This window comes from Cryptomeria japonica, chromosome 7, assembly GCF_030272615.1.
Source record: "Cryptomeria japonica chromosome 7, Sugi_1.0, whole genome shotgun sequence".
Taxonomy (NCBI): Eukaryota; Viridiplantae; Streptophyta; class Pinopsida; order Cupressales; family Cupressaceae; genus Cryptomeria; species Cryptomeria japonica.
Window position 1 is genome coordinate 122,809,750 of NC_081411.1, and position 144,179 is coordinate 122,953,928.

Sequence of the window (144,179 nt, forward strand, 5' to 3'; positions counted from 1 at the left end):
TATAAATTTTCATTTTATCACTCCATATTCTGTAGTTTTCCCTATTAAACTTCGGACCTTCTTTCTTCATCATGTTCTTCAAGATTCATACCTCAAGCTATTAGGCTTAGACCTTAGAGGACCTGAAATGATTTGATACCAATTGATGGTATGATGAATCAATAAGGATCCAGTCAACTATTGAGAGGGGGGGGTGAATCAATAGATAGAAAATTGATATAAATTTTTCACCGAACAAAAACAACCTCTTAAGACAAACTCAGCACTGGCTAGTTTAAACACTGAACTATCAAATACAATATCACTATCAAGTAAACCGGTTGACTGTCATAACAGAATAACAGTAAAATAACTCTGAAACTCTCAAAACCTTTTAACCAAAACATCCAAATACTTTACTAACAAAAGTAAAAGCTCATTTTAGATTGTTGTCGGTCATCATATCATATCTAAGTGAATTTAGCAGTTAAGCAAATTAACCATATCAAACATAAGTACAAAAATGTTCACCACTTAACACAATGATTTTGACGTGGTAACCCAAATGGGAAAAACCACAGTGGGGATGAATACCCACAAGTATTCTGAACTCTTCTAAACTTCTTCCTGTTAGGAGCCAAGCTTGTTAAAGCTTTACAATAAGTCCTGTTAAGAACAGATCCTGTTAGGGACCACCCAGTTAAGGGATTGACTATAATGCCAGTTTAGAAGAAATACCCTGTTAGGAGTAGAGGATTTGAAATCCAATCTAATGGATCACTTGGTTAGAGGATTTAGATAACACTAAGCTTGTTAGAGATTACCCGGTTAAGGGATTTGACTATTGTAATTGTTAGAGAACAACATGGGTTTGTTGATCTGGTAAATAGCACTACTCTGCTTGATCATATCCTTTTCATGCTCTTATCCACCTTTACACATACTACAGATACATTATCTGGTTTGGCAACCAATCACTCTTAAATTCAACCAAAATTGCCAACACTACAACAAAACAATTCATCGACCTTATAAACAAAACAATAGGTCAGTAACACATCACAAACCTAATTATCTCATAGAGATTACAAACAAATCATTTTAGGTATGACTGTTGGATTACATAGAAATTACTTGCACATCATTCAAGACAACCTCGACCGCTCCTTGATCACCACTTCATCACTCGATTTTCATTACATGCAATGAACTTTCTCATTCCCAAGACAAAAACCATTATCTCTACGCACTAAGAATCATTTGAAACTCTTCTCATACAACATGCATACATGGCATAATCATTACCTCTCATCATTTGATCATAAACCAATACAACCAATTCACAAAACTTCATCGGTTAGGGTTTAGCATATCAATAGGTAGGGTTTACCTGTTGAACTCACTTCTTCTCTAGTAATACTTGTTTCCTTCACAAGCTCACTTACCAGTTACAAACAACATTATTACAACATCAATGATAATATTAAAGTTCATCAATACAATCTTCATGCAAATGCCAACATAGTCAACTTAAGATATGATCCAAGGATTGTCTACCACAAATCCATTAGCATATCACCTGCTCTAAATCACCACAAATCCATTAGATATGTTTTGAGATGAAAAAGAAGAGTTAAATGGTTTTGGTTCAATTTGCATTATTTCTATGTTCAAGTAATTTAATTCGGTATAATATACTGAAATGTCATTTCATAACTAACATTTCAAATTCTATATAACTAGTTCTATAGCCCGATTTTTTGCCTGTGAAGAAAGACCATGCTAGATAATATCAGCGAACAACAAAATAAGGATACAATTGCTAGATTGTGGTCTAACTTGAAAAGAAAATGTGATGGAAAATGTTATTGTCCCTACAAAATTTGTAAGGGGTTAAAGACTACAAGACTTCTAATCAAAACAACTAAGAAACATTGTAGGTTGCATGGTCACATTAAAGGGGGACATGATTATCATCCATTGGTAAGTTTTTTATTATATCATTTTAACAATTTATATACATAATAAATCACTTGATGATGAGATCATGATCATGGTTTATTTATGTTGATCATTTTGATATAGGTCAAGCACCCTAGAACATATGATAAGGATCAACACAACCCGAAGACTATTGTTTTCAAAGTGGAGGAAAATGGAGAAAAATAAAGCTGTGATTATCGAAGCTGAAGATAATGATCCCATGGAAGATGACAATCATGAGCCACAAAACACAATTGGAGATGATGGTACAAATACATTGATCCATGACACATATATTACTAGCACAGCTGATCATGATGATCAAGATGACCTTGATGTTGTTCATTATTTACCTCTACTTGGGAAGGCATATGAGGCCCTTTACAAAGGCTCCCAGACAACTATTATCTCTACTATATTGTTGTTGGTGAACTTGAAGGTTATGAATGGTTTATCCAACATAACAATCTCACATATGTTAAGGTATGTCATATATGTCATTATAGTTAAAAAATGGTGAATCATGTACCATTAATATGATGAATAGGAACTAACCAACAGGTACTAAGAGGGGGGGTGAATCATTACAGACAAAAACTTTCCTAACAACTCAAGCTGCACAGACTGCACTAACCAGTAAACGAAAATCACCGATCAGAATCAAGGCACTACCGATAAAACATAGTATGACTATGAAAGACATAAACTGGTAACATCTAGATCTACTCAAGACCTAATACCTCATCACGACTTCACCCAAAATCTTAAGCAATTAATACATCATAAATACTTATGATCATTGAATCAACTTGCATTACCACTTAACACAAAATACTAAACCATCACATGAAAAAGCATCACACATAACAAATTGATTTTTCACGTGGAAACCCAGCTGGGAAAAACCACGGTGGGGATGAATACCCACAAGATGTTTTTGAACTCTTCTGAAGTTTACTTTGTTAGGAGCCTAGTCCAGTTAAAGACTTTACAACAGGTTCTGCTAGGAACCGATCCTGCTAGGGATCACCCGATTAAGGGATGGCTACATACCCGGTTAAGGCTTAAAACCCTGTTAAAGGTTACCTTGTTAGAGGATTTAAAGAACTCAATGATTTTGAGTCACCCTGTTAAAGGATTTACAAAAAGCCTGTTAAAGCTACCCGGTTAAGAGATTTTCCAACTGCTGAAATGGTTAGAAAACAATAGGTAATACACTGATCTGATAACAGCACTCTATGCCAATGTAGATCCACTTTAGTTCCTTTACTTCTGCAATCACACTCTGCAGGTATCTACTCACTTCTCTGGTCTGGCAAGAATCAAGTATCTCTTCACTCAAATGCACACACAACATTTGCCAACAACTTCAAATAAAAAACATCATCGACCTTATAGGAAATAGATAGGTCGGTGTCATAAACCTTAAACCCTAAGCATATAGGTTAACAATACAGTCGGTCCAATCTTGACAGTTTAATCACATTACATAGGGTAAAACAATCTAGAATAGATCTCAAGACGTTTTGCATCATCCGTTCTTCACCGCTTCTGGAGGCTGATAACCCATCGCTCTCCAATGTTTATTGAGATTTCCCAAATTCCTGAGGTAGATAGAATCAATCTTCTTCATACAAGATCCTCAGGGAAATCCTTCACGCGCACAAGGCTGACGTGGCAAGACGAGCTAATATTCATTACAATGCTAACTCATCACAAGATGTCATTGGTTGAATCTCACAGACTTGGAATGCATCAACCGAAAACCCTAAAGCTGAGACTACCAAACAGTAGTCATAACAAATGAAAACCCGATACAACTTTGCATATACTGGTTCACTTGCCAGTTCACTTACTTCAACACACTGGTTCTCATTTCATCATAACGGTTCACTCTTCAGCATATTGACATCAATGACAACATACATTATCATCATGTCATCAAACTTTGCACATATGCCAACAATATCCACCTTTGGCATTGATGGAAATATACAAGGATATCTCTACTGCAAATATCTTTTATGCTTCACATCTTCTCCCCCTTTGAAAACAATGCCAAAGTGGAGGCACAAGCTTCCATGTTCCACTATGTTACTCCCCCTGAGGAGTAGCATCATTCAACACATCAATCCTGATAAGATTTGACAATGCGATACCTGACTGATGTGGAGCACATACCTTTAATTCACCTCTTGAAGGGGTAGCACCCCTAATTCACCTCTTAAATAGGTAAATGTAGCCTTTGGTAGAGGCTTGGTGAATATGTCTGCTAACTGCTTCTTACTGGAAACATGTTCCAATACAATCTCTTTGTTCTGAACTTTCTCCCTCAAGAAATGATACTTGAGCTCAAAGTGCTTGGTTCTAGCATGCAATACCGGATTCTTGTAAATATTAATTGCACTTGTGTTATCACAAAATATACTTACTGGTTCAGATACAAGGACTTTGAAACCACTTAATACATGCTTCATCCAAATTGTCTGAGTACAGTTCATAAAAGTTGCTACATATTCTGCTTCTACTATGGACTGAGAGATACAACTCTGCTTCTTGCTCATCCATGAGACTAGTCTACCACCAAGAAAGAATGCACCACCAGTTGTTCTCTTTCGGTCGTCCACATTACCAACCCAATCGGCATCGGTAAATACTTTGAGATTGAAATCATTACTGTATGGATACCACAATCCATAATCTATAGTTCCCTTCAGATATCTAAGAATCTGCTTGACTACTACCAAGTGGGATTCTCTTAGACTTTTCTGAAAATGTGCAGCAATGCCCATTGCATGTGCAATGTCTGGTCTGTTGTGTACAACATAGTGCAATTTATCGATCATTGACCAGTATTCCTTCTCATTCACCAACATTGAATCATCTTATTTTGACAATTTTTAACCAGTCATAATCGATGTACCAACCGATTTGTTGGCTTTCATGTCAAAGGTCTTCAACACCTCTTTGACATACTTGGACTGAGTGATAAAGATACCATCTTTCGTTTGTTGAATTTGTAGTCCAATGAAGAACTTAATCTCTTTGATTAGTGACATCTCAAATTCCTTCTTCATTTCATCTGCAAACACATGGCTCATCTTATCATCTCCACCAAAAATTATGTCATCAACAAACACTTCACGAATCAAAATCTGATCTCCTTCTGACTTCAGATAGATATTACTATCTTCACTTGTTCTTTCAAATCCAATCTTCCCAAGATGGGAGTGTAAATGTTCATACCATGCTCTAGGTGCTTGCTTCAATCCATACAAGGTTTTATGTAGCCTACACACCATATCATTGTTTTTTGATAGGGTAAACCCATCTGGTTGCTCTATATACACTTCTTCTTCAAGTATTCCATTCAGGAATGCAAATTTTACATCCATCTAATACACTTTGAATCTCTTGAAGGCTACATATGCAGGTAGCATTCAAACTCCTTCCAATCTAGCTATTGAAGAAAAAGTTTCTCCATAGTCTTCTCCTTCTTCTTGAGCATATCCTTTACATACCAATCTTGCTTTGTTTCTTGCCACTGAGCCATCTTCATTCAGCTTGTTTCTAAAAACCCATTTGGTGCCAATAACATTTTTGTGCTCCGGTCTAGGTACCAAAGACCATGTACCATTCTTTTCTATCTAGTCAAGTTCCTCTTCCATAGCCTTAGTCTAGTCTTCATCTTTGTGTGCCTCTTTAAATGTTTTGGGCTCAAATTCAAAGATCATGCAAAAATTCTCTGTGACCTTTCTTCTTGTAAGTATTCCTACATCCTTATCCATTATGATTTACTTTGGATCATGATGTAGCTTTACATACTTAGGAATGATCTTGACTGATTCCTCTTGATTTTCCTCTTCATCCTCATCTTCATCAGCATCTACTAGTGTAGGAGCACTGCTACTTGTACTTGTTTGTTTTGCAACCAGTTCCCAGAAGGTTACACCCGGTTCATCTACCAATTTCTCACTGTCGATTTCCTCAGGTTTCTCAAAGGTTGCATCAACTCTAACATTGATACTTTCAATAATTCTCTGAGTCATATTGTTAAAACACTTGAGAGATTTGCTCTTGGTGGAATACCCTAGGAATATTCCCTAATCACATTTTGCATCAAACTTACTCTGGTGTTCACTTCTCTTGATATAACACTTGCTACCAAATACTCTAAAGTAGCTTACTATAGGTGTCTTACCGGTCCAATACTCATAGGGATTTTTATCCTTTCCTTTCTTGATGAGTACTCGATTCATAGTGTAGACTGCAGTGCTCACCACTTCTCTCCAAAAGGTGTGAGAAACCTTCCCTTGAATCAGCATCATTCTGGCTGCTTCAACTACAGTCTGGTTGTTCCTTTCTGCTAGGCCATTCTATTGTGGAGTTTGGGGGGTAGACAGTTGCCTCTTGATTTCATTCTTTTCATAGTACTTATTGAATTCACCGGAAGTGAATTCACCTCCTTGGTCGGTTCTAAGGCATTTAATCCTCTTACCGCTTTCCTTTTCAACTAGTGCTCTGAAGGCTTTAAGCTTTCCAAAAGATTTAGACTTATCTTTCAAGAATGTGACCCACATCATTCTTGAGCAGTCATCAGTGAGAATCATAAAGTACCTATCTCCTTGCACACTCCTAGTTTTCATAGGACCACACAAATCAGTATGCACAAGATCAAGTAAATTATTTGTTGTGAAAGATTTACCTTTGAAGGTTGAGGAAGACATTTTCCCCAGTTCACATTCTCTGCACAAAGGATTCTCCGGTTTGTTTAGCACAGGCAACCCTCTAATTGCCTTGATCTTACTGGCCTTCACAATATTATCAAAATTTACATGGCAAAGTCTCCTATGCCATATCCAAATGGCATTGAACTTAGCCATTAGACATTGACTGGTATTTGTATTTAACTAAAATAAGTTACCTTTGGTCTGCATAGCAGTGGCCATCAGTTCACCACTCTTTCCTTTTATTTTGCACACTCCATCTTTGAATTCCAGAGTGAGTCCACTATCATTCAGTTGGGCAACACTCAAAAGGTTATGCCTGAGACCTTCTACCCAATACACATTATCAGCACTGCTTTTTCCATTTAGAGAGATGGACCCTCTGCCTTTTATCATACATGGTGCATCATTACCAAATCAGATTACACCTCCATCATACTCTTCCAGAGACAGAAACTTTCTCCGGTCACCAGTCATGTGGTGAGAACATCCACTGTCAATAATCCACTCATTAGAATTATCAAAGCAAGAGACAAGAGCCTTCTTGTCTGACACATCTTCCTTAACTGCTACAAACACTATGTCTTCACTTTCTTCATCTTCTAATTCATCATCAGTGACACCTTCATCGACTGCAACAAGACAGTTTCTCCTATTTCCTCCTTTGAACTTTTTAAACTTCTCTGATTTGTCCTTATTATCACTATTAGGACAGTTGACAGCAATGTGTCCTATCCTATTGCAAGAAAAACATTTCAAAGGGAGCTTACCTCTATATTTTCTAGTTCCCTTAGGAAGTCTCTTGGCAAGAAGATCTTCAAATTCCATCAGGATCTCCTCATCATCCATATCTCTGCTTTGTCTAGGTTCACAGCTGGTACTAGCTTCTTTACCCTTTCTAGATAGTGCAGCAGATGCTCTAAAGGTTGATTCAGTCTTCTGAACACTGCCATCATAATTGTTTAGCTCATATGTGGTCAACTTAGCAATAATGGAATCAAGGGATACCTTTGTCTTATCAATAGATCTCAACTCCTAAATAGCAGCAACCCTTATTGCATAGACTGGTAACAAGGATCTCAAAACCTTGCTAACAATGATGGAATCATCCATTGTACGTCCTACACTCTTGATGTCTCCAACTACTGTTTTAATTCTTATCCCATATTGTTGAATGGTCTCTCCTTCAACCATCTGCATGTCTTCAAGTTTTCCCATAAGGCTCTCTTCCTTAGCTTGCTTCACATGCTCATCACCACCATAGATAGACTCTAGAGTATCTCATACATCTTTGGGATTGTCTTTATCCTGAACATCAATAAACTCAATATCAGATAGACTGTTGATAAGAGCTTCCATGACTTCCCCATTTTCCTGAATTTCTCTTCTTTGATCATCGGTGAGAGTACTGATAGGGACAAAATAAGTATTCTCAACATAGTTCTAGTGTTGAGCACCCATGCTTTTAGTGTAGATCTTCATTTTGTCCTTCCATATCTTAAAATTATCTCTATTGAACTTAGCACCTTCCCTCTTCATCATTAGAATAGGATCTTTTCCTCAAACAGTTAAGCTTATAACATAGAGGACCTGGAGGAACCTCTGATACCAATTGATGAATAATGATGAACATGAACTACCCAATACGTACTGAGAGGGGGGGTGAATCAGTACAGACAAAAAATTTCTCAACAACTCAAGCTGCACAGATTGCACTAACCAGTAAACCAAAATCACCGATTAGAATCAAGGTACTACCAGTAAAACATAGTATGACTGTGAAAGACATAAACTGGTAACATCTAGATCTACTCAAGACCTAATACCTCATCACAACTTCACCCAAAAGCTTAAGCAAGTAATACATCAGAAATACTTATGATCATTGAATCATCTTGCATTATAACTTAACATAAAACACTAAACCATCACATGAAAAAGCATCACACATAACACACTAATTTTTCACGTGGAAACCCAACTGGGAAAAACCATGGTGGGGATGAATACCCACAAGATGTTTTTGAACTCTTCTGAAGTTCACTCTATTAAGAGCCCAGTCCAGTTAAAGACTTTACAACAGGTTTTGCTAGGAATCGATCCTGCTAGGGATCACCCGGTTAAGGGATGGCTACATACCCGGTTAAGGGTTAAAACCCTATTAAAGGTTACCTTGTTAGAGGATTTAAAGAACTCAATGATTTTGAGTCACCCTGTTAAAGGATTTACAAAAAGCCTATTAAAGCTACTCGGTTAAGGGATTTTCCAACTGCTGAAATAGTTAGAAGTCAACTGGTAATACAATGATCTGATAACAGCACTCAATGCCAATGCAGATCCACTTCAGTTCCTTTACTTCTGCAATCACACTCTATAGGTATCTACTCACTTCTCTGGTCTGGCAAGAATCAAGTATCTCTTCACTCGGATACACACACAACATTTTCCAACAACTTCAAATGAAAAACATCATCGATCTTATAGGAAACAGATAGGTCGGTGGCATAAACCCTAAACCCTAAGCATCTAGGTTAACAATACAGTCGGTCCAATCTTGACAGTTTAATCAAATTACATAGGGTAAAACAATCTTGAATAGATCTCAAGACGTTCTGCATCGTTCATTCTTCACCGCTTCCTGAGGCTGATAACCCATCATGTGCTCTCCACCGTTCACTAAGATTTCACACATTCCCGAGGTAGATAGAATCAATCTTCTTCATACAAGATCCTCAGGGAAATCCTTCATGTGCACAAGGCTGACGTGGCAACACGAGCTGATCTTTATTACAATGCTAACTCATCATAGGATGTCGTTGGTCGAATCTCACAGACTTGGAATGCATCAACCAGAAACCCTGAAGCTGAGACTACCAACCGGTAGTCATAACAAATAAAACCCCAATACAACTTTGCATATACCGATTCACTTGCCAATTCACTTACTTCAACACACCGGTTCTCATTTCATCATACTGGTTCACTCTTCAGCATATTGACGTCAATGACAACATACATTATCATAATGTCATCAAACTCTGCCCATATGCCAACATAATATTCTTTATATTAACAAATTATATTTTTTGTTGTAAATTGATAGGTGAGTTTTTGTTACCACCATCAAATATTCTACCTCGCTCATACCGAGAATTATCTGCCATTATGAAAGATATTGGAATGGAGTATCAAGCAATAGATGTTTGTCCCAATGATCATATTATATATCACAAACAACATGAATTTTGAACTAAATGCCTTGAATGTAATATCAATAGATATCGAATAGATCAAATAACAAAAAAGGTGCATCGCAAGGTTCTTTGTTATATTCTCATTATTCCATGTATGCAACGATTATTCAAGTGCACTAGCTTGGCACAATTTATGGATTACCATGCACGCAATAGAAGTCGAGATGATATTATTCGAATGCCTACAGATGGTTCAACATTTATGAACATAGACGAAAAGTGGCCACACTTTAAAGAAGAACCTCGTAATCTCAGGCTTTCATTGGCAGCGGATGGTGTCAATCCATTTTGAGAGCCGAGATTTGTGTACTCAATGTTGCCTATTTTTGTTATCAAAAATAACATTCCTCCACGGATGTCAATAAAGAGGGAGCACATAATGTTGGCAATGATTGTTCCAGGTATTTTTATCATTTAACAATCATCTACATTTAAGTATAAATATTGCAGTAAAATGATCATATTAATTATGTAATGTTTTTGTTCATTTGATTAGGTAAGTACCAAGTTAAAGATATGAATATATATATTGAGCCTCTTATCGACAAGTTGTTGGAGTTATGGAACGGTGTCACTATGTATGATGTCTCTATACCAATAGGACAAAGACAATTTCAATTACATGTGATGCTTGTATGGACAATACATGATGCCCCAAGGCTAATACATTTTTTTCGTATGTTATAGTGTTCAAGTTGCACATGATAATTATAATAAAAAAAATTAACATATTTAATCCAATTATACATTATCTTGTAGGTCTTCAAACAAAGGGAAAATTTGCATGTCCAGTTTGTGGTCCAAAGATGAAATCTCATCATTCAAAAACTTTAGGAAAGCAAGTGTTTGATGAGTATAGGCACTTTCTCCACAAAAATCATAAGTATCGAAATACTGAAAAACATCTTTTCAATGGGAAAGAAGAGAGTACATCAAAGCCACGAAGAACGACACCTCACCTGTGGAAGTTGGAATATAATAGAATTAATAGTCAAGGTAATGTCATTCAATATAATGGTTTATGTCATAAAACATCTTTTCTATCGTGTTTTTTTACCGATGATGTGATTGATGATCGTGAAGGTTGTCAAGGCATTAATGACCACCTTCCTAAGGGACTAAAAAGTTATCCCCGACAATTTAGTAAGTTGCCCTACTACAAGCAGTTACAAATTGTGCATTTGTTTGATACTATGCATATTGGAAAGAATATAATAGAGACATTATGCAAAATATTGGATAAAAGGCGTGACAAAAAAAAATGTCAAATTTGTAGTGACATTCAAGAATACAATCATGCAATGAAAAATGGCATTCAATCAAATAGCCATGGAGACCAGATTAATATAAGTGGCCTTCCTTAGTTATTAATGGACCAGCAAAGCAATGTTATAAAAGAAGTCATACAAAAAATTTGATTTCCCACAGGATTTGTTGTGAACATAAACAATCTCATATCAAAGTAAAGTGAATTTGGGCTAGGGATGAAAACACATGATTGGCATACCTTCATTAAGGTAAATCATGTTCTTGTGTATTTACTATATATGTGTATATTGCGCATGTACTTTTCATTGTATTATGTTAGAAAAAAATGAAAAGATAATTTTATAATTGTTGCAGTACGTTCTACCTCTATCGCTCCCAGACCACTTCGACAATAATGTCAAGCAAGTCATATATGATCTTGAAAAATACTTTAGGTAAATAGTGATATTTGTTCAATTCATTGTATAGATATTATATTTGTGATTTGTTTTACTTGATATATAATATATATTTTTGCGTCTTGAATATCTTTTAGGTGGTTGTCATGTAAAGAAATCCATAAAGAAGATATAAAATATTGGAAGAGAAAAATTCCTCATCTAATGTGTGAAATGCAAAAGTGTCTACCTTCAGCTATTTTCAATGCACAAGAACACTACCTCATACACCAAGTTGAGGAGATTGAATTGTGTGGACTTGTACATAATAGGTCAATGTGGATGGTTGAGAGGCACTTGAAATTTTTGAAGGCTTTTGTTCGACAAAGAGCATATCCTGAGAGTTCTATGGTGGAGGGATATATGGTATACTAGACTATGGTGTACATTTTTTAATATCTTCCTAAGTTTGTAGCAAAGATCCACATGGATCACATTTGGGATCCCGACCCCATTAACAAATTTGAAGGAGAGTACTTGATGGGGAAAGGTAGATTGGGAAAAGTGAGGTAATTATAAGATGTTATTGTACTTAATTAATTATTAATCTTCAAAATAAATCAGTTGTAAGTCATCTATTTATTTTTTGTACAGTTGGTCGAGAGTGGGATGCACTACATTTGTATATTGCAAACAATCTTGATTGGATGACGATATGGATTGAACATTGTCAACATTCTAGTCGCACATTAACATGAGAAGGTGTGACTTTATTGGTTAAAGAAGCTCATCATAATGGAGATTCCAATGTTAGGCAAAGAGAAATTGATTAAGCATATGGTTTAAGAGATAAACATGTATGTATAAATTTATTAATCACCCATATGTTTATCAACTCATGATGCAATAATTTTTACATGTTTGACATATTACAAGTCAAACACCACAACGTTGTGTGCTGCAATGGTCATAAATTTTGCATCAAAAAGTTGGATGACACGAAGAAAACTTGTGATTCTGGGATAACTGCAGTCTTTCAGGTGACAAATATTTCATCGAGAAATGACATACATCCTCAAGAGTTTCAAAAATTGATACTATGGCAATTTGGATGATATACTTGATTCTGACTTTAATTCCTTCAAATTAGTTTTGTTTGTTGTCAAATGGTATAGGCTACGACTGAATAAAAATGATCCTGATAGAACTGTTATTAACATGATAATGGATTTACAATGGTTAATACAAGGTCGTTTGAACCATTTGGGGATGAGCCCTATGTTCTTCCAAGCCAATGTGAGTAGGTATTTTACTTAGAGGTTCCACATAAACTGGGTTGGTCATTTGTTGTTAGACATGATCAAAGAGCAAGGTCGATAAAGTATAATGTGATGGAAGAAGAAGATACCAAAGAAGTAGAAGATAATGTACATGATGATCACGGTCGACAATTACTCGATGATGATGATGATGATGATGATGGTGATGGTGATGGTGATGGTGATGAAGAAGAAGATACCAAAGAAGTAGAAGATGATGTAGATGATGATCACGATCGACAATTACTCGATGATGATGATGATGATGATGATGATGATGATGATGATGATGATGATGATGATGGTGATGGTGATGGTGATGGTGATGGTGATGATGGTGATGATGATGATGAAGATGATGATGGTGGTGGTGGTGGTGATGGTGATGGTGATGGTGATGATGATGATGATGATGATCATGATCATGATGATGATCATGATCATGATGATGATCATGATGGTGATGATGATCATGATGGTTATGATGATGAGTTGGATAGAGAAGAAGTTCAATGACATGAATGAAATGTATGAGGTATGTGATTAGTATATTATCTATTTAATATTGATTTCTTGATAGAAATTTATTTGATTTATATAGTTACATAATTAATTCATTATGTTTTGAATTCTAATGCCATTACATAATTAATTCATGATGCACCTTTTAATGTTTTTAATTCAAGTTCCACCTCTAGCGGGTCCTAATAGTAGAACCATGCCACCCCGAGGAGATGGAGATAGGGAGAGTGACTATTTATGTGACATTTTTTAAACTTTGTGTTTATTTATGGAATTTGGATTGTTTATTAGCTATGTGATGGATGTTGATTTAAAATACATATATGATGGATTACATGTTTATGATGATACATGTGACATTATTTGAACTTTGTGTTTATTTATAATATGTGGATTGTTTATTACTTATGTGATGGATGGTGATTTATGATACATATGTGATGAATTACATGTTTATGATGGTAGATATGTGATGCTTATGATGCTCAATTACATATATGATGATACTTATGATGCTTATGATACATATGTATTTATTGTTTACCAACTTACAAATGCAATGCTTATGATGCTCAATTGATGGTACTAATTTCATGTATATATTTTGTGTGATGTTGTCACCCTTGCTGGAAACAGGTAATTGACTACAAACATCGTCAACCCTTTAGTTGAGGATCCTGCATAGTCTACATAAAGTAAAGGTAAGGAATTAAAAAAATTACAATGATTATGATGATAGCATTTTTTTTAATACTCTTCTTGTCTACAAAGTTCATGTTGTTCATGTTGTGTACTATGTAATTTTTAGTATGTGTATCATATAATTTTTAGCTAACATAAGATAATTGAATTACATGTGTAGGACCCTGAACCCCTTTGACAAGGATCCTACACAATCTCATGGATCAACATGTATAAGTCAATACACCTCATAGAAATAGTTTATTTTTAAAAAATTACTTGGAAAACAAACTTCCTCAGTTGTTCAAACCTCAACATTAGTAGCAAATCTAATACAGTTATCAACACTTGAGGCCCCAGTTGGACTTATTCAAATTTTAATCTCAAAATCAACTTTAGGGCCGACTTCTTTATCAGCATTACCCTCATTTGCAAAATATCTCTCTCATTACCAACTAACTCTCTCATTTGATGGAGTGCAGGTACCACCAAATATGTATTTGTCAGATGTGTCTTCCTCGAGTGAGGGAAATGCAGGAATAGAAAATGAAATTGAGACATGTAGTAGGTCTACAATAGAGAGATCAACTAGAGGTCAAAAGATTAGAAGAAAATTCAATAAACGCATGGAATTTTTCCTTGCTCAAGGGGGGTCATGTTCTTATGATGATGAGACCAAAGGCGACATCGAGGTGACCTTGAGGTACAAACATCTACAGAAATAATGGGTACCCAAGGAACTTCCTCCAATAAACACTAATTTTTGTGTTATAACGATAGGATATATCGCATAGCACCATCGTCGTTACATGGTTTGGGCCTATTTTCCATGGATGACATAAAGGTTTGTTACAACAAATTTGTTGAATTGATGGAGTTTGTCGGACCTTGTTACAATTACAAAAAATGGATGTAAATTGTTCGATATAAAAAAGTATGCGTAGGTATGCACTGTCAGCAAATTATATACAACAGAAAGATAATGATCAAAGTAAACAAGTGGTTGCATACATTAATGGAAGGCTAAAAGCAACATGGAATATTGTGGGTTTTATAAATACTACGCGACTTGGGTCAACTAATAAGCAACCCAATTGCATATTTGAGGCGTGTGAGGGAAATCATGTATTCGTATGTGCGATAAAATCAATGAGTGCAGGGGAGAGCTGCTAATCGATTACAATTTGAATAGTATAGATACAAACAAAATTACTATCATGGGGGTGGTACGTACTATATACCATTTAAATTAACCAACCTCCAATTAATGACTCTAATATACCATTTTATTATTAAGTTTTTTTGCTAAGTCTATTTGTTTCATTTCGCTAACGTTTTTATATTTTTTCTTTATCACAGGGCAACATGGATCCATCACATAGCACAGATAGGGATGTAGGTCGCAAAACTTCTACCGAGCAAGTAAACCTCATTGTAATTATACAAATTACATAGAAGCAAACTGTTACATTATTATGTTCTTTTATTGAGTGTTTTGGAGTAATTTTGATAGTGTTAATGATATTCTTATCACAGACAGATGTTTGGGGAAAGGGAAAGGGAGCTGCAGTACCTGAGTACCTCTCTAGGGATGTGGATTCAACAGGATTAAGCGATGATGGCATCACAAATTCCACAAACCCTATAAATTTGATTAAAAAGTCTATTAGAAAAATTAGTAGAGAGATTGTTGCTTTGGCATCCGTGGAGCCTCAGATTGATGAGATACAAGAGAGGGTGCAAAAATTGATGCGGACAACAAAAAACTTGCAAGTAAGTAGTAATGAAAGCTTTAATTATAACAAAAGTTCAATAATGGTTTATATTTTATACTCTTTTATGTCATTAACTAAAATATGTACGTGTTGTTTTTATATAAATTTATGCGTCCTCATCAACTTGGTGGCCATGATCAGGGTATTGCAGGTAGTTTAGGTGATGATGATTTTATATACATTAAAACTACTCCTTCTTTAGACTTGTGAACTTGCTTTTTTAATGCTAGTGTTATTGCTCATATATTTATTATGTATTTGATGTAGAGGGATCTAGTTGATTCTCTTCATGAATGATCATTCATACCTTAGGGGAACAAACCCCTTACACATCCATTTACTTTTTCTCAACAAATCTCCAACACATCCTTTTTCTAGATTATTGACTTAGATCAAACCCTTAATCATAGGACATTGGCTATTTATTTGACTCAAAGGAAATTGCCACATGCACTTGCTCTGACATTTGACTCCACTATGTGCCAAGACAACAGTAACAATGAGATCACCATCTGCCCCTAATGTAAATGTCCTACTATGATCCTACTGGCATACTCATCTTTCCCAAATCCATCTTGAGGACTTTCACTCTTTGAATCACTCCAACTCTCACAATATGACTTTGATGCAGTACTAATTCTAATTAGGACCACTAATGGTTTAAATACACATCTCCTAATGCTCATTTGTCACACACCAAACTAGTGGTTCCCAAGGACACATAAATGGACTTCTTTCCCATGAAAGAAAAACACAAATCTCAACCCTCCCAACCACCCTAAGAAACATCTTGACCCTTTGTTGTCTTCACACTGTTCACAAAGATTAAAAAACACCAATGGGATAGTCTTACTTCATTGATCCATTCACTATTTTATAACCCTTCAATTGTTCTTGGAAAATACATAAACTCACCCAAACATTCCCCTAACATTAAACTCCAACACCATTCCTAATAATTAGGTTGGTCCTACAAAATGAAAAGGTTTCAGTTCAGTGTCCTTTTTGTGACAGTCACTCACAAATTCAACAAACTCTTCCTTCCACTATTTTGACTGTTTGAGACACAAATTCAGTCTTCTTTTACATGTTCACACATGCAAACTCCATTAAGAATCTACAACCTTCCTCATAATGTCAACTTTCAACAAGACAAGTTACATGTTCAAGCAACTCCATATTAGCCTTAAAAATTATGAAAATACCAATTATTTCAACCATCATACCTTAACATATACTTACCCCTGTCCTCCAAGAGCGTTCTTTCATTGTCCTCATCTCATTAATGTCTACTCCAAATGCCCAAGAACTCATAATCTACACTTACTCATATAATAAGTAACCCAAATTATAAAACTGCAAAATAAGGAACCCAAACTACCATTCATTGTAACTGTCATGATCAAACAAGTAGATTGAAACTTGCTAGGCTTATCACTTTGACTACCCAAAACACATCATACTTGATAATGTCAATGTTCATAATAAAGGTTCATCCTTGTTTACAATTATTGCAGTTTTGATATATTTAATGTTTTATATATTTAATGTATTATTCTTCAGGTGTTGTCAATGTTCATGTGCAAATGTTGCCTCATCAGAGGTTAGCCCCACCTGTATTGCCGAATGTAATGCCGACAACATGTAGCATGCAGACATCCTCTATTTCATGTCATGTTGACCCACCAACTTTTGGTAGATCCCTCTTTTTCTCTATCTTTTGTTATGTGTTTATTTCCCTTGAAGCATTCTTTCTTGGCGGCATTTCATAGTGGATTCATTTTCTGCAATAGGAGATGCACATGAGGATGCGCTAGAGGTGACTACTACTGATAACATACCATCATTTCCTGGATCTTCACGTATTGCTAGTACGAGAACGTTGCAGGCCACATTGGTGGTGAGTGACAAAGAATTGATTCCCTTAAAGATACAGAACGTTCTGGGTATTTTAAAATTATTATTATATATAGTCTAATTGTAATTTACTTACTGATCACTCATTTTGGACTAATGATCCGATGATTATTTTGCAGGAAATGATATTTTTTATTAAAATCTTAATGACATTGCATTGAAGATATTTGGGCCTACCATACGTAAAAAGTGGAAGATCATATGTGAACTAACCCTAATCCACTATTTTGATTTCATATCATTGCTAGAATAGTTATCCTTTGACCTATTTCTTGAACTATAGTAAAGGTAGCTTCAATTCATTTATGAATCTAATAGGTTTGTTTTTCTTTAAAAGGTGCAATGACCAAGCAAAAAGGTTAAAAGATGAATTGACAAACCGTATGGTTGAGTTGTTTGGGAATGACACATTCAACAAAACCAAGCTCCTTGAAAAAGCTGACACGTATCTAAAGTATGTGAGGGACCAATACAGACACGTTTAGAGAAGAATGTAAAGTATGAACGTCCCCCCATGATTCCAAAGAGGGAGTGGAAAGACCTGATTTTGGATGCCAAGGAGAGAATTGAAAGGAAAAAAGGAAATACACGAGCAAATGCCAAAAGAAGGTATGGGATACTATTAAGAATGTAATTATGTACTAATTTCTCTTTATATTTATATAATCTAATATATTTCAAACTTTTCATAGACTGAGTGACACATCAAAGGCAACCAACGCAAGACAAGAAAAGCATGGGCAACACAAACTCGGCTCTGGTGGTTATATGAAACTTGCTACACGATTTGTAAGTATCAGTAAATGAAATATTATATCAAAATATTTATAAATTACAAACAATTTTTTTTTTATCAAACAATACAAGCAAAATTTATGATACCAAGCAAAAATGAAGGGCTCTGAATTCAAGAGAGCACCCACAGAAGATGACAAGAGAATTTACTACCAGCAAGGCTATACAGTCGTGGCTAAACGACTACGAGAATTGAGTGGGCAAACACAAGATTTTGGTGCATCCGTCACACAAGTAAATAAGCTAAATGAAAATTGTTTCAAATTGAATACTTTACCAATAATCTAATTGATGTTGAGTTCCAACATAATGTGACTATATTTGTTTTAAATAAGCAAGCAATGATAATAATGCACAATCCCAATAGTGGAGGTATTCATTTTCTATTCAAATTTATTTATGTAAGTATTAATATAATTAAACATCCTAAATTGTAATTAGTGTAGTAGTTAATGTAACCTTTTTTGTTAATATTTAAGAGCATGTAGTCGGTGTTGACTAAGTGGAGCATGATCCAGGTACACAACATCAGGAACATGATGTTCCCAAATTAGGTAAAGAAGACCACTGTTATTCCTTTAAACAAATTTAATTGCAATTGATGTTCAACATTAATGTAACCTTTAGTATTTCAACTCCAGAGGATCTAGAGGGTATTCAACATGTTGAGGTTGAGACTAGACAAAATGATGTGGAAGATGATGTGGCCCCATCAAGTAAAGAGAGCCACAATTATGTTCTTTAAATTAATGAAATACTTAAAACAATAATAAAAAAATGTTTTGAATTTAACCCATTTCTTTGTTATTGTAGAGGACCCTCCTTCACTTCAATGTCCTCGTCCTCGGTATAGGACTAGGCATACATCAAGATCATGAATAGAGGGCAAAACAATTGAAGAGGGGTGAAATGATGAAGAAAACGATGCTCCACTTATTCTTTACATAGCTTCAAAGAAAAAAGAAAAAAAGAAATAATTGTAATCTACCTTATTTGATAATGATTGATTTTTATGTGTTAATGAATGTAATTATGTGCTAATGAATGGTTATGAATGATATGTGTTAATGAATATTGATGAATGTTGTGTGCTAATGAATGTTAATGAATGTTATGTGTTAATGAACGTTATGTGATACTAATGAATGAATGTTATATTTTATTAATGGTAGAAAGAATGAATGAATGTTAGATGTTAACGAGGAATATAGAGTGATGTTACGAAGGGAGGGGGAGGCCAAACAAGCTTCCACCTTCAAGTGGTTGGCCTTGTTAAGTAGAGAATATTAAACTATTCTTGAAACAAAGTGAAGCTCAATAAGATAACAAAATTTTCAATATTTCATTATGTTGCACAGTTAATCTTAATAAAAATGTATATTGAATCTTAATTGCAGGGTCCAATAGAGCCAATATGAACAACAACACCAAAGTTGTTGGTTATAATGAACTCTTGTATTGTCTTGTATGTACACTAACACTATGAGTTGCTTCTAGTGTTGATATCAACCATGGCGCGAATGAAAAAGTTGTAAATTGATGAATACTAAGAGGGGGGGTGAATTAGTATACCCAAAAACTTTGACAAATACTTAAGCAAATTAACTGCAGATTGGTGTATCCTATTTAATAGTGAACCGATTAATACACAAATAAACCAAATAGAAAATAAAGAATTCACCCACAATAACACAATCACCATAACACAAGATATTTTGACGTGGAAACTCAAATGGGAAAAACCACGGTGAGTAAAACTCACAAGTCTACTATCTGTAGAATAGTAACCAGACCGGTTAAGGTCGGAGCAGTTAAGGTCTTACAATGTTCTTCACCAAAACAAATCCTGTTAGGAATCCAGATCTCTATTAAGAGACGAGTCCTGTTAAAGACTACCTTGTTAAAGGATTTCAGATCCACAACTGTGAACCACCTTGTTAGAGGATTTGAAACAGACTTAACTAAGCCTACCCCGTTAAGGATTTCAGACTTGTCAAAGAGATTAGTAATCAACAAGTTGATGATCTACAGAGTAGCACACAATGCTTGGTTAGATCCTTGATAACTCTCAGTTAACACATCACAGCATTACTTCAGTCTTCTGTCCTTTGTTCCTTCAATCTTCTATCGTGAAATATTTTTCACATAGAATCTGATCGTCTCTCTACACATCTATAAAAAACCCTAGACATGATGTCCTCATATAGGAATCTGATTTTATGTCAGTCCAATGAGATTTAGACTACAAATCCCTAGGTCTAACGTGTCTAGACATAATTGAGACACAACATAGAATCACCGCCATGGTGTCGGTGGATGAAGACTCATCACACATTTACAAGTTTGTCAGTTAACAAAATACAGTATACCGATTACCGATTTACAAATTAAGACTGGTAAACTATAGCATAGTGTTTCGATCTCTTGGCTATCAATTGGGGTCCTTGTATCGCTTGAGGTCCTTGTACCGCTTGAGGTCCTCGTACCGCTTGAGGTTCTCGATCATTCTTTGACCGGTAAGCTCCTTCTACAAACACCGATAGTCTTCAACAAACAAAGACTATACATACATAGTACCAGTTTGCACAATACATCACATAATGTCGATTGAGAATACATAAAATAAGTGTGTGTACATCAATAACAATCACAACTCAATACAAACATCATCAAAATGCTAACAATCTCCCCCTTTGGCATCGATGGCAACAATTAGGAAAATTTTGACAACTAAGTGTTTACAGAACAAATAAAATGCCATAATCAAAATTACTCCCCCTAGGCATATACACTACTCCCTTTGCCAAAAATACTAACATGAACAACTTCTATTTGCACTAAATTTTCATATACCACTCCCCCTTTGCCAACAATGACAAAGTAATGCAAAATTCCCCTTTTCATAGAGAGTAACCAAAATCATATTGCATAACATAAAAATAGAGTATATGTTCAAGATAATAAAGAGTAAAACTTCTCAAAAATGATTTTAAAGTTTTTCAAAAAATCCTTCATGTCTAAAGACCAGGACTCTAAGAGTGAGGAAGCAATTTCACTCTCGGCCTTCATCTGGAATGCTAGATCCTCCATGGCATCGATAGTGCTCATCTCCTGTGTGACAGTAATAGCTTCCATATTTAGAAAGCACTTTTGAAGAACCTGCAACTTATGTTATAGGAGCAGTTGTAGCTCCTGTAGATGTTGAGTCCGCTTGAAGATCTCTGCTTCAATCTTTGCAATTTATTGTCGGTAAGTCTGGATGGTCTGCCCATACACCGTGAAAGAATCATATGGTACTTTGAAGGTCTCCACATACTACTTCAGTTCCAATTGGAGTTGACCTTTTATCTTCAAAACATCATCATAGAATAAATTGGGCTGGCATATTTTTCTCGAAAGCATATTTCCTTCAGCCATTGCCAAATTAATAGCATCTTTCTGGTAGATCAGCTTGGTTCTGTCCTCAACAATTTTCTTTACCAATGCAACATTCAGTTCTTTTTCATGATTTTTCTTTGCAGTAGCCTAGGCAACATCTTCTAGTGATTGGACTTGATCATCCACTACTATGCATAATAGTTTTAACTTGGCCAACGAGGAATCGGTACAGGGGAGATTAGTATCGGGTACTAGATTGGAAAGAGTGTTAACAACAAATTGAATGACATCTTGTTCTTTCTTTTTCCTCGGTGCTTCCAATCTATCTTGAGCCAGTTGAATGCTTTGCAGTAGCTCATTCTCATTTACCAATTGTGTAAGACAGGCAAGAGTCAAATCTGTGTGATTGGTGGGATCAATCTATTTAGTGTGATCTTCAGTTGCCTTACGAGTCTATCCTCTCTCTTCTTCCTTGTTCTCCTCTTGTTTCCTCTTTTCTTGCTATGCTTTTTCATTGGCCTCCTTGTCAACCTTCTCTTTCTCCTCTTTCTCCTTCTCCTTCTCTACTCTCTCCTTCTCTACTCTCTCCTTCTCTACTCTCTCCTTTTATGCTCTCTCCTTTTCTACTCTCTCCTTCTCTACTCTCTCCTTCTCTTCTTCTCTCTTCTTCTCTTCTTCTCATCTTCTTCTCTTCTTCCATCTTCTTCTCTTCTTCCTTCTTCTTTTCTTCTTCTTTCTTCTCCACTCTCTTCTTTTCTTCTTCCTCCTTATTCTTCTTTTCCTTTTCTGCTTTCTTCTTTTCTTCTACTTCCTTCTTTGCTTTCTTCTTTTCTTCTGCTTCCTTCTCTTCTTTCTTCTCTTCTTCTTCTTCCTTCTTTTCTTTCTCCCCTTTCCTCTTTTCTTCTTCTTCCTTCTTCTCTTTCTCTGCATGAATATCAAGTGCAGTATCCACCGGTGCAGCGTCTAGTGAATCTACATCAATAGAAATAATTTCCTCAACAATTCCTTTTCCTTAATCATGAAAGACTTCTTCATGTTGATTTGTTTCGTATACCTTTTTCATCTAGACAACTCCTTGAGCCCGCAGATGAGTATCCTTTTCAACTTCAGAGATTTTGCCTTCAAGTAACTGAAGTCTTCTTCTTCTCATGAAAAAGGTGTCTTTGGCGCAACTCAGAATTAGAGGTATATGGCAAATATTGAGCAAAAATTTGCTCTCTAATTGCTTGCTCTTTTTCAATGGCAATGTGCCACTTATTGTCCAAGGAGTTATACAAAGATTTAGAAATAAGAGATTTAATATCGGTAGGTGACCGATCATTATCACATAAATATCTGATAAGTTCTTGTTCAACATCCTCTTTTTCAATATCATTGAAATCATCAAAATATTCTTTTAAATCATCAAGAACTTTCCTTCTAATATTCTTTATGGTCCTTTGACAATGTTTCATAGGCTTGTAAGAAGAAATATCTAAGTTTACCGATGCAGAAGTTGCAGATACATTATCTATGAGCTTGGTCTTCTTAATCAGTTGCCTTTTATTTATCACTTCTTCATCTAATTCAATGTCTCCTTAATTTTGTGCACCATGTTTGTTTTTTCTCTTTCTTTCAAATACCTTTGGTGGATTAGCCTTCGGTTTCTTCTTGGCAGTTGACCTCCTGGTCACTTTAGGACTAACAACAGATGTAACCGGCGTCGATGCTGTTGGAACAACTTTCTTCTTCTTCAGCTTCGGTACGTTAGTAGGATTGACCCTTTCTGTGTAAGTATTGATCCTCTTCTTCTTAGGATCAAGTGGTGAAGCAATTAGGGTAGAGGCAAACCCAATGATTATGTCGTTTACCACTTCATAGCCCATAGGCCCAACTTCCTCTTCTCTGGGCTCTACCGCTTCCATTATGTAATGGTCCACTTTGATTGTGAAGTAAATATCATCTTCATATTTCTTAACAAGTTTACCTAAAATTCTTGTCCTTTGTTTCATCTTCAATTTGAACTCATCAAAATAACTATTCAGAATCTCTGGATAAGTCGGCCCTACTACCTGTAGACTCTCCTTGATTTGTCTTGAGATCAATAGGTCACTTGACCATTGAACATTACCAACTCCTAGAAAATACCCTTGAAAGTAGAAGAACAAACCTACAAGGAGTTGACCCAACTTGAACTTCAGTGTATTGTCCTCTTTGATGGATTTCAGGTTCTCCATGAGTTGTTTTTGCATGCAGCTACACAAATCATACTCTGCATCTTCCTTGATCATACGGTAAGTGGCATGCACCGCAGCTGTAGGAACGTAATTCATTCGGCTAGCATAGAATACTCTGTATCCGATCACCATACATGCAAGCTTCACCAAGTCATCTTTTATGGTGTTGACCGTCATTTCCCGCTTGTCGCTCATAGAACCGGTGAGCTTTTCCACTTGGCTTTTTGTGATCTTACAAAAAACAGGGATTTCTCCAGTATTGGAAAAACCGGTCATGACATGGATTGTCTGCGGTGTTATATCATGGGTTCTCTCAAGATACATCTTGTCACCATGAACCCTACTAAGAATAATTCTTATGTGATATTCTGTAAATTCCTCGAGAAATATACTGCATTGTGGAATTTCTTCTCCTCGATCACGTTAAACTCTAGTTTGATCCTTTTGTCTTCTCCACAAAACAAACTCAACTAGGAGTGAATTAATAGAGACCCTAGGTCTTCTAATCTGCAATCAATATAACCAGAAATATCCCCTTCGACAATGACTCCAGTGGGGACTTGGGATAGGGCATCATACTTCAACCTCTTCCTAAGTGATTTGGATGGATCCTCAGGTGCAGAAGAACTAGACGAGGCTTTGGATGCAGAAGCCATGTCAAAACAATTCTGAATTACAAGAGAGATTCAACGAAAAATACCTTTTTACTCCAAACTAGTGTTATCGTTGATGTCAAGCACACCACACTTCTCCAACAGCTTGCTTTACCACTCTTATTTCCACTCTGGATGACTATTGAATCTTGCACAAGGTTTCTTTTTGGATCTCTTCGAATGCAAGATAGGTCGCCTTTGTTGCACTACTCAAATTTGAAAATTGCTGCTCCAAAAATTATTAGATTCAATGACAATCCCAAAAACACTAAGAGGGGGGGCTAAATCAGTGTCTAACTAGTGAACAAAATATTTAAACTTATTAATTATTTTGCATACCAAAATAGTGTACCAGTAAACCAGAAATAATGCAATAAACAATAATAGCTAAGACAGCATAGACACACACCATAACACAAGATGTTTTGGCGAGGAAACCCAGTGTGGGAAAAACCTCGGTGGGATTTGTGACCCACAATATTCACTCACTAGCCGATGAGAAAATATTACTTTACATGAGGAGCCTACACATGCAAGAAGGCCAACAGCCTAGAGCTCACTGCTCAATTACAACAAAGAAATCTCACTGACTTAGAACATGGATAATTAAATCCAATACAATGTACTGCTCAAATCAGCATCTTCTATGCTAGGTTCTGTAGCGTTTTAAGCTCAGTCTATAACCAAAAACCTTTTATGTCCTTATACAAAATGTCTCTATCAATTCTGCATCATTCCTATTACCTTACATCACATCATTCTCTATACAAATGACCTATAAGATCTCATACATATATGAGGCTTTTACAATACCAAGTCGGCTTTACAAAAGATAATTGCAATAAATACAATTTATTTTTATGTCGACTTGAGTGTCGGTATGCATTGTAGTCGTTGTCGGTGAAGTGCTTTCCGGTGTATGTAGAAGTTCATTGTTGGTGCCTGTGTCTGTGTCTGCCAGTTGATCTCCTAAATGAATGTCGGTGGTTGCCATCAATGAAAACATCACCATTCTCATGAGAGTGTAGAATGCCAACAATATCCCCCTTTGGCATTGATGGCAACACTCATGAGAAAAATCCAAAAATCCAAAAACGTGTTTCCAAAAATTGTGCCTCCAAAAAGATGAGATAATGATCTCCTCTGTACCTGTTTATTATTTTTCTCTCCACTACTCCCCCTTTGAAATCAATGACAAAGGATGTCATAAACTGTCAATGACAAAAGATATCTCATTTATCAGATGTTTCCTCTGCAATCTCATTCACTCTACCTACCATCAAACTCACTTGTTGGTGACCACTAGCAAAAATTGATCTGTTAGCCTCACAAATTAGTTCATCAATTTCCTCTTTGGAGTTAACACGATGTACAGCTAGAAGTTTTTCAACTTTAAGTTTCTTGTCCAATTCCATTATTGCAATCCTCTTTGCATCTAACCTTCTATATAATTCATTAGGCAAGTCATCCACAACCTCAATTAAAACTTTCTTATATATATATCCAGATGTAAGATAATATTGTTTTCAATACTTTCCTTTTCTGAATCATTGAATGTGTTATACAATTTGCTTACATTAGCCAAATTACCATCATCAGTGATTTCATTAAGCAAATTATCTAATGGTGGTAAAACCTGCTTCTGTTTCTTCTTAGGTGTTAGTTTCTTTGCCGGTTGCCTTACCGCTTGTTGTTTCTTTCTCAAGGTTCTTGTTCTTTTGGGTGAAGGAGAGGGTATCGGTGAAGGTTTTCTCTTCCTTTCAATTCTCTTGAATACAACTGCCTTGTTACTGTCACTGTCGGTTGCAAAAGATGTGTTGACCGATGAGATGTGAGCCTCTGGTTGCAGTCCTTCAAGGTCACTTGTCATTATGCCAACAATGTTCATGACATCTTCTTTGATCTCTTTTACCTTTTTAGAAGCATTCCTTATGTAAGTTTCTCTTTTCTTCCTTTGTTTTTTCATTTTCACATCTTTCTCAATGGTTTCAGCACTTCCAAAAACTTGTTCAATTGGTTCTCTAGGTGCATCTAATAATGCTTTATCATAAATCTCAATTATGTTGAGATCTATCTCATAACCCATTTATGTTACCCATATAGTTATAGGCAATACAGCTTCCATCCATGTTTCATCCTTCTTGATCACAAAACAGATTTCCTTGTCATATTTATCCAGTACACTTTGCGGTAGTCTTTCTCTTGTTTTCATTTTGGCTTGAAAAATTTTAAAGTATTCGGTGGTGTTGTCTTTCTTAGTAGTACCCATGCCAGTGAAAGCTTCTTGCAATTGTCTGCCTACCAGAATGTCATTTCCAAAATCTTTTTGTCACTGGGAATCTCCTTTTTGAAATACAACATTAAGCATACTAAGAGATTACCAAAATGAAATGTCCCTTTCTTATCTCCTTTTATCTTTTTCAATTTATCTATTAGTTCATCCTTCAGCCATTCACACACATCTATTTATGCATTATTGTTGACCATTTCATAAGCACAGTTAATGCACAGACTAGAAACTGAATTAAGCTTGTTTGCATGTGTAGTCTTATAACCTAACACCATACTTATGAATCTCACATTGATGTCTTTGATATCATTTACTCTTAGAAATCTGCTATCAGATGTTGCTCTGGTTAAGGTCATCACTTTTTTGTTAGGAACCTTCTTCGTTTTGTCTGGTCTGTTGTCGATGGAGGGTAAACCTGTTACTACCCTAATTGCTTCCCGGGTATTTTTGCAGACTGAATCTAACCAAAGAAATTCTCCATGTGCCCTACTTAGAACCATTCTCACTACTTCTTCCGGAAATTCAGGGATATTCAAAATCTCAACAAAACCTAAGGTCTCCACTATTTTGTGCTCGGGTTTGACAATGCCATTTTCACCACAAATTACGGTTCTAAACATTTTAAGCAACTCCTCAGAACCTAATTCCTCAATGTTGCAATGAATATATATCCTAGGGTCTTCAACATAAACTACACCTTTAGGAATCTTTGAGAATGTGCCTATGGAATCATCTTGCTTAGCTACTTTGGGAATAATTTTGAATACAGGCCTAGGGTGTTTTATATTTTCCATGATAGTAGGGTTCACAATAAATTTAGGAGTAGAAGAAGAAGCCATTTGAAAAAAACCTTTATCTGTCTGATAATGTTTGAATGCTTGAAAGAAATCGCTTCACACCTCTGCCTTGAATGCCTTTGCTCGGATTTCGCGCTCTCTGCTAATTTGAATGCTCGGTGAATCAAAAGTGAGGGAAAAACGATGATTTATAATGAATTTTCCTTCAACAACCGCATTAAATGCTCACCGGTTAAGTGAAAACTTAACACATCTGTCGGTAGAGAAGAAATCTAACTTCTCACCATTGACCGAGGGTAATCTGCATGATATTAAGTTTGTTGCAATACCCCCAAAGGGTTGCTTCTCAGTTCGATGAAGAATCTCCTGCCGGTGGAGTAATACTTTGTTCTACCGGTGAAGAAGTGGTCTCATCAACATTCTAATCTCTCTTTCTAGTCCATTGTTTTGAAAATTATTGCTTTACCTCATCTACCTTTTCTTTGCCTTCCAAACTGGATCCTTTATTATTTGCCGATGAAGTCTTGCTTCTACAAAATTTTGCAATATGTCCAATTTTATTACAAGCATAACAAGTTACATTATTCCTCTGAATAGATTTTCTATATCCTACGTCGGTTTGTGTTCTGCATTGATTAGATAAGTGCCCAAATCTTCCACAAACATAGCATTTCACATTCATTTTGCAATTTTCTGAATTTTGACCAACTTTGTGGCATTTGGAACATTGACTGGTGGATGCATTAATGTTCAGATTGTTTCTGAATCTACACTGATTTGCTCTATGACCATACTTATTACAGTTAAAGTCTTTCCCATTAAATTTGTAAGCATTAGGTTGTCTTACCGATTTACTGTGATCCTGATGGTTTGTAGTACCGGAATTTTCTCCAACTTCAAATCCAAGTCCATTTGTATCTCCATTAGGTTTCTGACTCTTCAGCATCTTATCAAGTTCTTCTGTGCTTTTCTTGAATTTCTCTTTGTGTTGATTTGCAGTAGCCAACTCATTTTCCAGAATTCCATTTTGTCTCATAAGTTCAATTATATCATGTTGTATGTGAATCAGATCTGTCTTCACCATATCATTCTCATGATTGAGTCTTAAATTTTCAATGCCAACATCATTTAGTCTCCTAGTCAAGTCATCTTCATTCTTTTTCCCATCTTCAATATCTTTACATAACCTCATAGTCATATCTTGCATTTCATTCCTCGTAGTACTGTTTTCTTGTCTCAACTTGTTCACAAGTTCATTAAGAGTTTCTTTTTCATCATCATCACTTTGCATCTTCTCATGAAGTTCTTTTCTTTTATTTCTTGCTATAGTAAGATTCTCCTGAAGTCCTTGAATGAATTCTTGTGCAATCTTCAAATCATCTTCAAGTTTGATTTTCTTCAACTTTTCTGTATCATAGTCTACAAGAGTTCCTTCCAATTTTTTCTTAAGTTCTCCATCTATACCGGTGTCAGAATCTTCCTCAAGTTGTTAGGCTTTTGACAATAGAGAACCAAGCTCTGATACCAATTGTTAGGATTAATGATAGTCCCAAAGATAATGAGAGGGGGGTTGAATCGGTATCTAACCGATTTATAAAATATTTAAACTTATTAAGAACTTTGCATGCTATAAGAGTGTACCGGTAAATAAGAATTAATGCAGTAAACGGGAACAATAAAGACAACATAGAAAACACACCATAACACAAGATGTTTTGACGAGGAAACTCGGTGTGGGAAAAACCTTGATGGGATTTGTGACCCACAATATTCACTCACTGGCCAATGAATAAATATTACTTACAATAAGGGGCTTGCACATGCAGGAAGGCCAACTGCCTGGAGGTCGCTGCTCAATAAGAGTCATACTGACTACAAAAGGTGGATTATGAAATCCAATACAATGTACTGCTTCAATTTAGCATCAACTATGCCAGGTTCAGTACCGGTTTAATCTCATTCTATAACCAAAATCTTATACAAAATCTGCATTATGCATTCACATATATCATCCTTCTCTAATTCTTATTCCTATCCCTTATTCTATCATCATTACAAGATCTCATACATATATATGAGTCTTTTTATAATATATCATGTCGTCTTTACAAAAGATAATTACATTATGTGCAAAATCTGAAACATACTTTTTCAAATAGGAAACATGAAATACATCATGCAATCGGGCAAGAGTTGGCGGTAGAGAAATCTTGTAGGCAATTGGGTTTACTACTTCCAATACTTTAAAAGGACCAACATATCGAAGAGCTAATATGGAGGACTTCCCAAATTTTATGCTACTTTTGTTCAGTTTCACTCGTAGAAGCACTTTCTCTCCCACTACAAACTGTCTGGGGGTATGCTTTGCATCTGCATAGCTTTTCTATCGATCATTAGCTTCTGCTAATCTTTTTCTGATCAGCTTGACTTACTCTTCCATTTCTGAGAGCATTTCTGGACCGAGGGTTATCCTATCTTCTACCTTATCCCAGCTGATAGGAGTTCTACACCTCCTTCCATATAGTGCTTCGAAGGGTGCCATCTTAATGGATGATTGGTAGGAATTGTTATAGGCAAATTCGACCAATCGAAGGTATTCCTCCCATTTGTATTGTTGGTCCATGCAATACATTCTCAAAAGGTCTTCTAAAACCTGGTTAACTCTTTCCGTCTGACCATCGGTTTCAGGGTGATAAGCTAAGCTTATATTCAACTGAGTTCCTAAAGCTGAAAATAGAGTTTGCCAAAATCTGGAGGTCATTTTGGCATCCCTATCCGAAATAATTTTCTCTGGTATACCATGCAACCGAAATATCTCATGCAAGAATTTGTAAGCTATAGTATGTGCCCCATCAGATAAGTTGCCTGGTATAAAATGAGCCACTTTGGTTAGTCTATCTACCACCACTAAAATGGCATTATGCTTATTTCTGGACATAGGCAATCCCTGGGCAAAGTCCATGTTGATTATCTGTCATTTCCAGTTGGGTACTACGTTAGGTTGCAACAACCATGCTAGGTGTTGATGTTCAACCTTAACTCGATCTGGCACTCAAAACAACTAGCCACAAACCTTGCGGCGTCATTTTTCATTCATTTCCAGAAATATAAGGGTCTGATGTCAGCAAGCAATTTAGTTACTCTCGAATGTCCAGAGTAAGGTGTTGAGTGCACTTCTTTCAACACCAATTTTCTAAACTCGGAGGACTCAGGTATATACATCCTGCCTTGGTATCTTAAAAGTTCGTTTGATTCAAATTTGAAACCGTCATATCTTGGATCCTGGGAATCTATTTGTAAGGCCTCATTTACCTGTTGGTAAAACCTATCCCCTCCTAGCAATTGTAGGACACGATTTCGGAAATCTGTATGAACTGTAGTGATGGCATTTATATGGCGTCTACAACTCAGCGCGTCTGCCACTCGATTTCCTTACCCTTGATGTAGCTGATCTCAAAATCATAATCTAAGATTAGTTCTAACCATCGTCTTTGTCGTGCATTAAGGTTGGGTTGAGTGAAAATATATTTCAACCCTTGGTGATCCGACCGAAGCTCAAAAGGCTTGCCTAGCAAATAGTGACGCCACATTTGTAGAGCATGTACTATTGCTGCAAGCTCAAGGTCATGTGGTGCATAATTTTGCTCATAATTTTTTAGCTTTCTTGACTCATAAGCAATTACTTGTCCTCTTTGCATCAGGACTCCACCTAATCCTTCCCCTGAAGCATCAATTACTACCAAGTATTAGTCATCTGGACCTGGCACTTTTAGAATTAGTGTCGTGGTCAATTTCTCTTTAAGGAGTTCAAACGCCACCTGGCATTTTTATGACCATTCAAATCTTTTGCCCTTCCTTTGCAACGATGTGATGGGGCGTGCGATGCACGAGAAGTTCATCACAAACTTTCTATAGTATCTTGCTAACCCCATGAAGCTTCTAACTTCATGCACATTCCTGGGAGTTGGCCATTCAGAAATGGCTTTAATCTTTGCCGGATCTATAGCTATCCCTTTGGCTGAAATTGTATGCCCTAGGTATTGTACTTCTTTCTGGAAGAAGGTACACTTGGATAATTTTGCATATAATTTGTTTTCTCGCAATCGATGTACAACAAACCGCAATTGCTGCAGATGTTCTTCTTCATTCCTTGAGTATATCAAAATGTCATCTAAGAACACCAAGACGAACTTGTCGAGGCAGACATGGAATACACTGTTCATTAAATTCATGAAAGCAGCTGGTGCATTAGTAAGTCCAAATGGTAGAACCGTGAACTCGTAATGTCCATAACGAGTTCTGAAGGCAATTTTATGGATATCCTCATCTTTTAACCTCAACTGATGGTACCCTGATCATAAATCGAGCTTGGAAAAGATTGTTGCTCCATGCATTTGATCAAATAAATCATCAATGCGGGGTAGAGGATATCTGTTTCGGATGGTCAATTTATTCAGCATCGTGTAATCTATGCAAAGTCGGAGTCCCCTCTTTCTTTTTAACAAAGATTACTGGTGCCCCCCAAGGCGACATACTAGGTCTTATCAATCCCTTATCCAGGAGTTCTTGAAGTCGGTCTTTTAACTCCATCAACTCAATCGTTGTCATCTGATAAGGGGCTTTGGATACAGGTGTTGCTCCTAGTTAATTCAATGGAAAAATCGAATATCCTTTTTGGTGGTAAGCCAGGCAATTCCTCTAGGAATACATCCTGAAAATCTTGGAGGTAAGGATATTTCACATCGAAAGGCTCTTCTAGTTCTTCAACTTCACCAAACTCCTTTTCATGACGATTATAGTTCTCATACATCATCATATCATCCTAATATAGCACATCCTTTGCATCCCTAATTTCATCCATTTTAACTGCAAATATCTAACATCCTTTCTTTTCGCTTCGTCTCAACTGCATAGCAGAGAGTTGCCGCAATCTAATTTCCCGTTGCATGCCTCGTAAGAGTACCTTGTTGCCAAAGTCATCCTAGCATTCCACAAACTTGTCGTAACAATTTACCTTTGCCCTATGCTGACCCAACCACTTCATTCCTAAGATGACATCATACGTGCCTAGTGGTGCTACAAACAATTCAACTTCAGAAGTGAAGTTTGGAAACTCTACTCTTGTCCCAAACAGGCATTGCTCTACCTGAGCTCTTGACTGGTTGGCGTATTCTATTGTCCATGAATTAGCCATAAAACTAGCTCTCCTAGGAAATCTACTAAGCAATTTTGGCCAAATGAAATTTTTAGTAGCACTTGTATCAATGAGTATATTAATGGGTATACCATATAAAGTACCTGGAGTTTCTACTGGTGTGAACTGGTACTCAGCTTGGCGGTTATCAACCACCACATGAATTCTTTGCTGAAAAAGTGTCCGTTGAGGTGGCAATGGGTTCCTCTGATGTTGCCCTCCCGGTGGTCTAGTTGGGCACTGGTTGGCGTAGTGATTACCACCACAATTAAAACAACCCCCTGGTGGTCCCTTCTTTTCTGGTTTGCTACTATTCCCACCATTGTCCCTCCTGGGTTTATCATAACTCTTACCCTCTCTATGGTTGTTTTGTTGTCCTCCTTGGTGCCTTTTATTGCTTCTATTGTTGACTCCATATCTGTCTCCCTTCTTGTTGAAGTTTCGAGACGATTGTCCCCAGTTACTCTTCTTTCTGCTTCTATCCCTAATGGAATCGTCCTTACGAAGTTTTTGTTCTTGCCTAACAGCTTTCTCATAGGCTTCATCCATAGTAGTCGGAGCTAAAACATCTACCAAACCACCTATTCTGTTGTTCAAGCCCATAATGAACTTTCTGATTTTATACCTTTCATCTACTTGGAAGTGAGGTACATACTTCAAGAGACACCTAAATTTTTCCCAATAAGCATGCATAGAAAGTTCTCCTTGTTTCAAATCCTAGAAATCTGTCAATTTTTGCTCAAAGAATAATTGAGGCAGCCATCTTTGTCTGAACACCTCCACAAATTTGCTCCAGGTTATATTGTCTGATCTCAGGCCAAATTCGGTCTTTTTGTTCTTCCACCAACCGGCAGCTTCTCCGGTTAGTTGGTAGGCTCCCCAAACAGCCTTCATGTTTTCAGTATAATCTCTGATCTCAAAGTACTTCTCCATGCTTGTAAGCCAGGATTCAGCAGTGTCTCCTCCTTCAGCCCCATCATACTGTGGAGGTCTTACTTTCTTCACATCTTTTGATATTACCCCCATAAGATGCTTTCCCTTAGGGTTCTGGTTACAGTTTTGGGTTTCTTGGAACCCACTCTGAAGAGTGTGCTCATGCTCAGTAAATTGGTCCTTAAATTGAGACTCAAACTCCACGCTGGGTGTTTTTGTATGACCACTTACTCTCTGCTCCAAGTCTTGGAGTTTGGTTTGCGTGTTTTGAACCATTTGGATGAGTTTATCTAGTTTATCATTTGATGTTTCCAGACCTCCGGATTCTCCCCCACCTTTTGGGTGATGAGACATGTTATAGTTCTGGTGACACCTAATTTTACAAAAATATGCAGTTTTAGTTTTGTCTAACATTCAACATTAAGAGTATGGGATGAAAGCATAAATAAATAAATAAAAACTTTCTTCTTTTTTTTTTTTAACCGTCTAACTATCCACATATATATCATGAAAATGTTTCCAAAAACTGTTGTCAAAAGTAAGCGGGGGAGTTAAAGTTCATTATATACAATGTAACCCTATCAGGGTTACTGTCAAAATATAGTTCGGCTTAGGTTTCAATATATACAAAAAAGCTCTCCATCTAAGAGCTACTTTCTGATCTTGTGATGGGCTCTTCTTGCCCTTCAAAGTCGGAAAAGGGTACCAACCGAAAACCAGGTCGGGGTATGCGAACCATTTTCGATTCATCAGGTTCAGGATGGATGATAGCGGTGTTGTACTTCATTTCCTTAATTGCAAGCTTAACCGGTTTCGATGCTTTATTTGCTAGTATTTTAGTTCGTACTGCTGCCTTGTTGGCAACAGTCCAGGGTCGTCTTTCCTTAACGATTCTTTTTAGGGCATCGGCTAGGGTCTCATCGTCAGACGGCATGGAGCAGTATGAATAGTCATACTTGCAATTGATTACCTTCCATAACCGAAGGTAAACCGGGTCACGCACTTGTTTTCTTTTGGTTGTGCGGAACATCCTGGACAATGCCAAGTATTTTGTTTAAGTTTCTTTTCAAGTTTTTTTTTGTTTTGTGATGAGCCCAAGGTTCAGTGTTGAACCCGGCGCTCTGATACCATGTGTAACATGTTGAAAATTTTAAAAGAGATAACCATTCAAATAATCTAACCGTTGGAGAAATAGTCGTTAACATGAGCATAGCAAGATGGATATTTTTTATAAAAAAAAATTCAAACAGGAAAATGAATAACGATAACTGAAAGATTGAGTCCATTGAACTAAAAATTAAGCATACATGTAATATTTAAGAACTAATTAACTTGTATGTAATGAAAGAGAGATAGGGTTTAGAGAGTACTTTTCAACTTATGCTAAATTTTGAACTTCAAACTCTGTCATGATACTGGTGGGGAGGGAAAGTATCATTAGGGCTCTTTTCCGCCCAACCACGGACTATCTAGTCCCCCGTGCCATATCCTTCTGGACTGCCCCGGCCTTTCGCAGGGAGGTAAAGGAATACGAGAACTCAATGCCATCTGAGACTTGGTGTTAGGACCTACGCACTTAGTCGGTCATACACTAAGGGTAACTCCCTACTAGTATGACGCTCTGACTAAGGTTGTATCTGGTGCTAAAGATTAGACTAGTGCATGCATTATGTAGCACGACCTTGGCCAAGGTTTTATACTGTAAGCACAAGTTTTTCGCGCTATCAATGATCTCACCCTTCTCGGCAAAGTCTGGATTAAGGAGTTCAGCTAAACTCGAAAGTAAGTCTAAGGACCATCTTGAAATTAACATTCAATAGTTATAGTATAATTGCTTCAAGTGTTATCAACCATCGCTTCCTCACACAACTACTATGTTTTCAACAGCTTTCAACTAAACCCCTAGCTTAGGAGATAGGGGCATAGGAGTCGCCAATTGTACATTCGAATCCTAAATATGGATTTTAACATGCCAGACATGTCTTTGTTGTTTGGTCACTTGGGAGTAACCTCCTGATGATGATGATGATGCTACTGCATCATGTACAATTGTGCTCTTCCACCCACTACCTTCCTAGGCTAGGGTACGGATAAATTTCCTATCATTAGAGAGGTTGTTTTTAAATAAATAAGATTATCTAAGTGCTGACTTATCCTCTTAGTTTAAGAAATTCTGGAAGTTTGGTTAGAGGTCAAATCTTCTTTAGGTTGACTCGGAAAAGAACTCTCTTCCGTGGAATGATACAAATCGATATCGCTATGTTGGAATATACTTACCAGTGTATGCTAAGATACATATACAAGGACACGTGAGTACAATTACCTTTGCGTATACGGCAAGTATTACCAGTTATTAACATACTGGTACATACTTGTCAGTATATGCCCAAGTACGGTACATATGTGTACCTGTATTCGCACCTTTGCAGACACAATGAGTATTCTTGATGTCTAAGGTTTAAGGCTTAGTTTACTTCAGTTATACATTAACAATGGCCTTTTCCTGGTGTTACCCTGAACTTAATTTTTTTATAAATAGCAGAGATTTTGTGGGTAAAATTTTACTCCAGACTGTAGTTTAACTGGTGTTTACAAATGTATCTAAATAATAGACCTGTTGTTTTTGTTGTTTGGTTACAGTTGTATTTAGCGAGACTATTGAAGGTTTAACTTCCTAGTCAAGGAAGGTAACAGCAGAATTAACACATTAGAGATGTCTTGCCCTTCACAGTTTTACAATAAGAAATAAAGACTTTCGCTCCTATCATTTTTAAAGTTCCAAATAGTGAACAAATTTGTTTAAATGTAGATGTGTTGCAGGAAATAGACATGTAACTTATTTTAACCAAGAGTTAATCCCTCTTCAACCGAAGTATAGATTCATAAATTCTTGTTCTCTTTTCTTAAACATGCTTAAAAAAAAGACAAATAGCAAATATCAGGCCTGTAGGCATTCCTACACATATATTTGTGTATATATATCCATTTATATACACAAATATATATGCAGACATACCTTCCTTCAAATTTCTTTTACAACTACCTGAAACCCTACTCGAAATTTTCAAAGGTTAATTTCCAATTGAATGTTATGTGTTAGAACTGAAACAACAACATTATAATTCATTAAACACAAAAGGGTTTCCAACCCATAAAGAATTTCATGAAATATTTCCAGACTTTTAGTAAATTGTAACCTCAGACGCATTATGCATATTTTCCTTCAAAAAACCAAATGACAGTAGGAAGAAGAGAAAATCACAGAGATGAGAGATAGTATGACCTTGTGAAAAGAAGTATCACAACTGAAGACCTTCTAAAATGCGAAATAGCAGAGCTGGAAATGACAAAAAACGAACAGCAAACCCTTGCTTTCGGACGTTTTTCCAAAAGCCAGCCTTCCTAAAAAGTAAAAGTATCTTTTACTTCCTTTTCTCTTCTCCTTAAGTATGATAGAATGTTATACTCATTCCACACCCTAATACCAGACGGAATTCTCCAAACCGCCTCATGAGTCACGCAAGCATGCTTCATGTTTCCCGTGACTGCAATCTCTTTTCTTGCTTCCACGAGAAGTCTCCACTCCTCACACCAGAATGCCTTCCCCATAAAAATATCTTCTCATTTTTTTATTTTTTTTATGTTATGAAGTGCTTGAATTATTTTAAACTTCCTTTCCTTCACTTGACCGATAACTCAAAGTTATAAGATGGCGATATAACATGCTTTTTATTTTATTTTTAAATTTGCTTTGCTTTCCTTCATCTCCTTTATGCCCGATAAATTCATGTGCAAGGAGGAGCGATAAATTAATGGTTTATTTTAAAACTTATATTCCTCATTATTGCCATAATATATTCTTAGCCAAATCACATAGCAACTTAAGAGGGCAATTTTTATAAACATTGTCATTCAATTTATAATTTAATTTAAAATATTATATATATATATATGCGACCTATACTCACTACAAATACCTGATTGCGGTAGTACGCATACGACCAAATGTACGTACTACCGTACCCAGGTACTCATATTGGATATATTTGTGACGTATATATATATACATAAATATAAATATCTATATAATAAAAGTAACATTAGTCCACTCAACTTAATTAATGATTAAAGAAATAATTTATTAATATTTATAATTAATAAATAATTACAAGCGACAAACCCTAGGTTCTATGCACTGACCTACCAGGTTACCTAACGCACTGGCTAAACAAGGTCCGACAAGATCAACTTAGGTTTACCTGGCTTAAACTAGGGTTTTTAAACGGCATTGAGTTCTCCCATCCTTTCACCTCCCGACCTGATGATACTTTCCCTCCTTTTGTGGAGGACGCCGGTCTCATGCATACACTCGGCCCACGGAAATCGGTTAGATCAAATCTTGTCTAATTCTGACAATTTATAAATCATGATAAAAATGAAACATGATATCATATTGCTAACTGAAATTCTTCAATTTACTAAATCAAAATACATCAATTTTGCATAGAAAATATAATTATCATTATTCACATATGTATAATCATCTGAACAAATCCATCATTTAAAGCATAAAACTAGGCACATTATAAATTATACGAGTATATCAAGAATGCACTAGGGTTAACATGTATCCGGACATAAATATTGCACAAAATCACTAGGGCACAAGTAGGATGTAACAGGCATCTACATTGGATGAATTTTTGTAGGACTTTAGCAATTGGTTTAAGCCATTATTTGGTGCTGCAGTACTGGGCACACGATATCAATCTATTAGCTGCAGTCATTCTTCTTTCTAACAGATAACATTTCTCCCCAACCCATTGAAAATAAGAAAAAACATGGTTCTTTCTGCGAGGTTATTTTTTTGTCCATTGCAATTTCTTGGCATATGGCAGGGTAGGCTTGGATTCTCCAGGCTTCCATCTTGGATTGTTTGATGATCAATCTTCTTCAAAAATATGAATTGCTTTGCACGAACATGTAAACCCTTAATTAAACATGAGCTGTGATACAGCTGGAGTCCATGCCGTTTGCTTAAATTTGTTGATTTACTATTTTTCATTATAATTAGTTCAAGATTATGTTGATCTTGATTGAGTTTCAGCTTACCTATCTCGCCTATCACTGTTTTAGGGAAGACTGTTGAAAAACCCACACTTATTAAGATGTCTGAGCTCAAAGTTTTGTTGTGGAAAATTTCTCACATAGCAGAATTTGTAGTGATAGCGACTTGATATTCAAGCTGATTTTAGGATAACGTCACAGCTGAGTAGAAGATTGCATCTAATGCTAGTGATGATGGAAGAGTTCAAGCTCTCACCTACATCAAGCTATTAGTATCTAGTAAAAAATTTGTCCAGACTCTATTTGTTTGCTTTGATATGTGTTCAAAAGATGCTTTCTTTGTTTTGCCAAGTGGTTGCAACATTTAAATTTAGGTACCAGGCACCACAAAGATCTCCAAGGATGCTAAGTTGATTGCATTCTCATGTCAACTGATTGCAACTAGGAGCATCAAGCTCCCTGTGGCTACCATTAACATCGTAGAAACCATACCACCATCAATTTTGACTTCTGAAAGAGTTTCAACCATAGATATTAGGAGGGCATCCCTTGAGCAGAGTGATTTGCTATCGCTAGCTCCAAGGGAACTCAACAGATCCTTTTAGTCTAGGTCATTAACAAGATGACAACATCGGACTTAGCCAGCAATAAAAGTTGTTGGTAGCAGAGCCAATCCCTCAGCATCGTTGAAATAAAAAGCAAGCCCAAAACTTGCCAAAGCACATTTAAAAAAATGTTGCAACAGCAGAATAGTCCATCAAATTAGGTCTTTTGAGATTTCCACAATTACACATTTTCATAAATCTAGAAGAGAGTATCTTGCATAGCTATCTCAAATAACCCAACAAAGAAACTTGGAACGTGAACACTTATAGAAGCAAACAAAATAATCTGATATAAACAAAATGGCTAATTCTTCCATTTTTGGTTTGCATATGCCTCAAAATTATTCAATTCCGCATATTTAAACTTTATGCAATAATGTGCTTGCTTCTACATGCTCTTTTTTTGTGTTTCACAAAACTGTGGTTTGGAAATAATAGGACTGATAAATTATCTGCAGCAACTGTATCTTGAAATGCGGATAGTTTAAATTCAACATATTTTAACAAATCACGGCTTGACAACTATAGGATCAATAATTTTCTGTGAATTATTTATCTTCAAAAGTGTATAGTTTTAATTTGGCATGTTTTACGATCTTTGATCTATAGGACTGAAAATTATCTACAAACCAATCATAACCAATCATCTTGGAAAGATGATAGTTTAATTTTTTATGTTTAAAGCTGAAGGTTTTGTTTTGCATTTCAATTTTATAATTTAATTTCTTACAAGATTCTAACTCTTTCGAAATGTTACTTCTATTATTTAGAGAAAATAAATAATAAATGCCTCGATGAAAGTCATACCCAATGTAGTAAAGATGCCTCCAAAAGGAATCAACATTTGAAAATCTTGTAAATGTTCACTGGGGCATTCCTAGAGCAAGTCAATGCTAGGTAGAGAGATTACTAGTTGATTTCTTTGTAGAAATTTTTGGTTAGTTATTTTCATTATGTACATACAAATTGTTTGTTCTTTAGTGAAATTTTTAATCAAAGCCAACAAAAAGCAATTTTCTATGGGATACACTTACAGACCTTTTTCTGTGATAGTTGCTTAAGGCCTCAGGAATTTGCAGATTATACTAATTTGAGCTTTATTTTTAGACCTGCAATTAAGTGTGCTTACAGTTATCATGATGGTTGTATTGGAACCTACATGCTCGTTTATAGAATTAAGCATATTGCAAAAAAAATAGGTTCAAAGTTTCTGGTTGATAATGACAACTTCAAAGTATAGAAGTCGAGGACATGTTGGCGGTATACTGTTGTGTTTATGTATGTAGTAAGTTGGTGTGCATACCATTGAAAAAATTGCTTTCTTTTCCAGTTTTGTACAATGAAACTAAATTCATGATCTGGTATCATGGTAAGACAATCTTTGCCTTCACAATGGTTGTGCTCTAGCTTTAAGCTAAATTGCTTTTGTGTAGTCGTTTGTAACATGCAATTTGTAATTATTAATAGCAAAAATACTTTTGCAATTGATGAGCACCGTTGTTTCAATTTGTCAATTTTTATTGTTCAATTTGCAAACTGTTTATATGCAAATCAGTGACTTATTTCGTGCTAATCATTTAATTATCTTCCTTTCAGGTATGACACAGAACTAGTACCAGCTCCATCAAAGATCCTTCCAACTTGACAGAAATAGTACAAGGTATGATTTTGCAACATCTGAAACCCTTTAATGCAGGGGCATCCGCCAGCTGGAGGTGGAACACCAATGTCGAAGATGAAAGTTTTATTTCTTAGTTTTGAAAGGAGGAATGTAAACAAAATGTCATAGCCAACAAATGATGAGAGGAGATGAAGAGGTACAAAACACATGTAGGAAGAGGAAGAATTTAATTACAGATTACAACTATAATAAACAGAGTAGCACATAGGGAGTTAAGAGGAAAAACTACAGATGAAAAACAGAGAACTCCCGAGCACGTGCGATGATGAAAAGTCAATTTGGTTTTGAGTGGAGATTAAAAGATAGAAGGAAAGCAAAAATGAAAATTGCAGAGAGGTGCATATAAAAAAAAGGGAAAAGAGTTGGTTGCGTAGAAGTGGAGATCCAGAGAATAGTCTACAGGTGGAAATCAAAAGGAAGATCAAAAATTTAATATGCGGGAGAAATAAGGAACAAAGCAAAGAAAAAGAATAGAGTGTGTGGGTGCATGAGAAGAGAAGGAAAGATGAATGACTCATTTTAGCAAGTGCAAGTGAATAGGAGCAAAAAGAGAATTTGTTGGGGCTGAAAACCAACAAATTGCAGACTCAACCAGATGAAATAAAATTATAGAAAAAAGAATTGTTTTAAAAGATTTTGCAGATTTTACTTCGATTGAAAGGGAATCGTGTAGGCTAAGGGAAGCATACGACAAATACAAAAAATTGCATAGAGGAAGGAGTAGGGATGAAATAGAGATTAAGGGAGGTAGCTAAGAAGACAAGCCAACATTAAGAAGAGAGGAAAGAATCAGCAATGATTGCATAGAAATAAGAGGGAACAGAGATTTTCATAAGGAAAATTCATAATTCAAATGTTTTAAAGTTTGTAGATAGAAACAGAGGAATGAGAATAAACGCATGGGAAAGGAGGAGAAAAGAGAACAAGAAATAATGAGAGACCGCTGGAGAATATAGAGTAGTGTGTGCAGCAAGAAAGAGCATGAAATAAAGAGAGAATTGCACTGGAGGACACGAATTTTTGTTTGCAAAACAAAGGCAAGAGAATAGAATTCTGTACAGAGTTAGATTTGAGGAAAGTTAGATTAGAAAGGTGTATATTTGTAAGCAAATCAATGCACAAGTATTAGCATATGAAAGAAATTGAATCCTTATATTGCAAAGAGTATTAAATGAATTATTCTTCTTTTTTCCTGGCAAAGAGTTCAACGAGCATTGGAAATGTTTAATTAAAAAGGGATGGTCATTTGAATGAGTTGCAAATTTCCTCAGTCTAAAAAGACTCAGGAATCTGTCTTATGTCACCCTTATACTAAAAGCAAACTGAACTGGGTATCTTATTTTTATTTAGGGCACTGTAATTTATGTTTTTTGTTACTGGACAAAATAAGGAAAAATATGGTGCAACTGTTCATTTACACAGGTTATGTTTTGAGTCACATTCCAACTACACAAGATTTGTTTGTATTCCTCTGAGTTCCTCACCATGTTCCAAGATAGTATTTGAGGGTTTCAAGCATGTATTAGACATGAAAAGAAAATGATGATTCAATTCAATTCTAAACTTCTAACTTGATACTCAAAAAGAGGATGTAGGGGACTCTATGATCCTTATGAAAAGAACCAAACCCAAGTAAAAAAATGCATGAACTATAAATGCAACCTTTTTTCCTGCTTAGTGACAATCTATCCTATCACTATTTTCTTTTTGAATCTTGAAATCCAAAGCATTCTTCAATTTTGTTCTTTGAGCAGTTTTTCATCTCTCAATATTGTATGTATTTTAGCAGTCTTGAAATTCAAAACGTTCTTCGAGCAGTTTTGAAACTATTTAGGCTTTATTTGTTCTTTTAAATCTTAGGTCTTCCGCATATATATAAATCCTATTAGGTCTTCTTTATATATGTATATCTTAGCAAAATTGAGAATATGCACTTACTCATAGACATCCAATTTAGACAGACATCCAAAAATTTAAAAACAAATGAACAACTGACTGTAGGATACACTGCTTAAGAAACAATACTCACTGAATCATGTAAAAGTCAAGCTTATATTTGTTTGCAAATAGCTTATTCCTATGAAGATAAACATCCTATTTTGCCGTTCATATATAACTCTTTGTGCTCCCCATGGAAGGTAAGCATCTTTTCTATGCTGCTGTCAAACATCCTCGATAAGGCTGAGTTTAATAAATATTTGTAATAAAATGTTGCCTTGGCCAGAAGATGCAGAATCTGTATAAAGATTTAAAAGAGGAGTTTAAATGCCGAGTTTCTAATACTATTTATATGTTTCCAAAATCAATTTACCATATTACCATTTAGAAAAGTATTATTATGTATTAACAAGCAATTAAGGTTGCTTTGGAGTTAGTCTATTAGGTCGGTTACTATATTAAATTGCTTCCAGACATTTATCCTCGATAAAAATCAAGGATGATAGTTTCCACATACGATGGAGTAAAAAGCTGACTCGTCTCAGATAATGTATAGAAGGGCCATTGGATAGAATCATATTCTTAAAACGGTACTGATCAGACAGCTATTTGAATATGTGGTATTCTGCAGAATACCACCTATGCGGGACATCTAAGTATTCCCTGTTTTGCAGCTTGACTTCTTAAGATGATCTTTCACAAATCATTTATCATGCGTTTCATTTCAACCTGTCTTCTGTGATCAGGTTCTTCCAATGCTCTCTCAGTAAGAACATGCTTGATACGACACATTGATTTCCTCACCTACAAGAGAAAACAATGGGTATTATCAAATACAAATAGATAAGGTTGCTAAGCAAAACCAACACCACCGAGCAATTGAAATAATTAATGGCAAGGATACATTAGTTAACCATGGTTGGTATGCAGCTTCTAAATGTAAACATATTTTAATTCTGATTCCAAAAACTATTCAATGATTGTAAACTAATCACCAATCGTGTCAAAAACCGAAATAGAAGGTGCTCGCACAACTCTTGTGAATTCGGCAGATGATAAATCATGTCTTTTTCTTTAATTTGATTTCATTTGGACTGAATTTCATCAAAGTCCCTCAAACAATTTTTGTTGCACAAAAATTAGCTTTCTAATAAAAATTAAAATTCTTATATTGATAAGAAGCCTATTTCATCATTCTGCAATTTTAGTTACTGATTAGATACTTATGGAAGAGACAAAAATGTGAGGTCTACTACAAACAGAGTTCATCCTAATGGTAAATACCACAGTTCAGAGAGAAAGAGAAAGTTGAAAATATGGATTTTAGTCAGTCACGAATCTTATAAGAATGGATTATTGTCAAGTATTTAGGCAATGATAGATGTTCTGGGGTATCAATAAACCTGAAGCATTCAAGGACTCCTAATATGTCCTTTACAAGGGAATTAAAATATTACATGATGTGACAACATTCTATGAGAGCTCTGAATATAATTGGCATATAATGATGGTAGATCTTGTGACCTGTGTATGAATCACAACCATGTACAAAGGTAGGGTATCGGAGATTCAGAAGAGACAGTACTTTTTATGCGAACTTCCAAAAACAATTGAAAAGTATATTTGAAAAGATGTACACCCCATTTATTGACCACAACAAAGGTGAAATGTTACAGGAACATCAATAGCCTCGAATGAAATTTTATGTAAAGATGATGCTGATGCTACATAATCCCTTATGCCCAAAGAACTTTGGTCCGTGGCAATTAAAACCAAACCTCCAAAATGTTTGAAATATAGCTCAAAGGTCAACATGGCCTCCTGATTCACCAAAACATTTAAAATTCCTAAAACCGTGCATTAAATCTATTTTATTTTGTTGAACAAGCAAGTACTTTTCTTCATTTAAGCTTTTAACAGGGTGCAGGGTGTAGACACCTAAAACTGGCACAACTAATTAAATGGATTTTATTCATTTAATTATCATTAAATCGCCTATTAATTAAATTAAGATTTAATTAATATCCCTATTCTTCTAATTAGCCTATTAATTAAATTAAAGATTTGATTAAACCCCTTCTTCTATCTAAGCCATTTAATTAAATACCCTCCTCTAGCCATTTTAATTAAATTCACATTTAATTAAAAATATCAATTTATTCCCTTTCGCATTTTTAATTAAATCCACATTTAATTAAAATCTGCTTTGCATCTAAATTTATTTGTAAATCTCCCCCCACTAGCAAAATCCTACAAATGCAAGTTGCATCGTCTTTTGGCTAAATTAAATCTTTTTAATTTACTAAAATTCCTATTTTTCCTCACCCACTTGCCAAATCCTACATTTCCCACTTGCCCTCCTAATTTCTTCTAGAATCCCTCTAATCCTCCATTAATTAGCCTAATTCTCCTTATCGTGTCCAATCCCTAAATTTGGGGAGCAAAATGCATTTAAGACCTTCTCCTTTCAACAAGGTAACTTGTTGAATACCCCCAAATTTGTAACGCTTTTACAAATTTGTCCCCTAAACCACTAGTGGTTTTCCTCTTGAAGCAAGTTAGCCTCCAAAGTCTTCAAAGGGCATTTAATGCAACTTACAAAGCCCACACCCCTAACCCATGATGGTTGTCCACTTGACCATCTTTTATCCTTGCACAAGAATTTATCTCTTGGACAATAGCCTACTTCATTGGATAAAAGCATTATCCAATGTTGTCACCCCTTGAAGCCTTCCATAATACTCAATTAGTATCTAATGCTTGCTTAGCATCTCTCAAGCCCTCTCAAGGTGACATTTGTCAACTTGGGATTGGATTGAATCCCTCACATGGATTGATAACTTTCAATCCTAGCCCTTGTTGAGATTACTCAATCTCAACCATCTATTTCTCTATTTTCTCTATAAATAGAGCCCATTTCTTCAATCTAAGGATCCATCCACTTCTATTGCATCCAATCTATAGTCTAATTGTGTTGTGCAGGTTATCAAGGAGCTCAATCCCCATCACCAAGCATTTAGGACATCTTAATTGCATTATAGCTTAGTTTGTTTATGCATGTTTAGAATATCTTGCTAGCTTAATTCATATCATTTTCATAGCATTCTCATATCTCATCCTCATATTAGCCTAATTAGTTCACTTAATCTTTCAATTTGGAACTCATTTGATATCTTCATCTTGCATCTTGCATCTCCATCCATCATCTCATCTTAAGCTAAGATCTTAGTTGTAGTCATTTTGATCTTAGAATCATCATTCATAACTCCTTCTCTAGGTTGTCATCTTGAGGATCAAGTGCTCTTCCAAGTGAGGGCCACCTTGAATCTTAGAGATCTTTAGAGATAGAGGAGCATGGGACGGGCTTAGCAATCTTGAGATTTCTTGGACTAACAATTAGATTACTTTGCATTTCCAATCTCTTGATTTCACTAACGTAGTGTCTCATGTGTATGTGTGATTTGTGTTTGCTTGCAGATGCAGGCATCCCCTACATTTTAACCACACACAGGGATTCTTCAGAGTTTGGAGATTGCTTTACTTTTGAAAGCTATTGACTGGTATTGCTTGGATACCTAATAATAGACCTTAGACATCTTTTTATTCAAAGAAAATTAGGTTTACTTTGAAAAGATGTAGAAACTACACCTACAACATGAAGACATATTATCAAGAAATCCAATAACAGAAAACTTTACTTTTTCAAAATGTCTTCATATGCCAACTGCAATGCAAATTCTAAAAGGTTAAAAGTCGTAATGGTTAGAAGGAACTTGACTTTTCTGCTAATATATACTTACTAACCTTGGACATCCGCTCTGGATTGGGGAAACGCAAGTTCTGAGCCTGCATCATCTGCCGCTGAGACATCAGCATATTTTTCTCCTTCAAGAGAACAAACCAGAGTTTCTGCAGATCATTCCATGACTTGAGACGTAGCTCAGAGGCCTTCCAACCACGCCCTAGTTAATGAAAATAGTTTTTTCAATTTGTCATGGTCTTGTAGAGGACAAAAAAATCAATTCAATAATGAATGCTCACAGTTAAAGAAAGAACAAAGATTTGCACATTTACAAAATAGGGATAAAAAGAACTAGTCTGCATTGATTATAAATTCTAAACATCAAACTAAATGTTATTGTAAAATCTGCCCAAAAGAATATAAAACATGTAGAAGAAAAAAGATTTTTTATTTTGTAAGGACAGAAGGATAAGGCATATAGAGGCCAGCCCCTTTAAAGTAAGTCTCAAAAGAATCAAACAAAGGGTTGAAAGAAGAGTGCAATCCTTACGCTGTAAGTTAGGACACAGATTGGAAAATAAACCAGAACAATCCAATCAGACTGCGGGATTGAAATGAAAAGGTATCATAGTTTCCATGGAGCCCATAAGTGTAGTTGGATGTAAGGTTCTGCCTGAAATCAGTAGAGAATTTTCTCAACTATAGGATAAAAACAATCTAAGTAGATTTCTTTTTACAAGCAATACAATTAAATATAACCCAAGTTAAGCAATTTTTTCTATTAAGCTCTTGCAATCCCAACCAAGTTCTCAAAGCTTGCTGCTTGTCCAGTCAAAAGTGCTCTTTAAAGAACAGCAATACCTAAACATTCAAAAGAATTTTCTGCAAGCCCAGCAAAATGAAGTTGGAAATAATCATTTTTGGCTAAATGTTTTTCCAAAAGTTCATGACGATTAAATTAGCTGCTCCTCACTCACATGGAGTTAAGAAATACCATATGAAGGTCAAAAAGGTAGGAGGGCTATAAGAGTATCTGGACAACAAAAAATAAACATTTAGCTAGTATAGTAGCCAATACACATCCAAGACAAATGCTGCAGTTGAATATAAGGGTACCTCCTCTGATGACCCACACTTCATGAAGGAGGCCTTCTTCTCCTTTATCAACACCTGCTCCCTTCTGAAGAATCTTCTAGGCTAGGGAAGCTAGAACATTTTGCCAAAACAATTGTTCCTAAGAAAATTTCTCAATCTGATGCTACCCTTCTACACATGGATATTACAGTGATGAAATTAAAGATACCATAGGCTCTTTTCAGAATGGAAAGTCCCTTTAATGTGATGGACTTCCTATTGAGTTCTACAAATCCAACATTGGCTGGATTTGTGATGAATTGTTAAGAGTTTATTTAGAGGCTTCTCAGTATGGTCCCTTGGGAGCTAATATCAATAGAGATATTATAAAACTCATCCCTAGGATGAGGAAAAGTCTCAGATAATGAATTGGAGGCCTATAACATTATTAAATGTGTCCTACAAAATTTTGGCAAAGCTACTGGCTAGGAGGTTAACTAATATTTTGGGTAAAGTTATCTTTCTTAATAAAACTAGATTCATTAAGAGGCAGTATATACTGGACAATCTGATTACTAGTTGGGAAAATATGCATTGGGCCAGGGCAAGCAAACAAAATGTTTCAATGATCTTATTGGACTTTGAAAAGGCTTATGATAGAATTGAGTGGACTTTTATCTTAGATATGCTAACTGCTTTTGGCTTCCCCACTCCACCCCCCCGCAACAATTTTTTGTAAGTGGCTCAATGTTTTATTCAAGATTCTTCTACCCAAGTTGACATTAATGGCTCCCTGTCTGATCCCATTCTTCTTCAAAGGTTAATTAAGCATGGCTGCCCTATAGCTCCGGCTCTCTTTGTTCTTACTACAGATGCCTTATATTATGTTTTAAGGACCAATATCATTTATCCTATCCATGGTATCTCTCTACTCAATAATGAGGTTTTGATTAATGCCCAATTCGTTGATGATACTACTCTTTTCGTGGAGATAGATGAAAGTAATTTCACTAATGTTTTGAGGCTCTATCATCCTGATATATCGCATGTTTTGGATTGGCATGCATTGCAAGTCGAGGACGGGCAACATTCTCTAGAGCCCATGCGCAGTCTTCAGCATCAAGGGCTGACCCTCAGGGGTCAGGGCGTGGAGCAGGTAAGGGTCTAATGGGACCCAAGAGATGATTCTTCCATGACATGGGAAGATGCAGCGCGGATGAGAGAGTTGTCTCCTGAGTCAATCTGAGCAGCTACTTTACCTTCAGGATCCTTCAAACTTGAGTTATTGCATACTTTTACCAAAAACGCCACCAAACTAACCAGGAATGCCACCCTATCTACCAGGAATGCTGCTATGCATACCAGAAACGCCATTGTTCAGACCCAGAGAGCTGACAAACTGACCAGGAGAGCTAACCTATAGACTAAGAGAGCTAACCTATGGACCCAAAACACTGACCAATGGACCAGAAATGCTATGCAATGAACCAGAAACACTATGCTAGGTACCAGAAACGCTACCCTACAAACCAAGAATGCCACTGTACATACCAAGAGAGCTAAACTGGTCCAAAATGCCCAGAAAGGTCAATTTTGGTGTTGTAAAGCCCTAGTTTGGATTGTGTGATGTTTCCAAAGGCATGTGATTGGGTTTGGGTTTCACCTAATAAGATAATTCTATGTGGTTGGGCCATATGAGATGGCAAGCTAATCTCCCTGGTACTCACATAGGTTGAGATGGCTCCACATGTTTGTTAAGGGATTGTTTTCACCCTTCTTTTGTGAGGGTAGCTTGTATGACTATTAGAAGTATGGATTGCTCTTCTTTGTGAGGATAGCATTCATGTCTACTATGGGTGCATAATTACCTTCTTTGCGAGGCTAGCATGTAGGAGCGTGACTAGTAAGGATGGCCATATTCCCTTCTATATGAGGACAACATGTGATGACACTTCATTCCTACATGTGACCATGTCCATATGCTGTGATTTTATTGTATGCCTCTGGAAGAGTCTATTGTTGATTACAGACTTGTGAAGTTACATGATTATTGTTATGTTGAGTCAATTATGTGTTATGTTGAGTCACATGGTTGTTAGGTGTCATCCTAGGTCATGAGTGAGTGTTGGAACCCCATGTAATCTCCTAGCATGGGAAGTGGTTCCTATTTGGTTCCACATGGTCGGGTGGTTGATGCCTTCTCCCATTGGGATATTCTTCATTGGAGTTGTGTGCGTGGATGTGGATTCTATTGCTCTTCATTATGTGAGAAGACTTGCAGCTGATTCTATGTATTGTATTACTCATGTATCCATGATGGAATAGCATTAAGGAAAGGATCATGTACCTTGAAAAAGTGAATCTATGTAATATGACATTGTAAGACTAGAAATTGTATGTAATAAAATGGTATTCTTGAATGTGACACGAGCTGTCCTATTGTATGTTTAAATAAGTTTGATGTATGATTCTTAGATGGTACATATATTTGATTAGATATCATGGATGTATGTTTTTTATTAAGGTAAAAGCAGGTTTTGAAGGGGCCCCGAAACCCTTTACAAAAGATCCTTAAGAAATAAAAGCATTAAGCAACAAGATGGAACAAACAGCTAAAAAGCCAATAGAGAAACGAACAAAATCCAGCAAAAACAGACAAAATCCAGAAGAGGAGCAACTAGATGTTTTTCAGGGCATTAGCTAAATTTCCGCTAATACCATACAATTCTTTAATATTTTCATGGTTGTATGTTAATGTTATTGTATAAGAAAGTAATCCTAATGTTACGCATAAGATTCCTAGATCTAAGGTAGTCTTAATGGAAGTAATGAGTGATTATGAAATTAGAACCATGATGTTAGAAAGGATATGTATTAGCTTTATGATGATAGAATGAATGCATTATATGGATTTAAGAACATTTGGTAGTGGTGCTTAAAATGAACCTAGACTATAGGATGCTACTCTTAAGTAGTGACGTTGAGATACCCTAGGGGAAAGATGATATGATATGTTATTCCGCTTGCGTAAATTGTGTTATGATGTGTTATGTAATGTGGTAATTAAGAATAAGATGCAACTTGTAATGATGCATTTAGTAGATGATGTATATGATATGCATTAGATGGATGTTATAGACATATGTGTTGTTTAGTAGATGTGCTTTAAAAAAAATAATCTCTATTTGTAGTTAGATTAAGTGTATTTCTCTAGGGTGTTTTGGCGGGCACTACAAGTTTATTTGGAAAAAGAGGAATGAAGAGATCTTCCAAGGCAAAAGGAGAATTACTGAGTTTCAATGTGAACTCACCTATTTGTATGTTTCTTTTCAGGTCTCAACTGTAGATCACACAGGAAACACTGAGAGGGGGGGGTTGAATAAGTGTTTCAAACGTTTCTGAGCTTCAACACACTCAAGAAACTACAGAACATACAGTGATAAAAAGCAGACAAAATACAAAGCAAGAACTCAGATTTTTCTTGTGGAAAACCCTTTCGGGTAAAAAAACCACGGCATCAAAAGACTTCCATTAACTTGTATGGGCACCAACCCTGATTACAAAAAGAACTCGAGTAGAGAGAGCGCCAACTCTCTTCTCAGCACCAACTAAGAACAAAAGGGGCACCAACCCCACAAACAAAATTCTGAAACAAAACACAGCACCAGCAATTTCAAAATAATGTTCAGTACCAACTAGCTTTTCAAACTGATTCCTTGTAGCCCCGAGCTCCTTTCCTTCACACAGCAACAAATACCATCATAACTTATACAGCATCCTTAATCTGATATATACAAAAGCAGCACACAGGTCTGGAGCCAAACATCACACAAATTTTATTCCAGTACCATGCATTTGAAAACCCACACATCAAGATGAATCACTTATATCAGAAAATATCTGCTTATCCCAATAATACGTCCAGCAAAGTCCCCCTTTTAGTCAGATTTCAGACAACAAAACAAAACATCCAGAAACCACACAACTCTTTCATTCTGATGTTTAATATCCACCATACTATCATAGCACAACCGCCAACATCAAAAGGACAAACCCAGATTTGAATATCTTTTCATATAATCCTGGTAACTTTAAAAGCTTATAACCACTCCAAAGCCACTCCCCACATTTCAATGCCAACTCCCCTTTTAAGTAGACAGCAAAACTAGAGGCAGATTTTTTTTTAAGTTCACAGCAGCTCTTAAAGATTTACAGCTTATATCTTCCATAGTATAACACTCAGCCGATAACTTCTCACATTGAAAATACGGCTCAACAAGCGCTAATGTCCACACGCATAGCACAGAAATAATGTCGACTCCCTCATAGTTACAATTTTTTAGATTTTACCCACCGAAATAATGTCGACTCCCTCCTATTTACTTGACTCCTCCATCACCCACAAATTAACCACTGCACACCTTTTTCAAAAGATGTATCTTCAATTATCTTAACATCACCCGATAAATTCGTTTTCATTCCTTCACCCAAAAATACCAACACCCTGACTTGTAATCAAACTGTCTTTATTTCTGGCAGCCACTATATATGTAGAGTCACAAAAAAAAATCACACACACCACACTAAGTATTTAAATGCTTATAAATACTCCAAAGCACTGCACACCTTTTTCAAAAAAAAATCACACCCACCATTTTTAAATGCTTATAACCACTCCAAAGCCACTCCCCACATTTCAATGCCAACTCCCCTTTTGAGTCGACGGCAAAACTAGAGGCAGATTTTTTTTTAAGTTCACAGCAGCTCTTAAAGATTTACAGCTTATATCTTCCATAGTATAACACTCAGCCGATAACTTCTCACATTGAAAATACGGCTCAACAAGCGCTACTGTCCACACGCACAGCACAGAAATAATGTCGACTCGCTAATAATTACAATTTTTGAGATTTTACCCACCGAAATAATGTCGACTCCCTCCTATTTACTTGACTCCTCCATCACACACAAATTAACCACTGCACACCTTTTTCAAAAGATGTATCTTCAATTATCTTAACATCACCCGATAAATTCGTTTTTATTCCTTCACCCAAAAATACCAACACCCTGACTTGTAATCAAACTGTCTTTATTTCTGGCAGCCACTATATATGTAGAGTCACAAAAAAAAATCACACACACCACACTAAGTATTCTGTAGAAAATATTTTTCTTCTTCGCCACTAACTCCCATGACTTCACATCATAGCTGAAGAAAAACAGCTTACACAAAAATAAAGACTTCCAGCATATAAAACGGCTCACCAATATTCCTGTCCAGCCACAACAGCAAAATGGAATAAATTTCCATGCCCCACAAATACCACGACCTCTGTCCAAAAAAGAATTAAACACATCTGAAGGAAAAATAAATAAATACGACTTGAATATGCTGTTACATTCCAGCCGCCACACAAAAATATGCGATATGTATAAAGGCGTTACAAGAAGAGCTTCAGAACTACGTATGAAAAATATGCAGTGAAAGCTTTTCAATTAGAAAAGTTGTCACATTCCTCTTTATTAGCCACTGGAAATAATTCACATACATGCTGCTGAAATACAAATGAAGTCTCCGTTTAATTTCAAATATGAAAGAAAAAATTGATTCAATAAGAATTGGGTCCCACAAAACAAGGTGACTTGGATGAATCTGAAGTAGCAGCTGATATAGTGACAAGTAGGCATTCAAACTGCCGATGCAGACACACACACAGCTCAAGCTGACAGCCAAACACCTCAAGCAGCCAACTAGGCACCTGTTGTGACCTTTTCACACATCGCCCCATTGCAAACGGGGACCCCCTCGTTCCCGTTTTCTGCGTTGATTAGTTTAGGGTTTTGGCAGCATAGTGGGCAATTTTGAGATCCGTGCCGGAGTCTCAGATTTTTGATCATGCCTATTTGTAGACCTTTTGAGCATAAACGTGTTTTTGAATGTCCTCGTCAGTGATATCTAAGTGCCTAGGTGTTTTAGTACCTTTAGGAGTTGTTTTCTCGCTCCTAGGAAATTATTCAAGATGATTTTGCACTTTATCAAGATAGGTTTCCTTGTGTTTCGCTCAAATTTTGGAAAATTTACCTAGTCCAGATGCATTTATTGAAAATTCCAAACTGTCCAGATGATTTTGAGTGGTCAAACTGTTAAATTCCTAATGAAAATCCATGTTCTAAGGGTCAAAATGTCAAAATTCCTGAGGGGAGCTGCTTTCCCCCCCACATTTTCGATGACCCATGATTTTCCCCCACCCAAAATCCTGATGGGAGGTGAATTTCCACTGGATTCCTAATGGACCTCTTTTTTCCCCCACTCAAATTCCAAACATGGGGCGATTTTCCACCAAAGAGGTAAAATTTTGACTAAGTGTTGGGAAATCCTCCTGATGACCCACGTTTTTACACCAGGACTGCGGATGACTTTGATGATGACTGAAATAATGATTCCTGATGCCAATCAATTTTCCACCAAAGCTTTTCATGACGAGATTTTAAGGATTTTAATGCGAATAGTGATTCCAGAAATGAGGCGAATTTCCACCAATGATGACTTTGATGATTTTTTATCTGGAAAATTATCCTAACAGGGGTCGATTTTCCCCCAAAGTGATTATTGAGCTAAGTGACAAAATTCAAGATGGAATCTTCACTCCAGACTGAAATTGATTTTCCCTAGAGACCTTTTTTGCAAAGTTTGACGAATTTACATTGGGATTTTTATCCCAATATGGGGCAATTTTCCCCCCAATGGATATTTAATGATTTTTCATAATTTTTATTGGAATTTTATCCCAATAGGGGGCGATTTTCTCCAAAGGGTCAATTTTGATCCAAATTTAATTATTTTTGTGATCATTGACGATTATTTAAAAAAAAAAAATAATTAATAAATGATTTGCAATAAACATTAATTAATAAATGATTTGCAATAAACATTAAACGATTTCTACCTTCTAGAAGCAAATCGATTTTCCCCAGGCAAGTATAAAGAGCAAAGTTTTATCCCACATTGCTTGTGTGGTGAAAACTTGAGGTGAAAACTAGTTTAAAAGAGGGAGGCCAGAATATATTTGCCAAGTGTAATTGCTAAGTTGCTGATTTGGGCAAATTTTTTCCAGCTAGGCAATTTTCACTAAGTGTCTTCTTGACACCATTGGAGCTGAAGTTGATGTTTGATGATTATTTTCTGCATTTCCAGCCCTAGGCGATTTTTTTTGGGCACCATTTGAGTGGGTTTGGAGAGCATTTAGACTGTCTTAGGCGAATTCTTGGGGTGGCATCATTCTCCCTAGCTGGGCGATTTCACTTGGGAGGTCAAATTCCTCCAATTTTGAGCAAGATACTTCATTTTCAGGGGGCTGCCATTATTGTTCTTTGCTGAGTGTTGACTGAAACTGCACATTTTCATCATTGCTAAAGATTTTTGACCTCCATGGTTGACTGGGAACACAATTTTCAGAATTAATTTTCATTGCCCAGCTCATCTCCACCTTAGGCGATTTTTCTTAGGGGCTGTTTGGAGGAGTTTCAGGTGCAATTTCAGAGCTTTTGTTGCTGTTGCAGGTCTGAGATACCATTGCTAGGGGCTGTCCTCAGAAAATTCTTCATTTTCAGCCCTCTCCCAACTTTAGTGATTTTACTTGGAGGGCATTTATATGACATTTTGTGATCATTTCCAGGGTTTCTTATCACATTGCAAGGTGCTGGTAAGTCAGAAACACACATTTTCAGACTTGTCTTCAAAAAACTTCCTTTTACCAGCCATACATACATACCCGGAATTGATTGTTTTCACCATGGAAAAATTATTTTCATCATTTTTTTGCATTTCACGCGATTGCAACATGATTTAAGTGATTAATTTGTAGAGTTGCAAGTTGTCTTCAAACTTGTTGGTAGCCATTGTTGACCTGGGAAAGGTGTCTTCAAACAATTTTTGAGTGAAAATTCTACTTTTCACACTTTTCCTAGCTCATTTCCCAATCCGGTATACTCTTTGCACTCTAATTTTGATAAAATTTCTAAATATAGGAGGTGTCTTCAGACTTTGTTAAGTCTGAAAATTGATGATTTTAATGAATTTCATGAGGGTTTCATACCCTAATCTTGTCACATTTTTGTTCTATTTTTAAAATTCGTTTCAAATATGGATAAAATTCTTGATTTCCATCTCTAAAATTGTCTAAATCATTAGAAATCGGAACTTTTCCAATTCTGAAAATAGTTGTCAGGAAGATTTTCCGAGGTTGCTAACTTCCAGCTTCATACAGGTGCAATGTCGAAATACGGAATTAGCATTCGGAAGGAACAACAGAAGTTAGTTGAGAGTGGATTCTATCCAAAATCCAAGATGTCATCCAGATGGAAGGAGATTATTGATACAAATATGCATTTCCTGAACATGGACCAGATGCAGCAACAGATGTTCGGAATTGGAAACCAGATTTCTTCTCTTACTTATGTAAACATTATGAAGAGTGGTATCTACCAGGCTGCTCAATTTCCGCAGTCCATTCAGTGCAGCGAGCTAGTCCTGGAATGTGCGCGATGTTATGATCCACGCTCACAAATGATCAAGACTCCTAAGGGTGTCACCATTGCTTTCCTTGTTGAGGATGTGATTGCTGAGGTGTTCAGAATTCCACGGGGTGCAAATATGAAAGATAGGACAACGAATGAATATGAAGAAAAATACAAGAAGAGGATGGATGCATGCAAAACTATGGTGAACAAGGAATGGACGATCGAACCTAGGGCTCATCATTCCAAGGCTTCCAAGACACTCGGGCACAAATTTGAAAGAGGAATGTAGTGACTTGGTATTCCTATTGAACCGAGTGATGGGAATGTCACAAGGTGAATTATATCATGGATGGATGTTCTATTTTATCCAAGATTGTCTGAAGGGAACATTGATCAATTGGTCAAAAATCATAAGTGACAATCTGGATTTCCAGCTAAGGAATGTAGAGAGATCTAAATCATTTGCCATGACTTCCTATCTCGTGTATATACTTGCACGATTTGACACTTACAAAGGATTGATATGAAGAGGTGAAGTCGAGAATGGACAAGGGCAGTACAGGAGTTATGAATGCTATCTACAGTTGAACATGTATCAAATTGATGATTACAAGAGAGTGAATGATGCATTCACCATGTACATCACATGGATGTTGCAGGGCGAAATTCACAAAAGGTTGTCCAAGGAAGCAACAGAGTTGATTGAGCAGTATGGATCATGGTACATACAGTTTCCCACTTTCACATACCTAAGGATTCATGGATTTCAATCTGAACCTTACAGGCTCCCTAGGTATCCTACAGACAGAATGATATTACTTGAGGTGGTGAGACATCTTCTGGAGTTTTATTCTATCCAGAAGGACAAACATAGAACGGGGATGACATTTCCTATTTCGGTAGGGAAGACATTGGAGGTTTGTCATTTTGCCACTGCAGCTAACACAGTGATCGAGGAACTGCACTTTATCACCTTACAACATACAAGAGAAGAGAAAGGTTTGATCCACATAAGAAAGTTGGAAGGATCAGGAGAGATAAGTTCATACACAAGGTGGATGTAGAAGATTATTGGGCCAACCTAATGGACGAGAGAGCAGTGAAAAGAAGAATGTGGTCCAGAATGGTCGTGGATTTCATGAGGAAGTGTGAACTTTTCCTCATTCCTGATCAAATATTAGATGACAAGGATCATACGCATCCACAATATGAGAATGAAATGAAGAAGGCAATTCTATTGCCTAATTTGTCAGAACAAGAAGTGACAAATTTAAGTGTATTGATGAGAGAAGTCTTGAGTTTCTCCCAAGGATGGGTAGACAATAAGATGAACAAGTTAGTTGACATAGGTGTTATCTTCACATATGAAAAGATGAAACAGGAGAAATTCTCTTTCGAAGATGATCAAAGAACTATCAGCAACATAACGATTTATGCGGATGAGGAAAGTCAAGCTCCCAAGCAAAGGAAGAACACACCAGGAGAGGTCAAGGCTAGAGGGAAGAAGATTGAGGAGGTTAAGAAGAAGAAGCAAAAGTTTATCATTCCGTCACCTATCATTCCTTCACCTCCCCTCAGTGTCTCATCAATCAAAGAGATTGAAGTGCCAGAACAAAACAAGAAGATTGAACAATGTTCCAACACGGTGATATTACCAGAGAATGTTCAAGACTTGTATGCCACCGCTACATCTGCTCCACCTAATGAAGATGATGATCAGTTGGGATCTCCTACTGCCCTTTTGGAGGTTAGTTTGGGGAAGAATGTATATGATTTGACTAAGGATAATCTTGATGATGATGATGATGATGATGATGATGATGATGTTATCTCGGCATTGAGAGAGCTTAATTGAGAGATGTGTCTCAATGATGGTATGGAGATGGTCACTATTCCTGATTGGCTAATGAGTATGGAGAAAAGTAAGAAAATGGTAGAGGCACAACCAATTGACGACATTGCTAACTACTTAGCCAGGAGCCACAAGGGAAAAGAACCAAAGAAGGTTGAGATTTTGTCACGCATAACTAAAAATGAGACAGGAATGCCGATTGCATAGGTGATTGTTCCTATTGGAGATGACGAAGGATGTTGCTACTCCCATGGATTTCCACATTACTTCAGTTGCCCTTGGTCGTACTACAAAAGAGCAGGAATTCCAAGAAGTCAGTGATACTCTCAAGGCAATCAATGAAAGGTTAGACAGGGAGATAGAAAAGAAAGAGAAGTATAAGGAAGAAAATATCAAACTTAGAGAGTACATTGCAGGGATAAGGCGTGGGAATCCCACCCTTATTTCCCCTATTGCAGTTGATCGTGAACCACATACAGATTATGAGGCAGCAAGAGATACACTCTCGGAATTGGAGAAATGGATTGAAGATATGAAGAGACAAGCGGATGATTTCCTTACTCATTTTGTCCAAACTTTTGACAGGACAACAGAGCTCATATTCAGGATACAATATCTAGAGGGAGTTTGGGAGGAATTTTGACCTATTCAAGAGAAGACTATTCCACGCCTCAGAGCCTTGAAGAGAATTCCTATGTCCACATTGATCGGAGAGAACATTGTGCATAATGGAGATAGATATGATTTTCATGGCTGGTATTGTTCATTAGCCATAAAGAAATCTACTTATGAGCACGCACAAAAGAATTGTGCAGAGATGGAAGGCTCAATTCATGGGATCCAATCGAAGATCCTTGCCTCAATTGAGAAATTATAAGGGGTGGATGTCAGCGAAGCCAATGGTTTACAGTTAGCAGAATTGAGAGACAAGATGAAGTTAATGTACTTCAATCAATTGGACTCTTTGAAGAAGAGTAAGATGGATGATTTAGTTTCTTTGTTGATTCATGTCCACAATTCGGGGAAGCTCATGCCAGATTGGGAGAACAGCTTGGATGCTTGCTTGGATGCGTTGGACGTGATTGATTTACAACAGGATACCTTACCCAGCATTTCCATAGAAGAATTAGATTCTGTATTAGCGAGATTCTTGAATTATGCTGTGAGAGAAAGAGATGCAAGACGAAATCTTCTAGAAGATTCCTTATTTGATGACTAGGCGTCTTTCTATTGCGCCATATGTTGGTGGCTCCATTTTTTATGTAAACCCTAATTAGGGTAACTCTAGGGCTTTGTTGGCATGATCTTGGTCCTTGATTTTGATTAAATCTTGGCAATCCATTTTGTTTGAGACTCAATATAAGCCCCATTGTCTCTCATTTGTAAGAGAGATTTTTTAGAATTGTTGGTAGATGCTGCAGATTTGAATATAAATCATTGTTCGGATTGATAGTGATTTTTGTTTAAGTGTTGTCTTGCATTCAAGGTTCTCAATTCCTCCAAGTTAGATTAGAATTTTAGATTAGAATTTGCTTTCAAGTGTTGTTATATTGGATGAAGGAATTTGTCGAATGTATTTGTGTGATATCCATTTATCCATACCACTAACCTCTTGCTGATTGTAAGTGTGCCTTGCGTGGTCAACTGGAAGTTTATGTAAGCTTAACTTCAATTATTATACGTCCATTATTATGCATCAACTTGGATGGTATCAATGTTTGATGGTAGTAATTTGAATATCTTTGAAATACACCTTAGATGATTGCACTAAGCTTGTGTCAAAATCTGTTCGAATTGATGGTGAGACCTTGCCTAATTTGATTCCACTGAATTTGTTCACTACTTCTTGCATTCTAGGCTTAGAATACACTTCCTAACCCTTTTCCTTTTGTCCTTTTTTAGAAAGTCTTGTTAGAATCGAGTCAAGAGTTTCATTGCTAAATCCTAAGTTATCAACACACCTATTCCACATTCATGATAAGCAAAGTTGATTTGAACAATTGTGTAAGTCCCCAAGTGAAACTAGCAATTCACATCGACCATTGAGTTACCCACTCGTCAAGCCCTGATTGTAGAAACCTTGGAATCATTTTAGTTTATCTTACCCTTAGCATCTGAGGTGATTTTGTTAAAGAGAGGGTAAAGTACTTTGGTATTTTATTTTAATGCTTGCATGTGCATAAAACACACATCAACAACACCTCAACCAACCAACCAAGCACTTGGAGCAAGCAGGCAAGGAGCTGAAGCAGGTCAAGCACCTCAAGCACCTCAATCAAGTCAAGCAGCTCAAGCAACTCAACCAAGCACTTTAAACTCATAGCACAAGCTTGACAAAAACAACTTGACATCAATGACAAAAAGTCTAACATCAACTATCATGGAGATCCCTAAAGACCGTTTTATGATATTGCTTGAAGAAGGTTTAACAATCATCTACAGAAATGAGATCAAGAATGCACATTTCTTTCCTCATCTACAAAAATGAGATCAAGAATGCACCTTTCTTTCCTCAAGAGAGAAACAGCCTGAACAAAGATGAGTTGGAGATTCTCAAACAGTGCATGGAAAAACATAACATACCAAAGGCTAAGCAAATAGAGGAAACAATACCTTGTAATGTCCCCTAATTGGGGTATACCTGATTTTTACCCAAAGTAACAATTCCACAAAAAAAATTGTTTACAAATAGTACTCAATAATTAAAACATATGATAGCTATTGAAACTTAAAGTAAATAAGCAATTAAATTAAATAACATTTCATATGTAGATCTGCTTTATAGTTTTATTTCCAGTAACCAACCATAGTAGGGGCTGATGAGTGTTGTTTTGTAACTAGTTTGGAAAATATTTATAATGGATTCGAATTGCCAAAGGCAACATTCGAATCCATTAGGATTAAATAGGGTTGGGCCCTATCTCAATCTAATATGTAAAACAAATAGGGCTGGGCCCTATTCCAATGTTGTTCGGATCATTATAGGGCTGGGCCCTACTTCCCTTATATTCCTAACATATAATGTTCAAAACGCATGGACCTATTTACCAAACGTGTGAGCTAACGTGTGGACCCATCCTCATTATGTGGCGTGTGAATTAAAGTGAGTTTAGGCGCCAAAATGTATTGGGCCGACCCTATATGCATTCCCTCTACCTTGTATAAATACAGATTCATTTTGGAAGGAAACTATTCAAGCAAGTTCACAAAATACCTCTGCTCCAAAAGTGCGATTCAGATCTGCTCTAGGAGCGAAATCTCCAGCTGTGCAAATTATCCTTGAAGGTCTGCAAACTCAGTTAGGAGGACAGCAAATTGTCATTGTATGGTGCGAATTACATCTGCTGGGTGAAATCCATCTGCTGTGCATCTATTGTATGAAGACTGTGAACATCATTGATGGGCAGTGCAGCATATCATCATAGAAGCACAGTGAACCATCATCAAAGGAAAGCGAATTCATTGTCTTGTGATTTCCTTGCATCCGAAGGACTGAGATAAGTCGGTTTCTATCTATTATCATCTGCTGTCATTGTGCCTTAGCTGGGTCAGACTTGTAACTATAATTTCTGTCTATTATAATCCGATCTGAAGATCTGTTGTTGCTGGGTTTTTCCTCCAAGGGGGAGGTTTTCCCAGGGTAGTCTAGTGTTGTGTGCATCTCTATTTATGTGCTTTATTTCTGTTACTGTACATTATCTACTTCTGCACCTATATGTTAAGCAATTGCAAATCTGATTACTAAAATCTAACAATGAGGAGAGCACGACATGGTTCCCTAGAACATTCGCCTCAACTAAGCCCAAGGGCGTGATACAACACCCCTTGGCCCAAAAGTGGCAAGAACATGTCCATCCAACATGGGGTGGTCTACTTAGAATGGGAACCCATCTCTAGCCTCCCTACTCATGTTTCCTTATTAACTCATATATGATTGCTTCCATTCTTTAGTTCACTTCTACAACCAACCATTATAGAGATTGGAGACAAAAGCACAATAGGGTGCCCTAGAACATTTTCCGCAACTAAGCCCAAGGGCGTGATACAACACCCCTTGGCCCACAAGTGGTGGGAACATGTCCATACAACATGGGGTGGTCCACTTAGAAGGGGAGCCCATCTCTTCCCTCCCTACTTATATTTCCTTACTAGCCTCTACATGATTGTTTGTAGAAGAATAAGTAAATTTAATAAATAAATAAAGAATCTAGATTGGTTAGCATTTCACATCATTAACTATACCAAATACATAAGATTGTAAGTTAGACAACATCTTCATCATGCATACCACAATACTTGCTATAACAAAAGATGGCTGTATTCAGATTGCTTGTACCCAATATTGATCTTCTTCGATGTCCTTTCTCCAACTGAAGTTCTGGTCTATATAGCCCTCAAAGAGGACAAGTGTTCACATCTCTTACCTCCTCCCTAAGAGAGGTGTCTTTCCCAACTAAACGCTGCCTCTTCTAGCTAATTGTATGCCTCTCCATTAACATCATGGCTGTTGGTAATTGATGTGCTTAAGCATTGGTTAAAGATTGGCAATTGCCGATTGTGGAGGCTCTTTGCAGCAAGGAAAAGAGTATCATCCTTTGTGTAGCCTATTCGATTTCCTCCTTATAATTCTTATTTCCCATAGATTGCAATTCTTTTATAAATATTATAGATTGCTGCATTTCCTTGGTAATATACTCAGAATCAGACTTGCTCAAATGCTTTCATTTTATTTATACTTATTCTCCTCTGCTCCTTTTTTGGTGCATTGGTCCTCCACCTTATACCTTCTAATGATCGAGAGACACACCCCTCCATCTTGCAAGGGACGCCTCCCTTCAAAGCTAATCGCTAATTATTAATTATTCTATCACACACCTGGGCACTAATCACATGGGACAGCTACCTTGATGAATGATTCCTTAATAATGATCACTGCATTAGAGATAATTGGTGCTTTAACGGTTTAACCTCATGCCCCTTCATCCATCATGGCTTTTGGAAATCGCTTTGTTTAATGTTTTGCTAAGACTAAAAGATCACTGATCAATGGAAAGAGTGATATTAACTCCTTGTGGCTGCTGGCTAAAGAATTAGAAAATTCTGATGTCTTATAAACAAGACAATTTTCTGATCATCAATGCATGTCTGATTTATTTTCACTTTCTTTTAGGGATGGGTGAGAGGTATTATGGCGGGGGCATGCCACACCTGCCCATTGTCAAAGATATTGACTGGGAAGATGAGATTGTTCCTCCTATAGGAACCTATGACAGTGATCTAGTGAGACAAGCAGCAATGTGAAATATGGCTCATGTTTTGCTATATGTCGCTTTGTTTTGTATTCAGTAGTATAAAGTGAAAAGACTAATATATGGCTGTAGTTATGCTCTGATATTTTGTGGATCTATATGTCACTTTGTTTTGTATTCATTGGTATAAAGTGAAAAGACTAATATATAGCTGTAGTTATGCTTTGATATATTGTGGATGATGGATCTATGATACTACTGGACCTCCAACTCCTTATATTGTAACCCCTTTTTTGTAGATGATATCTAATATAAAAAAAGAGTTCATGAGGATTAAATTAGCCGCTCCTTGCTCAAATGGAGTTAAGAAATACAAAATGAAGGCCAAAAAGGTAGGAGGGCTACAAGAGCATCTGGACAACAAAAAGTAAACAGTTAGCTACTAAAGTAGCCAATACACGTCTAAGACTGATGCAATACAAATGCTATCAACACACACAAACTCATAGCAGAAATTCAAATATCACACATTGAAAACAAAATAGCCACAAACAAGACTCAAATCAATTTTCTTTATTTCATTCAATTCATACGAAATGTTTTACAAACAAAATTCATGACCACTCATGACCTCTTCCTTCATTGAGCACTGGCTTTTCCACTCAATGTGGCAGCCCTGTTTCTTCCCTGTTCTGCAACACAACCTAATATTTTTCTCTCCCTCACTGCCACTCCTCACCTGGGTCATTGCCCCTTTTCCCTATTTCCCCTCCCCACCCTCTTGCTACTCACTTTCTTCTCCTTTTGAAGTGCAGCCCTTTTTCCCTTGTCTGACAGCCCACTGCCCTCTTCTCATCGCACCTTCTTCACTCTCCTTTTCTGGTAATGATTATAACCAAACCTTCAATCCAATTTATAAAACCATATTCTTACAGCTGTTAGTATGGAACAGCTATCATAAATACAATGCACCGCAGGTCATATTCTGCGGTTATGATGCCTTTGAGGCGTTACATGTGCCTACTCACCAGTTACTTCATTCTTCTTGCCCCACACCATATGACTGTTTTGATATTTTAGTTAATAAAACTAATACCCTCTAGTTCATTTTCCCCCTTGGGCAAACCTCTATGCATAACTTCCTCCAGTCCGTTTCTTTCATGCTTGACTGACTGGGCCTCATTCATGGTTGCCAGATGCTCCTGCATCAAAGACAAAAGCTGCAGCAGAACCCCACCAACCAGAACCAAAAAACTACGTTCCATGGCATTTCCAGGATGAGGATGGTAGGAAAGGTCAACATGTGGTTTGGAGACAGCAATGATGGAAGACCGCCTTTGGGCGATAGCAATACATTAAATTTTTAAATGGAAAAATGTAAAATATAAGAAATTGTAACAACACTTTAAAGCTATAACAAGTATACATAATAATTAGAAAAAAAACATTTACTCAAGTATATTTGTACAAAAATTAAAATTCATCAGGATCCAAGTGCAGCCATAGTGCATTAATATTCAAATGTCATTGATTCAAATGTAGTAGGTAAGTTGCTGAATCAGAATCAGGTACAGATAAATGGGTACAGTATACCAGTATGGCAAAAAAATTGGGCTGGTTATATTTGTATAGAATCAGGTACAGATATATATTTGTACAAATATATATATATATATATATATATATATATATATATATCAGCCTAAAATTTATTAGAATATTAAAATATTGTTAATTTTAGTATTAATGCTCAATAGTGTATATTCTTTTTTAGTAAGATCTTCTACGATCTTATCAGCAGTTTCTTATTAGAAACTTGCTATTCTTGTAAATACTCCTGTACTATTTATGAGCATCTTCCTCATTCTGTCATTCAATCAATTCTTTGAAATCTATATGCTTTTGCATTTGTTTTATGGTATCAGAGCTTTAGGAGAATTTTTTTCGGAAATTTTTTAATTCTAATTTCCAATTAGTGGAAATTTTCGAAAATTATTCCAGTTAAAAACTCATCTAAGGTTTTTTTCCTAGCTCCTGTGAATTTTTTAAAGCAAGGTTGTCTTCTGTTCAGCGGCGGTCGTGGCTCTGTACGCGACCTGCAAGACTAATCGCGCCACCATTTGTGGCTCTGTGCCTGCACCCTCGGCTCGGCGCGACGCAACCTGCACACTTGCCGCGACGCGACCTGCAACTGCGACGCGACCTACACACTCGCCGCAACACGACCTGCAACCGTGACGCGACCTGCACCCTCGACGACGCGACCTACAACCTCGTCGCGATTTGCAGCCTATTTTTTGAACGTGACCTGCTACCCGTGTGGACATCTCTACTGGTGGCGCGACTCCTGTTTTTCTTCCCTATGCCAAAGTTTCTTCTGTCTACAAGTTTTTTGGGCATATCATGGCTTCCACGACCCTCTGATTTTTTCGATTAAGGTGTTTACCTTCAAGTTTTCATCGAAAATAAATTTTTCTTGCAGATTCTTGGTGGGTTTTTCGAAACCTAATCTAGGTGGTTGTCCGATTTTTCTGGGTGCATCATTTTCCGTGCCTTGATTTTCGAGCCAACGGATTTGAATTTGGTTTTCAGATTCCTTCTGGGTTTTCTCTCATCTTTCAGTACATTGGGAAACGTGCAAATGGCTTCTCTCACCAATCTGATGTTAGAAGGCAGTCAACGCTTTAATGGCCACAATTACAACATCTGGAAATAGCGTATGTTGACCATTTTTGAATATAGGCATCTTGACCAGCTTGTTTTGGGAAAAGAGCTCAGTCCTGGTACACCTGGTGCAGATCAAGATAAGTTTGATGAACGCAATTGGGAGGCAATTATGCTTCTCAAACTCTCAATGACTGATGATCAGTTACCGCAGATTCCTTCTGGCAAGACAGCTTCCGACATCTGGAAGCATCTAAAGGAATTGCATGAGACATCCGACAAGAGCCGAGCATTCTTTCTAAAGAATCAGCTGTTCTCCATTATGATGGACGAACGTATGTCCTTACAGGAACACCTCACGAGGATTAAGGACATTCGAGATCAGCTCGAAGCTATTGGTCGGACTATGGAGGAAGAAGACATGGTAGTAATCACTCTGAAAAGTCTTCCGAAATCGTATGAACACTTCATTGAGACCCTCAATATTACTTCCACTAATGTTGATCTGAAGTTTTCAGAATTGTGCACCAAACTTCTACAGCAGGATCGCTGGAAACAACAGTTTGGTAGTGGTACTACATCAGCCTCCTCGGAAAATGCCTTCACAGCCCAATCCTTTCACAAGGATAAAGGCAAGTTTCAGTCCTCTCAATCTTCTCAACAGAAAGGCTCTTCTCAGACATAGGATGGTGCTAAGAAGAAGAATGTGCAGTGCAATTACTGTCACAAGTACGGCCATATGAAGAAAGATTGCCATCAGAAGCTCGCTTCTGAACAAAAGAAGCAGGGAGGGTCACACCAGAAGGCGCATGTTGCTCAACATTCCAAGCAGAAGGAGTCTGCCTTTTATGCCTTTATGGCTAAGAGGTCTTCAGATCATGCCAGGTCTTCTGCTTGGTACATTGACTCTGGTGCATCACGTCACTTTTCTCATCGGCATGACTGGTTTACAGACTTCTCATCTTTCAGTGATTCCGTTGTATTTGGCGGAGGTGAGGAGTATACAGTTGTTGGTAGAGGCACTGTTCAGATACAGTCTGGTGGCAGGACTCATTTTCCTGAATGTGTACTATGTTCCTGGTATGGAACTTAATCTGCTCTCTGTCAGTCAGATTATGAGGAATTCTCCTTAGCTAGATGTGGTGTTCAATGCTCACAAGTGTTCCATCATTGATCGAGAGACTCGTCTTACTGTTGCTGTTGGTCTAGAGGATCATGGCCTATATAGGCTTCTTGACACTGGTGATTCTCCTGAAGTGGCTCTGGCAGCTCGTGTTTCTCCTCTCAGCACTTTGTGGCATCAGAGATATGGACATCTCAACATTCAGTATCTCTCTCAGCTATCTCGGGAGGGACTTGTTTCAGGGTTACCTGATATCCAGACTCAGCATCTTGGAGTATGTGGCGCCTGTCAAGCTGGCAAACAGCATCGGACTTCATTCACACATGGAAAGTCTTGGCGCGCATCTAAGGTACTTCAATTACTTCATGTTGATATTTGTGGTCCTATGAATACATCTTTTGTTACTGGTTGCAAATACTTTTTGCTTATTGTAGATGATTTTAGTAGAAAGATGTGGGTGTACTTTCTTAAACACAAATCAGATGTATTTAGTATCTTTCAGAAGTTTAAGTCCTTTGTTGAAAAAGAGTCTGGATATAGCATCATTACTCTTAGGACAGATAATAGGGGGGAATTTTGTTCTTCTGCATTCTCCAACTTCTGTGAAACCCATGGCATCAAACGCCAATTGACTACACCCTACACTCCTCAGCAAAACAGTGTTGTCGAGCGTCGCAATCATACGGTTGTTGAGATGGCTCGCTCTATGTTACAGCACAGGAGTGTTCCGAATTAGTATTGGGCTGAAGCAATGTTTACTGTTGCCTACCTCCTTAACCGTTCCCCTACTCAGGCTGTTAAGGGGAAGACTCCAGAAGAGGTTTGGTCTGGTCGGAAGCCTAAGATCAGCCACCTGAAGGTTTTTGGCTCTGTTGCCTATGTTTGGATTCCAGATGCTAAGCGCTCCAAGTTGGATTCCAAAAGTCAGAAACTCATGATGACAAGATACAGTGATCACCATAAGGCCTACAGACTGATCGATATAGACACTGAACGTTTTATCTTCAGTCGTGATGTTGTATTTGATGAAGACAGAGGATTCTTTCAATCCCCTTCTTCTGAGCCGTGTTCTAAGGATCAGCCTCACAGTGTTCTTATTCCATTAGGTTCGCCTGATGGGAGGGATGATGCAGAATCTATTTTCGATGATGCACTACCTGAGTTCCCTCCGGAGAATAATCCTCCTCCTGCTGCTCCTGTTCCTGATCCTGAGCCTCTTGCAGCTCCTCCAGATGTTAGCACTTCTACTCTCAGGCCTAAATGATGGGCCAAGACCATTGGTGATCTCAGGGATACTGAGCTCATTGAGGGTAGAACCTCCCGTAATAAGAGCAAACAGCAGCATACAGTCAATTTTGCTCTCATGGCTAACATACACAGTGTTTTTGAGCCTCAGACATATTCAGAGGCTAAAGGTATACCTGAGTGGGAACAGGCTATGGAAGCTGAGTTCCAGAGTCTTCAGAAGAATCACACTTGGGCCCTTTCTGATCTTCCTTCAGGGAGGAAGCCCATTAGCTACAAATGGGTGTACAAAGTAAAATACAAAGCTGATGGAACCCTAGACAAGTATAAGGCTCGTCTTGTTGCTCGTGGGTTCTCACAGAAAGAAGGCATTGACTACGAGGAGACTTTTGCTCCTACAGCCAAAATGAGTACCATACAGCTCGTTCTTGCCTTGGCAGCCCAGTTCAGTTGGAAAGTCCATCAGATGGACGTCAAGAGTGCTTTTTTGAATGGTGACTTACAAGAAGAAGTCTACATGACGCAACCCCCAGGATTCAAGGTTGCTGGTCAAGAACAGAAGGTCTGTAGACTAGTCAAAGCACTCTATGGTCTGAAACAAGCTCCTCGGGCTTGGTACATGAAAATTGATAAGTACCTGAAAGATCATGGTTTTTAGCGGAGTCCATCTGATGCAAACCTGTATATCAAGCATACTAGTAATGATGTTCTGTTTGTGGTTGTCTATGTGGATGACTTAATCATTACTGGCAGTTCAGCACATTTGATCACTGGGATCAAACATGATTTGTGCCGCACCTTTGATATGACAGATTTGGGACTTCTACACTACTGCTTAGGAGTTGAAGTTTGGCAGACTGAGAACAGTATCTTTCTCTATCAGTCCAAGTATGCCAGAAGTCTTGTGGACAGGTTCAGAATGCAGGATTGCAAACCTGCCTCTGCTCCTATGGAACCCGGGCTCAAACTTTCAGCTCAATCATCTTCACCAGTTGTGGATGAATCTTTGTTCAGGCAACTAGTGGGCAGTCTCATCTATCTTACTACCACTAGACCTGACATCAGTTTTGCAGTGAGCTACATTTCACGCTTCATGACAGCTCCCAAGGCTGATCATTGGATAGCAGCGAAGCGTGTGCTTATGTTATGTGAGTGGCACTCCTGATTATGGACTTCTGTACACTCGGAGTTCTGATCCTATACTCAGTGGCTACACAAATTCTAACTGGGCAGGTTCGGTTGATGACCGTAAGTCTACAACAGGGTATGTGTTTAGTTTGGGATCTGGTCCTGTCACATGGACTAGTAAGAAGCAACAGGCAGTGGCTCTCTCCTCGACAGAAGCAGAGTATCGGGGAGCAGTTAAGGCATCTTGTGAGGCGGTTTGGCTTCGACGAATGCTTGAGAATATGCATGTCTCCCAAGCAGGTCCTACTCCCTTGTTCTGTGATAATCAAGGAGTGCTCAAACTCGCCAAGAATCCAGTCTTCCATGAAAGAACCAAGTATGTGGAAACTCATTGTCACTATATTCGACAGCTGGTTGAAGACGGATCCATCCAGTTGCTATATGTTCCTACCTCGGAGCAGCCAGCAGACATCTTCACCAAGCCCCTTGGTCCTGATAAATTTGTAAAATTCAGGGGGTCTATAGGTGTAGTTAATAGATTGAGCATTAAGGGAGGGTATTAGAATATTAAAATATTGTTAATTTTAGTATTAATGCTCAATAGTGTATATTCTTTTTTAGTAAGATCTTCTACGATCTTAGCAGCAGTTTCTTATTAGAAACTTGCTATTCTTGTAAATACTCCTGTACTATTATGAGCATCTTGCTCATTCTGTTATTCAATCAATTCTTTGAAATCCATATGCTTCTGCATTTGTTTTAAAATTAGGAATTGAGTTCAGAGAACCACATCATGCATGGAATGGTGTGAAATGTATTCAAAAGAATATTTAGATTAGAAAAATGACAATCTCCATTAAAAATATCATTAAATTGGGTGTTACATCAAATGCCTTCTGTTTATTGGTGATATTAGAGTTGATTTAAAAATACCTATTAAAAATCAAATCCAAATATTATGGATATTGAAGCTTAAATTAAAAATTTTAGTAAGTGCTAGACAATAGTGCAAAAATGAGCAAGGAATGTGAATTTGGCGAACTTGGAAAAGATGGTAAGGCAAGAGAAGCAGCTAGGAAAAAGGAAGGCCCTAGATCTTTGAGGTCAACTTCAAAGAATGATTCACAAGAGCTTAAAGATTTATTTGTTAGCTGGAAATTGAAAAGGAAACTAAGGAGGTGTTGTGTGTTGCACACGCTCCCTGTCGTCGACAGGGTCCCCCTTCCTGTTTTTGAGCCTTTCGTTCTCGCCCTTTTGAGTTTCGCGCAGAGTGTCTCGCGTCCTTTCGAGCGAGTCCGCGACTGGTCCGTAAAGTGATGATGTCAAAGAAAAGAGCCGATGAATCCATTAGGCTAGTCTAGCCCTCGGGCACGAATGCCAAGAGTTTGTTCGAAATTTTGAAAATCGCCTTGGATAGGCGTAAGGTGATAGAAATTGGCAAAGCCCGCCAAGCAAGAGCAATGCGTCTGAAGGTCGCACGAGGAACCAAAGTCGCCGTTTTTTTGCATAAGGTTTGTCTCCGCGATGTTTGTGGGATTTGAGTAAAGGATGATTTTCGCCTGCTGGTGAAGGAGCGAATTTCCTGGCCAAAATGCCAAGGTTGCGAAACTTGCCCAAATGCCTTAGAATTCCAAAGCCTCCAAAATCCAAAATTTGTAGAATCTAGCGAAACTGATCTAAAGTCCGAAATTTTGTTTAAGTTCCCAAAATTGCCTTATGGGCCGAATTTCGGACCCAAAGGCCAAAATGTTAAAACTTCACAAGGTTGAAAGATGGCTAAAATCGCCCAGGGGGCCGAATTTCGGACCCTGGGGCGAAAATTTCAAAATTCAAAGTTTCCCAAATGGTCCGAAAATGCTTTTTAATTTTGCAGAAGACCCTTAATGGTCCTAATTTCGCCTAAAACCTCAATTTCGGACCCTGGGGCTAAATTTGAAAATTTGGGAATGTTGCAAAAAGCCCCTTATGGTCCAAATTTCACTTAAAGCGTCCAATTTCGGACCCTGGAGCCGAAATTCAAAGTTTTTTTAAAATTTGCAAAAAGGGGCTTGAGGTCCGAAGTTTTTGTCGAAATTTGCAAAGGCGTTGCGTGGTCCAAAAATGCCTTGGTTAACATAAACGTTTGAAAAAACCGCAAAATCCCAAAAGCGATGAATGCTCCGAAGTTCTTGTAAAATCTTCGAAATTGCATAAGCGTTAAAGATAGTGAATGCTCCGAAATTCGCCAAAGACGCGAAAATCGCAAAGGACACCATAGCTCTGAGGTTGTGTGATAGCGCTCAAGCATTTCATCAGAGAAAAACGCCATTCAAATTTGTAAAACCCCCTCCATGCTGCCGCATTTCATGTAAAGAAAGATCACGTCCGATTTTGAAAGGGAAAGAGACCCAATTTCGCACGATTTGCATTCAAGGTAAAACGCTGCAAACCATTAATCATTCAAGTTCAAATTGCCAATTACCCAAGGTAAAAGCCATTTAAAAATGATAGATTCCTTTTAAACAGCAACCGTGAAAATTTGAATCAAGGAGATAACCGTTGGAATTCAAAACTTTGCAGAATTGTCCATTCGTCTTCACGCAGCAAGGCCTAGCAATTCCTCGCCATCCGTTTTCGTCAGGTAAGTGCACTTTGTCTCTCTTGATCATCTGAAATGCTTATTAATCAAATGGACGCCTGTGCAAAACTTATTAGAATCCTTGAATTTTCGAAATCTGCATCTTTTTCACTTGAAAACATTGTGCAAAGCAATCAAAACTAGAATTTGCCCCTAAGATTTAACCAGAAATTGCATTTTTTAAAGTTAGGAAAATTTTTCAAGCTTTGTCCCTGTTGAGAATTAATCCAGAAAGTGTTAAGTATAAATTCGCGATCAAAATCTTCATGAATACTTTGGTTTAAAATCAGTCAAGCTTTTAGCTAGAAATGTCGCTCCGCTTCCAATCTCAATTTTGAATTAGTCCTTGAATGCTGGAGTATTCTCTAGCTAAACCGCCTTACTTCTTTGTGTATCGCCTCGTAATCCGCATCCGACTATTCAGGATAAATGCCTAAATCGGTGATAGAATCATCAAAGACGCCCGCTGCAGCCGAGACATCGCGAACATCCAAATCAGATATCCCACGAAAAGTTGAAAGGATGAAATACCAGTATCGAAGAGGAGGATTGAGGGAGTCGAAAGTTCAAAGCGTCTGGGACAATATCGGTGATACTGACCTTGGCCATGTTGACATCCAAGATTTCAGGAATCGGGTCTTCTCCCCTAACGCCTACGGCAAGCCTAGACAGATGGTGGAAAGTGGCATCGCCCAAGCGGCAAGATTTCCTCTAGCAGTACAGAACTATGAGTTAGTGGTAGAGGCCGCCCGACACTATCAGCCAAATTCCAGATTGGTGCTCCTTGAGAACATGACCATCGCCAACTTCACTCCTGAGGCCATCGGCGACGCATTCGACATTCCCTTCCCAAACAATCCCACAGCCACAACCATAGATGAAGCACAAGGGGCATATGATATGAATCCGGCCCGATGCAGAGCATTGATCAACGAAGAGTGGTACAAGGAGAGAAGGCTTCCAAGCGCTAGAATTGTGAAAAAGACCCCAAGAAGTGATTTTCAAAACGAGCATGGGGATATGGTCACATTACTCAGCCGAGTTATGGGACTTCCTAAATCCAACTACTTTGAAGAGTGGATGTTCTACTTCACAGAGCAAGTCTTCGCTGGGAAGTCTAAGTTTGACTGGGCCCAAATCATAAGCGACAACATCCACACCCAGCTGATAGAGCTTGAAACAAAGAAATACTTTACTATGACCTCTTATTTGGTCTACATGTTTGCCAAGAAACAGTCGTTGTCAGGTTTGATAATGAAAGGTGAAATCGGGAATGGGCCTGATCAAGTAAAGATCTATGATTGTTACCCGCAACTGCACTACCAAGATATTGCTCAGAGAGAAAAGAGCAGCCCAACTTATGCAGTTGGCCAATATGAGCGCGTCAATGACACCTTCACAATGTGCATGGTCAGGCTAATGCAAGGAGGATTACACATAAGGCTCTCAGAGCAAGCTACTATTCTAGTACAGAGGTATCAAGCCTGGTTTATTCAGTTCCCAAGGTTCTCCTATATCCGAATAGCAGGCTTTGATGGTGCCCCTCTCCGACTTCCACGATACCCAACCGACAAAATAATTCTTATGGAGGTCGCAAGGCAGTCACGTCCGGTCGGCATCCTACTCAGAGAAAGCAAGCAAGCTGGATTCATGTTCCCCATGATCATAGGCAACCATGATGTCCACCTAGAGACCCCTACCCTAGCAGAGGAATCCCTCGCAAAGCTGGCCTCTTACGGTCTACAGGACCATTTTCCGAGAAAATATTTCGATCACGATAATCTGGCAAAGAGAGCCTATGGTAGGCGGTACAAAGCAAAGGAATCAATTGAAGACTATTGGAAGAATTGCTCTGATGACTATGAGGTCCGGAGGCGAGAATACTCTAAACTAAGTGTGCAGCAAATGCAACTCTTTGAATACCGTCGGGTCCCAGATCAGCTCACAGATTCAGAGAATTGCCTCCAGGTCCGAGAATTTGAAGCACTAAGGCATCTTTTGTCAGGCGTTGATTGGTCCCAAGACCCAATCACTGATTTCGAAGCAGTCATGGCAGCCCCAACAAGGTACACAGATCAATGGTTCCATCAGCAAATTAAGAGGCTAATTCACGAAGGAGTCCAATTCACCTACCACCTAATGGGTAGTAGCCTTGATTCTCAGTCCTCCGAAGATGAGGGAACATCTAGTGCACCCCGAGAAGAAATTGAGAAACCAGAGAAAAGAAAGAAAGCTAAAGCTTGCAGAGGGACTCGGACGTCCAAGAGACCAAGAAGGGAGAAGATTCCTATAAGGAGACCAGAGGTCACATCATCATCAAAGGACCCCAGTTCATCCGACGATGTAGTAGAATTGGATTATATACCTGCTCCGCCTTCCCAGAGTGACGTCGACGCATTTGAAGTCACCTCTGGTCCTTTGATGATGATGATGATTATATACCTGATCCTCTCGTGCCCGATGCGCTAGAAGCTGAGCTAAGAGCCCTTGAATCAACCGAACCAGGCAACCAAATAGAGGAAGGAGAGATTCCATCCATCCAGGGGGTCAAAGTGCATGAACCCACTCAACAGAGCCACCACAAGTTGCTGCTCCACAATACAGCCAAAGATGACTCTACCGTCGAAGGAGAGCAAAGGATAGATGAGACTCATGAGCTCGAAAGGACTGAAGAACAACCATCACATGAAGATACCAGACAGTTGTTCAGTGAAGTAGGAGAAAATTCAGCTGCAAGCAAAGAACTTCACACCTCTTCCACCCCTCCGGTAGCAGAGCAGCTGCGAATCTGTGATGAGTCGGCTGAAAACGTCAAAGAACAGAATGCAAACTTAACCTTATCATCAGCCCAGACAGTGCCTCAAGAGTGGTTGATTGCCAGAGCCCAGTGCAAGGCCACCACCAAACCACCTATTGATCTAGAGGATATTTTCTCGTGCATAGACCAAGCAAAAGCTAAGGGGAAGAAAAAGCCCAAGGCGTATTCTAGAGTGACCAAAGACGAGCAAAGGAACCGCACTCTTCACATTGCCACCCCGCCTGTGGACAAGCCAGCAGATCAGATTACACTGGCAAATTATAGCATCACAACTGTCCCCATTGGACGAGCCACTAAGGAGCAAGAAAAAGAAGAATTCAAAGATTCAATGCAGAATATACTCAGGCAACTCGAAGAGATAACAGCTGAAAAGGACATGTATCGGGCTCGTGCTGAGCAAGCCGAGGGATACATCGATCAGCTCCTGAGGCCATTACACAATGCCTCTGAATCCCATATTCCCCCGACGACATTGGCGCAAAGGACCACAACAGAATTTGAGGGAGTACGGGACACCGCAAGGACCGTCAGGGAATGGATACAAGACATCAAGAAAAGGGGAGAGCGAATCCTTGAGGAAGTAAAAGAGATGGCCCACCATCGAGAACTCACTCTAGTCAAGTTATTAGAGGTAAAGAGGGAATCCCTCCACATGCATGAAGTGGCTGCCACAACTCTCCCCCTTATGAGGGCTCTCTTCTGGACCTATGCGCAGATTCCTACATTGTCCGCCATCCTAGATCCTCATAGCATCAATACTCTTAAGGAATGGTACTGGACTATCACCATGAAAAATGACACCAAAGAAATTATTGACAAAGAAAATGACGCGTGTGAGGTGATTCTAGGAAACATACAAGAACTAGGTAAGACAATCCTCCGATAAATGGTTTCGGGATGGGTAAACGACTTGTCCGATGATACAATCCAGCTAGACTGGGAAGAAAGATTGGGAACAGATAGGATTACCTATTCCGCTAAAGACTTGAGTTTTGTTGGTCAGTTCCATTCAGACATGTTATGCTTTGAGCGTAATCGCTCCAGTTGGAAGGATGGTTTGAAACACGTATACCAGTACCTCGAAGGCATGCAATATAAAATTCGCCATCCTCCCATGCCTCCATTCAGTCTGCTATTCAAATTATGCATCAAGTTCCAGGAATATGTTCGTGAGGAACGTGCAGCAGGTCGTGATCTATGGCGGGAATATTTGCACGGCGAAAATCAATTTCTAGAAAAGGAATGTGAGGCTGAAATAGAGAAAGTGATTTCTCAAAAGTGTTTTTTTCTCTCTAAGTCTTAAAAGTGCACTTTTGCACCAAAAGGTGATATTTGACTTCTAAGTCAACAAAAATGTAAAACTTTATTAATGCACCTTTTTGGATTATTTTTGAAATAGTTTTAATTATCCTTTTTGGGTAGTTATTGCCCATTTTGGGGTGGTTGTTGATATTTGCCTCCCATTTATGGATATGGGCAGCCATGCTTTATGGATGAATCTGGGCCACTTGTTTAGATTAAATCTGAGTCATTATCCTTTTTTGAAGCCTATTTAAAGGGGACTGGTTTCCCTTATTTTGTAAGAAGTTCTTGGATTGTTGCAAAAGCTCTGGTGAAATTTACAGGAATTAATGCACAGATTAAGACTGTTTTCAAGTTTCCTTGTGAGTGCATGGTCTCCTTCTTCACTTAATTTAGAAATCTTTCAGTTATGTTTATTTCCTTTACATAGCATTTTCAAGCAAACATTTGATAGAATCCTCGCAGTCCACACCATTGGGGAACGGCTGATTGCCTTTCTCTCTACATGGTTAATCTGGACCTTTCATGCTTAGTTCGGTTATTGAATACTCACTATGAAAGTAAAAGTTCTGATGTTGTACGTGATAACATGAAAAATCTTATTTTCCTTTGAAGATTGCACTAGATTTATGCAAATACTGTGCTTGAGTAGCTGGTAATGCTTAGTCTTGTTATTTGGAGGCTTTCGTCTGTTTAATGAAACTGCTATCTTAGTTAGAATTTACATTTCATGTATCTCTCTCTCCCTATCCTTCCCTCCTTTTTCCCCTTTTTTTATCCAGAAAATCCGCAGTCCCATACAAAAAAAACAGTATCAACTTAACCGAAATCATTTGATAGAAAGATTATAAAAGTTCTAGGGAACTTATCTATAAATTGCCTATCTCAACGTAAGTCCCCCTTGTGTTTCCAGCATAAACACATCAAACCACTGAGAAATCCAGCAGTCAAGACCTGACAAACGAAACCTTGAGGTTATCCCCTTTGATCAAAAAAAAAATAGCATTAGGGACTTCCTTATCTCAAGAGAGGATAGGATACTCAGCTGGTTATTCTATTCTGTGTTGGCCGTATGGAGTTTGCAGCAATGCGATTTCAGACACGTCAACAAGAGGGTAGAAAGACATCAAGATTCGAATCGATTTTCCATAGGTAATGTTAATTTTGAGGTCTCAGAGGATATTCCCTATTTTCAAATTCTGGACAATTTTCAAAATTAAAAGGTGGAGAAACTAAAAAGTGATATGGTAATAGCAAAATTTATCAACATATTGCCATCCATGAAAGGATCAAAGCCTGGATCAGTCGAAAATGGATGGACCTACCTCCGGAGGTCAGTTCTATTATGCTAAGTTAACATACTCTAGGGCTACATTTTCAAAAAAATTTCTTATAGCAAAAATTCATATAGCATGGCCACTACTAGTTCTAGTTCAATGGGCACAAGGACAAATAGGTCATTCAAATTTGACCAACCATCACTTCTTTAGCAACATGTTACCATGGTTAAGCAAATTCCTAGAGGTAAGGGTTTTATTTAGCATTGTAGTCAATGTCATAACGATTATAAGAACTCATTTAATCGAGTGAAAGCTAACATATTCCTATGACCAACCAAGCAATCAAAGTTTGTCTGCAGCTGAATAAAAAGGGGTTGCCAAAGGAGCAAATTCTATCATATATCAAAGAACAAGGAGAAATTGATATTGTAAGTGAGAGAAAAATTAAAATCTCGTCCTTTATCCAAGGAAAGATCACACAAGCCACCTACAAAGGCATTTCCAATAGTGGCTTCCTCGCATCCTTTCTTTGTGACATTATCTTCTCAAGAAGACAATCACTCTTTTCTAAAAATAAAGCCCATTGGACAAGGGATTTCAAAATGAAAGGAGGGGCATTGTAGATGAGCACATTACACATTGCATCTATGCCAATAGGCTTTCTTCCAACCCTTTGTGATCACCATATTGACAAGAAAAGGTGATGGCAATCAGTCAACACCCGCAAGGTACACAAGTCTTGGGTATGAGAAGGTGTGCATTACCTTGTTAGCAAAAGAAAAATCAAAAAAAAATGTGTAGAAACATCCGTACAACCAATCAAGGATTCATGGATTGAAACAAGAGTGCTTATCATTTATAATAGATGGTAAGATTGTAAGAATCAACCTTTCATTAATGTCATTACAAGGTGCACTAAAGGGATAATGATTTTTGAAAAGATGATTGATTGTGTGGGCCAAGTGAAGGATGAAAACTCCATTGTCAAAATCCTCAAAGGCTCAAGTTACACAAGTCTTGGGTATGAGAAGGTGTGCATTACCTTATTAGCAAATGAAAAAAAATTGTGTAGAGACATCCGTACAACCAATCAAGGATTCATGGATTGAAACAAGAGTGCCTATCATTTATAATGGATGAAAGCATTGTAAGAATCAACATTCCATTAACGTCATTACAAGGTGCACTAAAGGGATAATGATTTTTGAAGATGATTGATTGTGTGGGGCAAGTGAAGGATGAAAACTCCATTGTCAAAATCCTCACATGAAAATCCTCAAACACATTAGGGATGGTGAGTGCTAAAATTGTTATCCAAGTCATAACAGACAATGCTAAAAATTATAGGGCAACGGGTTTTATTGGCGAGGCAACATTTAGGCACATTTTTGGGGCACCTTGTACCATTAACTCCCTCAAGTTGGTGATGCAAATCATAGCAACATTAATCGTTCCGGGAATTAATCGGCAAACCAAAAGTATAAGATTTTTCGAAAAAATGAGGAAAAAATCGGATTTACAAAAAAACAATCAAAAATTACCTTTTTTATATATTTAAAGGCGTTTACATAGCATAGAGATATTGTAAGCAAATAAAATATTTACTTCAACACATGATTGTACTAACTACTATTATATTAATTGTTCAATAATTTTTAAGTTATATTTATTTTTATTTAATTACAAATTTTAATTTTTAAGTAATATTTATTTTATTTAATTATGAATTTTATGTTTAATTTTTTTAATCTTTATATATATGTCAAAATATTTGCAAAATTACATTAAGAGACATTAGTATAAAACACAAAATTTCATCCCATGATCATATATAAAAATCCAAACACAATCAACAAGTATTTTAAAAAAAAACTATTTAAAAATTATTTTATTTACTACAAAATTATTTTCTAATTTTAATTTTATTCAAGAATTATTTTATGTTACCCGTTCATGGGTTTCCAAGGGTTCATCCTTCGGGTGTGGAGCAAAGGAAGGAGGGGGAATCGTGGAGTAAGCCGGAGCAAGGGTGGATTAAAATAAATTTTGACAGGGCATCTAAGGGCAATCCAAGAATCTCAGGGGCAGGATGTGTTGCTCGAGATGAAAGTGGGATGATCCTCTTTAAGGGCGTGCAGAGACTCCAAGATGGTACCAATAATGATGCAAAGGCGCAGGCCACACTATTACCAGTGGAGTTAGCAATCAATATGAAGATTTCGAAGGTGCACCTTGAAGAAGATTCTAAGGTTGTCGTGGACGCAATTATGAACGGGGTAACCCCGAGTTGGAGACTAAATAAGCTCATTCCCTTGACTGTTTCGAAATTAAGTTACTTTCAAGATTTCCGTATAACCCATATCAGACGAGGTGGTAATGAGTTAGCTGATGCTCTATCTAACGTGGCATGCAAGCTGGAAAAAGGAGTGACGAAGTGGTGGGACAAGAATGATGACATATTTCATTGGCATGATTTGAATGCCTAATTTAGTATAGTACAGCCACCCAATTGAAGTGTGTGAAATTAACTTCTCATCCCCTACGCGCAAGCCTAGGCGAATTTCACTGACATTGGCAATTAATGTCAATGAATTCTGCAGAGGTAGTGGAGGTTGCATTTAAAGTAAGTTTTGGAATGTATGTCTAGTTAGTGCGGATGTTTAGAGACTGTTGGAAGTCGAGAGAGTGGCTTTGGGTTAGACGAAGGTGGTTTTGCAAGTGGCGGACGATATGGAGGCCAATTTCACACTTAAATCCAATAAGTTGATGTCAGCTTTCTGGGGCCCGATCCTGGAGAAAAGATTGATTACCATATTTAAGTCTAGGGAGCCCCTATTCCTGGAAGCCGTGAAGCTAGTGCTAGGTGAGGAGGTGGCGGTTATAGGCCACAAGTATCGGCCAAGGGTGGATGTATATTCGCTCATTATGCCTTGGGGGTTAGAATTGGGTACCCCATGTGAGGAGGTTAGGAAAGTTATGCGGACAATTATGTCGGAGGATTATCTACTAACCATGGATTCACTATTGGAGTGGGCGGTGTTGGGGCGGGGCTTTGACGTGTCGGAAGGGATTTCGGTGGAGTAGACAGAACTCTGAAACAGATGCATGAACATCCCCTTTCTCAAGAGGAGAGAAGATGTGAAGGCCCAGTTCTAGGAAACGACAACGCGCGGCTGGGAGGCTTTGAAGCTTTATGTTCAAATCTTGGAGCTGGAGGAGATTATCCGACAGGCACAAGGGGAAGCAGGGGAGGATGAGAGAAGTGGACAAAGGTTGAGACCGAGAACTAGAAGTATGTCCAGGGTCTTGGCAGCTAGAGACACATCTCTAGTAATAGCTCAGAATGAAGGTGGAAATGCGGTGATGGACTCGAGTGGAAACTGAATTGACGCGGTGGTGAAGGTGGAAGAGGAAGGTCATCTTTGATTCTGAAGAATTCCTGGGTACCCCTGTTTCTTGCTCGCTTTGTGCATAGCCTAGTTTTAGTTCAGAATCTTTATACTTCTAGATATTGACTGTTAATATTGAATTGCCAGTAATTTTTGTTGATGGCAATGATGTAATGAGCAGTTTGATGCTTGGTTAACTGTTTTTTGGGTAGGGGATGCTGACTGGGCAAGTGGTTGGATGGTGGTTTTTTGATACTATTCTTTGTTTTGGGTGGTATGGGGGTTTTGATGGGTGGTTTTGGGTGGATGACTTAAATGACTCTCTGTTAATGTAGTGTTTCACTTTATAATATAATAAAAAATAACATATTACCGATCAAAAAAAAGAATTATTTTAAGTTATTCTATTTTATGAAGTAAAATTAATTATATTGTAAAACAAATTTTAAAAAAAAATACTATACTATTTTATTAATAACCTAATTTTTTACTAATTTATTATCAAACTATTTTTTTAATTCGTTGATATAAAATTTTATTAGCAAACATAAGTGATGTGATATAGCAAAGGTTACATGACAACAATGTTGATAATTTATGATGAATTTGTATAGTATAACATATTAGTTAGAATTAAATTCGCTTTCTATAAATTAATTTTTTTTAAATTTACATTTGTTTGTATATATTTAGTAAATTAAAATTATTTAAAATAATATAATACCATATTAAAATTTAAATAAATTTTATAAGTTCAAAATTTTAATTTTAATTTTAATATATAAATTTGTTAATTTAAAAAATAAAACAATACAAAATTTAGTTAAATTAATTTTAATATTATAATTTAAATTTGTTAAATCTTATAGATTAATAATTTAAAAATTAAATCAACCAACTTTAAAATATTAAGAATTAATATTAAATGAAACAATAAAATAAAATAATATCAAATTTAAACATATATATTTTTTTTTTTTAAAATAATTTACTATAAATAAGATAGTATTTAATTTTTATCAGCGTCCATTATTAATATTTAAAATACATATTTAAAATTTTATACAAGAAATAATAAAGCTAAATTAAAAAATAGAACTAAATACAAGAAAAGCTAAACAAAAAACATAAAAATCCATTTTTGTGCGCAACCTTCTACAAGTTTCAATAGGAGTCGCGACACCCAACATGGATCACACAATTTTTTGTTGGTTGACACCAGTCATGCCTACTATTGATGCTTAAACTATCAATTGCACAAGTTCGAACTCGAACATGAGGGAAGAGGAAGAAATGAATCGTGCCCTAGCGAAAAAAATATTTTCTTGCTTCTCAGCCCTCGACCGCCCTAGCGACATGTTTATAAATAGTTTGCTTGTATTTTTTTGCAATTCACAAGCGCTTAGGGTTTTTGCAAGCTTCTTTTACCATTCACACGTTTCACGTGATTTGTTCACGGTTATATGCATTTAAAGTCGTTGAAATCAATGACCAATTTTTATCCGATTTTTTAGGGAAAAAATCAGCAATCTTGGCAATCAACAATTGATTGCAACTTGTAGAGTTTTGCTTCCATGATGCAAATGATTGGTAGAAAGATAGAGTGGATTAAAAAAATGTACTTTGCAGGGAGGGCATAGATATTGTAAAGAAATGATCATATGCCATAACCCTTCTTCAAGTCCTTCTCCAAGTTGGCGTTGTCGAAGGTAAATTTATGAAATTTCAATTTTATTTTAAATTAGCTTCAATTTCCAATTAAAATTTTATTATAAATTCATGTGACAATCACTTTTAAAAATTCAAATTTGTTATTTTTTACACTACATTAGGTTGTTGAGACTCAATTCACATAGCACACAATTATCTTGAAACAAATTGTGAAGGTGCAAGAGGCATTGAGGGCCATAGTCATCAACAACCTTTGGAATGCCTGGAGGCAATAGATTTAACAAAGGCGCAAAAGTCAAATCATTGCTCCTAGATGATGACTGATGAGTTCATGTGGATTAAATCTTGAATTTCACCAAGCCCATCATCATCAATATCAAGTTTGATGAGACAATGTTTGGGAGAAATATATGATTGCATTGACTCCATGATTAAAATATAAAGCACATTACAGCAACCAAGGCTAATGATCACACAAAAGTATTTTTCAGAAAGGTGCTAAGAATCATTATGAATCATTGGAACAAGATGACCACACCCTTGCATCTCCTTGGGTTTGAATTGTCTCCCAAATATTACAGCACAAAAAAACTTATTTGCCCAAGAGTGTAACCATGTGGAGCACAAAAATTTGTTGACAAAGTACAACACTAAATTCTGAAGAATTCCCAGATCCAAACATGGAAGATCTTGTCATGAGTTTGGCAACTTCATGTAATCAGAGATACACAATCTTAGCTCTCCAAGACAAGGAAACTCATACATAGTGTTACCTCCATGGGCAGGGTTCTATGCACCTACAACCTCTTACAATCAAAGTTTTATCACAAGTGAACATTTTTAATTTTAACATTCATACTAATCTTTCCCAGCTATATATTACGTTTATAATTACTAATGTTGTATCGACTTTCTCTCTAATTTCAACAAGTTGTTAGTTCTTCTTTGCTTGAGTGAAATCAGTTGACTACAAAAAAAAAGCATAAGAGTTGGCCTATGTGCATTCAAACTTGAAATTCCTATCACATAAGCAAATTGACTACAAGCAAGAGGCAACAAAGAATTGGGATGTAATCCCCTAAGTATGCAAACTTGGATGCATCTATTACATGACTTTCCTCAATCTCCATAGATGATGAGGCAGCTCCTACATAGGATGTAGCTAGTGGGGGTGGCATTGTAGTTGCTAGGGGTTCAAATGAACTAAATGATGAATTTGATGCTATAGGTAAAGAGAAAGATGAAGGTTATTGGTTGTATATTGTATTGATTTGACATTGACATCGAATTATCAATTATCTTTCACAGTATCAACTATATGTTTTCAATTTTATATATTTTTTGTTTGCAAATTATGGGTATTTTCATATATTTTTAATATTATATATATAGGATGGTCATACCAGCCTTACCAATAATGGGAAAAAATATTGTTGTCCTGGCAAACCCAAACCCAAACTCGATGTCTTACACCAACTGACAACTTAGACACATATTGATATTTTTTACTGGTTTTTTCAATTGGAATACAAAAATTGTTCCTAATGATCCATTTTCATTGGGCTTTTTTGTCTAAATTATTGTTCTACCATCCTAGTTGATTTATAACTTGTCAAGTTATGAAAGTAACAAAATCAAAACCAGGAAGGTTTCCAGATCAGTTGACCATTGGAGTCACAAATTTCATAGGGTTTAGATGGATATTTCCCAAAATAAAGTCTCTAGAATAAAGATGATTAAAACTTAAAATTTGCAGATAATGCATTGGGATTAGAAGAAATGATATTTTCCTCTTAAGATAAAAAAGCACCGAGCCCATAACAAACAACTACAATACCTTTCTCTACTCATTATGACAATTAAATTGACAAGTGAGGGTATAACCTTGTCTCCTCAAGGTCACCCAATAGGAAAAAAGTATCTCTAATCTGGTCAAGTTAGTACCTTTTTTTCCTATGTCTTGTAAGCACAGTTGGATTACATTACACGGTAATATGCTTTGCACATCTTAATTTGCCCATAACTTCTCTTCTTGTTACTTAATTTGTTTAACATTGGATGCTCAAATTCTGACACCATTAGAGACAATCAAAGCAGATAAAATTGACATCTTCTAACAATTTTCAAATAAAAAATAGAAGCATAGATAATAATCACCGTAGACATTGGGCTTTTCATCATCCAAGCTTCTATCTGCCTCGAAAAATTCCTCAAGCGGATTGCGGGCAGTTATAGTGGAAGTTGTTGCTGCAGCTGCTTCAGAATTGACTGCAGCCAAAAGTGGCCTTCTAAAAATTCTTGATAAAAACATTGGAATTGTTTTAGAATGCAGTTGGGCCAAAATACCTACAAAACCGTCAAAAAAAAACGTATGATTAATTTGATTCAACGGATGAAATGACTGCCTTAAAATTTTCTCTGAATTTTACCTCCACACATTTGCCCTTCTTTGTGCATAGTACAAAACTATAGAAGTAATCATTTTGCAGCATGGTTCTCAAATACAGCCTAATTCTTATAAAAATGAATATTGCTGTTTCTGGTTTCTATTGAATGATTCAGTAAATTACTTTATTCAGTAGAAGATAGGTCGCTTGAGATGAAGAATTCAACTTTAATGGATGGAAATATTGGCAAGCAATATCCTATGTGCTTATCCATATACCAAAAAATAACGTTACTAAAAGCTCAAAACAGTAAGAAATTTTTTTTTAAATATATAAATTCCACACATTTAGCAGCAAATCAAAGTTAAGGGTGCTCCCAGATCAATTACAGAAAATGATGCAAAATTAAGCTACAACTGTGAGATAACATTAGGTATCCGATATTATTTCACAGGTTCTCATCTTCAAAACATTTGTCTGGATGCAAGTACATGCAATCCAATTTTCCGTACCAATGTTTTAGATCTAACCTCTAGACCTCACTTCAAGTGTAAATTGGTTCTTTATCCCTTAAGTAGGGTCTAGAAATTAGACCCAAAACATCAGCATCTAAAAGTGGATTCAAAACAGCTTAATCCAGCTAGATTTCTCAATACAGAATAATATTCCCTAAACATCCTATATGTCCCAATCATACACAGTAGTAAATTGAACAGAGCTGTGTTCCGATAGATGTTCAGAAGATGGTACATCACTCCCGGCCCATCCTAAATGCCCCAGTTATATACAAAAATGAATTGATGACACTTGCATTCATATAAAACGTTTTTAAGACAGTTGCAATCATATAAATTATTGTAATAATGGTCATAGATAGGATTCCCTGACCACGCTATCTATTACAATTACATACAAAAGATAATTGAACAAAGTTGCATTCCGATGGATGTTCTGAAAATGGTTGACAATCCCCAGTCATTATTCATATCACATTATGATAATGCAGTTGTGTGACTCAAATTTCACAGGCTGCACTTACCTCCCTCTAAATCACAGTTTCTGCAGAGGGTTCAAACCACTTTACACACTTTGTTGGGTTCAATAGACCTAATCTAAAAAATGTCAAAAGCCTTCATCATCATCGTCATATATAAAATCACCTGGAGATGTGGGCAACCATACAAGAACAGCAATCCAACTTTACATGCCTCTCATTGTCATAAAATTATGCATATAAAAGTAGAGTTAGGAACAGAAAGGTTTGTACTTCAGATAACGAGCACTTATGTTCGTAAGGATTTAGGATTTTTAGGTTTATGGCCTAGGGTTTTGTTTCTAGGTTTTACTAAACGCCCAATTTAGTAATTGAAATAGCCTGTAAGAACAGGCTTTGGTTACTTGTCATTTTTTTGTTTTCCATTTCAGCCTTGTTTATACAGCAGAAATCAAAGCAATAAGAACTTACCGATTAAAATAACCATTAACAGAATATGAAATTAGCAGTGTTCCACGGGGACGCGTCCTCCCCCTTTTTGGGCGCGTCCCCCCCCTTTTTGGGCACGTCCCCCCGTCAAAGACGTCTCGGGGACAGGGGGACGGGGACGTGACGTCCCTCGCCGTCCCGCCACTGCCACCGCCACCCAAACGCCGCCGGGACGTGGAGACGTCCCCGCGTCTCCACGTCTCCCTCGGGAGGTGGAGACGTCCCCAGCGTCTCCCAGGGAGACGTGGAGACGTCTGGGCGTCTCCCGCGTTCCCACGCGGAAAAAGACACTTTTTTAAATTTTTTTAAAATATGTGCCTTTTGGGGGGGGTTAAGGGGTAACCCTAATTGGACGTGGGCCCCACCCTACCCCCCAAAACAACACAAAAGCATGTTTATTTTGGATTTCACTCTCATTTTGGAAAACTGATTTTTTTTCCAGCAACTTGAAGAGGAGGAAATACTTGAAGAAGATTGATTGAAGGGGTGAGAAAAGTGATTGCAAGTGTGATAGGAGCTAGAAGAAGCAAGAAGAGGAGGAAGAAGAAGATTCTTCTACATTTTGGAGAGATTTTTCAAGCACAAGGTAGGGTTTTTCAACTTCTTCTTGTTTTTTTTTTTTTTTACTTTCTGATTTTCATTGTTCTATGTCATTTTTGGTTTTTTTTTCCCTATTCATCTCAAGACTCAAAATGAGATTTGATGTTGAATCTTGAGGGCAAAATGATTCATCATTTTGCCCTCAAGATTCAACATCAAATCTCATTTTGAGATGAATAGGAAAAAAATTTTAAAATATATTGTTAAACAAGGCTGATTTTATTTTTATTTTTATTTTGTGAAATGCAGTGTCAATTTCACAATGAGCTCCCAAGGCATGAGTGAAGATGACATGGAAATCCATTCTCATAGTGAGAATGATTCAGAATATGAACCTGAAAATGAGGGGGGTGACCATGGGGTTGATCCTGGAGCCCAATCTAGTTCTATGGCAAGTGCACCAGCTAGTACAGGTTGCCCTTCAGAGTTGTTGGCACCATATGCTAGGGGTCATTTTGATCCTAAGTCTCCTCTAAAACAGTTTGCTTCACGAATATCAATACAAGGCACTGCATCACATTCAAGTGGGGGAACAAGGAAGTGGAAGTGCAATATTTGTGACAGAGAATGGTTCGGTAGCATTAGCAGGGTGAATGCACACTTTCTGTTTTGGAGAGGAAAAGGCGTGAAACATTGTAAGTTTTTGGAGGAACCCAAAAATATACAGTACAGAATTGAGTTTAACAGGCTTTGGGGGGTTCCAGATGACACAAATATTTCAATGCCTACTACTTTGTCTGCTAGGGCATCACTTCATGACAACCAGAATGTGCCAGTGCCACATACTTCTCATGCTTCGCAGGCGGGAGGAATGATGTTTGGATCTCCATCTACTTCCACTTCTACTACTGCCAGGGCTGGGAAACGTAGGTTGCATACACCACAGAGCAACCCCATTGCTGATATGTTTAATGTGCAGCTGAGAGATGAGATAGATGAATCCATTGGCAATTTCTTCTTTGCCAATGGCATTCCATTTCATGTTACACGGTCTCCATATTATAGGAAGATGATGGATATGGTGGCCAAGGGAGGACCATCTTATGTGCCACCAGGGGAGACGAAAATGAGGACCTCAATCTTGGATAAAAGCTATTCCAAGATCAATATTTTGATGGAGAAGATGAAGGCATGTTGGGTGGCATCGGGGTGCAGCATAGTTATGGATGGGTGGACGAACATTAGCCATCGTCCACTCATCAACGTCATGGTCACATGTGCAGAGGGCACACACTTCCTTAGAGCAGTTGATTGTACAGGGCATCGTAAAGATGTTGATTTCCAGTTTCAAGTCCTCAAGGAGGCTATTGAGGAGGTTGGGCCACAAAATGTGGAGCCTATGTGTGTAGAGCAGCAGGGAGACTCGTTGAGGCAGCCTATAGACACATTTGGTGGACCCCATGTTGTGTGCATGCCATGAACAATGCACTCAAGGACATGGGGAAGATTGACTGGATTAGAGGAGTGGTCACCGATGCGAGAGATGTGCAGATGTTTATCTGCAACCACCACACTTCACATGCACTCTTCAGGACCTTCGCGAAGGAGTTCTTGAAACCAGTTGAGACTAGATATGCATCCTATTTCATTCTCTTGGAGAGAATGATTGAGTTGCAAGAGGCATTGCAACTCATGGTTATGACTAATGAGTGGAATAGGTGGGCTGAGGCCAAGACAGAGCAGGGGAGAAGGGTGAAGGAGATAGTGAAGAGTGATGTGTTTTGGACTAATGCGAAATACATTGTCTCCATCATTTCTCCAGTATTCCAGGTGATCAGATATGGGGATGGGGATGCACCTAACCTTGGAGAGGTGTATGAGTGCATTGACTCTATGCTTGACCAGATGAGGGCTGCTGTGCGAGTGAAGGACCCCTCTCTAGCATTCTACAATGAGCAAATCCGGCCTATCATTCAGAGTAGATGGGACAAGTTGAACACTCCTTTGCATATGGCTGCCTTTGCCTTGAATCCTAAGTGGTACAAGGCTAGACCGGGTAGAATGACACCGATTGAGGATGATGAGGTGAAGGCGGGTTTCTTTAGGTGCATAGAGAAGATGTTTGATTCCAGAGATGCCGGCACAATGCGCACTAAGTGGGGAAGATTTGCCACTCTTGGAGGTTATTCAGATGCGGCAAAGATGGATATAGACACTATGGCACAGGAGGACCCACTTTTGTGGTGGACTTGTCATGGCCCGAAATCTTTGACCACCACTCTAGCCATCCGTCTGCTATCCCAGGTTTCCAGTTCTTCAGCTACTGAGAGGAAGTGGTCTACATATAGCTTCATCCACTCTCTTAAGAGGAACAGACTTACCTCTAAGAGAGCAGAGAAGCTTGTGGCTGTACACAGTGCTTTGCATCTCATAGACTGCAAGACACTCGTGTACAAGGAGAGTCCAACAGCACGATGGGATGTAGAGCCAAAGGAGCCTTCACAGATTGATGAGGATGATCCTACCACTTCAGATACAAGGCTAGTTGGTGTGAGCTTGAGGGACCTTGATCTTCAAGAGTCCAGCAGTTCCAGTGAGGAGGAGTTCGCAGATGATTAGAGGCCTCCATTAGCTACATTTTGAGTTTTGTCATTTTGTCTTTGACTCTAGTCTCTTTTGTAATGCTATTGCTACACGTATTTGTATTTGGCTACTCATTGTAATGATGAATTATGTAATCATCTTTATTATTATAGACTTTGCAATGGCATCAAATATTCGTATTTTCGTTTTCCTTTTTCAATATTCATATGATAGAAATGAGAAATCTCCAATTTGACAATTTCATTTGTCAAATTTTATTTAGCATTTAGCAATTAGTATTACTAATCTAAGTAATCTTGGTATTTCCTATAGTTTCATTTGAAATCTAATTCTTATACTGTTATAATGTTATACATCTTTTCAAAACTAGTTTTTCAAGTACTATATGTATATATATGAGCACCACCACCCCGCCACCCCCCCCGCCGCTGTCCCCCCCGCCGTCCCCTCGCTATCCCCAAATTTAGGCCCTTGGTCCCCCCATCCCGGAAACGCGTCCCCCTCGTCCCCCCGTCCCCCCGTCCCCAACACCCGTGGAACACTGGAAATTAGGTACATTTGTTATCTCAACCGTTCTGCGATTAAGATTTTCTATCACAAAGTTCTTATCTTCATCAAACCATAACAATGAACTCATTATATGTAGGCTATCAGATTTCTCCATTCTCTAACGTGTATTTCTGAAGATGAGAAAGCTTAAAGCAATGTAGATGACATAAGACCATCATATGACCCTCTAAGCCCTAAACAATGCACTCAATAAAAAAAATCTCATTTACTACGACATTTCAGAAGACGCCAAGGAATGGATTCGAACCTGATATTTAGCTGCCAATGAAATCTAACTAGGAACCGATAGTTTCTTTACAAAACCCAACAAACATCAAGCTTAACCCTAATATAAAAACTTCATAAGTATTTGGTTTACTAGCCAATAGACTATTATTTGGGAGAAACCTTGTCATGTTCCCCCATTTGTAGTAGAGACAATCAATATAATTTTTGCCATTAAATATGTTATGATCATATTAAAATTATATTACATTGATAAACAAAAAGATATCTTGTTATCAATTTACATATTGAATTTATATTTACAATGTACATTAATTTACATTCTATACATTGAATAATGTTATATATATATATATATATATATATATATATATATATATATATATTATACCTTAACAAGTGCTGAACAATGCCATTCTTAAAGCATTTATTATACTTGACTGATTTCCTTAGAAGCCGATAATCTTCCTTAAACGGTGGGTTGACTGAGCTGACCTCCACATCGGTTCATGGAAAGTCCCGATGAGTAGAAGGGTAGCAACTCTTCATTAAAGAAGAGCCACCAAGTAGAACCATCGTGGCTTTTCACCACGATATGGGGGAAGGATAAATGCCCCCCCTGTGCCAATCAGGGTAAGGAAAAAGAACAAGGATCGGGTCTGCCAGCAGATAAAAAAGAATAGCACGAGCAGTGACAGGTATGAATACAGAAGACCTATGACTCTCTGATTTAACATTAAATATGTTAGCCTTTATATATATATATTCAAATCTGCGCATCAATGAAAATAAATTAAGTGGATGTTCTTAATTAAATTAATGACAATTAATATAATATAAGTAGGAAACGCAAATTATATATATACAAACAGCATTAAATCACAGCACTGTTAAACATAACATATAAAAACCAAGGATACATAATAAAATCAAATTCTGTTTGCACAAATTATTGTAATGCTGTAAATATAAGGAATAATAAATTGATTGTAATGGAATAATGACAATAAATGATTAATACTAATACAAGTAATACTGACAGAAATGCTGATGATAATCCAATACAAGGCACTAACATAATGTAATGCAATATGGTAATTATGTCAGATATAACTGATTATCATCATGAGATGAATTGAATAAATATAATAAATGATTCATTGCAAATGAGGGACTCTCTATAAAGTACGCCACTCCATAGTGGATGCCTAACACTTGCCACATGAAGCCAAGAGGGGTGAAGCATCTGCTCTTGGGCTTAAGAAGGAAGGTGGTTGTGATGAGGGGGATAGGATACCTCACTGGGTATGCCACTCCATGACGGATGCTTAACACCTGCCGTATAGAGCCAAGAGGGACGTAGCATCTGCGCTTGGGCCTAGGATGGAGGATCTCTTGGACACCCAATCCAACTAGCCTACCCTAGTGTACTAAGGAATTGGATAATTGAGAACAGCAACTAACCTACAATCTGATTTTGTCAAACAAATCTGACATTGTCTAACAAATATAACAATCTAATTTTATCTAATAAATCTAATACTAAGGATAATTAATACATTAGAATTTACATCACTTAATCTAATTCATTAGCATATGTTTCAGTTTATAAGTATCACTTCATATGTGTTCTCTAATTTTGTGTTGCGGGAACAGAATACAAAAGTACTCCCATAAACTTAATTACCTATTTTAGATTTGGGCAAATTTAGGTTAATTTAAAATATAACTAATTAGGGGACATTACAAACCTCCCACCGGAATATAATGTCTCACACCTGAAAACAATTTCTGAAGCCGAAAAAGTCTGACAGAAAGTTTTGCACGATCTTACACTGGACATTCATGTGGGACAGTCATACTCGTCCTGATCACCACAGACCAGTCTGTACCGGCCTCCACTTCCTTCTACATTGTAGCCTCCTCCCATTTCATAGACCCAGTGAAGATGGGCACAGTGCTTCTGTAGTATGGTGCAGCAACCACCTCTTCTCCTCCCTCAGGCCCACCTCCAGATGGACCAAATAAATCTGACATCAAATCTAAACCCGCCAAATTCAGAGGCATATGCCTAACTGGTTTATCCACAAATTGATCGAGAATCAGTGTTGCAGAGACCTTTGTAATTTTTAGGCCCGACTTTCACATAAATTGAGCTGTTTATATGGTTCACGGCCGTTTTGACATCTTTAATGATGTACTTCAAAAGTTCAAGGATTTCTAAGGCACGTTGATTTTTTTTGTATGTACTGTATGAACCTTCTGGAGGCATTGATTACAAGGTTTGTTATAATGTATACCTATTGCCTGGATTTTATTTCATGCGAGACCGGTGACTCGAAGAGCACACAAACTTTTACAGTTAATTTAGGGTTTCCAGACATTTGGAACTTGTGAGAGTGCGAGATTTATTTTCTGATTGAGAGCTTGGAGTTGCAGAAGAATGCTGGCATCTACATTGGATGAATTTTTGTAGGACTTTAGCAATTGGTTTAAGCCATTATTTGGTGCTGCAGTAATGGGCACACGATATCAATCTGTTAGCTGCAGTCATTCTTCTTTCTACCAGATAACATTTCTCCCCAACCCATTGAAAATAAGAAAAAACATGGTTCTTTCTGCGAGGTTATTTTTTTGTCCATTGCAATTTCTTGGCATATGGCAGGGTAGGCTTTGATTCTCCAGGCTTCCAACTTGGACTGTTTGATGATCAATCTTCTTCAAAAATATGAATTGCTTAGCACGAACATGGAAACCCTTCATTAAACAAGAGCTGTGATACAGCTGGAGTCCATGCCGTTTGCTAAAATTTGTTGATTTACTATTTGTCATTATAATTAGTTGAAGATTATGTTGATCTTGATTGAGTTTCAGCTTACCTATCTTGCCTATCACTGTTTTGGGGAAGACTGTTGAAAAACCCACACTTATTAAGATGTCTGAGCTCAAAGTTTTGTTGTGGAAAATTTCTCACATAGCAGAATTTGTGGTGATAGCGACTTGATTTTCAAGCTGATTTTAGGATAAGGTCACAGCTGAGTAGAAGATTGCATCTAATGCTAGTGATGACGGAAGAGTTCAAGCTCTCACCTACATCAAGCTATTAGTATCTAGTAAAAAGATTTGTCGAGACTCTATTTGTCTGCTTTGATATGTGTTCAAAAGATGCTTTCTTTGTTTTGCCAAGTGGTTGCAACATTTAAATTTAGGTACCAGACACCACAAAGATCTCCAAGGATGCTAAGTTGATTGCATTCTCATGTCAACTGATTGCAACTAGGAGCATCAAGCTCCCTGTGGCTACCATTAACATCGTAGAAACCATTTCACCATCAATTTTGACTTCTGAAAGAGTTTCAACCATAGATATTAGGAGGGCATCTCTTGAGCAGAGTGATTTGCTATCGCTAGCTCCAAGGGAACTCAACAGATCCTTTTAGTCTAGGTCATTACCAAGATGACAACATCGGACTTAGCCAGCAATAAAAGTTGTTGGTAGCAGAGCCAATCCCTCAACATCGTTGAAATAAAAAGCAAGCCCAAAACTTGCCAAAGCACATTTAAAAAAATGTTGCAACAGCAGAATAGTCCATCAAATTAGGTCTTTGAGATTTCCACAATTACACATTTTCATAAATCTAGGAGATGGTATATTGCATAGCTATCTCAAATAACCCAACAAAGAAACTTGGAAAGTGAACACTTATAGAAGCAAACAAAATAATCTGACAAAACAAAATGGCTAATCCTTCCATTTTTGGTTTGCATATGCCTCAAAACTAAGTTGCCGGTACGGGTACGGGTACGGGTACGGGTACGTGGGTACGGTACGCTGGTACGGCATTTTTTTTAGGGGGGGCCTGGGTACGTATGGGTACGTCCGTACAAAAAAAGGTAAAAATCATAAATATATACATATATACACTCTAATAAGTAGAAACAAAAATTAAATTTAGAATCCCACATATCATCCATATGCTAAACAAAACTTGGAACTATCATATATGATTCATATTGATATAACTATAAGTCTATAACAAAATTACAAACTTTGAATGTTATGATAGATATCGAATTCATTGTTCACTGGCTCAACCGTTCAACAATAAAATGACACAACTAATAATCAGCAATAGCATCATATGGGTCACTAGGAAGATCAAGATCAACATCATCATTGACATTAGATGATGTAGGTAGAGTACTGGAACCACATGCAGCCTCACTACCACTTGCACTAGCAGCACATTGGCTATCAGACTCCCCAGAAAGTAAAGATTGTGTGGCAGCTGAAAAATCCAAATCAGTTCGCTCTGGATCTACATCCCAAAACTTTGTGCTCCCATCCTTATACTCATTTTGTTTATGAGTAAGAAGGCGCAAGTTTGAATGCACATAAACGAGCTCTTCTGCCTTACTTGCTGCCAGTCGGTTGCGTTTCACTGAGTGGATAAAGGAGTATGTGCTCCAATTTCGCTCAGATGAAGAGGAACTAGCAACCTATTGAATAATTGACACAAAGTGAGAGGGTGACAATTATAAAATAGTAAAAAATCTAAATTTAGAGAGCAATAAAAATTATGAAACTTACTTGCGATAAAACTTTGATTGCAAGAGTTTGAAGGTTTGGTGATGTATGGCCATTGAGGTACCACCAAGCATGAGAATCCTTTTTATACTTGTCACGGAGAGCGGAAACACTTTGACCATTGGAGGCTACAAAATCAGCAAACTCACTTGTCATTAAATCCTCCATTTCAGAATCTGGGAAGAGTTTAGTAAGTGCTGTCCTACACCCTTCACTGACTTCTGAATCTCTATATGGTGGTACCCTTGATGGCTTAGCAAGCATTTCATCACTATAAAATTTGGGAGTCAATGCAAATGCAAGAAGATGTAGTGGGGTGGTCATTTTGTTCCACCGCTCAACACAAATTGATTGAACCTCTTTGAAGAAAGTTTCTTCGGGATCTTGCTCTTTTGCATTGATGATGGCTTTCATTTTCTCAATCATCGAGTCAATGCCATCATATACCTCTCCCAAACATGGGTGATCCATGTCAGTATAACGGATCATACTCATGATGGGCTCAGTGAAACTCAAAAGATATTCCACTCGATCCCACCAAGTGTCATCTAGGATCATGCACTTTACATTTGCTGCCCTTTCAGTATTGGATTGCCTCCATAGGGACCAACTTTGACTAATTACCATGCTAGCAAGTGGCTGTCGCACCTTCACAAGTCGCCTCAAGACGATTGTGTTGGATGCAAATCGGGTCTCGGCAACCTATTCAAAAATTAAAAATAAAAATTAGAATACAAAGAAGACATGATAAAAAAATAAAAATTAAGTAACCATCAAAGTGAAATGTAGATTTTAAAAATTGAAGTGTTTCAATTACCTTTAGCAACTCCAACTGTGAAAATGATCTGAAAATGGCCTGTGACATGTTATGGTTTGTGATGAACATTTGGATCTCTTCAGCCTCAACATAAATTTGTTTGATCCAATCTATTTTCCTGCCTATCTTTTGTAGCATGAGGTTGAGAGAGTGGACAGCACAAGGTGTCCAAAATATGTGTTCAAACCGTGTCTCAATCAACATACCTGCAGCTCTACAATTCTTTGCATTGTCCGTTATTACTTGGACAACATTTTGAGGTCCCACATCCTGAATGCATTGTATAAGGATGTTAGCAATAAATTGTGCATCCTTCATCTGTCCCTCACAATCCACAGCTTTCAGAAACATTGCCCCTTTAGGGCACACTGCAATTACATTAATTAATGGCCGATTTTTGGTATCCTTCCATCCATCTGAAATGATGGACACCCCTGTTTGTTTCCATGAATTTCTAATGGGAGCCAATGCATTGTCTATGTTTTTTACCTCCTTTGCTAGTAAGGTGCTACGCACCTTCTCATAACCTGGCCCTGTGTACCCTTGTGGAGCCTCATTTACCTTTTTCAACATATCCTGCCAATATGGTGATCGTACCACATTAAATGACAAACCGTTTGCATATAGACATCTTCCAACGGATTGATCTGCAATCTCTCTAGCATCATTCTTAAATGCTCTCTCTAATGGTCCCTTGCTTCTCTTCACAATAACAGGTTCTTCACTAATTGGGTCCAAGAATGGGTGGCTCTCTACCACGATATCAGGAAAATCGCTATAAGATGGAGAAGTAGGGGGCCTCTTTGATTTACTTCCTCTTCCTGTCAACAAAGGATGGTTTGAGGCACGACCAACTCTTGCATCTGCTTCCTCTTGCTCTCTAATATATCCTGCTATTTCTTGAGGTGACATCCCATTTCCATTCTTTCCTAGACATGGTTTGATTCCTTGTTGGGGAATGGCACAAAAATGGGCTTTGACACGACTGTAGGAGCTAGTTTTTTTCGTACTACAGAAGTTGCATATCCATAAAAATGTTCCACCACCTTTTACTTGGTCTATTATTTTGACATATTTCCATAAAGGTGAATTTGGGTCAGTTTTGAAAGTCCGTTGAGGAGTAGAGCTAGTAGTCGTTGCCATTATGATTTCTACAACAAATTAAAAAATAATTATTAATATTTAATAAATTAATAGTAAACAATAGATTCTAAATGTTAAATATATAAAATTAAATTTAATAATTTATTTAAAATGAAAGTAATTAAATTTTAATTTTTAATTACACAAATTATTATAGACTATAGTTTGTTTAATAGTTTATTAAACAAACTATAGTTTATAATAATTTGTGTAATTAAAAATTAAAATTTAATTACTTTCATTTTAAATAAATTATTAAATTTAATTTTTAAATTTTATATAAATTATTAAATAAACTATAATAAAATTTTACAAACTAATAAATTTTTTTAAAAACTATAATAAAATTTAATTTTTTAACAAACTATGATCATTATTTTAACAAACTTAAAAAAAATTTAAAATTTAAAACCTGCGCTGGTTGTCAGCCGTCGCCCTCCTGCCTGGCACCTCCCGTCTCGCCTCTCTGTGCCGTCCTCGTGCCTCCGTCGTGCCTTTGTGGCGTCGCGCCTCTGTGCCGTCGTCGCGCCTCCGTTGCGCCTCCTGCCCGAGCGCCTCCGTCGAAGCCTCTGTGCCGTCGCGCCTCCGTTGCGCCTCCTGCCCTAGCGCCTCCTCTCACCTCTGTCGTTGCGCCTCCTCTCAAACCTGCATTTTTCGATTTTCCTCTCACTGTTTCGCGTGGAATAATGATTTCGCGTTTTTTAATTTTAGCTTTGCTTTAGGTTTAAAACGTGAAAAGACATGATTCGACCCGTAAAAAAACCCTCGAAATTTGTGTCCGATGCGGATTCGTCAAAAAAACCTTATGGAATCGCCACGTCTACACCGGATGCGTCTGGAATCGGGACTCCAAAAACGGATGCGTTTCAGGAGGCAAAAATCAGTACCCTGTCCGAATCCACAGGGATTCCGAGGCGAATCCGAATCCGATACGTATCGTATCCGGATTCGGGGGCAAAACCTGAAGTACCGGTAACTTAGCCTCAAAATTATTCAATTCCGCATATTTAAACTTTATGCAATAATGTGCTTGCTTCTACACGCTCTTTTTTTGTGTTTCACAAAACTGTGGTTTGGAAATTATAGGACTGATAAATTGTCTGCGACAACTGTATCTTGAAATGTGGATAGTTTAAATTCAACATATTTTAACAAATCACGGCTTGACAACTATAGGATCAATAATTTTTTGTGAATTATTTATCTTGAAAAGTGTATAGTTTTGATTTGGCATGTTTTACGATCTTAGATCTATAGGACTGAAAATTATCTACAAACCAATCATAACCATTCATTTTGGAAAGATGATAGTTTAATTTTTTATGTTCAAAGCTGAAGTTTTTATTTTGCATTTCAATTTTATAATTTAATTTCTTACAAGATTCTAACTCTTTCGAAATGTTACTTTTATTATTTAGAGAAAATAAATAATAAATGCCTGTATGAAAGTCACACCCAATGTGGTAAAGATGCCTCCAAAAGGAATCAACATTTGTAATGTCCCCATTTTGCGAGCATCAGAGTTTGTAAGAATTAGCCTATCATTTGACCCTCGTAGGCTAACAATTATTGATAGAGGGCCTCGTGTGGCAGTTACTTGGTGATTAGAGACATTACTCTTCAGCTGGATTTAGGTTTTGGCCTTTGCACAAGTTTTTTGACTCAGATTGGCACACTTACTATTTATAGTAAGTTACTATTCAAGGTTTCTATTTTTAGACAGGCATCCAATCGCATGGAGAACAGGGAGAGTCAACTCCGGGCTCAGACGGCTTAGCAATCAGACAAGTACATCAAGAGATATTAAAGTTTAAGTGACTTAAGTGATTTATTTAATATTTTAATATTATTATAAAGTTCTAAAGTAACTTTATAATAATAAAGTCACTTTAATATAATAAAGTGCGTTAAGTGAATAATTTAATATGGGAATAAATCTTTTATCCCACATTGGCCAGGAAGGTGTTTGAGCTCTCTTAAGGAAAGAATAAAAAGAAAAGCAAGAGTTCATTCTCGGCATCCAATTGATGAATAGTATTTTGATTGATTTTTATTGTGGAGCCTAGGGCTTTCGCAATTTTTCTTCTTTGATCATAGGAAACGAAAACTTCCTATTGATAGCAATTTTGAAGGTGTGAAATAACACCTGAATTATTGCAATTGTGGGAAAGAATACTTCAGTTCTTTCATTTGTGCAAATTGGTGAAGTTTTCTACAAGGGTTTGAAGTTTATTGTTGAAGAACATTTATAGTTGGTTGTGAATCATCCTTATTTGGCAACAAATTATTCAAGGTTTTAAGAGCAGATTGCAAGTTTGTTCTTGCTGCTACAGTGCGCATGAACAGTGCGCGTGAACAGTGCCGTGAACAGTGCGCTACAGTGCCATGAACAGTGCACATGAACAGTGCCGTGAATAGTGCGCTACAGTGCCGTGAACAGTGTGCATGAACAGTGCGCTACAGTAGTTGGAGTTCTATAGAAGGGGATTTAGAGAGGTTGAACAGCTATATATATGTGACAAGGGATTTGCATATGAGGAGAATCAAACCAATATATCAAGGCAGCCATTGAAATACCAGGTTTTCTATCTATGGTCATTGTATTAGAAAATCATTACTTCATTGCATCATTTTCTATTATGATTATATCATGAAATATTTGGAGGTTGCATATGTTTAATGGAGATATAATTTGCATATTCCACATTCAACATTGATCAGCCATTTAGCTTTCATGCCAATTGTTTGCTTAAATGCCTAATGGCTGTAGGTGTACTTTCGGATGCATGACAAGTGTTTGTCTTAATGTCAACTAGCTGTACTAGTTAATTTCAGTCATTACATATGTGTGGAAAGGTCTAAAACAGCTAGTATATCATTTCTATAACAACTTTGCATTGTTAGAAGCTTTCAATAACTTCATTTGCAGCCTACAAACCCAAAGAAGACAAATAAAGAATTCACTACAGCGGCTTCAAACGTTGTATGCCAAATGTTTGACAATATTCCTTGGTGTTCATATAAGCAAAACAGGGTCAGATTAGCCAAGGGATATTACAACATTTGAAAATCTTGTAAATGTTCATTGGGGCATTCCTAGAGCAGGTCAATGCTAGGTAGAGAGATTACTAGTTGATTTCTTTGTAGAAATTTTTGGTTAGTTATTTTCATTATGTACATACAAATTGTTTGTTCTTTAGTGAAATTTTTTATCACAGCCAACAGAAAGCAATTTTCTATGGGATACACTTACAGACCTTTTTCTGTGATAGTTGCTTAAGGCCTCAGGAATTTGCAGATTATACTAATTTGAGCTTTATTTTTAGACCTGCAATTAAGTGTGCTTACAGTTATCATGATGGTTGTATTGGAAGCTACATGCGTGTTTATAGAATTAAGCATATTGCAAAAATTTAGGTTCAAAGTTTCTGGTTGATAATGACAAAACTTTGAAGTATAGAAATCAAGGACATGTTGGCAGTACACTGTTGTGTTTATGTATGTAGTAAGTTGGTGTGCATACCATTCAAAAAATTGCTTTCTTTTCCAGTTCTGTACAATGAAACTAAATTCATGATCTGGTAACATGGTAAGACAATCTTTGCCTTCACAATGGTTGTGCTCTAGCTTTAAGCTAAATTGCTTTTGTGTAGTCGTCTGTAACATGCAATTTGTAATTATTACTAGCAAAAATACTTTGCAATTGATGAGCACAGTTGTTTCAGTTTGTCAATTTTTATTGTTCAATTTGCAGACTGTTTATATGCAAATCAGCGACTTATTACATGCCAATCATTTAATTCTCTTCCTTTCAGGTATGACACAGAACCAGTACCAGCTCCATCAAAGATCCTTCCAACTTGACAGAACTAGTACAAGCTAGGATTTTCCAACATCTGAAACCCTTTAATGCAGGGGCATCCGCCAGCTGGAGGTGGAACACCATTGTCGAAGATGAAAGTTTTATTTCTCAGTTTTGAAAGGAGGAATGTAAACAAAATGTCATAGCCAACAAATGATGAGAGGAGATGAAGAGGTACAAAACACATATGTAGGAAGAGGAAGAATTTAATTACAGATTACAACTATAATAAACAGAGTAGCGCATAGGGAGTTAAGAGGAAAAACTAGAGACGAAAAACAGAGAACTCCCAAGCACGTGCAATGATGAAAAGTCAATTTGGTTTTGAGTGGAGCTTAAAAGATAGAAGAAAAGCAAAAATAAAAATTGCAGAGAGGTGCACATAAAAAAAAGGGAGAAGAGTTGGTTGCGTATAAGTGGGGAGACAGAGAATAGTCTCCAGGTGGAAATTAAAAAGAAGATGAAAAATTTAATATGCAGGAGAAACAAGGAACAAAGCAAAGAAAAAGAATACAGTATGTGTGGGTGCATGAGAGGAGAAGGAGAGATGAATGACTCATTTTAGCGAGTGCAAGTGAACAGGATCAAAAAGAGAATTTGTTGGGGCTGAAAACCAAGGTTTGCAGACTCAACCAGATGAAATAAAATTATAGAAAAAAGAATTGTTTAAAAGATTTCGCAGATTTTACTTCGATTGAAAGGGAATTGTGTAGGCTAAGGGAAGCATACGACAAATACAAAAAATTGCATAGAGGAAGGAGTAGGGATGAAATAGAGATTAAGGGAGGTAGCTAATAAGACGAGCCAACATTAAGAAGAGAGGAAAGAATCAGCAATGATTGCGTAGAAATAAGAGGGAACAGAGATTTGCATAAGGAAAATTCAAATGTTTTAAAGTTTGTAGATAGAAACAGAGGAATGAGAATAACTGCATGGGAAAGGAGGAGAAAAGATAACAAGAAATAATGAGAGAGCGCTGGAAAATATAGAGTAGTGTGTGCAGCGAGAAAGAGCATGAAATAAAGAGAGAATTGCACTGGAGGACACGAATTTTTGTTTGCAAAACAAAGGAAAGAGAATAGAATTCTCTACAGAGTTAGATTCGAGGAAAGTTAAATTAGAAAGGTGTCTATTTGTAAGCAAATCAATGCACAAGTATTAGCATATGAAAGAAATTGAATCCTTATATTGCAAAGAGTATTAAATGAATTATTCTTCTTTTTTCCTGGCAAAGAGTTCAACGAGTATTGGAAATCTTTAATTAAAAATGGATGGTCATTTGAATGAGCTGCGAATTTCCTCAGTATAAAAAGACTCAGGAATCTGTCTTGTGTCACCCTTATACTAAAAGCAAACTGAACTGGGTATCTTATTTTTATTTAGGGCACTGTAATTTATGTTTTTTGTTACTGGACAGTAGAAGGAAAAACATGGTGCAACTGTTCATTTACACAGGTTATGTTTTGAGTCACATTCCAACTACACAAGATTTGTTTGTATTCCTCTGAGTTCCTCACCATGTTCCAAGATAGTATTTGAGGGTTTCAAGCATGTATTAGACATGAAAAAAAAATGATGATTTAATTCAATTCTAAACTTCTAACTTGATACTCAAAAAGAGGATGTAGGGGACTCTATGATCCTTATGAAAAGAACCAAACCCAAGTAAAAAAATGCATGAACTATAAATGCAACCTTTTTTCGTGTTTAGTGACAATCTATCCTAGCACTGATAATAACAAACATTAGGCATTAAAAAAAATTATACACAAAGGGAGTACAGATATAATCAACACTCAAGTGAGAAATTGGCTTTTGCCTTAATTTTATAAAAGTAGACACAACTATAAATTGGGCATTGCCATAAAAAGCAAGACAAGCTGTAAGTTACATGCAAGTCATAAACAGTGAAGCATAGCCATCTGATTAAGAGGACTGTTGCTGGTAACTTTAAACCCGCAAAAGATGAACAAAGCTTTTTTTTTAGTTAGATAAAAAATTTACCACTGTTCAAATTTTGTATCCACACTCAAATTTATCTGGGTTGTTAGATATGCTGTGACAGAGAGACAGGCCAAAGGTCATCAAGTACAACAATGTAAACTTCTTAATGAAAAATTTAATGCTCTAAATCTAATGATATAAATAGAAAACAAGTAATTCTCAATTAGAAGGTAATATATGAAAAGTTTTGGAAAAATTCAATAAAACCATTTTTTCTGAGGGTAAATTTTCTGACAAATTGTATTTCCCATGACCTTATATGCTTTCTGAAAACAAAATTAGAAAAAAAACTCATGATATCTTTTTAAACTATAATGGTGAAAAATAATGAAGAATCTAGTACACAAAAGACTAATAAAAAATAAATAAAAGAACACATTGAACACCATAAAGCTATGAACGGTAATTATGGAATTAACGATGAGCCAAAAAATTATTAAGATGATGAAAGATTGTAGCCTCAAGATGTTTTCATTCCAGATTATTGTTTTGCTCAAATGTTGAAACTAAAGATACTGATTCATCTCCTCCATTTTAAGATAAAGACTTTCCTCATTTAATTACAACTGTAAGAGATAATTCTCTTCGATCAAGGAAGATCCCATGTTTTCAAAGCTATCGTTTATGGAGTTATTACTTATTTCACATTCTGAATGGCTAAAGAGGTGAGTCACGATATCAAAAAACTCTCTAGGTATGATAGCTTCACTAATGGAAATATGGAAAAAATGCAACAATTTCTTTAGAGAATCTTGACTACGTCTTCTTTCAACTAAAAAATCAGACATCATTCTACACTCTGCCAATCATTATATAGTTAGTCATCGAACAACAAAAGGAAAAGAGATTTTGCAACCAACAATAGTCATATCTAGCAAAAGCAATAGGAAGTATTGGTTCGCTGCTTGTAGAATTCACACCATGCTCAAAAGGAATGGTGGGACAATGCCCCAGAACAAAGAGATTAGGGAATTATAAGTAGTTTTGGTATCCAGATAACTATTATAATGATCCAGCAAGCTTGATTTTCATTAGAATTGATAATGCAATTTGGAATCTCTTTACTTTAAGGAATCCAAATATTTTCCAATACTCCTTCATGCTAATTTTTTTGGTGCCATGTATATACTTCCTCTTGGCAATTTAAAAATTGAAAAGTGTCAGAGGAAAATATTTACCTAAGACACAATGACACAAATGTCTCTCTTATTATATAAAGGTGTTTTATCCACAATGAACCAAATGACAATGTTCTCCTAGCATTAATTGTGTTGAAAGACTAACCTCAACTGTTTGTTTTGTGCCTTGTGGGCAATATCATGTAAACGACTACAAGTGGTTCCAAGATGAACATAACTAGAGCAACATCATCCCTGTTCAAATTTATTGATCATTTATCAATTTCTATGGCTTTGTAACTTTTCTATTCTTTCCAACGGCCTTACGGATCATAGATCTACATGCAAACATGAATATCATCACTCTATTCCTCTTTTCACAATTGATTTTGACTAGCATGAATCTGGTTCTTTGCTAACAAAAGTAAAAACATCATTGTTTTACTGTATTCAAAGTGCCAGCAACCACTATGATAAAAGAAACCATTATTGCAATGGCTAAGAGCATTATTTTTATCTTCAAGCTTCAAGGAATCTGTGTCAGGAAAGTTACAAGTACATTTAGCGTCATACTTATGTCTGTTGATGGTGTTGCAGGTCTAATTTTAGCACAATTTATTTCCAAACATTTCAATTCAAATTGTAGAGGATCTCAATCTTTTGAGCAACCTCAATGTATTTATAATGATGGTAAGCTCTTAATAAAAAGCAACTAACTCCTCTTGAATGAAGATCATCTGACTTTAGCTGTACATACTAAAATTTTCATGAATTTGAATTAAATTATGGATTAGGGAAGCCTGACATAAGTCAATTGAAGTTGTAGATGTGAAATAGACGAGTTATGATCCTAATTTTTTTCTGTTGTGGTCCAAACCATGGAGATGCCTTGTTGGTGTTTTAATGGTACATCCAAAACATAGATAAGAGAAATGACTAGATCATAAACATTTGCACAAATAGAACCTAGGATATCAGACTTATACCGAGCATATGTCAGAGTATGTTTATTTGGTGCTTATTTTCTCTGCATGCACAGAACAGTTCCATAAAATCACCAGGGGCATTAATGTGTATGAAAAAGATACAGATTATAGTTGGAGATCTTATCAATGAATACTATTAAAACATCTATTTCCAGATCTTGTCTTATTTGTGCAGAATTGCTGGTGATCTCCTCCAACAATTTTGAAGTAGCTTGACTACAAAAGGCCCATGAACTGATATGGCTAATGGTTTCTCCATTAATCATCATCCAGGAATGCCAGACATATCAGTAAATTTTTCCATTGCTAAGTTTTCCTGTAATGGTCTTCTCATAATACACAAAATAATTGAATTGAACATAACAAGGGCTGACAAGCTCAACCTTGAAGCTTCCATCATCTACAAGGGAATAAGACTCCGTTGGTAGTTATGGATCAGTGTATAAAGGGGAGCTGAGTGATGGAACACAAATTGCAGTTAAGGTTCTCAATTTCCAAAATGAAGATGCCCATCAGAGTTTTGACAGGGAGTGCACGGTTTTGACAGGGAGTGCACAGAAATCTGATTGGAATCATTACTTGCTGCTCCAACCTTGATTTCAAAGATTTGATTTACCCATATATGGAAAAGGGCAGCTTGGAAAGCTGGCTATACCCTGATGGAGATGAGTGTGAACTGAGTTTGACAGAAAGACTGTTATAGCTGTTAACATAGCTCAAGCCTTAGCATGTCTTCATCACCAATGTTTTGTACAGGTTCTACATTGTGTTAAAACCCGGTAATATTCTGTTGGGAGATGACATGACAACATTTCTAACAGACTTCAGCATTGCAAGAATAGTCTTGACTCTTTGCCAACTCTATGGATCCTATGACTTCCACCTCACATTTACTGAAAGGATCAGTATAGGCTACATTGCCCTAGGTATGTATAATTCCTTCATTTTACTTTGTTTATAAACCTATCAGTGAATGTTGGGTTGGGAAAACGAACTGAATCATTCTGCAGATTATGGACTGGGTGCAAGCTGTCCACCAAGGGAGATGTGTTCAACTATCGAGTATTATTACTAGAGACATTTACAAGAATGAGGCCAACAAATGCCATTACTAGTCCAAATATTCTCTGACTCCAACGGCTAGCAATTATAGTTCCCATGATTTTCCGTCCAGCAAAAGAATAAGGAACTTGGACCCTTGCCAGACACAACTCGGGGATTGACAATAGGTAAGCGATAAAAAAATTGCTGTCTTGTTTTTCCTTCTCTGGCAATTGACAGATTCATTATTGATTAACATGGGGATTCTCATTGACATACGAGTTCTCATTGCCACGTTTTTGTTGATAACCAGCTCTGTGATATGCAGTTCACCTTACGGGGTACTCTGTCTTGTTTTAGAAGCCCAGCCTGTTCAAATATTTGCACTTGTTATCTGGGTTGTGAAATACTCCATAGAGCAAGCGATCATTCAACATGGTTAGAGATTAAATTTACTTTATCAAATTGGAGAAATCAGACGGAAAAAGGGAATTGCATCCAGAAAAATTAATTTTGGATGAAAAATAGAGGAAAGATTTTTAATAGCCATCTGTAAACTTGAAAAATTGTATTTAACCATCATCTGTTTAAGATTATTGTTGAGAGCACAATATAATCTCCAAAATTTTAATTTTGAACAGATCTTAAAAAGTTCTGCACGAGAGCATAATCTTTATTCTCTTTGTTGAATTGGGAAAGATAAGGCTTTCTCTGTGGCTAGCAAAACTTAATCTAGTGTTGGGAAACTCAGCGTGTGCTCTGTAACTGCTAAATCTTCACCTTTCCATTCAAGTGGAAGAACAGGATGCCCACTCAATCATGATTTGCACTTTGCACAAATGGGTCCGATAAAAAGGTCTTAGAAACTTTCAAGCAAATGTAATGGGCAAATGCAAATGCCTAGTAGAACCATCATAAAAACATCAGAACAACATTTTTGTTGATTTTTGTGGTCACAACTATCCTACTGGGCATATTTGCAAACTGTAAATGCATATACAATTTGTTCTACAAATATTGCATAGCTGAATGCTTTCTAGGAACAGTGAGCCAATCGCTAAATCTATGAATACATATCTGTGCGGCAAAACCCTAATTTCTGCACAAATACAACTTGCAGCAGTAAAGGAAATCCTGGAAAGAAACTAAACCTAAGGGATTTCTAAATAAAATTTAAATCTACATTTTTTAAAGCCAAACCATAAGAAATCCCTAGCAATTTCGCCGCTTTTGGCACCAGTAGAAGTCTTGAAGTTCGCAAGAGAGACCTTGCTACTTCTTTGCCAACATGGCCCATGAGACTATTTTGTTTAATTTGCAGATCAGTGCTATGTGGAAGAAATCGGAAAAGACACTTATTGCGAGCCTTCCACGCAGCCTTCGTGTTCAAGTGAAAATAGTTTTAGGGGCTTGCTGGGAGACAAGGAAAGTTTATATTTTAGCGATATGCCAAATGTAACTCTTGCAAGCATTAACAAAAATATAAACCCTGAACCAAAATGCACAGAATCAAGTGAGTAAATGGTGAAACCATGGCAAGTGACTCACCTCAAGATTCTACACTAATTATGTAGTCAACAATGTCGATGTCCAGCTCTGCTTCATTCTACTCGTGATAAACAAAATGGAGGCTTCCCAGCTACTACCTGCCAAACGAGCAAGCAAAATATAGAAGCGCAGACAAGGCACATACACAATTTTTGGAATGCCATCCGCACTCAGGTGCAAACATTATGAATCGGATTTTAATTTTTCCTTCTTCTTTCTAATTCGTGGACATTTGATTTTTCTCAAAAATTATCACTAAAACCCCAGTTAAATATCGCTGGGCAATGAGAAAAAATGAAAAATTACCAAGAAAACTGTTTTAATAAAGAAACAAGAGCTGTGATATACAACTAGAGTCCCTGCCCTATGCTAAATCTGGTGAGGGAAAGGTAGAGATTGTGGGCACTAGGAGAAAATGAAATATGGGAAATGAAGAAATATCAATACTATGCTGTAAAATCATAGTCGAATTGAGATTGCTCAAACTTTCTCATGATTTAGAGCTTAATAACCAGATTATTCAACTCCGTATTTTTTGTGTTTAGGTGGATTAAGATTGACTGGTTAAACTGAAGGCATCAAAATAAGAAAAACTGTATGAATACGAGAAGAAAAGATTTTTAATTCTCTTACTGAAATCTATCTTTATATAGTCTTTGAGGCATAAATAAATAAATAGGCATAGCACAAAATGATATTGACTTTAGTTGTAGTGATGTGTCACAGAAAGCTACAGACATGTATCAGTGGACAACAAAAAAAATCATATCCAAATATAAGTTGTCATGAGAACCGTCAAAGGTTAAGAACAATTTTCTAGTATAAAGTTACTTTGAGCATGTAAAAAATGTATAAAAATAAATAATACTACATATGAAAAGGTAATGACTTTTCTCATTTTACTGCTTGCAGGAATCTTTGTTAGAAAAAATACATATATAATATGATTTTAAAAACAATTTACAACTGATATTTGGTGCAAAAATGATAACTGGTTGTAGTGTTCTAAGAACTAGTTTTCAAAACTAGTATAAAGTGGCAGTTTGGAAAGTATGGTGTCTAATACTATGCGGGTTCTGAATGCAACTGAATAGTGCAAAAGATTTGGATTTACAAAAACTAAGCATAATATCAAAAGTTTGTTGTGAAAGACAGTTAACTAGTTATTTACAAAACAAAAATAAGATAGATGTTGCTTTGAATATTATAGGTATGTGAATAGTATTTCGAGCCGTCTAGTAGTTGAAGCAAGCAGCTTTTGATTGTTTTCAACTTCTCTTTTGTGAACTTGCGAAATTAAGCAAATTAAAATGTTAATTAAGAAGTTTGACAGTAGTTGAAATATGAAAACGTACACTTTTGTGAATCGGGTTTTTAGATACGTAAGACAATAACTTGCAAAGATTATAATATAGAGCTATCAACGAACATTCTGAAAAAAAATCATGCATTCTTGAATAAAAAGGTTTGATCTTCAACAATTGCTCGCATGTCTTAATATATTTTCTAATAAAAAGAAACAAAAACTTTTATTTTGATCCAAAATATAGACTAAATATTACCGAAACTATTTTTTTTTTGTATTTCAGCTCCTCAACTCCTTACTACAACAATATTGTTTTCATCCAATATTTTTTATTGTACATTCTAAGAAGCCTTCCAATTGCAATTTTGTACTATAATATGCTAATGGATATTATTTATCATCACTTACCTAGTATTGCATTTATTTCTTAAACACAAATGACTGGAAAGCTTTTTCAATCACTTATGTAGTGCATGCAGTATTTTGTCAAACCCCAATGACTTGAAACTATTTTCAATCTCTTCTATAAGGTTCAAATTCTGGCCCACTGCTCAACTTTTCCCGGAAAGTATTGTCTGAACATAGTATATCTGCATGGAATTTAAATGTAGGTGGACAAGTAGAAACCCTTGCTTTTATGCAAATATGAACAAATAGAAATTCCTAACAAGTGAACAGATTAAAGTTTATTTATGTGCAATGGGCAATGGGCAATGTGATCTACCAGTAAGAGGTGGCATGTCAACAGTAATATACAGTACATCAATGTGGCTGAATGCTAAGTGAAGTAGTGTGCCATGAGATTGTAAGAGTGGTGGTCTGGTGGAACGGTAGACTTCTCCTTTGCAATGTCTATTGTTTCAACAATCTGTTTGTTGGCTATGTCTTGTTTTGGCTTATCTTTATTACGTATTGCAACTTTGTGACATCGCAATGAGCGAGCAGTTTTCAAGTTTGAGCTAGGTAAAGATGTAGTTCTTTGGGCTGCTGAGCTTGTCATAGGCGAAGTAACTGTATTGTTTGTTGCAACATTCTATGAACCAATCCAATTTCATTGACCATAATTACTTGGTTCAAAAGTCGGTGCATCTGGTAACAAGTCTAGGTTTCGTTGAAGTGTAGGAGGTAGTGCAGATGCAGATGCAGCTGCATTAACTTGTATCAAAATAGGTTGCCTTGTATGCATATTAGCTATTAGTTGTTGTTTTTGTAAAGTGGTTCATAATGACAATGACGTGAGTTGTGTTGAAAGCAAATCAAGTTTATATTTTTTTCTGTTATGTGCAATTGCAATATACCTTATCTTTGGGTTGTTCAGTTGCTTGCCATACGTATATAGTTGCATTAAATATGTGCGAAAGCTATAACAAACAAAATTCAGAACCTTCAAGTTTGCTTTCTGCGTATGGTATTCCAATCTTAGAAATGAGTGATTGCAATTGCAATAGACAATTGTTCTTTGTTATAGTAGGTTTCTCATACATGTCAACACATGCCAATGCAAATTTGTTTTGCACTTTCAATGCATTGGCTAAATATTGGGCCATATACAATCCTAAAGCAATTGCATCAAATCATTCTTCAGTTAGTAAAGCAATAATAGCAAACATGCTTTCACCACATGGAGTAACAGATGTAGCAAGTCAGCAAAGTCCAAGTGTATCAAATGCATTTGCAACTGTACTCCAGACATTGTCGTATTCATAACATGCAATAGACAATTGTGATTACATGCTTTGAAGGCAATTGTATGTGCTTATCCTTGAAAAGATAGGTTCATAATATCCAGTAGTTGGATTTGTCTCATGGAAAAGAATTAATATTGTAGGATGACGTGCATCTCTATTGAAATGCAAATATGTTTTTTTGCATGTCAGAGACCAAATGAATATGGGTATATTTAACCAGCGTGCTAACCATTGCACACAAAATATGTCACCCCCAAAGTCCAACTTCACCGTTGGCATTGATTTTTGTTGCTGAAAGTCTCATTCCACGTAGATATATATTTTTATCATGTATATTATGCAAATCATAAAATATTGTTGGATGAAATTCATGTTCAAAAGAGCTCAATGCTGCAGGACAATCATTGTGAAGACAATGTAAGAAATGATCTATAAGACCATTACGTAGTTCATTAGGTGTATATTTGCAAGGGAGCAAACCATGGACTGTGTCAAATGAGCAATCACCAACTATGTAGTTGAATGAGTCAGTTCGTAAACAATTTACCTTGTCTAGAGCCTCATCAATTGATATCATAAGTGGTTGATGTGATTTGAATGTTTCTACTATAATTGGGTTTTCTGATGTATTTTGTTTGTTTGAACTAGTGTTTATAACCATTTTACTCGATTACTTACATAGACTAAGAAGATTTTTATCTATAGTGGTGCCCACATAGAAATATCGAATATAGACAAAGAGGAAAGCAGTTTATGTTTGAAGAACTGAACAAGAAGCAACTTTAAGAATTCATTACTGACCTTGAGCAGCAAGCATGTCAAAGCTAGAAGATTGTCCCGTGCAAAAGATACTCTGCAAGACAAAACCACAATCACATTGTCAATCCATATCAAAATCAGAATTTTTGAAAACAAAAACAAGAGTGTCTCTAAAAAGCATTTATTTGCCAAACTTTCAGTTCTATGGAGGAACATATAGCTATGACAAGTTGTTGTGCTGATTCATTTGGCTAACTATGAACTTTTCAAATAATACCATAAGATTTCAATAATCTCATAAATCAATACCATTTGATTTCATTTCAAAAGCAATAGATATATCACAATAACTAGACTATATTATAGGCATGAACATCAATAATGCTTACTGCTTAGATTTCATTTGTTCCCCTAAATGTTAAGGATTTTTTACACTAACTTTCAAAGCATAGTTGCTAAGATTAAAATATGAGCAACAGGTTGTAGACATGAACATTGCATTTATCTTTAAAATCTAAATCAATGATGCAGTTTTTAAACAGTGCCATAAGACTTGAATAATCTCATAAATCAATACCACATGGTTTCATTTCAAAAACAAAAAATCACAATAACTTCTTTTCTATTAATATTTTTGGTTTTTGGTTAAACTAGTAATAGCAATGGAATGTAGACCATCAAATAGGTACTTTAAATATGTCCCATCAATTTATCTAAATGGTTGTTGGTCCTATAATAATTAAGAATAGTTACTAGGGAAATCTAGCATGAGAATGTGCACATAGCTGCAAAGAACATTTATACAGGGATCTCATAGATATAAAAAGTATAAGTAATAAGCTGCAATTTTTTGGGACAACATTTATATACAAATGCCATAGAAATAAAAAGTATAACTAATAAATGTATACTACCAAAACGTACAACTAGTCAGTGTTCTATTGTGTATGGAACCTTAAGGTGATTTCAATGCTTACAAAGGAGGAAAACCATATTTTCCTAGAAATCTAATTTGGGATACATGGTCTAACAACTATATAATATCTTATCTTTTATTTGGAAAAGAACATTGAAATTATGCTAATGCTCTTGATTGAATGAAATCATTCAATTGGTGAAAATCGTAGCAAAAGGTAAAAGATAAATAAGAAAATGTTTCTTATCTAAACCAATTAACTTGGCAAAGAAAGCAACATGACATGAAATGAACTAGAGTACACTACAAGATGAGCTATCTGAAGCCTACAATTGTCTTCAAGCATCTTTAAATGTTGAAGAGCTTCACATTAATATTAAACTATCTTTGAGAGAGCAAACCATTGTGTATCGTTATTGTCTTCAAACAACTTTAAATGTTGAAGAGCTTCACATTAATATTGAACTATCTTTGAGGGAGAAAACTATTGTGTACTGTTATTGATACCTCAGAAGTGTCACATCACCTATTTAATTAGCATGGAAAACTACATCTCTCTAACTTATCAACACTGGTAGAAGCAAAGATATGACCTTAAGGTAATTTCAAAAGACATAGAGAAATTTACTATTATTCAGATATCACTTTAAAAACTGTATCTATTTCTTTATTAAAATTAAAAGAATTACACTACACTTGTTCAACAATCTCTCTCTCTTACAGAATACAAGAACTCTAAGATTTACAGATGAATAAACTCCATCTCAGTGAATTATTACCTAGGCTAGATGGAAAAACAACCAAAGCCTAATATTTTGGTATATATGTTTGAAGAACAAATCAAAAGAAACAACTTTAAGAAATAGTTACTTACCTTGAGCAGTAAGCATGTGAAATTGGTAAGACTGTGTTGTGCAAAGGATACCCTGCAAGACAAAAACACATTTATATTGTCAATTCATATCATAATATTATCCTTTACTAAGAATGGAAAAATTCACAATGCTTGAAATAAAAAGAAGAAAAGCTGAGTTTGGGAATCCATTTTCTCTATTGGGTGTTTCTTACCCAACCCACTTGTCTAATAATAAAGAAAAAAAAAAATAACACAACTTCAAGAAAAGTGAACCCCAGTTTCCCTATATTCTGCTAAAATTTATATGGCCCCGAATCCATTCAAAAAGCGTTGCATAATAAAACTATTAAAATACTGAATATCCCTATCAAACTCCATGAATGGTAAAGCCAGATGTATGCTCACTCAAGTTTTAGCCAACTGGAAAAAGGAAAAAGGAAAAAGATTAAGGTTCAGGAATCCACTTTACTCCATTGTGAATTTTTTATCATACCCACTTGCAAAATAATTACACAACTTCAATCTAAATGAGCCCTAGTGTCCTTGTATTCTACTTAGATTTATAAATTTATAATCCTATGATTCCATTCAACAAGGATAGCTATTATCCCTATCAAATTCGCACGGATTTCATTTAAAGAATACTTCATTCAATATTCGATACAAGACCTCAAATTCAATTAGAAATGCAAAATGTCAGTACAAAATGAATTTGAAAAATAAACAGGGAATGCATAGGATAGGCCTAGTGCACCAGTAAGCAATGTAAGAAGGCTACAGGCCATGCTGATACTGTAATACTATTATGCAAACGGAAAAAATGGAGCATGCCCAGGTTTTGTAACTGCCATGAAATGCAATGGTTGTAATATACACACAAATTTTGTCTGAGTTATTTGTTGCAACTGCACAAACAGCCTTGAAGGTGAAACCCCTACCAGTTGCGGGGAAATAAGAATGGAATTGGTATTATGCAGATTTCTATCTACATTTGCAAAAAAGAGTCCCGAGCTTTAGCCTATTAAGTGCACACCAATGGAAGGGTCAAATTGAATAGGATTATAGAATTTTCCCTACAAATATTTGATAGGCGAATGGCTGACTTGGTGGGAGGATGGTTTGCCCCTCGAAATTGTTTGTTGGGATCAAAGAGTAGTTGATGGGTAACAAGACCAGCCTGTAGTGGTGTGCAGACTTAAAAAATCCCTAATGCAAGTGGACAACAAAACTGTCCAATCTGATGTTGATTTGCTGGATAAAAAAAATCATATGCATTACAGAAACGACTCAAATTCCTGCCATTGTTGTGGCGAATTTTGTGGACAACGGAATATAAAAAGAAAAACATTTCCCCTCTTCTGCTTCGTTTCAAGCGATAAATCTATGATTTTGTAAGGAGAATTTTTCTCAACACAAGGACGACATGCAGGACAAAGTGTCTGTGCAGAAGGATATCAGTAGCCTTAGCCTATGCATTGGCCATAGAGCCAAAATTCTTGAAAATGAAAATGAAGCTAAATGAAAATTCTTCAAATTAAGTCACAGTAAACAAAGCTCCTGCAAAAAAGTCTGGATACTGTTCTCTAAAACCCCTGTCAGTGAACAAATAAATGAATGAAAGTCTCAGGCAATAATCAGCGATTCTGGAAAATACCCACATTAGTAATAACAATGAAGTTGAGCAATAAAAAAATAGGGGTTTTAATTAAAAAACAAATAATGAAACTTTTTACTAACAAAAACAGAGAAATAATGGTAGCTTTCTGCAACTAAGAATTGCTGACAAATCATACCTGGATTTATGCAGTCTTCTTAGGAAACTTTTCGCAAATAAAATGTTCTGCTTCCTTAAATCTTTCACCCCTGCCAAATGAGAATGCAACAAAATTGTAGAAGCAATGAACGTACTGTGTAGTTTTTTTAATGAAGGACACAAATATTAAAACTGCCACGAATGCCAACTGGAGTCATTAAAAAACCTGTACAAATGCCTGTCTTCGCAAGTTACAAAATCATAAATATTTTTGAGAAAAAAAATAATAATAAACCCCACCAAAAAATCAAACATCCAATCATAAGTCAAAAAATTAATAAATTTCAAAACAGTTTAACAGAAACAAAAATGAAACTTTATAATAAGCTTAAATTTTTTACCTTGCATGATTATCAAAACATGCTAATGTTTTTTTTTTAGAAGTTGAAAACATTAGTTCCCTGCTTAAGGCAGGGACTAATAATAATAATAATAATAATAGACTAATAATAATAGACTATAGGTTAAACTTTGTTAGCACGATTTTCAATGCCAAATTAACAATGTTTTAAGAATTTCTATATTTTTTTATAATTCAAGGTCGTTTACATAAGATGATTAGTAAGGATAATTTTGTGGCAAATATAAAGTCTAGCGTTTTCCCATTATACTCGAGGCATAAGTGGACATGCAAGTCCCAGTTTGCTCCTGAGCTTAAATACGAGGTCAAAATGTATGTACAAGTGTCATTTTGTCTCACATGAGGGCCTCAACCCCATGAGAATGCAAGCAAGTCAGGGCCCTAAAAAAAGCTTTTACTTTATCATTACCTTCTTATTGAATTTCTTCTCATGAAATTCAGGTTTTCATTGTCAGTCAATCACTTCAACATTGGATGATTTGCATCTCGGCATTAGCAATGAACGGGGTTTAATGATAAAGGATTTCCAACTATGAATAATTAACAATTACTAATAGGGTCCAAACATAATCTCAAAAAGTTTCATTGAATGTTATTTCATCTACCTTGATGTGTTAAGAATGCTCTAAAAATTGCTATGGTAACAAATCATACACAGGGGATTGGTTTAATGTAGGGATAAAGAAAAAAGCTTACCTGAATGCGAGCGTAGGGCTCCTTGTGCAAAAATGAGGCCAGAATATATATAACTCCAAGCACACACACATCGCCCTCGTTATACTAACACTTCACAGACAATGCTCACCTCCTTACTTAAGTTGAATGGTATGAAATGAATGGATAGATGCACGTAAATAATCAAAGGTAAGTAGCGCATACAAAAGGGAGGACCATTACAACTACCTTTTCCATGTACGAGGATCGTTATTTACTTTTGCATATTTGCAAATAGTTTTTTAAAGTCCTTCAAAGATGTATGTATTGTTTTTTTTTTAAGGTTTTTTATTAATTATTTTGTTATTGAAGAAAGTTATTACAAGATATTAATAAAAATTATTTGAAAATCTTAATTTTAAATATTGAATGGTGTTAAAATTTTGTCTGTTGATTGATTATTGAATTGACTATTGTTTAAGTAAAATGACTTGATAGAAACTAGCTTAGATATCTGTAATACATCTATCTAAAATACGTTGAGATTTATCAGTCTTGAAGCACCTATGTTGAAATAGTTATTGAGAATAGATAGGTGTCTTGAGACTAATATCTCTCAACATATTTCAAATAGGTGTATTAAGATATCTAAGCTAGTAGCATCTGCAACACCAATGTATTCAATACATGTGAGACAGATATATAGCTCATAGTATATATCTATCTAGATATCTATTTATGTTTTTCATATACAAAATCAACATATTAAAAGATAATTAATGAGAAAATTCATCATAAACCAAAAATATTAAAAGAAGAATTATGTATCCCTTTATCTATTGGACAATCTCTCCCTTTATCCCTCTCTCTTATTCGCTTTATCTCTCCTACTTTCAATCCCCCACTCCTCTCTATCTCTCCCTATCTCGCTCTATCTTTCCCCATCTCCCTCCCTTGCTCCCTCTTTGTCCCCTTATATATCTCTCTATCTATACCTCTCTCTTTCTTTCCATATATCTGTATTATCTCTTCCCATATATTTGTCTCTACCTCTCTTTCCTCTCCCCTATTTCTCTCCCGATCTCTACATCTCAATTTTAATATTTATATCTCTTCCTCTTTGTCCTTCTCTATGTATTTATATCTTCGATATCTAACTATTCCTCTCTCCTTTCTCTCTTAATCTCTTTGTCTTCTCTAAATATCAAACTCCTTCTCTGTATTCATATCCACCTCAATCTCCACCTATATATCTCTATCTCCTTATTTCCCTCTATATCTCACTCTTTCTATGCTTATCTCTCTCTATATTTCCCTCTCTTCCTATCTCTCTATATTTCTATCTGCTTATATCTCTCCCTCTCCCCACTCTCTCTCTATACATTGAGATAGCTCTCCCCACTCTCTCTCTCTTTTCCCCTTGGTTACTGTCATCACAAAATCTTGCACCCTTGTTGAGCTATCAACTCCGCAACCTTGTGAAACATGGAAACAACCCCGAAGTGTGGGACCTTGCGCAAGGGGGTTGAATCTCCGGAGAAGGCCGACTTCCTTCCCAATCTAGGTGCAGGTGTTGAACCAACTCAACACTTCAAAACTTACTCATAAGCCTATCCTAACAATTTGTAGAGGTAAAGGGAAGAGAATACTTGAAATAGAAGGAGGTGATGCACTAAGGAGAGATCGTTCCTCTCCCTACCCGAAATGGCACAAGGAATCAACTAAAAAACCCAAGAGATTCACAACTTCAATTTCATAAGTGACCCAAACGCATGTATGGAGGTTAGAGTTTGCTAAGTTTTAAGAAGGGAGAAGGATTCCCACAAGTCACACTCAGAAAACAAGTTAACACAGCATATATAGAGATAAAAGTCACAAGGCATACACCTATAATGGAGGTAAGAGAGCATACACAACATTCAGAGGTTAGAAGGAGGCAAGAATGGTAGCTTCAATTCATTCAAAGGCCAAAGGACAAACTTGCAGTTGCAGAAATGCAAAAAATAATTACAAGTCTTCAAGAGAAGAGAAGAGCATAGGAAAGCTCGAGGCAACAGGGAGAGAACCCTTTACAATGAGGCTTAAAGCCTTTATATAGAAAAAATTACAATGGTGATCATGACCACTGCATGTCAGTCTGGAAGTGCAGGGAAGTGTTGTTGGCATTTTTGATGTTTATGTTGTGATTGTCATTGATGGACACACACTTGCATTGAGATCCTCTTTATATGTATGAGTTAGAGCACAACCGGTATTATAGTCTTTAGACTATTGATGTTTTGCAGAATGTGTTTCTCGGTCTGAAGCGGCATGTTAACCTCAAGCGGTACAAGGGATTAAAGTGACATAACACATTTCTACCAGTCTTCATTTTTGTCAAACCAGCATTGTGTGATGAGTTACCACCCACCGATTGATTGACGGTGTCGACACTGTAGCGATGCTTTTTGTGACATGTCACCAAGTATGTCTAGGTTCATTGAACCTAGGAAATTGAAATGTAATCCTATTGGATCGACATGAAATCAGTTTCCTTTATAAGGACATCATGTCTAGGGTTTTAGGTTGTTATTGTTATTGTTGTTGCGATAGTTGATATTGTGGCTGGGGTTTAAGGTGGTTGTGGAGTTGGAGAGATTATGAATGTGTAGAAGACTGAAGTAATGCCATAGTGCATTAAGAACGAGCTATCAAGGATCTAACCAAGCAGTCTGAGCTATTAGCTAGATCAAACACTTGTTGATTACTCGCATCTTTGACAAGTCTGTAGCCCTTAACCGAGTAGGCCCAAAAGCCTCTTGTAAATCCTCTAACAAGGGGGTTCACATCTGTGGATCTAAAATCCTCTAGCAAGGTAGTCTTTAATCGGACTTATCTCCTAACAAAGATTGAGATTCCTAACAGGATCTGTTTTGGTAAAGAACATTGTAAGACCTTAACCGGTCTAGTTCCTATTCTGCAGATAGTTAATTGTGAGTTCCATCTCACCGTGGTTTTTCCCATTTGGGTTTCCACGTCAAAATATCTTGTGTTATGGTGTTTGTGTTGTTGTGGGTGAATGCATTATTAGCTATTTGGTTTGCATGTTTGTTAACCGATTTGTCTGTTAAACTATTTTACCAGTTTACTGCTAGTGTTGCAAAGTGTTTAAATGCAAATATTTTTGGCATACTGATTCACCCCCCCCCCCCCTCTTAGTATTCATCAATTGGTATTAGAGCCAACCTTTCTATAAGTTTAACCACTTGGAAAGAGATATGGGGGAATACACTTTGAGGAAACTTACCCACCGGCTCACTCAGTCTGAGCAAGCCTATGATGATCTTATGGTCAAATACAAGGCATCTCAAGCAAAAAGAAGAGAACATGCAAAAAAGCTGATGGAGCTATTTGAAAACAGTTCTTCAGATGAAGTAGACATGGAAGCCCTAATCGTTGAAGCAAATAAGTTGAATGAATCAAACTCCAACCTGAGAAAAGAGTTGGAAGGACTGACTATTCGGATGTGTCAAGAGCTTGAGAACCGGAGGAAAGCTGAAGATCTAGCAAAAGAAAGAGATCATGAGATCTCCAAGCTGAAACAAGAGATGAGTGCCCTAAATGCTCAACTCCATGCAAGCAAAGTGGAAAAGGAAGACATGCAAGGAGAACTGAACATTGCCATCTCTGAGAATGAAAACCTATTGGAAACAAATGCTGCTATTTCCAAAGAACTCTCTGAGTCAAAGGAAATACTTGCTAATTTCAACAAGAGTACTGTCAAGCTAGAGCAAAAGCTTGAATCTGCCAAACCGGTCAAGAATACCAATGGACTTGGTTATTCCGGTCATGAGGAAGGTGAGACCTGTGCTACAATTGCTGGAACATTAAAGAAACAACCGGCATCAAAGGATAAAGGTAAGCAAAAGTTTAAACCTGTTTGTTTCAACTGTCTTAAAGAAGGACATACTGCTAATGTGTGTAGGAGTAAGGCTTACAACAATTTTCCTTATTTCTTAAATGATAAGCCTAGATCCTATAGATTTGATGGTAACTGTTATGCATGCAACAAGTATGGGCATAGAGCATCTGAATGCAGGTCTGTTATGAATAACACTGGAAGATATCCTCAGAGGACCCAAGGAGCTGGTCCTGAACCTTTTGTGAACCGGAATCACAACCAATTTAATGCCTTCAATCATCAGCCAAGAAGCGGTGGTTATCAAGCGGCAACCGGATGGAGAGCAAATTGTATGATCTGTCATGTTCATGGTCACACTGCTGCAACATGCAAAAGGAATAATGGAAACATGAATAATGGACCTTAGAGAGCACCTAGATTGGTTTGCTATCACTGCAACAAACCGGGTCACATTGCCAGATTCTGTAGATCAAGAAAGGACATATCTGATGATATACCGGTCACTCCGGAAGGAGACATTGATGTTGATACTGTTCAAGCCGATATGAACAAAACCTGGAAGAAGAAACCAGCGGTGTTACAAGATGAACCGATTTCTACACCTAGTGTGGAAATCATGGAACCGACAAACTAAGCTTTAGAAAAGCTTAGGGGGAGCAAACGGCAAAATGTTTCAAACCCCTGGTTTACACCGGTAAAAGACATTAACCGGTATGTGATACCTGTTGTTTGGTAGAAGATCGAAAATGGTAAAAAGGCAAATTAGGGTTTATGCCCTAATGAAGGAGCATTAATGATGGTAGGTGAGGAATATGTTTAAAAGCATTTTACTAATCATTTCTCACTATCAGTTTTCGAGCGAAGAAAAGTTTTTCAAAGAGCAGAGCGACGAAAAGGCAATTTGAGCAGAGATTTTGAGAAATTGAGAAATCGCGAAGGAAATTCAAATTCAAACTGGAAACGATCAAGTGGAGAACACAAAGTAGTGATTCAGCAACCGACGGAGTGTGAAGTGAAGGAGAATCGACAAGCCCTAATTTCACGTGTTTCAAAAGGTATTTTTCCAGTTCTTAAGACTTCTATCATGGCTTCCGCATCTCACACCAGTTCTAGTGCATCTGTCGAGTCTGCAAGTTTTATTCAACAGAAGTCCAAGTATAATGCCCTATCAGAAGTTCTGGCTGGTGTGATAGTAGAAGGGGGAATTTTTGACTACATAGATTGCAAGATAGAAGACCTAGGGTCTCTAGTTATCCACACCCAATTAGGTTTATTTTGTGGAAAAGATAAGAAGATCAAACTGGAGTTTAATATCTTGGAGAAGAAAAAGGTCCACAATGTTGTTTACTTCCTAGAAGATTTCACAGAGGATCATATAAGGATCATTCTGAGCAGAGTCCATGGTGATAAGATGTACCTAGAGAGAACACATGACATCACGCTGCAGGCAATTCATGCAGTCACCGGATTCTACAACACATGGGAAATGCTAGCCCTAAGAACTGTAAACAAAACTAAAATGTCCAAGCTCACCAGTTCAGTGAGCGACTCACGTGGAATGACAGTAAATTTTATCAAGGATGATATGGTGAAGTATGCATGTATGGTGATTGGATACTGGACATTCTCAGCCAACAGAATTAACTTCGTATCTGCTGCAGCGGTAAATGTCGCTTACCGGATGATAAAGGAGGATGCATCATTTGATCTATGCACCGGTATGCAAAGACAACTCCTGTTGAATCTAAAGGCGACCAAACAAGATAATGCACTTAGGTTCAAGTTTGGACAACTATTGGTTGGGTTGTTCTTCTATTTCCAAGGCTACTTTCCAGGAGTAGGAGATGTCCAATGGTCTGGTGACCAATCGGTGACCAAGCAAATCAAGGAAAGCATTGAAGCAATTGGAACCGGCTACCCTGATGTTCTAAACAAGTATTTTGATGAGTTCTAAAGGAAAATAAGCCAAAGAGTGAGGATATCAGGTGACATCGTCAAGAAATATGAAGACGATATCTGCTTCACCATCTAAGTAGATAAATGCATAATGGAGGCTGTTGAGCCTAGACAGGAAGAAGTGGAGCCAATGGGCTATGAGGTGATGTATGATATGCTAGAAGGGTATGCCTCTACCCTTATTGCCTCACCGCTTGATCCTAAGGCGAAGAGAACTGACACCTACCTAGAGAGGATAACACCAGTTGAGGAACCACCAGCAATGAAAGAAAAAGAACCGATAGTAAAGAAGGCAAAGGCAGTGCCTACAGCATCAGCACCAATTACTACTGCAACTCCAAAAGTGATCAAGCGGTCACCAGCTAAGAAGAAACCAGAAGCTGCACCAGCTAAAGTGTTCCAGAGAAAGAGGAAGACAAGGAATACCTCTCCAGACTCAGAAGAAAATTTGTCTGAGGAAAAGCCAAAGAAAACACGTCAAACAAAGAGGAAGACAAATAATGAACCGACATCATCTGCACCGATAAATATAGATATATCTTCCTATAAACCTTCAACACATTGTCAAAGAACAATAAAGAATATTAGGAGAAAAGTGCTAAATGACTTACTTGAGTGTTTTGATGACTTTAATGAGGATGAAAAGGAAGCGGTTGAAAAGGAAATAATTCATTATTTATGTGTTAATGATCGGTCGCCCTCAGAGATCAAATCTCAGACACCAGATTCTTTATATATGTCATTAGACAATAGATGGCGCATTGGCATAGAAAAGGAACAGGAAATTAGGGAGAAAGTTTTTGCACAGTACTTTCCCGACCTGTCAAATTCTGAATTGTTTGATGTTATTGACCAAAATAAAGGACTCTTCTTCACTAGAAAAAGAAGACTCTGTCTGTTAGAAGGTAGAGTTGATGATGTCGAAAAAGACACTCATTTGTATATGAGAACTGTTGTCCAGACTCACAAAGCGCGTCTCGCCAACCGGCAAGCTGAAGAAGAACCGATTATATCCAAACCGAATGAAGTATTTGATGATGAAGGAAATTCGGTTGTAGAATCGATCGACACCATTGATGTCGATGCTCTGGACGTTGAGGATGATACTCAGGAAACACCATCTGAGGCAAGGGGATAGAAGCAACAGGCTGATAAGCAAGCCGAGGACAGACAAGAAGTGGCAAAGGAAGAGGCAGAGCAGAGGAAGAAGGATGAAGAGGAGAAGAAGAAGAAAGATGAAGAGGAGAATAAGAAGAAGAAAAATGAAGAGGAGAAGAAGAAAAAGGATGAAGAAGAGAAAAACAAGCAAGAAGATGAAAAGAAAAAGAAAGAAGAGGAAGATAAGGAACAGGAGAAAAAGAAGGAAGCAGAGAGGAAGAAGAAGGAAGAGGAAGATAAGGAACAAGAGAAAAAGAAGGAAGCAGAGAGGAAGAAGAAGGAAGAGGAAGATAAGGAACAAGAGAAGAAGAAGGAAGCAGAAAAGAAAAAGGCTAAGGAGGACAAGGAAGCAGAGAAGAGGAGAGAAGTGGAGAAGAAGAAAGCGGAAGAGGACAAGGTAGGAGAAGCGGAGAAGAGCACCCAGATGGAGACTCCGAAGGCAATCGGGAGTCAAGCCAAACTGGCTGACCTCACCAGTCCTATAGATATCCAATCTACAAGTGAAACAGAGCTAATCCAGAGCATCAAGGTAGCTCAAGAGCGTCTTGAAATCATTCGCCGGAAGAAGGAGCAGGATGTAATTCAAGCGGTTGTGGACACGCTTACTGGTTTGATACCCGGTACAAATCTTCCCGACACTAATTCAGCACTAGCTAAACTCAAGCTCCTATGCACTGTAGTAGATGATCAGGTGCAGAGGCTTGAAGAGGCAGTAGAGGCTAATGTCAAGAAGGAGCATCAAAAGGCTCTTAATATAGCTCTAGTGAAAAAGTTGAATGAGCTCCGGACTGAACTGAAGAAAGAACAAAAGGATATAAGGGACACTTTAGATGAGGGGAATCTGCTACTCAGCAAAATCTGCCAGCCCCATCTGTTTTATGATGACGTGCTAGCTCAAAAGCAAAAACTTGAAAAGGACTTGCAGTCCTACTTGAGCACATTCAAGCCGCCTTATGATTCCTTCACAACTTATGGGCAAACCGTTCACCGGTTTTACATCCAGTCAGCGAAAATGGAGCAAGAGATCAGCACTCGGTCTAGAGATTTGTAGGAGCTACAACTGGTTCTACTCCCACGATTGCAAATTCTTCAGAAGTGCTATCTGAACCTAGACGCCTTAACAGTTACACAGGAGATGAGCATAATTGATGCCATGGAAGAACAGGTCTCCTAGATGCAGACAGAGCAAGAAGTAGCCACCTCCCTACTTGAGTCCTGGTCTTTGTCAATGAAACAATTCTTGCAAGAATTTAAATCTGTTTTTGACAAGTATCATTCCTTGTTGTCATAAACTTTTATTATTTTTTAATATATCAAATGAAAACAGGGTTGTTCAGCTATACTTTGTTATTGCTAGCAAAGGGGGAGAAGAATTATATTTGGAGAAGTATCTGGTAATCAAAATTTTGATTATATGCTCTGAATATCTCAATGTTTATGCTCTATATGCAAAAGTGCTATACATTGCATTATTAAAGGGATAGTATATATGCTTAGGGGGAGAAATTTTGCTAATGGCATGATTTTGTTGTAAAACACTCAGATGTCAAAATTTTATTTTCCTAAGTGTTGCCATCAATGCCAAAGGGGGAGATTGTTGGCATTTTTTATGTTTATGTTGTGATTGTCATTGATGGACACACACTTGCATTGAGATCCTCTTTATATGTATGAGTTAGAACACAACTGGTATTATAGTCTTTAAACTATTGATGTTTTGCAGAATGTGTTTCCCGGTCTGAAGCGGCATGTTAACCTCAAGCGATACGAGGGATTAAAGCAACATAACACATTTCTACCAATCTTCATTTTTGTCAAACCGACATTGTGTGATGAGTTACCACCCACCGATTGATTGACAGTGCCGACACTGTAGCAATTCTTTTTGTGACGTGTCACCAAGTATGTCCAGGTTCATTGAACCTAGGAAATTGAAATGTAATCCTATTGGACCGACATGAAATCGGTTTCCTTTATAAGGACATCATGTCTAGGGTTTTAGGTTGTTGTTGTTATTGTTGTTGCGATAGTTGATATTGCGGCTAGGGTTTATGAATGTGGAGTTGGAGAGATTTTGAATGTGTAGAAGACCGAAGTAATGCTACAGTGCATTAAGAACGAGCTATCAAGGATCTAACCGAGTAGTCTGTGCTATTAGCTAGATCAAATATTTGTTGATTACTCACACCTTTGACAAGTTCGTAGCCCTTAACCGGGTAGGCCCAAAAGCCTCTAACAAGGTGGTTCACATCTGTGAATCTAAAATCCTCTAGCAAGGTAGTCTTTAATCGGACTTATCTCCTAATAGAGATTGAGATTCCTAACAGGATCTGTTCGGTAAAGAACATTGTAAGACCTTAACCTGTCTGACCTTAACCGGCCTATTCTACAAATAGTTACTTGTGAGTTCCATCTCACCGTGGTTTTTCCCATTTGGGTTTCCACGTCAAAATATCTTGTGTTATGGTGTTTGTGTTGCTGTGGGTGAATGCAGTATTAGCTATTTGGTTTGCATGTTTGTTAATCGGTTTGTCTGTTAAACTATTTTACCAGTTTACTGCTAGTGTTACAAAGTGTTTAAGTGCAAAGATTTTTGGCATACTAATTCAACCCCCCCCTCTTAGTATTCATCAAGTGCATGCACTTGGCTTGTACATGCAAGAAACCTAGCCATACCTCCAAAGAAAATTCTGAGGAAGGTGGGTTGACTAAGCTTCCAAAGTCAGTCATGACACAAGTCACCAAGCATGGCCCCATGCCTCCCTTGATGGAAATCATGCCAAAAACATTCAAAGCACCCATGTGGCTCCACAAAAGAAAGTGCACAAGTCACTAAAATTGTCAGAGCATTTAAAGCCTTGAGTGTCGATCATGCCATCAAAAAGTGTCGTCAGTCAGAAGGAAGCTCAAAGACTTCGAAAGCTCAGACTCTCGAAGTGAGGAAGACAAGGAAGGAGCAAGGAACTACGGAACCTCGGGGTTCCGGAGTTCCGGAGAACTTCAAAATGCCAAAGAAAGAACTTCAGAACCTTGGGGTTCCGAGATAGAGGGAGGAAGAGAAGAAAAGGAACATCAGAACCTTGGGGTTTCAGAGTTTTGGGGAGAAGAAGGGAAAGTGAGGAAGAGGACTTTGAAACCTCAGACTTCCGGAGTTCCGAAGAAAAGAAGGAAGAAGGGCTAGGAGGGAACTTTGGAACCTCGGGGTTCCGATGTTACGGAGGAAGGCAAGGGAAGGGAACTTAGGAACCTCGCGGTTCTGAAGTTTCGGGGAACTGCTCAAAGGAACCTCAGAACCTTGGGGTTCCAGAGTTTTGGGATAGAGAGGGAAAGGGCTAAAGAGAGAAGGGGAACTTCAGAACCTCGGGGTTCTGGAGTTCTGGGAAAGCTAGAAGCGAAAAAAAGGAAGGCTAGGAACTTCAGAACCTCGAGGTTCCAAAATTCCAAGGGAAAAGAGGGAAAGGCTAAGGAGAGGAGGGACTAAGCTAGGGAAGGAACTTCAAAACCTCAGGATTCCAGAGTTCCGGAGAAGGGAAGGGGAAGAAAAACTTTGGAACCTCGAGGTTTCGGAGTTCCGATGAAAGAGGGGAAGCAGCTAAGTCAAAGAACTTCGAAACCTCGGGGTTCTGGAGTTCTAAGGAAGAAAAAAAGGAGGGGCCTAGGAACTTTCGACAAGGCAACACTTCAAACCATGATTTCATTTCTCCTTGATCAACTGGGTAGCGTTGGTCCATGGAACATATCTCTGATCGGTTCTAACTGATGGACCAAGGGTGTCATAAAATGACAACAGTTACCTATCCACCCCCACCTCTCTCTCTCTCTCTCTCTCTCTCTCTCTCTCTCTCTCTATATATATATATATATATATATATATATATATGTATATATATATATGTATATATATATATATGTATATATATGTATAGGTGTATATATACGTACATATATATAGATGTATATATATTGATGTATATGTATATATGTATGCATACATATATATACATGTATGTGTATACATATGTATATATATACATACATATATACATACACATGTATATATGTACATATGCATGCATACATACATACATACATATACATACATACATATATATGTATATATGTACATATATATATATATACATATATATATATATACATATATGTATGTATATATATGTATATACATATATATATATACATATATATATACATATGTATATGTATATATATGTATATACATATATATACATATACATATGTATATATATATGTATATATATATGTATATATATATATATATATATATATATATATATATATATACATATATATATACATATATATATACATATGTATATGTATATATATGTATATACATATATATACATATACATATGTATATATATATGTATATATATATATATAGAGACACACACACACACATATCTATGTGTGTGTGTGTGTGCACATGTTGGCATTCTACACTCATATGAGAATGGTTGATATTGTCATTGATGACAACCAACCGGTAATATGTTCTACAGGATCACTGGCATCACAGACATCATCCGCCATCATCGGCAGGGAAGCAAGTTCAGTCATCGGCAATCTAGTTCACACTGGCAACAACACATACTGGCACTCAGGCCGACATGGGATAAAGTTTTGATTATATTGTAATGTAATTATCTTTTGTGAGCCGACATGATGTATTGTATAGACTCATATATGTATGAAGTCTTATAGGTCATTTTGTAATAAGAGACAATAAGATGATTGTGTGGTTAGGGATTGTAAGTGTGAATGTAATATGATGTATATGCATTTTGATGTAATAATCTTATGAGTGAAGAAGGAGCAGAGCAGACAAAGTGAATTCTATTCACTAACAAGGTTTTGGTTATGGTATTTGACAGCTTTACCAGTACTGAATCAGGCATTATAGATGCTATTTTGAGCAGTACATTGTAATTGAATTTATTCATCCAATCTTGTAAGTCAATGTGACTTCCTTTTGTAACTGAGCAGTGAGCTCTAGGCTGTTGGCCTTCTTGTATGTGCAGGCCCCTCTTGTAAGTAATATTTATTCATAGGCCAGTGAGTAAATATTGTGGGTCACAAATCCCGCCGAGGTTTTTCCCACACCGGGTTTCCTCGCCAAAACATCTTGTGTTATGGTGTGTTCTTATGTTGTCTCTATTATTTCTATTTGTTGCATTATTGATTGTTTACCTGTACATTAATTTGAGTTGCAAATTCTTAAATAAGTTTAAATATTTTATTTACCGGTTAGACATTGATTCACCCCCCTTCTCAGTGTCTTTGGGACTGTCATTGAATCTAACAATTGGTATCAGAGCCTAGTCCTCTTTTTGCAAAAGCCTAACAACTTGAGGAAGATTCTGAAACCAGTAACTATGGAAAGCTCGAGACAACAGTTGGAAGGAGCTCTTGAAGATTTTGATGCAAAAAAATTGAAGAATATCAAACTGGAAGATGAACTCATAATTGCTTAGGAATTTATCAAAGCACTTCAAGATAACCTGGTTATTGCAAAGAATAAGAGAAAAGAACTACATGTGCAATTGCAGAATCAAGATGATGAAGAAAAAGAAAATCTCGGAGATATTGCAGACAAATTGAGGATAGAGAACAGTAACATGAGAAATGAGATGCAAGATTTAACTATGAGACTATGTAAGGACCTTGAAGATAGAAAGAAGAATGAGGAAGACTTGACTAGAAGACTTAATGAAAGATATCAGATGAATCTCTAAGGCTCAACCATGAAAATGATATGCTGAAGACTGATTTGATTCACATGCAACATGATAAGGAAGAAATTATGAGATGGGTTAGAACCTTGGAAAGCAAGTTGGTCATTGCAAATGAACACAAAGATAAATTCAAGAAAAGTTTAGAAAGACTTGATGATATGCTTAAAAGTCAGAAACATGATGGAGACACAATTGGACTTGGATTTGAACATGGAGAAAGTTCTAGTACTGCAAATAATCAAGATCACAACAAACCGATAAGGCAACCTAATACTTATAAATTTAATGGGAAATGTTTTAATTGCAACAATTTGGTCATAGAGCAAATTAATGCAGATTTTAGAATTATCAAAATACAAATGTACCCACCAGTCAATGTTCAAAATGCAATAAAATTGGTCATAACTTAGAAAATTGTAGAATGAATGTGAAATGTTATGTTTGTGGTAGATTTGGACATTTATCTAATCAATGCAGAACTCACACCGGTCAAGGATATGGAAAGGCTATTCTGAGGAATAACGTGACTTGTTATGCATGTAACAAGATTGGGCATATTGCAAAATTTTGTAGAAGCAAGGCTACACTGGCGAACAATAATGGATCTAACAACAAGGGAAAAGAGAAAATAAATGAAATAAGGCAAGAATTTTCAAAACAATGGATCAAGAAGAAAGATCAGAGAGTTGATGAATCTATCTTTGCATCGGTAGAACATAGTAACCCTCCATCGATAGGAGATTCTTCATCTAACTAAGGAGCAATCCTCAGAGGGTATGGCAGTAAACTGAAAATCATGCATTCTACCCTCGGTTGATGGTAAGAAGTTTCATTTCTTCTTTACTGACATATATGTTAAGTTTTCACTTAACCGACATGCATTAAATATGGTTGTTGAAGAATACTTTGTTATAAAATATTGGGAATTCGTCATTTCAAATTCACAAAGCATTCAAACACTCGAAGAGTGCGAAATTGAGCGAAGGCATTTGAAGGCGAAGCAGTGAAGGTTTTTCAAAGGCATTCAAAGGATTTATGTCAAAGGTATTTATCTTTCAATGGCATCTTCATCTTCTGCACCTGAATTTATTGCAAACCCTATAGTTGTAGAAAACGTGAAACGCCCTAGACTAGTATTTAAGATCATCCCGGAGATAGCTAAACAAGATGATTCAACTGGAGCATTTTCTAAGATCCTGAAGGGAGTAGCATTTGCGGAGGACCCCAGAATTTACATCCACTACAACATCGAGAACTTAGGGTCTGATGATCTAAAAGCCATGTTTAATGATGTGATAATTGATGGTCGAGGAGTTATGAAACCAAAGCATAAGATAGTGGAAGATTTAGGATTTGCACATATTATGAATATCCCTGAATTTCTAGATAAAATTAAAAGACTTGTTTTAAGCAGGGTTCATGGTGAATTCATGTGGCTAGATTCAGTCTTTAAGATTTCCAAGGAAACCATCAAGGTTGTCACTGGATTACCTTCCACCAGTACTAGACCTGATAAGAGGAAGAAGATTCCTAACAAGGGATCAATGGACTTAACTGGAGCAACCTATGACAATGGATCTCTTAGGGTGAATGATATTACTGATGCTAATGTCAAATTTATTAGTATGATTCTTGGATACCGAGTCACTCATGCAAATAGGTTAAACTTTGTTTCTAGCTTGTGTATTCACAGTGCATATGAAATGATCAAGAATAATGCAAAGATTGATGTATGTGAATGGCTTAAGGATGAATTGATTGATAATCCGAAGAAGATCAAAGGAGATAAGAAGGGAACATTTCGATTTGGGAATCTACTGGTATGCTTAATGCTATATTTCACTAAGGAGATACCCGGTGCTGGACATAAGGATTTTGCATTTGATATTGCTATTGGTAGGCAGATTATGAATGGTATTACCGGTACTGGCCCTAACAGTAATGACATTGTTGATAAGTACTTCAAGGATTTCCAGACAAGAATGAAGGCAAGAGAGAGGTTACCATAGAGCATAGTTAACAAGTATGACAAACGAATTTGCTTTGTTATCAAGAGACATGAAACTTGGATGGAGGTTGTCTCTCCTAGGACTATTTGGGTAACTGAAATGGGCTATGAGTTTGACTTGAATGTTTTGGAAGCTTATGCCAAATCTCTTCTTGATGTCCCTAGGGAACCTTCTAAGGAATTCTTTGGAAGTGCTGAAACTATAGCAAGTGATGTTAACCTACAAAAGACAAGGAAGAAAAAAGAAAATTTTATCAGAGATGCTTCTAAGAAGGTTAAGGAGATCAAGTAAAATGTAATGAACTTAAGTGGAACTACTGCTAGTGAGCTGGAAGGATTGGAACCGGTAGCTCATGTCTCACCGGTCGACACTTCATCTGACTCAGACACTGGAAAACCTGTAGAATTCAAGAATGGTAAGGAAAAGGAAACCCTCACCGGTACCTTCTCCTTCACCCAAGAAGGCTAGAACCCCAAGGAAGAAGCAGCAGGCAGTTAGGAAACCCAAAAAGTTGACACCAAAGAAGCAACAACCCAAGACACCGGTTACCCCTACACCAGAGGAGCTAATCAATGAAATAACTCATGAAGGTAACTTGAGTAATGTAAATAAGTTCTATCATTCTTTTTATGATTCTGCTAAGGAGAGCATAAAGGAGAGCATTGTTTTGTATCTGGATATATATAAGAAAGTTTTGATAGAGGTAGTAGAAAACTTACCAAATGACCTATACCTAAGGCTAGAAGCTAAGAGGTTGTCAGTAATGGAACTTGACAAAAAGCTTAAGGTTGAAGCTTTGTTGGTTGTTCACCCTATCAATTCCAGACAGGAGTTTGATGATCTCATAGCTGAAGCCAACCAAACAGTATTTGTGAGTGGACACCGGCAAGTTAGCCTAATGGCTGGTAGAGTTAAGGAGATAGTTGATGAAACTGCAGCCAAATGGGATATATTATTTATCGAGAAGGAAAAGCAAGAAGAAAAAGAAAGACATAAAGTAGATAAATCATTTGGGAAACTATATTAGAAAGATAAGGGAAAAGGCAAGGTTGGTATTATACCAGATATCACCATCAAGGACAACCTTCCTCCACCAGTACAAGACACCCCACCTTTACCTACTGAGGCACCAACACATACAGATGATCAACCAGTTATGGAACCGAAGGATACAGTTGTGGAGCCTGAGGATACAACACGTGACAACACTAATCCTGAATCAGAAATTCGTTTCACTATGAATGTAGATACACAGGATATTCATATTGTGGTTGATAAGGAATCTACAGAGGTTAAGGCAACTAAAGTTGCACATAATGTGGAATCGATAGAAACTGAAGTGACAACACAAACCTGGAACCGGTACAAGCAGAAGTGGTAACACAGGTTGAGGAACCGGCAACAATAATGACTAAAGAGGTAAATGTTGGTCAACTAGATGACATTATAAAGGCAGTTGGTTAGGTGTCTAATACTCAAAGAGTTGTGGCAGAACCCAACACATCCTCCTCTGATTGCAGACCTACAAATGTCACCAATGTTCCTTTGGATTCCATCAAAAGGATTACAGAGTGCAACACCATGACATTTAAGGCCATTGATAACACATTGCCTAGTCTCTAGATGATTGCACCGGCATGCCAAACTGATCATATTACTGATTCTTTAGGTAAATTGGATGCATTATCCAAATTAATTTATTCAAATCTTTTGACAGTAGATAAGGTTAATGAGGATACAGTAAAGGAGATGGTTAATAAGGAGAAAAATGAATATTTTGATAAGGCTATAAAACAGTTAATGATCATATCATCACCTTATTGCCGACATTAAACACAACAATTTTGGAGTTCAAGGACTTATACAGAGAAACATTTAAGGCTCACCATTTAACAAAGGATATTGACGAGGAGATAAGGAAAACTCAAAAAGAGATAGATGATATTGCTAATAATTTGATTGGTTCTTCGGAAATTACATCTATTTTTTATCAAGAGATGACTATTTTTTAGGAGAAGATTGAGAAGTTAGAACATGAGAAGTCTAGAATAAGATCTAAGGCCCGGGAGCTGAAGAATAAACTAGGTCCAAGGTTGGACAATCGTATATCTCAGTGCATTGAGCTTACTAAGGCAACTATTTAAGAGAACCGATCACCGGAGCAACAGATGCACTTTTTGACAGGCTTAATTCAGCAGACAGAGGCTCTTATGTCTGACAGTGACAAATTTTTTGCAGAGTCTAAATGTAGTTGTAGTAGATATTTTTCCGATAGTACTTAACCGGCTGCAGGCTATTAGGTAGTTTTGACTCTTTTTGACATCCTTTGTCATTGATGTCAAAGGGGGAGTGATGGAGAGAAAAATGAAATGAAGTGATGGAGAAAATAATGTATAGAATGGATCATTTGCTCAGGGGGAGCACATCTTTTTGGGAACTATTTTTGGACTTCATTTTATTTTTTGGACAACAGTTTTGGATTTTGCTCATGAGTGTTGCCATTAATGCCAAAGGGGGAGATTGTTGACATTCTACACTCATATGAGAATGGTTAATGTTGTCATTGATGGAAACCAACCAGTAACATGTTATATAGGATCACTGGCATCACAAACATCATCCACCGGAACCAACAGGCAAGCAAGTTCAGTCATCGACAATCTAGTTCACACTGACAACGACACATACTGACACTCAGGCCGACATGGGATAAAGTTTTGGTTATGTTGTAATGTAATTATCTTTTGTGAGTTGGCATGATGTACTGTATAGACTCATATATGTATGAAGACTTATAGGTCATTTTGTAATAGGAGATAATAAGATGATTGTGTGGTTAGGGATTGTAAATGTGAATGTAATATGATGTATATGCATTTTGATGTAATGATATTATGAGCGAAGAAGGAGTAAAGCAGACACAGTGAATTCTATTCACCGACAAGGTTTTGGTTATGGTATTTGACAGAGCTTGACTGGTACTAATCAGACATTATAGATGCTATTTTGAGCAACACATTGTAATTGGATTTATTCATCCAATCTTGTAAGTCGGTGTGACTTCCTTTTGTAATTGAGCAGTGAGCTCTAGGCTATTGGCCTTACTACATGTGCAGGCCCCTCTTGTGAGTAATATTTATTCATAGTTCAGTGAGTAAATATTGTGGGTCACAAATCCCACCGAGGTTTTTCCCACACTGGGTTTCCTCGCCAAAACAACTTGTGTTATGGTGTGTTCTTATGTTGTCTCTATTATTTCTATTTGTTGCATTATTGATTGTTTATCGGTACATTAATTTGGATTACAAATTCTTAAATAATTTTAAATATTATGTTTACCGGTTAGACAATGATTCTCCACCCCCCCTCCCCCCTCTCAGTGTCTTTGGGACTGTCATTGAATCTAACAATATATGTGTGTGTGTGTGTGTGTGTGTACATATATGTATGCATACATATATACATATATGTATGTATATATGTACATATGTATGTATACATATACATACACACACACACACACACACACATATATATATATACATATGTATGTATACATTTATACATATGTATGTATACATGTATGTATATGTGTATATACATGTATATACACATATACATGTATACATATATGTATATGTATATACACATACATACATATACATACATACATACATGCATGCATGCATGCATGCATATGTATGTATGTATGTATGTATATGTATATATATGTATATATGTATGTATATATGGGACGGAAGAAGAACAAGATTATTTCTAGGATGGAAGGACAAGATATTCTTTAGATTGGAAAGAAAAGCACAAGAGCCCTACTGTACACCTGCTAGAGGTTGGGGGGGTTAATTAATGTACGCATGCTAGAATAATTGAATAGTAGGGCCCCTACAATTCTACGGGGGTAGGGGGGAGGTAGATTATTGTAGGGGAGATACCTCCAACTATCCCCCACCCAATTCGCCTGGGAGGAGGGATTCAACGCTTTCACCACCTATGATGGTTAGAGACTATGGAGCCAGAGGAAAGCTTATATATGTGTGTGTGTGTGTGTGTGTGTGTGTGTGTGTGTGTGTGTGTGTGTGTCTACACACACACACACACACACACACACACACACACACACACATATATATGTATGTATGTATGTATGCATACATATACATATATGTATACATACATACATACATACATACATAGCATACATATATGTATATGTATGCATACATATATATATATATATATATATATATATATATATATATACATACATACATACATACATACATGCATGCATATATACATATACATACATGCATATGTACATATATACACATGTATGTATGTATGTATATATATGTATAAATGTATATATATATCTACATATGTATATGTATACATATACATACATATGTATATATACATGTATATATACATATGTATGTATATATACATGTACATACATATGTATGTATACATGTATATATACATATATATGCATACATACATACATATATACATACATACATATATATACACATACATACATGCATGCATATGTATATATATATATATACATGTATATGTATGTGTATATACATATACATGCATATATATGTATGTATGTATATGTATCTATATATATGTATAAATATGTATATTTATATATATACATATGTATACATATATATGTATATGCAGTCATCTAAAAATGTCTCATTGATCATGTACTGATTATTCAACTTAATAATTATTTAATTAAACTAATTATATTATTTTAAATTAATTTTAATCATCACACTTCATCATCACTAATTATTTTATTTCTATTCTATCTTAATCAATTAATTCATTTAGCCTCTTCTTTAAATTAATTAAATATTTATTATTTAATTGATTGCGATTTAATCCTTTAATTGAATAATCTTTATTATTTGAGAGAGATGGCACGAAACAACGAGAATTTGAATCAGACGTAGGCATGGGCAAACGATAGTGATGTGGATCTCGGCTTTTGACATGATGCGGCAAAGCAGAGGAGCAGGAATTTGAGCTAGGGAGGCAAAAGAGGCCATTTCAATGGAGGCCATCCGAGACCACACGACCAAGGAGAAGTGGTGGATCCTGAATTCTAAAGGACAACAATTTCCTGCGACGAGCAAGGGAGCTATTCAACATGATCAAAACCCTAACTACTTCCCAGGCATCACATATCCCACAATGTATTTTCAAAGGTGGTAGGTGGGTTAACAAATGCCTTCCCCATTATCAAAATTGGTAGCGAGCGGACCCGTAGATGGGAAATGGGTAATTCAAGGCACCACGGATGAAAAAGAGAATGGGTCCTCCATGGATCCATCAATGGGGTAATTCTCAATGCAAACCCAAGATGGAAGGAAATCTCCCCATGGAAAGTGTTGTAGAGAATCTTCAAAAACATGGATTCAAAAAAGGAAGGAGTGGGTGGTTCAAGCAAATAGAAATACCTAGAGAAGATCTAGTCAGCAATTGGCGATCCAATAGTCCTATACACCCTCCCCGGTCCAGTAAAGAATGGAAAAGAAAAGCGAGCATCATGAAGGTTGGCAAGAAAATCAACACCAAGGCATTCACTAAGCTATGATCAACGCCTTATTCCATTAAGTACATTAATTCACACTACATAAAATGCATTCCGACATAATTTATCTAACAACATGTAAACCTAAGATAATATTGCCTTGTAATACATTTTATTCGTAACCCCAACCTAGAACTACTTATCAAAATCCCTGCAAATATCCCTGTCACTCTGCAATTTTACTCAAGCATTTAATTAGCCCCTTAGACCAAAGCATGAACAAAAATGCATACACCACAATAGTGCAATGAATGATAAAATCCTTGATAATATGCATTCAAAACATGATAGAACAATATATGAAAGAGAAATAGGTTTGAATTATATTTATATTGTATAATTCGGTTGTCTCTGTAAGAATATAATTTATAAATAACTCCTTCAAGAACCTACAAAATTTTAGACATGAGACTCTTTCTATTTTGCTCAACAAAATGACCTTTATAATATTTTGTTTTCACCTAAACTTTGCTATTTGGGAACAAAAATCTGGAACACTTCAAGGAACCAAAAAAATCTGAACCCCGTCGCATAGCCTTGAATTCCTTTTTATAAAAAATAAGAGAGAAAACAAGCTTCGGGCTAGAGGAGACACCTATCATCTCCAAATGATTACACACAACTGCATTCTCTTACATAAACATTCATCCTTGATTTCTCTTATGCAGGATCAAAGTCTGCAACCGCCTTCTTTAAAATTCATGATGAATATTACCATCATTTATGCTACACGGGTTCAAAAAATATTTGTCACTAAAAGACAAAAATAGTTATGCAAGTTTTTTACAACCTTCATTCATCATTCAGGTACATACTACTCCATGTACTATAGTCTTCATTGAATGGCCAATCAAAACTCATGACTTCATCAACTTTTGCCCTATATGGAATATATTTAATGACCACTTGGTTTGCCTCTCTTTCAAAAGTTTCAAAAAATAATCCTGTGGAAATTATTTTATCCATCCTATCGTCTAGCATATCCATGTTTAGCTCTACACATATCAGCTCTACCTGGGTTCTGATGATTCTCTCCATCTCTTCCTTCCAAGATTGTAAAGGCTTTATTGCCTCTTCTTCATCTTCAATATCTGGGAGAAGAGTTTGTTCCAATTCGCTGAAACTTTTCATCAATTTCCTTACCTTTTGTAATATATTCTTAGGCAGAATTTGGGCCTCCTGCATTGATTTTACCAATAAATATGTTGGTTGGAGTGCACGTGGTCTTTTGGGATGATACTTAGAGGCCATGGACATTATTATGAGGTCATTTCCTATTTGCAACCATTTTGTAACCAGAGGAATTGCCACTTCTTTATCATCATCAAATTTTTGAATAACATTAAATAACAAAGAATATAAGGCATGGACACTATTGAGCCCACCATCAACTTTTTCATTAAAATGAGTTAGCACTGAGCTAACTATATCCTTTTGTTGCCCAGTTGATTGTCTTCTGACTCTTTCAGCTTATTTTCTAAGTCAACAATCTTTTCTAGAAGCTGAGACTAATTTAGTTCAGTTGATCTTGTAGCTTCACGCTCATCATCATCATCATAAAAGACTAATGATATAATAGGAATACCAACACTTGCATCAAGTTGAACTACTCCTCCTCCCTGAACCATAGGTGATGACCTAGATGTTGATGGCTCAAATGGCCCTGTAAGTGCAGGAAAGGAAACCTTTATATGTACCTGTTCAAAAAGTTGCACTCTCTTTTGCAACTCCACACACCTTTTTTGATATGCATTGTAATCATTTAAAAGCTTATCAAACTTTCTTATCAGCTCTTCCTTTTCCAAAGCTTCTCTTTTCTCACTCTCATGTGCCAATTTAGCAACATCAACATTTAACTTTGTAGCCTCTACACTTGATTTGTCAGATGCTCTTTTTATAATAAGGCTTCCCCTCAAATTGGGGTTGAAGTCACTAATGTTAGACTTTCTAGGTCCTTCCTCTAGTGCCCATATTGCCAAGGTTGCATAATCATCCACAAAATATGATCCTTTTAATGCCAACCTTGCTTCTTCTTCTGAATTGAAATGTTGATCCTTTGACTTCTTGATTGTATCAAAAGCCACTACATCTGCTATGTCCCATTCTTGTAAGATTAGGACTCCATCCTCACTTATAATCTTTCTGCCTTCCTCAGCAGTGATTCCCTTAAATTCTTCCATCATCTCATTCTTCACTTCTTCTTGGTTCTCTTGATCTGATCTATCTAGCCTTTGGCCATTCTTCTCAATAATTCTTCCTTTGTAGTCCTCAATCCTCATCTCCCACACTAGTTGCAAAAAGGTTGGTCTCCTCACAAAAGTATCATCTTCAAGGAACTTATCACATGCCTCCTTTCTTGCATCTTTAAAAGATCTACCTTAGATATCCAAAGGAGTGAGATCCAACTCCAGATTAGGAGGCAAATGTGGAACACCTAGCTGCATTTCTGCACTTGTTGCTATGAGCATATCTTCCTCCATATGTTCTTCATCCTGCCTTACAGGTGAAAAGGATATAGTTGATGGTGATGGACTTCTGTCCTAATCTTCAAGATTAATGATCTTGACTCCTTGAAAGGCTTGGTTTGTATTTTAGGGAAAGGCTTTGCACTCATCATCTTTTTATCCTTTCTCCTTATTAACCTCCCACTATCACTGCTACTCTCCTCTTCGTCACTCATTTCTTCTCTTGCTCTTTTCTGACAATATTCATGAATATGGCTCCTTCCTACCAAGCCACCTACTTTTCGAAACAAAGGAGGTTATGAGCTTGAGTGTTGTCAACCATAAACTTCCTCAATTTTGGCCATCTTCTCCTTTAAAATCAGCTTTAATTCACCAAAATTGTTCATAAAAAAGTTGACTTTGGCACAAAATAGGAAATATCCTTCAATGGGTCATATTTTGGATCCATCTTTTGGATTGCAACTCATAATTTTCTGAAGATTATCCACTTTTCTTTTCTCCATTCATGTGTTATGAAATCAAATTTATTTATGATTATATCTTCAGGAAAGTTATGCTCATGGAGCAATAGACTTCCTTTTATTCTTGCTTTGAAAATATTGTAAATCCCCTCAGGATATCTTTGTCTAGCCGTACTCACCCCCAAATGATATGGAGCAAAGAATTTATCAAAATGTTCATAGCCTCCATTCATAATTACAAAATAAGGGATGATGGTGTAATCTGGGAAAATTGTTCCTTTACCCCTTCCTTTTAAATCCTTGTCTTGAATGCATCCTATTTGCCACATTACCTCAACAAAACCCATTCTCAGAGGAAAATTGAAAGGCAGTACATGAGGTTGTCCAGAGAAACCGTAGATTTTGATAACAGTACTTACAAGATAAGGGATAAAATTCCCCCAATTATGCTCAATCCTGATAAGTGGTAACCTCTCTTTAGGTCTTACAAAATCATGTAATTCTTTGGGAATTCTTGGTGGATTTACTGTCAACTTTTGCCTCAACCTAGAAGCAAAATTGTTATCAAATCTTATTAAACTGGCCTCCTGTCTATCCCAAGACATGTTTGTGCTCCAAAGCTGCACTAGAATCTCCTGGTTATCAATTGTCCTTTTGAGGTTCATGGCACCTTCAAATTAATTTGCATTCCTAAAAAGGAACATATACATGAGTAAGGAATACTAGAAGAATTTAACACCAACCACTTCATTCTTAATGTCCTGCAACTCCTCATGAATCTTTTCTTCAAGGTAAGGGGCAAAGTCAAAAACTACTGTACAATCTGGATGTTGTATTTGCATGGCCATGTACATAAAATTAGGTGGCATCACTTTAATTGGATTAAAACTCAATATTTGACACAGAGAGAAGAATGTAGTCTAAAAGTAGGGAGTAAAGGCACCAATTGGGAATGGCTCCTATGAGATAGGGTTGATATGATATGTTGTACTCCCTACTCTAGCCAAATGCATTGGAAGGAAATTATTTCTAATGAATTCCATCATCTTATAGTACTCTACCTTCTTCTCATTTAAATCTATCTGTACCAGGCTCGCAAATGGTTCATACAGGTCAAAAGCCTCCTAGAATTCTTCCCTTCTGATGGTCAATAAAATCTCTCCTTCATTTCCCCTAACAACCCTCAAGATAGGGTCATATATGTTTGCAATAGCTTTGAGTAGACCATGATGAATTATGACATCACCGGTCTTAACCATGGCAATATCGGTTAAACACAATGAGACTCCAGACAGCATAAACCGGTAACACTAAGTACTTCTCATAAACTCAGTATACCATCACAACTTCACCCATAAGCAAATGCATGTAATACATAAAAAATATTGTGACCATTAGTTCCGCATGCATTACCACTTAAACACATAATACTAAAACATCACATGAAAATGCACAACTCATAACACACTGATTTTTCATGTGGAAACCCAAATGGGAAAAACCATGGTGGGGATGAATACCCACAATTTGTTCTTGAACTCTTTTGAAGATCGCTATGTTAGGAGCCTAGTCCGGTTAAAGACTTTACAACAAGGTTCTGGTAGGAACCGATCTTGTTGAAGTTCACCCAGTTAAGGGATGGCTAAATACCCACTTAAAGGTTGAAACCTGGTTAAAGGCTACCCAGCTAGAGGATTTGAGAAACTCAATGATTTTGAGTCACCTTGTTAGAGGTTTTACAGAAAGCCTGTTAAAACTACTCGGTCAAGGGATTTTCTAACTATTGAAATGGTTAGAAGTCAACAGGTAAAACATCGATTTGATAACAACACTTAATGCCAAGGTAGATCCACTTCAGTTCCTCTACTTCTGCAATCACGCTCTGCAGATCTCAACTCAACTCTTCGATCTGGCAAGTATCACATCACATACAATCATTTGCCAACAGTAATAATGAAAAACATCATCGACCTTATAGACAACAATTAGGTCGGTAGCAAAAACCTAAAACCCTAAGCATCTAGGTTTACATTACAATCAGTCCAATCCTGACTATTCAATCACATTGCATAGAATAAAACAATCTTAAACAAATCTCAAGACATTCTGCATCATTCGTTCTTCACCGCTTCTGGAAGCTAATAACCCATCACGCGTTCTTCACATACCGCTAAGAACTTTGCACATTCCCGAGGTAGATATTTGATACAATCTGTTGGCTAACGGATTGGATTTCTCAAAATTTATAAATAAAAAAAACTTTTGTTGCCCAAATAGAAAACCAACGAGAACCAGCAGTTAGGTAAATAATTATTGTTTTTACCCTCTATATTAAGGTACAACTCCCTATATGATATTCAATAAACTTTGAATAATAAATTTTTTATTATGTGATTCACTTTTAACCAAAAAGCAAACAAAAGGCTTCAACATTCACTAGTCAACACAATGTGAATGCTTAATGATGGATAATGAAATTCATAATAAGACATTTGATCTCAAATGGAAATTAACTCACAGGATGATAAAAAGAATATTTGAACTCTGATTGATACTCGCTCATTTCTCACGGGACAAGGGGAATCAGAAAATTCAAATGCTTTCAGCTAATTTCATTTACCAAATTGATTCGCAGACTTCAAATGAAAAATCAGGGAAAGGAAACAGATACATGAACACATAATCATTCCAACAAAAATTTTACACATTCAAAAAACACACAGGTTTCTAAAGCTATATCATATATTTCATTCCACTCAAAGATGGGTATTTCACTAAAATTACAAGTGAGAACAGTCTGTTTCTCCCCAATTTTTTTTACCAAAAATTCTATATCGCGCAAAAACATCATTATTGATATATATAGCCGCCAGGCTTAATTGTCTTTTCTAAAATAAAATGAAATTATGAAATTCAAGAGGCAACCGCCTGTAACTGAAATTAACTAAATGGCTACAAGCCGTAAATAGAGCCATAACGAAAATAACAGAAAATGGCCTAAATTGTCTCTGGGGTGTGCGTGGTGCCACGTATATTTCGCCACTCCATATGAGCTACGGAGAAGTTATGAACAACTTGGTAATGTGGGAGCCCAATGTGCAGAATGTGTTGCTTCCAAACTTCTTTATCCATACCCACTTGCGTGACTTTAATTTTGTGCACTTCTAAGTGATCTGAACAGACAACCAACATGGATTCAATGCGGGCTACTCTGGTGAAGTCATCTCAGGTGAAAGATTTTGATTTTTTAACAGAGTTTATTTTCCCTTTGAAACTCTGCACCATATCTACTACCTGCTCAATAGTCTGTCCATCTTCCTTCAGAAGTTGTACATCGATGCACTTCAAGTCTTTCTGCATCACAACAATGAGTTCTTTCAATTCTTTTAACAATTTAATGGACTCTTCGTGACCTTGTTTTATGATTGAATTTCTCCATTCAATGTTTTCCTTGGCCACATGCAGTACCTTGTCATCCAAATCATTTACTACCTTTTCTGTAAGGAAGTTCATGACACCATACTTCTGTACATCTTTCATTTGAATCAGTACTATAGCCCATTTTTTCCTTTCCTTTTCCCACGCCGACACCTCTGTTTCAAGCTCTTGAGTTACAGTTATAGCATCCTCGTACACCTTGACCAAATTAGCAATATACTCTGTTCCTTGCTGAATTATGAATTCAAGCCACTCCTCGAAGGTTTCTGCCAGCACATGATTTCTCTTAACCTTATCCAACAAATTCTGGTTCATGGGAGATTTAGGATCAAAACTATGAGGAACCTGTGACAGGGGCTATGGACTGGGATGATTAATGGCATTAATGTACTCTGCCATCTGCCTAACGGTCTGTTTCAACTCCCGTTTGTCCTTCTCATCCTTCCATGTTCTGGACAACATTCATTTAGCGGAGGACTCTATGTGTTTTGCATCAGCAGCCCTTGAAGCAGTTCCTAAATCAAGCTTTTCAATAACAAAATTCTGCTTAGTTGCATTCTCTGGATCTTTGTTTGAAATCAGCCTAGCCACTTCAGCTACCCAGTGCCCTGTATTCTCATCCACCTCCAGCATAGCTTCTGCTTTTAGCTTTTTAGACTTAGGTGTTTTCCCGAGGCATTTACTCACCATATCCTCCATGGGTACACTGATAGGGACTGCTTTACGTTTCTTACTTATTGATGCTCCCAACCACCTTGAAACGTTTGAGGATATCTTTGCTGGCAGCGTTTGATATTCAGATGAATCCATGGTAGCCAAAGTAGTCACTTGATTGGGGCTTTCCCCGGGTTGCTCCTTTTCTTTACCTGCATCTTGAGCTGCAAGGATGTTTGCTTCTGGTTCACCCATAATCACTTGCACCTCCTCAGTATCAAGAACTATGATAGTTTCTTTTCCTATAATATCTGCACCTTTCTTTTTACTTCTGGAATGGGTGACTCGAACTGTTGAGGGGCCCAACAGTGGTTCTTTAAGTCTTCTAGTTTGAACCTTCTCACCTTGAGTACCAGTGACACTTGCAAT

General features: G+C 36.9%; 2 protein-coding genes across 8 annotated transcripts; both read right to left on the minus strand.

Moving 5' to 3' along the window:
• Positions 1 to 43,441: 43,441 nt before the first annotated feature.
• LOC131056385 (uncharacterized) lies at positions 43,442 to 116,525 on the minus strand. Of its 7 annotated transcripts, XM_059207940.1 has the most exons (9): positions 116,339 to 116,522; positions 115,262 to 115,331; positions 113,487 to 113,538; positions 111,739 to 111,790; positions 107,944 to 108,041; positions 103,251 to 103,302; positions 85,185 to 85,373; positions 47,155 to 47,312; positions 43,442 to 44,154 (listed from the first exon to the last, which is right to left on the minus strand). In XM_059207940.1, the coding sequence occupies exons 7-9, from the start codon at positions 85,336 to 85,338 to the stop codon at positions 44,047 to 44,049; spliced, it is 420 nt and encodes a 139-aa protein (XP_059063923.1). In that variant the 5' UTR covers positions 85,339 to 85,373; positions 103,251 to 103,302; positions 107,944 to 108,041; positions 111,739 to 111,790; positions 113,487 to 113,538; positions 115,262 to 115,331; positions 116,339 to 116,522; the 3' UTR covers positions 43,442 to 44,046. The 7 variants fall into 7 exon arrangements, with proteins under 7 accessions (XP_059063923.1, XP_059063924.1, XP_059063922.1 ...); XM_059207941.1 differs by lacking the exon at positions 107,944 to 108,041; XM_059207939.1 differs by lacking the exon at positions 103,251 to 103,302 and having other exon boundaries at positions 116,339 to 116,520.
• Positions 94,626 to 96,051, minus strand: LOC131856315 (uncharacterized). The gene is made up of 2 exons (XM_059207934.1): positions 95,428 to 96,051; positions 94,626 to 95,336 (listed from the first exon to the last, which is right to left on the minus strand). The coding sequence occupies exons 1-2, from the start codon at positions 96,049 to 96,051 to the stop codon at positions 94,956 to 94,958; spliced, it is 1,005 nt and encodes a 334-aa protein (XP_059063917.1). The 3' UTR covers positions 94,626 to 94,955.
• Positions 116,526 to 144,179: the final 27,654 nt, after the last annotated feature.

Bases quoted from the DNA above. Each gene is read 5' to 3' on its own strand.
- LOC131856315 (XM_059207934.1), bottom strand. From the start codon at position 96,051: ATGGTAATTAGTCAAAGTTGGTCCCTATGGAGGCAATCCAATACTGAA. The intron at 95,337-95,427 runs GTAAGTTTCATA...ATTATTCAATAG, and splicing joins CAATCAAAGTTTTATCGCAA to GTTGCTAGTTCCTCTTCATC.
- LOC131056385 (XM_059207935.1), bottom strand. The intron at 47,313-85,184 runs GTGATTATTATC...TTCATTAACTAG, and splicing joins TGAAAAGCCCAATGTCTACG to GGCGTGGTTGGAAGGCCTCT. The intron at 44,155-47,154 runs GTTAGTAAGTAT...TTTCTCTTGTAG, and splicing joins ATCCAGAGCGGATGTCCAAG to GTGAGGAAATCAATGTGTCG.